The sequence below is a fragment of the Balaenoptera acutorostrata genome, chromosome 1 (assembly GCF_949987535.1).
Source record: "Balaenoptera acutorostrata chromosome 1, mBalAcu1.1, whole genome shotgun sequence".
NCBI classification, from domain to species: domain Eukaryota; kingdom Metazoa; phylum Chordata; class Mammalia; order Artiodactyla; family Balaenopteridae; genus Balaenoptera; species Balaenoptera acutorostrata.
Window position 1 is genome coordinate 22,308,169 of NC_080064.1, and position 124,305 is coordinate 22,432,473.

The 124,305-nt window shown below is 44.9% G+C and overlaps 4 protein-coding genes and 1 long non-coding RNA gene across 7 annotated transcripts; 3 read left to right on the forward strand and 2 right to left on the reverse strand.

Moving 5' to 3' along the window:
• Nucleotides 1-6,282: 6,282 nt before the first annotated feature.
• Nucleotides 6,283-44,643, reverse strand: PTAFR (platelet activating factor receptor). Of its 3 annotated transcripts, none has more exons than XM_007170515.2 (2): nucleotides 44,550-44,643; nucleotides 6,283-9,509 (listed from the first exon to the last, which is right to left on the reverse strand). In XM_007170515.2, exon 2 carries the CDS (start codon nucleotides 9,491-9,493, stop codon nucleotides 8,435-8,437), a length of 1,059 nt encoding a protein of 352 aa, XP_007170577.1. In that variant the 5' UTR covers nucleotides 9,494-9,509; nucleotides 44,550-44,643; the 3' UTR covers nucleotides 6,283-8,434. The 3 variants fall into 3 exon arrangements, with proteins under 3 accessions (XP_007170577.1, XP_057390439.1, XP_007170576.1); XM_057534456.1 differs by lacking the exon at nucleotides 44,550-44,643 and adding an exon at nucleotides 43,488-43,539; XM_007170514.2 differs by lacking the exon at nucleotides 44,550-44,643 and adding an exon at nucleotides 31,013-31,102.
• Nucleotides 44,644-49,881: 5,238 nt separating this feature from the next.
• Nucleotides 49,882-72,626, reverse strand: DNAJC8 (DnaJ heat shock protein family (Hsp40) member C8). Its single transcript, XM_007170516.3, has 9 exons — nucleotides 72,493-72,626; nucleotides 69,717-69,818; nucleotides 60,282-60,338; nucleotides 57,699-57,765; nucleotides 57,087-57,181; nucleotides 55,476-55,547; nucleotides 52,717-52,808; nucleotides 51,760-51,835; nucleotides 49,882-50,702 (listed from the first exon to the last, which is right to left on the reverse strand). The coding sequence occupies exons 1-9, from the start codon at nucleotides 72,568-72,570 to the stop codon at nucleotides 50,580-50,582; spliced, it is 762 nt and encodes a 253-aa protein (XP_007170578.1). The 5' UTR covers nucleotides 72,571-72,626; the 3' UTR covers nucleotides 49,882-50,579.
• A 2,060-nt stretch (nucleotides 72,627-74,686) lies between these two features.
• On the forward strand, nucleotides 74,687-76,770 carry ATP5IF1 (ATP synthase inhibitory factor subunit 1). The gene is made up of 3 exons (XM_007170517.3): nucleotides 74,687-74,845; nucleotides 74,940-75,031; nucleotides 76,499-76,770. Exons 1-3 carry the CDS (start codon nucleotides 74,759-74,761, stop codon nucleotides 76,641-76,643), a joined length of 324 nt encoding a protein of 107 aa, XP_007170579.1. The 5' UTR covers nucleotides 74,687-74,758; the 3' UTR covers nucleotides 76,644-76,770.
• A 2,166-nt stretch (nucleotides 76,771-78,936) lies between these two features.
• Nucleotides 78,937-81,501, forward strand: LOC102999500 (uncharacterized). The gene is made up of 3 exons (XR_450019.2): nucleotides 78,937-79,449; nucleotides 79,592-79,775; nucleotides 81,429-81,501. It is a non-coding gene; the product is annotated as an uncharacterized LOC102999500 (long non-coding RNA).
• A 7,982-nt stretch (nucleotides 81,502-89,483) lies between these two features.
• SESN2 (sestrin 2) lies at nucleotides 89,484-107,472 on the forward strand. The gene is made up of 10 exons (XM_007170518.2): nucleotides 89,484-89,918; nucleotides 97,013-97,078; nucleotides 98,943-99,140; nucleotides 99,527-99,709; nucleotides 99,821-100,033; nucleotides 100,618-100,768; nucleotides 101,067-101,185; nucleotides 101,542-101,732; nucleotides 104,671-104,815; nucleotides 105,595-107,472. The coding sequence occupies exons 1-10, from the start codon at nucleotides 89,856-89,858 to the stop codon at nucleotides 105,679-105,681; spliced, it is 1,416 nt and encodes a 471-aa protein (XP_007170580.2). The 5' UTR covers nucleotides 89,484-89,855; the 3' UTR covers nucleotides 105,682-107,472.
• The last annotated feature ends 16,833 nt before the right edge of the window (nucleotides 107,473-124,305 follow it).

Here is a 124,305-nt window from a genome sequence, read left to right on the forward strand (position 1 = left end):
CTCAGCTGTAGTGGTTCACGGACTCCAGAGCGCAGGCTCAGAAGCTGTGGCGCATGGGTCCAGCTGCTCTCTGGCATGTGGGATCCTCCCGGACCAAGGCTTGAACCCATGTCACCTGCATTGGCAGGCAGACTCCCAACCACTGTGCCACGGGGGAAGCCCAAGAATTTCCTTCCTTTTTATGGCTGAATAATATTCCATGGTATGTATACACTGCATTTTGTTTATCCTTTCATCCCTCAGTGGACACTTGGGTTGCTTCCATCTTTGGCTATTTTAAGTATTGCTGCTATGAACCTTGGTGTTAAAGTCCCTACTTTCAGTTCTTTTGGATATATAACCAGAAGTGGAATTACAGGGTCATATGGTAATTCTGTGTTTAAGTTTTTGAGGAACTACATGCTGTTTTCCACAGCAGCTGCACTGTTTTACATTCCAACCAGCAATACGCAGGATTCCATTTCTCCACAGCGTTGCCAACTCTTGTTATCTTCTGTTTTCATCTCATCATGGTTTTGATTTGCATTTCCCTAACGATTAGTGATAATGAGCATTTTTTCATGTGCTTTTTAGCCATCTGTATATCTTCTATGGAGAAATGCCTATTCAAGTCCTTTAACCCATTTCTTAAATGACTTGTCCGTTTTTTATTGTTGAGTTGTAGGAGCCCTTTATATATTCTGCATATAAATCTCTTATCAGATATATGATTTGCAAATAATTTCTCGCATTCAATGGGTTGCCTTTTAACTCTGTTGATAGTGTCCTTTAATACCCCATCCTTTCTTTTAAGGAACTGATTCATCATTTCCTTCCCAAGGCCCAAATCCCCTGACTCACGCATGTGTCAGGTCTTCTTAAAACACTCTCTGAATGTATTTAATTTAATTTTGGTTTTTTTATTTATTTATGTTTGGCTGCATTGGGTCTTCGTTGCTGCGTGCGGGCTTTCTCTAGTTGTGGTGAGCAGGGGCTACTCTTCGTTGCAGTGCACGGGCTTGTCACTGCGGTGGCTTCTCTTGTTGTGGAGCACAGGCTCTAGGCACATGGGCTTCGGTAGTTGTGGCTCACGGGCTCTAGAGCACAGGCTCAGTAGTTGTGGTGCACGGACTTAGTTGCCCCGCAGCATGTGGGATCTTCCCGGACCAGAGCTCAAACCCACGTCCCCTGCACTGGCAGGTGGATTCATAACCACTGCACCACCAGGGAAGCTCTCTGAATGTATTTTAGAATGACCTGGGAAGTTAAATAAAAAGAAAGCCAGGCTAATCACACTCTGTTCCTCTTGTTAAAAAACGAAATTTAACTGAGTAGATTATAAAGATCTTATTGGCTTTATTCAATGATTCATGAATCAGGCAGCACCCCATCTAACAGACAGAAAGGAGCTGCACAAAAAGAAAGATTTTTATACGCAGAAAGGAGCAGGGACAAGGAAGTTTTACTAGAAAAAGCAGATTGTTTGTGGCAAGGTCACCTTCCTTTAGGGGCCAGGGAAGGCAAGCGTGTATCAGGCAGATGACCTCACTAGTGCTGATTAGGTAATTTCAGATTGACTGGTTTAAGATTCCATTCCTGGGAGAGGCTGAAACTAATCAAGTTAGGTATTAAGTCTTGGTTTGGTGACTTGGGGTTTAACATAAGTGACTCCATTTTGGGTCTGTTGTCTTGTTTTTAATACTCTTTTTAACAGTTTCACAATTCTAAGGAAAATTCATATGAATACGCAATATGAACTTCATGAAAAGGTGTCAGGGAGGTGGGAGGAGATGGGGAGAGTGGAAAAGGAGGCTGCATGGAGAACAACACAATCTATCAGGACAGGATGTAGCGTTTACTAAGTACTTATTCTGTGCCAGGAACTGTTCTAAGCAATTTTAAATCCTCAAAACCACCCTATTGGGCTTCCCTGGTGGCGCAGTGGTTGAGAGTCTGCCTGCCGATGCGGGGGACACGGGTTCGAGCCCTGGTCTGGGAGGATCCCACGTGCCGCGGAGCGACTGGGCCCGTGAGCCACAACTGCTGGGCCTGCGCGTCTGGAGCCTGTGCTCTGCAGCGGGAAGGGCCGCCATGGTGAGGTGCCCGCGCACCGCGATGAAGAGTGGCCCCCGCTTGCCGCAACTGGAGGGAGCCCTCGCACAGAGGCGAAGACCCAGCACAGCCAAAAATAAATAAATAAATAAATGAAATTAAAAAAAAAAAAAAACCACCCTATTTTGTTGACAGTAAAATTATTCCCATTTTACAGGTGAAGAAACAGAGGCCCAAAGAGGTTAAATCACAGACTAGGTGGAGCCAGAACTTGACCCCTGGCCATGCAGACCCAGCGGCTACTTTACTGATCACAGTGTGACACTTTGTAGGCTTCGGAGTCGGAATTAATCTGCAATTCAAACTCAAATGACTAACAAGAACATGATTACAAACCCGTTAGTAATCTGAGAGAAATTCAAACTGAAAATAAGTTTTTACTTTACACTTACCAGCAGTTTGAAAGTTGGACATCAAGTGTGGGTGAAGATTTGGGGAAATAGAAACTCTCATGTAATTATGGGTGGGAGTATAGCCCGGTGCAGCCATTCCAGAAGAGATTTGGCAGCTCTTCACCCAGTTAAGTATGAGTGTAGCCTGGGACCTAGCACTGTCACCCCTGGGTATACATTTGGGGAAATTCTTACACTGGTCCATAGGGGAATATCTGGAAGGCTTTCCTCACAGCATCATTTGTAGAAAAGGGAGTTGAAGGCAATCTAAGTGTCCATTGCCAGGGGAATAGGTAAGTAAAATGTAGATGCACATGATGGAGGACAAGACAGATGTTTACATCAATGAACCAGATGTATACACTTCAACATGGTTACATCGTAAAAGCAATGCTGAGTGGGAAAAAAAATGAGACACAGAATGAGGTCCATAGCCCAATTTACATAAATCATGCCTTTTATGTAAATTTTAAATGAATATGCATGAAAAATAACACTACATTTTCCAAGGATACATAAAAGTCAAAGATATGTATTGAACGTGCTAGAGCTACCATGGAGGATGGGACTGGAGAATGGTGATGAAGGAAAATAACATGCATTCAGATGGAAAAATGGATGAGAGAAGCGTCTTGCAAAATGGAGGTAAAAAAAGGATCTATGAATCTCAGTTCTACCAAGTTATTGCTATGTGACCTTGGCTAAGTCATTTCCCTCCTTGATACTTGTTTTTCTTATCTGGAAAATAGGAAGATATGAGCCTTCACATCCTATGTCATGAAGGATGTCTGCAGAGGAAGTCAATGTGATAGAATGGAAAGTGCATAGCCCTTGGACATGACCCACCTGATTGCTGTGTGGCCTTGGGGAAGCACTTCACTCTCTCAGCTTCTGTTTTAAATGAGGTGGTCTCAGGCCTCACTGAGAAGGGGACATTTGAGAAAGGTCTTGGAGGCGAGGGAGTGAGTTGTAGGGATATCTGGGGGGGAAAGTAATTCAGGCAGAGGAAAGAGTCAGTTCCAACCATAGGTAAGGACACGACGTTCCTTTCACAGTGCCTGCCACACGGTCTGTGCTCAGCAGCTGTTGACTATTCACTCACCCTTTCCCCTCCTCTTGCAGAAATGTCAGGATCCAGGTGACCTTCTAGCTTCAGTGACAATGACACTCTGGCTTCGGAAGTTCTTTGTAACACTGCGTTCACATATACCATCTACTGCAGGAGTGCCCTCTCTAACTGACCACAGGAGCCTCAGCCCGGAAAAAAGTCATTGCTGCTGGGGCTTCGGCCTGCATGGGGAGCACAGGAGCCCTCAGACAGCAAGGCGGAGCCTTCACCAACTGCTCTTCCCCTCAAGAGACCCCCACCCCAGCACGCATCAAAGCTAAGACAGTACCTAGAGGGGCTTGAGTGAGGGTACAGTCAAACAGGGAGAGGAAAGAAGGGAAGGGACCCGTATTTACTGAGGCAGATCTGGGTTTGAATATTATTCTGCTGCTTACTGGCTCATGTACGCTTACAAATCACTGAAGCCCTCTAAGCCTCAATTCCCCCATCTGTAAAATGAGCATGAAAAATATCATTTCTGTACGGTAGTTGTGAGGACTCAGTGAGATAAGATTTGTGAAAGTGGCAAGCAAATATCTGGGGCTCACCAAAAAGTAGGCCCTTTCCTTCTGTACCAAGTACCTGGGAGGCATCCACTGCCTTATTCAGTCAGCTCAGGTCCTTATTTATTTTATTCATTTCTGTGGGGATTGAATCACCTAACTTTCAAGGAGGGTGTGAGGTTACAGTGAGGCAGTAGATAAAAACTGTGGTTAGCATAGTTACTGGACCAAAACAGGTACTCCATAAGTATTTGTTGGATACCTAGATGGACAGGTGGATGGATGGATGGATGGATAGATGACTGGGTAGATGGGAGGATGGCTTGCTGATAGGATATCCGGGAAAACATGATTTGTATTACAGAAATACCAAGTCTGCACAAAAACCAAGTGTTTTAACAAGAGGGTTTTATTATATCTGTTTGTGGCCTCAGGTCTTAAGCACAGATGTAGCATAGATGAGTAAAAATAGGCATAAATGTGACCAGTTCTAGTCAGCTGTGACCTACACTTACCACTCTTGTGTCTACGATTCATCTGGATGAGGTAAGGGGCCAGGTCTTGCCTGAGCCAATGTTCTCTAAGTGAGATCACTGGTCGTTCCCTGGGGTCAAGGCTGAGATCAGGGGAAAACGCAGGGTGAGGACTTCGTGATGTCCAACATGGTTTCGAAATCCTGATTGGTGATGTTTCATTAAAAGAATTATAACTCAGCTTTTCCGGTAATCCTGTCACCGTTGCAAGAAGGGAGAGACACAAGTGCATTCCACGCTATGTAACTTCTGCAATCACATGGCCCCTCTGAGCCCCATGTTCCTCTTAGTAAGATGAAGGAATTGGACCCTACCAGCTTCAAAATGTTCCGATCCTCTGAAAATCCCTGACATCTTTTTTAAAATATGGATGTAGAACTCCGGAAAAATATATATTAAATTTCTTCCTTGTCTGTCTGTAGAGAGTCTTCTTAAACCCTTTCACAATAAGTGCATGTATGTGTCAATGTGTGCTTATGCTACACCCTGGGGAAGCAGGAAGCTTTGGAGATAGACAGCTCATTTCTAGGCGTCATGTGAGAAATGTGGATACACTGATGATTATGATTCAGTTCCTGCAACTATACTTTGATTAAAACAATAAAAGATTCAGTTCCTGCCCCCAGGGTAGGAAAGAATACATTGAAATGGATAAACTTCAGTAGTTATTAAGGTATAAAAAACTTGCACCCTCCCAGACCTAAAATGCTGCTAGGTCAATTAACCTGTCTGGAGGAATTCAGGAAGGTTGCCTGGAAGAGGTGTTCTGGGCTAGGTCAAAAAGAAGAGAAAGCATCTGAGAAGGTCACAACCAGGCAGAGGTCACAGGGGGAGTAAAGGTGGTTGTATTCAGAGTGGTGAGGCAATCATCAGAGCCGTAGCATGAGCTACAACCTAAAATACTCCGCCACCTCCCCTGGGCCTGGATGGGACTGAGACCCTGGCTTGTGTGTTGGGGCAACATTCTGAGAGAAGCAAAGGGGCAATCACAAGATACCAACTCGGAACTGCCTGTCTCTTTATTGAGCACTTACTGAATGCAGACCCCGTGCACTTTATATACATAACAGCCATGTTTCCTAAAGTGTGCTGTGCAACTTGTGGGGCATATGAGGTGACTGTAGACAGGACACCAAGAACATTTTGATTTTCTTTTTTTTCTTTTTTTTTAAAATAAATTTATTTATTTTATTTTATTTATTTATTTTTGGCTGCGTTGGGTCTTCATTGCTGCGCGTGGGCTTTCTCTAGTTGTGGCCAGCGGGGGCTACTCTTTGTTGCAGCGTGCGGGCTTTTCATTGCAGTGGCTTCTCTTGTTGCGGAGCACAGGCTCTAGGTGTGCAGGCTTCAGTAGTTGTGGCTCACGGGTTCAGTAGTTGTGGCATGCGGGCTCTAGAGCGCAGGCTCAGTAGTTGTGACGCATGGGCTTAGTTGCTCTGCGGCACGTGGAATCTTCCCGGACCAGGGCGCGAACCCGTGTCCCCTGCATTGGCAAGCGGATTCTTAACCACTGTGCCACCAGGGAAGTCCCTTGATTTTAATATTTATGTTTTGTGTTTATGTTTACCTTCTATGTGTGGCAGGTGGCATTTGTTTTCACTTACAATTTAGTTCTAAAGCATCCTTTTAAACAGGTGAAAGTTTTAAAAAGTGACTCAATTTAGAGGAATATATTTCTTGAGTAAACATACAGATGGTACATGGATATTGCAAAATTTACGAGGCGAGTACACAAACGGCTGAAATTCAAGAAACACTGTGCTTTAGCATACAAGCATTTATCTCATTCAGAACTCTTTTGGTTGCAAGTAATAGATAATCACTCAAATCAGCTTAAGCAAAATAAGAAAATGTATCCTAACAGGGAATCTCACAAGGACCCAAAGGAAGCAGCGCAGATGTTGAGCTTCGAGAAGGGCTGGGCCTGGAGGAAGGGAGCCTGCAGGCCCCTGGAAGCACTGCCCCTCCTCTCTCCAGGCCCCTGCGGTCCCCCCTGGTCTCTGCTTTGCTCTGCACATCTCTGTCTTCTCTCTGAGCAGAGCTGTTTTCTCTACTACATTCATGCAGGTGCCTCCCTCAACCCTGGCCCACTGGCCACACACACACACACACCTCACACACACACACCTCACACGCAGACACACGCACACACAGCTCCAGAGTTTAAATGTGTTCCGGTAAGTGGCCTGCAGAGCCTGAAAGAGCATCCCTGAATCTTGCTACTTATTCCCAAGCGAGAACCTGACTGGCCCCACCAGAGCCAGACGCTCACCTCTCATCCCTTCAGCTCCTATCGGAGGGTTAGGGGGGAACAAATTCTCAGAAGACGGGAGAATCTGGGATGAGCAGTCAGCCTGACCAAGAGGTTTCTGCTCCTCATAACTCTATGAGGCCGGAAATTCAGTTCATAGGCCCTGGGCAGGAAGTGACAAAGCCACAGCTTGAACCTGGGTCTGTGTGACACCGAAGTTCAAGTCCGCTGCACTATCCACCTAGTCACCACCTGCTAAGTCCAGCCCACAGCTGCCATCCCAGACCCAAGCAGGTCTCTGGCCCATTGGGAGGCATTTATCAAAATCAGCCCAGTATGCGGGAAACGAGGATCCCAGCTTTGTGGGGTCACTGGCTGGAAGGGAAGATGATTTCTGGAAACCAGGGAAGGCTCCTCCAAGCCCCTGGGTCTGAGGCTGTCAGGTTCACACTGCAGGTGCTCAGGGTGCGAGAGGAGGCTCAGGCATCTAGAACTCCTCGAGAGAAGTTTTCACCTCTCTTCTGCACCCAGAGCTCAAAGTGCCTGCCTGCCCTTGGGATTCTAGTTGCTCTTCTCAGCTCGTGGCAGCTACGTCAGAGGGGCCCCCCAGAAGGTGGGGTGGGGAGCGGAGCTGACGGGATCCTTCCGCTCTGGAGGCCTTCCTGCAGGCACTTCTCAGCCTAACCGTCCTTTCCCACGGAAGCCTCTGGGCATCGCAGTGGCCTGGAGGGCCCCAATTCGGCTTTGAGGGGACTTTGCCCACCCACAGTGGGTGGCTGTCCTGCAGGAGTTTCTTCATCGGGGTCCCTTGTTGAGACAGAAAGTGGATGTGGGTGTTGTGTGTCTCCCACTGCCCCAGAGCTGCCCCAGGCCTGAGGTGAGGCCTGTGTGGAAACACACATCTGTCCCAGGAGACAGGCTCCCCGTCCTAGCTTTCGGTCTCTGCATGTTTTATCTTCTCTGCTCACCACTCAGTACAGGTTGTTGCATGACTCGGGAGAAGGTTCCACCAAGCCACTTCCCCTAAGAAGTGTCACAAAGACCTTGTGCCTTCAGGTAGAGACTGGGTGGCACCATTCTAGCTCAGAAGTCTGTCCCAAAGACAGTGCCACACGGCCAGGGAAGCATCCCTTTTCCAAAACCCCTTCTCTGACTTTTTAGTGATAAAGGGAGGGGTTGCCCAAAACTTTAGGACTTACGCATTTGGGACTGCTGTCCTGCTAGGGTGAATGGGGTGGCTCAGTGTGAACCCCCAAGGACCGCCCCGGCCCTGACACTCCTTCCAGAACTATCAGACTCAGGCGCTCAGGATGAGGTTACCAACCAAGGTTATTATGGCATGTGCCCAAAGGTGGCTGAAAGGGCTCATTCAAGTTCTGGATTTCCCAGCAGTCTGGCTCTGCCAGCATCGACACCTTGGTGAGGTAGCCTCCATACCTAATGGGCCACCACTGCCCAGGGAGGAGGTGCCAGGGCCACATCAGACACCCCTTCCTCCCCCAGGTCACTCCATGATGTCCATGGAGGATAGGCCTCTGGGTTCCAACAATCCGGGACTAATCTTTGAGGGAATTGACAGGGACCTGTTTGAGCGGCATGACCACTTCGGTGCCTGTCTCCATGGTGGTCCGGGAGCATTTCCGGCTGCTGCGCATACTGTAGAACTTCTCCGTGAGGTGCTTACGGAACTTCTTGGTGAGGAAGCAGTAGATGATGGGGTCTAAGACACAGTTGGTACTAAGGAGGCAGAGAGTGACCTGATGTGCATCATTAATAGCCTGGTGGAAGTTGCTGTTCTGGAAGCCCAGCTCAGCCAGGGTCCAGGGCAGCTGTACAATGTGGTGGGGCACAAAGCAAATGATGAACACAGCCAGGACCGTGCAGACCATCCAGAGTGCCCGGCACTTGACCTCCGCACTGCGCTGCATCTGCACCGGCTGTGTGAGCAGCGTGACGATGATGACCAGGTTGCAAACGAGGATGATGAGGAAGACGAGGAAGAAGCTGAACACGAGGAAGACGTGAATGATGAGGACCGGGATGCTGCCCTTCTTGTAGTGCTCAAAGCAGCGTGTGGTGTTGCCCGAGCCAGTCTTGTTGGGCACTGTGTTGGTGGAGTCCAGGACGAAGAAGTAGGATGCGGCGGCCACAATGGCCACCCAGATGATCAGGGACAAAAGGATGCCACGCTTGCGGGTGGTGACCTGAACGGTCTTGATGGGCTGTGTTACAGCCTGGAAGCGGTTATAAGTGATGACGGCCAAAAAGGCCACTGAGCAGTAAGTGTTAATGAAGAAGAAGCAGCCAGCCAGGTTGCACAGGAATTCAGGAAGAATCCAGTTGCCCTTGTTGTAGTAGTAGATGATCCACAGGGGCAGGGTGACCAGGAAGAGCAGGTCAGCCATGGTGAGGTTCACCATGAAGATCTTTATCTCATTGAATTTCTTGGAAGGGTACAAGCGGGCAAAGACCCACAGCACATAGCTGTTGGCGAGGACCCCCAACACAAAGATGATGCTGTAAAAAATTGGGAAGAGGGTGTATCGGAACTCAGAATCCACACGAGAGGAATCATTTGCCTCCATCACTGTGGGCTCGAATGGGCAGCTGGTCATAAGATCCTACCTGTGCCTGGAAGACCACACAGAAATTCTGGTTAATGAAGGGCTAACAAGGAACTATCTTATTTACTCAGTTCCAAGACTCCCATTTTGCACATTTTAAACACTCTAAAGTTGATGGCATTTTCCAATTAATTGGCAATTTTTTTCTTCCTACATAAAATAATGGTGTGTTTTTTAAATGAATGGCCTCTGACAGTCAATAAAATCAGTGGCAATTCAGTTTCTTTTCTCTTGTTCCATTTAAAAATATACTTTTTTATTCTCTAGCTTGTTTTGACTTAGAGTTTTAGACAATCTATTCCTGGTGATGAAACAGATGGAAATTTAAATTTTTTTAAAAATTTAAATTCTACGGTTTTTAATTTCTGACAAAACTTGAGTATTTTTCTATTGATGAAATTTGAGATAAAAATTTTGATGGTAAAATGTCTTATGTTAAAAAATAATTCACGTGCTCATACGAAATCTAGAAAATACACAGATGTATATTAGAGTCACCCAGAGAATGAAATAGTAGCTATATATTAGAAAGGATGAGTTAGATCTGATTGTACTGCCATGTAAAGTTGTCCCTGGATAATATTGTTAAGTAAAACAAAACAAAACAAAAAAGTTGGTATGACCCCGTTATATACTTGTATATGATATAGAAAATGATCTAGAAGGATACCCCTCAAAGCGATGACAGTGGTGAAACCTCTGGGAAGGTGAGGTGGGCTTGGTTGGAAGTATAATTACTTTACATTTTTTTTTGTTTGTTTAAACTTTTTAGGAGTGTGCATTGCTTTAGTAATTTAAAATTTTTAAGTATAATTTTAAAAGAAAAATATATAGTGGAGAAGCCCAATAGACAATACTTTAACCAAGTGAACAAGAGTAGCATCATCATTAGTAAGACATGTCAACATCATGTACCCCTGGTACGATGTACTGACAAGGACACAACACTACTTCTGTGGTATTCTTGCCAAAAATGCATAATCTCAATTTAGCCATGAGAAAACATCAAAGCCAAATTGTGCAACATTCTACAAAATGACTGCTCAATAGTGTCAAGGTCATGAAAGACAAGGAAAGACTGAGGAACTATCATAGATCAGAGGATATAAAGGAGACATAGGACAACTAAGTGCAAAGTAGGATCCTGGATTGTACCCGGGAACAGAAATATTGTTAGGGGAAAACGGGTGAAGTTCAAATAAGGTCTATAATTTAGATAATACTGTATCCATGTTCATTTCCTGGTTTTGATCATTGTACTATGGTTTTATAAATTGAGAATGTTGGGTGAAGGGCATATAATGAACTCTTTGTACTATCTTGCAACTTTTTTGAAGGCCTAAAATTATTTCAAAACAAAAAGGTGTTTGTTTGTTTGTTTTAAGTATGGTTGACCCTTGAACAACACAGGTTTGAACTGTGTGGGTCCACTTATACATGGATTTTTTTTGATTAATACAATACAATACAATTAATATAATACAGTACAAAAATACAATACTACACGACCCGTGGTTGGATGAATCCACAGGTACGGAACCCCACAGAAGGAGAGCCAACTGTAAAGTTATAAGCAGATTTTCAGCTGCAGGGAGGGTGGCGCCCCTAATTCCTGTGTTGTTCAAGATTCAACTGTACATGAAAGAAGATTAAAAGTAGCCATAATCGCACTACCCAAAGTCTGGTTCATTTTCAACAGTTCTTTGTCCCCATCCACTGTCCAGAAAAACCAGTTCCTCCCTCCTCTCTTGTCCCTCCCACTATGTTGCCATCACGTGAGCCTGGAAGCCCCTCTTATGTTTGTGTTGCAGCTGAGGGGGATGGGATGGCAAGAGACTTGGGATTAAGCAAGGCCCAAGGCTCATCATATATCATAGTAGAGTGAAAAGAGCAGGGAATAGGCAGTGAGAAGCAAGGAAGACAATTAACACTTAAGAGCACCTCTTTTGGAGCCAGGCACCCTGCTCAGTGCTTCCACACGCATTACCTCCTTTGAGTCTCGCACAAGCCCTTTGAGATAGGAAGTAAGATCCCCATTTTACAGAATAGGAAACAGAGTATAGGGTGGTTATGTGACTTGTCCAAGGTCACACAGCATTAAGGGATGGAGCCAGGATCTCAAATCTAGCTCTGTCTTCATTTGTTCATTCATACATTCAACCAAAAATATTTCTGAACACCAGCTGTGTGTCAGGCTCACTGCCAAACACAGGAGAGGCAGAGTGAACATGACCGACAGGACCTTGCCCTCAGGGAACTTAGAGTCTCGTGGGGGCGATAGACAAAAGCAGTGTAAACAAACATAGCTGCTATACGAAGAAAATAGGGTGCTGACATGGAGAAGAAAACAGAGATCTACTTTTTTTAATATAAATTTATTTATTTATTATTTATTTTTGGCTGCATTGGGTCTTTGTTGCTGCGCACGGGCTTTCTCTAGTTGTGGCGAGTGGGGGCTACTCTTCGTTGCAGTGAGCGGGCTTCTCATTGCGGTGGCTTCTCTTGCTGTGGAGTATGGGCTCTAGGCACGTGGACTTCAGTAGTTGCAGCACATTGGCTCGGTGATTGTGGCTCACGGGCTCTCGAGCGCAGGCTCAGTAGTTGTGGTGCATGGGCTTAGTTGCTTTGTGGCATGTGGGATCTTCCCCCACCAGGGATCAAACCCGTGTACCCTGCATTGGCAGGCGGATTCTTAACCACTGTGCCACCAGGGAAGTCCCAAGATATCTACTTTGAAAGGAGGTGACATTTCCATTGAGGCCTGAAAGAAGAGCCTAGGAAGAGAGTTCCAGGCAGAGGGATCTGCATGAGTCTAGCACTGGGGCAGGAAAGAGATTGGTAGGTTCCAGGAACTGGATAAAAGGCCACCTGATGGCCCTTGCCCTGACCTCTGGCTGCCACTCCACCCTCATCTCATGCCACCTTCTCACCAGGCTCCAGCCAAAATGGACTTCCCAGGTGGGTCTTCAAACCCACCCAGAACTCTCCTGCTTCAGCCTGCACACATAGCCATGCCACTGCCTTGAACATGCTTCCCTATCCACACCCCACTGACACCTGGCCAACTCCAACTCATGTTTCAGACCTTAGCTGAATTTCACTTCTTCAGGGAGGTCTTCAATGACCTCCAGGTCAGGTCAGGTCCCATCTCAAAGCTCCCCGTACTTCTTCTTAAATCTTAGCACAATTGTAATCGTATTCATGTTTGTATGACTGTTTCACACTCTCCCACGTGACTGTGAGCACCGGCAGATCAAGGACCTTGTCTGCCTAATCAACACTATTCCCAGCACCATGAATCGATAAATAAAAGGAATGGGTAATAAGCCTTGTTAATTACACCCACCCCTTAGGGAGCCCCAGAGCAGTGGAAACACTTGAAGAAGTCTATAGATACTTACAGGTGAGTTTAAAGAAACCACTGGCTGTAATTAGAATTTTTCTCTTGATTGAGAAAAATTTTGTTCTTTGTTCTATTTAGTATATGGTGGTGGTTTGTCTATGTTAATTAAATAAATGTAGGTTCCATTATTCCAAGAAATCATTGCGATTCCTTTAAAAACAAAAAACTCACCCTCAAGTCGCACTGTGAATTACATAGTTGATTTGAATTACATACTTTTATTCTGCTTCCTCAGCAGCAAATTGCTAGCTTCTACTCAGCTGGGATCTTTTCTACTCCTAAAGGTGACCCTGCCATCTGATCCCAAAGGTGTAAGATAATAACTCTCAAAGGGTGGTCCATGTAAACGAGGGATGAGAGAGGAGGTCTATCTCTGAAAATTTTCAGGGAATCCATGAGGTCAAAATGATCATCATAATAATACCAAGACATTATTTGTCTTTTTCACTGAGTTGACTGACATTTGCGCTGACAGTACAAAAGGGTGCGCAAAACTGCTGGCTCCTTAGCACCAATCAAGGCAGGGACACCAAACTATCATAGGAGTCATATCCTTCACAGCTATGCATTCAGTGTAAAAAAATTAAAAAAGAAAAAGCCAATTTCACTTTATTTTTTTATTTTTTTTACAAATTTTTAAATTCTTATTTATTTTTGGCTGCATTAGGTCTTTGTTGCTGGACACAGGCTTTCTCTAGTTGTGGCAAGCGGGGGCTACTCTTCGTTGCAGTGAGCGGGCTTCTCATTGCGGTGGCTTCTCTTGTTGTGGAGCACGGGCTCTAGGCACGTGGGCTTCAGTAGTTGTAGCACATGGGCTCAGTAGTTGTGGCTCGAGGGCTCTTCCCGGACCAGGGCTCGAACCCGTGTTCCCTGCATTGGCAGGCGGATTCTTAACCACTGCGCCACCAGGGAAGCCCAGTACACATCTTTTTAATAATCTGTGTATCGGAATGGGAAATACACATGAAACATCTCTGCTGCAAACTGGAGTAGAGTGGTTGTCTTCAGAAAAAGAACCAATGACATTGTTTGAGTTGTGAGCTGAGCTGTATTTTGGATCATCATTATCACTTGAAAAAATGACTGGCAAACTATGGCTTTTCAGAGACTTGGGTATCTGGCAGACTTTTTCTCAAAAAGTCACTATATAAAGTGATCCTGTCACTTCAAGGAAAACCAATGATGGGATTTTGCTGCCATGATTAAAATTTGAACTTTCAAGAAAAGATCAAAATTTTTGGAAAATCTGTATCTACCAGCATGAGCTTGACAGCTTTCCAATATCAAAGAATTTTCTGATGAGATTGGTAGTGATATTAATTAATACAATTTTTTGATATCTTATAATGAAAGGTCAATATCTGGAAGACCTGTATATCGCAGTGAACCAATATTTTTCAAATGAGGAAAGTATGATGTTTCAAAATTACATAGAGGTAAAAGATTCAAAGGGCAAGATAGACCAATACATTGCCTTGTTCACGGATGACAAAAAGTTTGTTGATATGATTCAGTATACATTGCAACTAACTTTTTTTTTTTTTTTTTTTTTTAAACTGCCAGAATATAGCTCTTATTCCATTGTGAGGGTTCAGTCTTTTTTTTTTTTTTTTTTTTTTTTTTAATATTTTTGCCTTGTTTTGTGTCCTCAATTGGTTTTTCACTTCAGTTACTTTTTTTTTTAAATTAATTAATTAATTAATTTATTTATTTTTGGCTGTGTTGGGTCTTCGTTTCTGTGCGAGGGCTTTCTCTAGTTGTGGCAAGTGGGGGCCACTCTTCATCGCGCTGCGCAGGCCTCTCACCATCGCGGCCTCTCCCGCTGCGGAGCACAGGCTCCAGACGCGCAGGCTCAGCAACTGTGGCTCACGGGCCCAGCCACTCCGCGGCACGTGGGATCTTCCCAGGCCAGGGCCCGAACCTGCGTCTCCTGCATTAGCAGGCAGGTTCTCAACCACTGCGCCACCAGGGAAGCCCGCAACTAACTTTTAAGAAACTACCATTTGTGGAGTTCTGATGTAGAATCAAAGAAGAGTATCACCAATTATTTGAAAAAGCCATTAAAATATTCCTCCCTTTACAAAGACACATACATCTGTGTGAGGGCAGATTTTCTTCATATACTTTAACCAAAACAACATATCACAATAGACTGAGTGTGGAAGTGAATATGAGAATCCAGCTGTCTTCTATTAAACCCAACATTAAAGAGATTGGCAAAAAAAAAATGTAAATCAATGTTACTCTTCTCCCTAAATTGCTTATGTTTTGAAAACTTTAGTTATTTTCCACTAAAAACATTATTTATGTTAACATGAAACGAGTTTATTATTGGTTTTTACATTTAAAAACAAAAATTTTTAGAATGTCTTAGTTTTAATTTTGAAGAGGGTAAATATTGGTAGATATACCCATGTAAACAAAAGTTCTCTGGGGCCCTCAATAATTTTTAAGAATATAAAGAGATCCTGAGACCAGAAAATTTGAAAATCAATGCTCCACAATTTCAGTTCACCACCCCGCCCCGTCCCCCCATTTCCTTTGAGCCTAAGACTCCCATTCATCTGGGACTGGCCTTGTTTCTTTTTCCTGCTGGACCCTCGTGCCTTGCCTTACGGGACCCTGTTCCTGGGGCCTGAGAGGCGGGGGTGGGGAGCAGCCCACAGCTGGGAGGTGTGTGGTGCTCATCTGGGTCTTTGAGGAAGTCACATCCCTATCCACCCCCAACACCCTATCCCCACCCCTAAGTAAGTCCTGTCCTCTTCTTGGGTTTAGGCTCCAGCACAGTGGAGTAGGGACAACTGTCCTCCAGAAACTATCCTTCTCCAGGCAAAGGACTCCACTCAGGACATCCTCCTGGGCCCTGCCCCTTATACCACCCCTGCCCAAGCCTGTTGAGAAAGTCTTCCCATGAGGATCAGGATTTGAATAAGGCTCGTGAGGTGCTCACCTGGGTGCAAAATTTAAGGGAGCGCCAAAAGCCTCAGTAATCAAGATAAATAATATTTGGATCATTTGAAGATCATTTGCAATCATTTGAAGAATCAAAATCAGTATTACTGATGCTTCCTTTTGCCCCAGGCTCTAATACGGCCCTGCCTGGCACTATTATGATCCTGTCTTCATTTAAACTTTTGGTATTTTGTTCATCATGGATTTTGGGGGGTTTGGGGGTTTTTTTGGTATTAATTGGTTTTTTTTTTTTTAAATAGTCTCACCATGTGAATGGGGCACACACAGAATAGCCCAGCTCACCCATTCAGTCACTTATTCATGCCTTCACTGGACAAGCTCACTGCTGCCAGCCTGGGCAGAGTCCTGAGGCCTCTGAGAACAGACCTCGTCTTTGTCCTTCTGTGGCTCACAGGCCATTTCTCAAGAGAGAGATTCAGAAAAATAGGTGCTAAGTGTTAGGATGGTGGAGGTTCTAGATGTCAGGGTCATTCTGAGTGGTGCCCGTGACCCAGACTTGACGGTGAGGAATGACTCCTGCTTATGCTGAAGGAAGACAAGGAGTTAGCCAGATGCAGCTGGGAGAGAGGAAGACGTCTGGAAGAACAGGAGAGGATGTGCCTTGTTCTCAGGGAACTTGAGAAGTTTGGTTTGGCTAAAACTTAAAAGGTGGGTGGGGTGGTGGTGAGGAGAGACAGGACCTACAAAGCAAGCATCAGTCAACTGAAGTAGAGTCTTGCATACTAGGCTAAAGGAGTTTGTATTTGATTCTGCTGGAAATGGGGAGTCATTGGAGGATGTGGAGTTTCAGGTTTATGGAATATGACTTTGACGTTGTGTACAGAATGAATTGGAGGGGCCTCAGGTCAGAGGCAGGGAGATAACAAAGAGATAACTGCAACTGTCCAGAGCACCAAAGGGAAGCTTGGAACATGGCAGAGTGGATGGAAATGGATGGCTGTGAGAATGATTTGGGAGATGGAATGGACAGAACTTACAGATGCACGGGATAGTGGTTGAGAGAAAGGGAGGAGACACGGATGGCCAGGTTTTCTGGCCCAGATGACTGGAGCTGGGTGGTGTCTGTCTTCACAGAGATGAAACAGAGGAGGAAGAGTGTGGGGCGTAGAGGATGAACTTCGTGGGGGCCATATCACAGGTGGAGTGCCTGAGAAACACCCAGGAGGATCCAGGGTTACACCCTGAAGAGCCCAACATTAAAAGAGAATGGACTTCCCTGGCAATCCAATTGTTAAGACTCTGCGCTTCCCTTTCGACAAAATTCAACACCCATTTATGATAAAAACCCTCCAGAAAGTAAGCATAGAGGGAACCTACCTCAACATAATAAAGGCCAAATATGACAAACCCACAGCCAACATCATTCTCAATGGTGAAAAACTGAAACCATTTCCTCTAAGATCAGGAAGAAGACAAGGATGTCCACTCTCACCACTATTATTCAACATAGTTTTGGAAGTCCTAGCCATGGCAATCAGAGAAGAAAAAGAAATAAAAGGAATCCAAATCAGAAAAGAAGAAGTAAAACTGTCACTGTTTGCAGATGACATGATACTATACATAGAGACTCCTAAAGATGCCACCAGAAAATTACTAGAGCTAATCAATGAATCTGGTAAAGTAGCAGGATACAAAATTAATGCACAGAAGTCTCTTGCATTCCTATACACTAATGATGAAAAATCTGAAAGAGAAATTAAGGAAACACTTCCATTTACCACTGCAACAAAAAGAATAAAATACCTAGGAATAAACTTACCTAAGGAGACAAAAGACCTGTATGCAGAAAACTATAAGACACTGATGAAAGAAATTAAAGATGATACCAACAGATGGAGAGATATACCACGTTCTTGGATTGGAAGAATCAACATTGTGAAAATGACTATACTCCCCAAAGCAATCTACAGATTCAATGCAATCCCTATCAAACTACCAATGGCATTTTTCACAGAACTAGAACAAAATATTTCACAATTTGTATGGAAACACAAAAGACCCCGAATAGCCAAAACAATCTTGAGAAAGAAAAACGGAGCTGGAGGAATCAGGCTCCCTGACTTCAGACTATACTACAAAGCTACAGTAATCAAGACAATATGGTACTGGCACAAAAACAGAAATATAGATCAATGGAACAGGATAGAAAGCCCAGAGATAAGCCCACGCACATATGGTCACCTTATCTTTGACAAAAGAGGCAAGAATATACAATGGAGAAAAGACAGCCTCTTCAATAAGTAGTGCTGGGAAAACTGGACAGCTGCATGTAAAAGAGTGAAATTAGAACACTCCCTAACACCATACACAAAAATAAACTCAAAATGGATTAAAGACCTAAATGTAAGGCCAGACACTATAAAACTCTTAGAGGAAAACATAGGCAGAACACTCTATGACATAAATCACAGCAAGATCCTTCTTGACCCACCTCCTAGAGAAATGGAAATAAAAACAAAAATAAACAAATGGGACCTAATGAAACTTAAAAGCTTTTGCACAGCAAAGGAAACCATAAGCAAGATGAAAAGACAACCCTCAGAATGGGAGAAAATATTTGCAAATGAAGCAACTGACAACGGATTAATCTCCAAAATTTACAGGCAGCTCATGCAGCTCAATATCAAAAAAACAAACAACCCAATCCAAAAATGGGCAGAAGACCTAAATAGACATTTCTCCAAAGAAGATATACAGATTGCCAACAAACACATGAAAGGATGCTCAACATCACTAATCATTAGAGAAATGCAAACCAAAACACAATGAGGTATCACCTCACACCGGTCAGAATGGCCATCATCAAAAAATCTACAAACAATAAATGTTGGAGAGGGTGTGGAGAAAAGGGAATCCTCTTGCACTGTTGGTGGGAATGTAAATTGATACAGCCACTATGGAGAACAGTATGGAGGTTCCTTAAAAATCTAAAAATAGAACTACCATACAACCCAGCAATCCCACTACTGGGCATATACCCTGAGAAAACCATAATTCAAAAAGAGTCATGTCCCACAATGTTCACTGCAGGTAGGAACAGGATGGTCAAGATGTAGGAGGAGGACCAGGGGACCACCACGCAAGACCCGACAGAGGAAAGTTTCAAGAGTGTGGCAGCAAGTGGCCAACGGTGTGAAAAGCCTCAGCGAGATCCAGCACAATGAAGACAGGAAAGCAAACATTGCACAGGGTCACTCAGAAATCTATCTCCCTGATCAGATGGACATAGTTTCCTAAGCATGCGTTCAGGAGTGAATGAGAGGCAAGGAAGTGGAAATGTCAAATTCTCGTTCGAGAAGCTGAGTTAAGCAAATAAAGGCTGTGTGTGGACCTTTGTGTGTATCTTGATTTAAACAAACTAACTGTAAAAAATATATATATACATTTGTTAGACAACTGGGAGAACTCAAACACAAAGTATTAGATGCAATTAAGAAATCGATGCTGGGAATTCCCTGGCAGTCCAGTGGTTAGGACTCGGCACTGGTCAGGGAACAAAGATCCCGCAAGCTGCAAGGCACAGCCAGAAAAAAAAGAAAAGAAATTGATGCTAATTTTGTGAGGCTGTGATCGTGATATACTGCTTATACACTTTTAGATTTTTAATTTCTTATCTATTATACACACATACTGAAGAATTTATAGGTAGGATTACACAATATCTCAGTTTTGCTTTAAAATATTCCAGGAAAAACATGCTGGTGTGCTAATCTCAAGTGAGAAGCAGCTTCCCAGGAACCCAACCTGCGACAATGTGTACTCAGGTCCGTCCTAACCCAGAGCCTCCCCAGTCCACACAGCCCTCACAGGAGGCCCAGCAGAGGTAGGCCTCTTCCTTTCAGATACAGGACCAGAATCAGTGTGGACGTCTTGGGCGGAACCCCTGCCTTTGCCAGTAGCCTCGTCCTTGGAGCCTCCAATACCCACCACCCAGGCCCTTCCTACTTCTGCTGCCTTCTCTCCAGTCACAGGTCCCCAGGTGACTCCCACTCCCTTGGCCCTCATCCCAAACATAATGCCCAGATGTCCCTTTGCATCAATAGAACCCTTGAAATCACCCAAAATGTAACCAGCCTAGTCTCCTCTGGGTCTGGGGGCTCATACATCCACGCCTTCATTCATGCTCCCCTCCCTCTCTCTGCCCAGCTGACTACTGATCATCCTTTAAGGCTGCTCAGGCCTCCTTTCCTCCAGGTAGTTTTTCTTAAGCCTCTCCGACTCTTTCACATCCTGCCTCTCCCCCAAGACCTGGTTAAGTGCCCATCCCCTGGGCTCCCAAAGCTCACTGAAATTGCCTGTGTGTGTCCTCCTGCCACTAGGCCTTAGCTTCTTGAGGAATGAGACCATGTCCATTCATTCACCTGACACCCTGCTGAGTGCCCGGCACTGTGTTAGGGACACTGCAGGAATAAAACAGGCAAGATTCTGGCCCTTGAGGAGCTTATACTCTAGTCATGGAAAACAGACAAAAATAAGTACAGAGATAAATGAACAAGGTAATTTCAAATTGTGATGAATTCAATAAAAGAAATAAAAATCGTGACATGATGAAGATTGGATAGAGGGCTACTTAAAATAGAGTGACCAGGGAAGGCTTCTCAGAGGAGGTGACATATAAATGAAACTAGAGGCAGATCTACCATGAAGCCAAGGAATTAAGCTTTAAGACCCCTTCCTAGGCCTTGTTTCTAACTATATATTTATAATTTGGTATCTCTTAAAGAAGGGCCCACATATTGTATAAGCTTCAGAGTCCTACAAAACCTGTGTCTTCCCCTGGCTAAAATCTAAAGAGTGAGAAGGAATAAGTCAAGCGAAAATCTAGAAGAAGCATATTCCAGGCAAAGGGTATCACGTGCAAAGGGCCTGCAGTGGGAATAAGTTCATCATATTCTGAGCTAAAAATAAATGTGTCACGTTCGGGGAACTGAAGGGTCAGTGTCCCCAGAGAAATGGGAAGAGTAAGATGAGATCTGAGGGCAACAGACCCCAAATCACTCCTACGCCATGGTAAGGAGTTTGGGTTTTATTCTATAGACATCAGAGAGCCGCTGGACTATGTCAAGCACATGAGCAGCAGGATCTGACTCTCTCCAGCTGCTGGGCAGAGAATAGGTGGTAGAGGACAAGAGTGGAAGCAGAGAGACTATGTCAGAGGCAAGAGATGGTGGCGACATGGACCAGAAAGTAGCATTTCCAATTCCTCTCTCCATCCCCAGCACCCAACACAAGCTTGGCCAGAGTAGGAGCTTAACAAACATTTGTCTAGTGAACAAATATCTAGCAACTAACAAGATTGACTCTTTTGTGAGGGCTGCAAGAGGGCTGACCCAAGAAGATGGTAGAGGCCTGATCTCTCCAGTGACAAAAGAGCACCAGTGGCTGCCTGCCCCCCAGAGCAGCCTCCAGACAAGGCAGAGTGAGCCCTCTACAACCTCATTACTCAAAGTGCGGTCCTTGCGCCAGCAGCATCAACATCACCTGTGAGCTTGTTAGAGATGTAGAACCTGACTCTACCCCAGACCCGCTGTTTCAGCATCTGTATTTTAACAAGATTCTCCGGTGATTCGCGCGCACACTGAATTTTGAGCAGAGCTGTGCCTCCACGCGCTGTCAGCCACGTACTTGCCTGTTCTAACACCTTCCATGGCTCCCCATTGCCCAGGACCAAGTGCAAGCTCTTTCCCCAGCTCATCTCCCACCAGCCTCTGCTACCACTCGCCCTCTCCTCCAGCCACAATGAACTTCTTGCTGCTTCTCTAAAAACGATTTCTCCGCAAACCTCTGTGCCTTTGCACATGCTGTGGCCCCTACTGAGAATGCCTTTTGCCTATTGCTTTACCTAGCAAAATCTTACTCATCTTTGAAGACCTAATCTAAAGAGTGCTTCCTCTGGGATGCCTTCTCTGTTTGCCCCAGGCAGAATGAGTTGCCTCCTTCTCTGGGTTGCCATGGTACTGGGCACATTCCTCAGCATAGCATCTGACACTGTATGTTGTAAATATTGATTTCTGTGGATGTTTCCTCGCCAGGCTGAGAGCTTCTTGAGGGCAGAGACTAGATCTTTTTTATCTCTTTATCTTCAGTGTCAGACATTAAAGACTGAATGAACGAATGACCAAGCCCTGACAATTATTCAGAGGAAACTAGTATGAAGGAAAGGTGTCCAGTCTCTCTGGGGGGAAAAGGCAGGGTAGGGAAAAGGCCTCTGGAGTCAGAAAGACCTGGGTTCTTAACTGGCTCTGCCATTTACTTGCTGTGTGACCTTGGGCAAGTGATTTCACCTCTCTGAGCCTCAGCTTCTTCATCTGCAAAATCTTATAAGGCAAACAATGTTTCCAAAGATAAGCATGCAAAGTAGCCACAAATGGCCAGGCTTTCCTCTCACTATTGGCCCAGTCACTTGGAGCCAGGGGAGGGGACTGTGGATCACCAGTGACCCCAGGGACTCTAAACCACATACTGGCTTTCCTGCCAGCTCCAGACAGGGTGTTGGGCTAATGCCAACAAAGCTTTCAACGCCTCAGGAAGGGAAGGAGCATTCGGAGGGAGAAGGAAGAGGCGACTCAGACCACTCAGCTTAACACGTGGGCAGGGCTCCCGGATGGATCAAGGCCGGGCAGCAGGCCCAGGCCCAGCATTTAGCTGGGGGGTGGGCTAGGGGGGCATAAATATTTATGGAGACAAGAAGAATTCTACCATCTGTATCTCCCACCCTCTGCCCTGCAGAGTATTCAGTCCCAACCCCCACTGACTGCCATTCCCATACTGTCTGCAAACAATCCCAGCCCCTAGGGGACCTAGAGAAAGGGCTCCCATCCTCAGCTGGACAGTCAGAGGGACCACTGAGATCTGGGCAGAAGGAATTATGTGCTGATTACTTCCCCAGTGTGGACTGTGGGTTGGGACGTTGGGTTTACCAGTCAGACTGGCCCCTAACATTTGTGGGGCCATTTGGGGTCAAGAGTACAAATGTCTAAATATTTATAAGCTATAAATCAGTCATATCTAAATTCATGCACATTCCATGAAACAGCAGCTCCTCGCAGCCTGGCAAGCCTGGGAGCATGGGAGGGGCACTGGCTCCAAGTGGGTACTCCCTCCTGGATCCAAGGACTCCGTGCTCTGTGGGGGAGAGCATGACTGGAGGGGAGCCAGAGCCAGCTCACCTAAGCTCAGGGCACTGGACATCATTCACTGATTAAACAAACAGACACCTCTTACCCATGATCATATTTCCTCCTCAAATCAGCCTTGCAAGGTGAGTTTTACATAATGCCCATTTTTCCAGCAAAAAAAGTGAGGTCAGGGAAGGAAACAGACTTGTCCACAGTCACATAGCTGGGAAGTGGCCAGTGAGATTTTGAACTCCAAGGCCCATCCTGTCTCTCCCAGGCCAAGCTGTGGCCCCTGGTGGAAGCAAACCACTCCTTGGCCAACTCATCCACTCACAGACCTGTCCTATTGTCTGAGAACAGGTGCTTCAGAGGCTGCAAGGCCCCGGGGAGAGTTGCCTTCGACCTGGGGCCCTGCTTTTACCTTTGCTCCCCAAAGTGGGGAATTGAACAGGGCAAAGGCAGGGGAGGGACTGCTCTGCATTCATCTAACTCCTGCCAGGCAGCATTGAAGCTGGAATCAAATCCTGGTTCAAACACTAAACTCACCCCATGACTCTGTGTCTCTGTCTCTTCACTGGTAAAATGAAGATTTAAAAATGGGCCTAAGAGAAAAGGAAATTCAGAAAGTAATCCCATTTACGATACCATCAAAAAGAATAAAATACTTAGGAATAAACTTAACCAAGGAGGCAAAAAACTTGTACACTGAAAACTACAAAATATTGCTAAAAGGAATTAAAGAAGACACAGATAATTGGAAAGACATCCTGCGGTCATGGATTGGAAGACTTAATATTGCTAAAATGTCCATACTACCCAAAGTGATCTACAGATTCAATGCCCTATTAAAATCCCAATGGCATTTTTTGTAGAAATAGAAAAAATAATCCTAAAATTCATAAGGAATCTCAAAGTACCCCCAGTAGTCAAAACAATCTTGAGAAAGAAGAACAAAGCTGGAGGCCTCACACTTAATGATTTCAAAACATATTACAAAGTACAATAATCAAAAGAGTGTGGTATTGACATAAAGACAGACATGAAGACCAACGGAACAGAATAGAGAGCCCAGAAATGAATCCCTACGTATACGGTCAAATGATCTTTGACAAAGGTGTCAAGACTACACAATGAGGAAAGGATAGTCTCTTCAACAAATGGTATTTGGAAAACTGGATATCCACATGCAAAAGCATGAAGATAGACCCTTATCTTAAACCACATACAAAAATTAACTCAAAATGGATTAAAGACCTAAACATAAGACTGGAAACTATAAGATTCCTAGAGGAAAACCTAGAGGGAAATCATCATGACATTGGAATGGGCAATGATTACTTGGGTATGATACCAAAAGCACAGGTAACAAAAGGAAAAATAGACATTTGGAACTATATCAAACTTAAAAACTTCTGTGTAGCAAAGGAAACAATCAACAGAGTAAAAGCCAACCTACCAAACTGTAGAAGATATTTGCAAATAACATAAGGAATTAATATTCAGAATATATAAAGAACTCTTACAACTCAATAACAACAAAAAAAAATTAAAAATGGGCAAAGGACTTGAAGAAACATTTCTCCAAAGATATACAAACGGCCAACAAGCATATGAAAAGATGGGGAGGGATGGATTGTGAGTTTGGGATTAGCAGATGCAAACTATTATATATAGAATGGATAAACAACAAGGTCCTACTATATAGCACAGGGAACTATATTCAATATCCTGTGATAAATTATAATGGAAAGTAATATGGAAAAGAATGTATGTATATATATATATATATATATATATATATATAAAACTAAATCACTGTACTGTAGAGCAGAAATCAACACAACATTATAAATCAACTATACTTCAATAAACTAAATTTTTTAAAAAATTGCCAAGAGGCAGGGGGGGAAAAAAGCATATGAAAAGATGCTCAACATCACTAATCATCAGGGAAATGCAAATCAAAATCACAATGAGATATCACCCATTAGGATGGCCTCAATCATAAAAGTAGAAAATAACAAGTGTTAGTGAGGATGTGGAGAAATTGGAACATTTATGCACTCACTGTCAGTGGGAATATAAAATGACACAGCCACTATGGAAAACAGTATGGAGTTTCCACAAAAAATTAAAAATAGAACTCCCAAATGATCTAGAAATCTCTCTGGGTATATTTCCAAAAAAAAATTGAAAACAGGATCTTGAAGAAGTATTTGTATACCCAGGTTCACAGCAGCACTAGTTACAATAGCCAGGAGGTAGAAGCAAACTAAATGTCCATCAACAGATGAATGGATAAACAAAATGTGGTATATATGTATAATGAAATACTATGCAGCCTTAAAAAGGAAGGAAATCCTGTCCTATGCTACAACATGGATGAAACTTGAGGATATTAATAAGTGAAATAAACCAATCACAAAAAGACAAATACTGAATGATTCTACTTATATGAGGTTTCTAAAGTAATCAAACTCACAGAAACAGAAAATAGAATGGTGGTTGCCAGGGGCTGGAGGGAGGGAGAAACAGGGAGTTGATGTTCAACGTGTACAGAGATTCAGTCATGCAAGATGAAAAAGTTCCAGACATCTGTGGTATAACAAGTGCATATAGTTAACAATACTTAAAAATCGTTAAGAGGGTAAATCCCTCTTACATGTTTTTTACCACAATAAAAACAATTTTTAATGGGTCTCAGAGATGGCAGATTTGAAAATACATTGTATAATTTTAACTTGGACTCATATGGCTCAGCTTTTTTATTCAATGGTTGTGTGACATTTGGTAAAACTGCTTCCCCTCTTTGGGCCTCATCTATAAAATGAGGACAAGAACACATCTACCCTATAGAGCTTTTTGTGAGCACCCAGCGAGATAAAGGATATAAAGTATTTGGGAAAGGACAGTGGTTAACACCAGACTGGCGTCAGACAAACCTCCATTCAAATCCTGTCTCTGTCCTGGCTTCACGACCATGGTCAAGCTTATCATTCTCTGAGCCTCAGGTCCTTCCCCTGTAAATGGAGCTGATAATATTTCAAGCACATAGCTCCCAGCATGGTGCGAAGATTCAGTGAATAATGTAGCACAATTTCAGATATTCATGATCAACAGCTCTAAAAAGCTGTATCTACAGGAAATCCAGACAGTCAGCTGATTAGATCAGATCAAATGTTTCTCAAAATAGCACCACTGTCATTGCAACCGTTCACATCTAGCTCATCCCAAGTTTACCCCAGCTTGAAGCCACCTATATCAGACTTCCAGATATATCATTAACCCTGAAAACTTCTGGGAACCAGTCACATCTTTTAATGGCAGCTAGAGACAGTTGGCAAAATGCTATCAGCCAATTCTTGCCCAAGACAATTTCACCTCCATAAGCCTCTGTTCACTCATCTGTTTAAAAAAAAAAAGAAAAAAACGAATCCTAGCACTACATCATAGCATTTTTGTAAGGATTAAATGGAAAATGCCTGATCCATAATAAGAGCTCAGTGAATGCTGGCCACTCTTAGTCTTACTTCTCTACCCCAGAAAGGGTTAGAGGTGCCACCTCTGGTTCCCGTAACACATCACATTTCATTATAATGGCTATTGATTTCTCTTTCCCTTCTGGGCTGGGAACTCCCTGGGTACAGGTCCTCAGGCATTACACACACACACACACACACACACACACACACACACACACACACACAGAGTCACATTGTCCCTCATCCTTCACTTCCAAACCCTCTCACACCAGCCTCAGCCACTCCCAGCCCTTAGATTCCCTGGGACCAATAACACACCATAGTTCAGGGACTTCCCTGACAGTCCAGTGGCTGGGACTCCGTGCTTCCACTGCAGGGGGCACAGGTTCAATGCTTGGGGAACTAGGATCCCGCATGCCTTGCGGTGCGGCCAAAAAATATAAATAAATAAATAAATAAAATAAAGGTTTAAAACACCATAGTTTAATCATTTCCCTTCTGTGAGTCCTAGTTTTCACATCAATAAAATGGAAATGATATGAACATTGACCTCACAGTATAGCTTTGAGGTTGAAAGCAGTTAAACTTCTAACATGCTCAATAAATGAGTTACCTCCTATTCTGGCCTCCCCTGATGCTTGACATTTGTGCCCTGGCTTGGCCATGCCTCTGTGCTTCTGGTCATATCCTCTAAAAATTCCCCTCATGGAGTGGTTTCATTACCATTTGTCCAGGAAGCAGAAGGATTTGAGGGGCAAATAAAGGGAGCAAGTTTCCTGACCTCTGGGGAATTCTGCACTAGGCTCCGCATGGTTTCCAGTACAAGGAGGCTAGCACCACGCTAGGTACATTTATTGGTGGATGAATGGAGCTCATTGTCTGGGGAGAGGTCAGGGACAGGGTCTAGGGCCCCAGAGATGGGGGGGGTGGCCTGGGCATCAGAGTTTCCCAACTTTCTTTCTCACTTGGGGCCCACCTGATCCCAGGTTTATATATTATATTGATGAGACTCAGTCTCTGCTCATCTGGCCTAGGACATCCCTGTGGAGTTGGGGGACCCTGAGGCTGGCCTGAGTCTCTCCTTCTGGCTCCAAGATACCCAGATAGTATCTGTCTGTGAGTCACCCTCCCCCACTTCTTGCTTCCTGGAAGTCAGCCAGGGCAGGGAAGAGGGGGCACCCAGGGAGGTGCTTCTTCCTCTGGGCTTCCCCAGCAAGGGCACACCTCTGTTATACCAGGAATCATTCTGACATCTTCAGGGGCTGGCCCAAGGGAAAATGTAGCTTACAGGACACAGGCCCTGTGGTCACACAGAATCAGATCTGCACCTGGCTCTGCTCTTTCCTAGCTGATCTTCAGCCCTTGAAGCCTCTCTTTCTTCATTTGCAAAATGGTGATAATAGAACTTTCCTCACAGGGTGAGTTATAAGCGCAAAATGAAGCAATTGATGCACGTGGTTATTGATCAGTAACTGTGAGCTCCTCCCTCCCCCTCAGAAAATGTTTGTTGAGTGAATGAATGAATGAATGAGCAAACAAATCAGCAATGTACTAAAGCAGCCACATATCTCCTCCTTTGGAAGCAGCAACCAAGGATGGCTGAAGAAAAATACGAATTACGATCAGGAATTACCATCAGAGGATCTGGGCTCTGATCTCAGCCAAGCCACCCACCACCTAGAGTGAGTCTCTCCCCAGTTCTAAGCCTTGGGATCTTCATCTGCACACACCCCTCCCCCACCAGACCTCAAACACTATTGTGAAAAGGAAGATGGTTGGGCGTGATAAAGGGTTTGGTAAACAGTAAGGCATTTGGGGAATTGAAACAGACTTTATAAACTGTGAAGAGATCTGCAGAAATTTTTGACATGCTTCTCCCATCAGCCAGCTGAGCTCAGCTCCAAACTTAGACCCTGAAGGTCCCCTCCTGTAGAATTAAGAAGGGGGGAGGGGCTGCCGAGTGATGGTCTTCCCCCCACATAGTCTCCCCCACCACCATCTCATTCACACACACACACACACACACACACACACACACACAAACTGGCTCTGGATTCTCTTTGGCTGAAGACACAGGGAAGAAAGGAGTACCAACCTCTCAGCTGGTTTTGCTGACGATCCTGCTTCTGGGAACTGCTGGGCTGTCCTGGGCCCACCTGCAGTTGGTCATGCTCCAGGCACATGTATAGCCATAGCAGAGCTGGGACCTATACGTGTAGCACGCATATAGCACACGTATAGCATATAGCCAGAGCAACTCCCCAGTCCGCCCCACACAACCACAGGCACACATGCACGCACAAAGATACACCAGAGGCTTCTCTCTCCTCCCACCATCCTGCCAAGTAACCCAACAGCTGCTAGTCAGAGACGTGACTGCCCCGGGGGCCCAGCATTTGCCCTTCTGGGAACGGGCTCCACTCCGAAGCCAGACACACTCTCCCAGGACCCATCAGGGAGTGCTCCCAGGCCATAGCTCAGCTGTTGCCCACTCCTGGGTCTATCCATGGGGAGTAGGAGACCAGTATGGGAAAGGAGGGGCTGCCACTGGAAAAGAGAAGCATCCCCTTCTCCTCAACAAGGGCGTGTTCACAGGCTTCAGGTAGGGAAGAGGAGGTTTCTCCATAAAACTCTCCCTATAAAAGGCCAAAAATATCCCAGCCTCTCGTCACACACATCCCCCACCAGTCAAGAGAGGAAACTTAGTCCTGGAGGCATATTTTGTTATTAGCACCATAGACTGTGACTTTCTTACCCAAACCTTCATTGGACAGATGGAGAAATTGAGGCCCAGAGAAGAGAAAGGATTTGCCCAAGGTGACAACACTATCGGGGGCAGAGGTGGGACCAAATGCTGGGCCTCTGGCTCACAGTCTATCCTCTTCCAAGTACAACATATTACTTTATCATTCACTATTCAATTCATGTTCCAAGATTATACAACATGCCAAACTCTGTGCGAAGGGTAAGGATAAAACAAGGAACAAACAAATCCCTCTTCCTTGAGGCATTTACAGTAAGAATTACGGTGTCAGTATCAGCAGTAACACATTGGCTCACGTTCATGCAACATCCTACGATTGACGAAGCACTTTCCCACCCAGTCTCTTACTTCATCCTCCCCACAAACTCACAGGTCAGTACTTAAACCCCAATCTGCAAAGAAGGGAAGTGAAGGTCCTGAGCTGTCCAAGGTCCCAGCTTGTAAACAAGAGCTGATGCCAAAGCCCCAGTGCCCGCCACAGGCCCAGGGCCATCTCTGCAACTTTGGAGTGGGCTTCTTTCTTTGGCTGGGTTGTCAGTACCTAAAGGCAAGGACATCTCTTTCTTTTGCTTCCCTGGCACCTACACGCACGCACACACACACACACACACACACACACACACACACACACACACTCTAAGCACCTGGAACACTGCTGTGTATTCAGTCAAGAGCTAAATCAGAGCTTCCTGAATGCTTGGGGAGAGACTCTGCTGGTCCCCTCATTCTCTACAGGTGAGCAAGTGTCTGGGCAGCAGCCTCCATTCACCACACCCACATCTGGACCTGCCAGTGAAGGACAGGGGCTACCAGCCTGTGTTCTGTCCCTACCACCTGGGACCTGACGGGGGAAGCAGGTTGTGAGCCAAGCACTTTGTACCAGCAACCTGGTTATCCTCTTCATCATCCCCCTGGGAAAACCCAGCATCTAGTGAATTCCTAAGTACGCAGCGCTGTACCAGACCCTTTTCCTCTCCTGATCTTCATGATGGGGAGACGGCATTATCCTCATTTGACAATTTGGGAAACGGAGGCACAGAGTGGGGATATGACATGGTCAAGGCCACACAGCTAGTAAAGCAGATGGCTTCCAGCCCCTGAGATCTAGGTAGCCCCCTCTCATCACCATCACCACCTCCCAGTGAGGTCTCTGAGGTCACTTCAGCACTGCCTCGGCCTTAGAGAACCAAAGAGGGGAGCAGATTCCCTGGGAAAGTTTGGTCACGAGGAATTCCTTTTAAGCAAGAGCCTCTGGGCCTGAAGAAGATGCCAAAACATTCCCTTAAAAGCAGAAACACTGGGACTTCCTTGGTGGTGCAGTGGCTAAGAATCTGCCTGCCAGTGCAGGGGACAAGAGTTCAAGCCCTGGTCCGGGAAGATCCCACTTGCCGCGGAGCAAGTAAGCCCGAGCGCCACAACTACTGAGCCTGTGCTCTAGAGCCTGCGAGCCACAGCTACTGAGCCCGCGTGCCACAACTACTGAAACCCACGCGCCTAGAGCCCAAGCTCCGCAACAAGAAGCCACCACAGTGAGAAGCCTGTGGGCTGCAACAAAGAGTAGCCCCCGCTCGCCGCAACTAGAGAAAGCCTGTGCGCAGTAAGGAAGACCCAACGCAGCCAAAAATAAATTAATTAATTATTTTTAAAAATTAAAAACAAACACAGAAGCACTTGTTTGCTTAGGCGCAATCTAGGGGTCATGACCTTGGTCTCCCGAGGACATTGTCACACACCTCCTCCTGGCCCGGCCAGGGCTGGGACGCCTCTTACCTGTCCCGGGGCAGCGGCTGCCTCTGTCAGGTCTGGGTGTCTGTCTGCAGCCCCTGCCTCTGTGCTGTCTGGAATTGCAGAAGTGAGGAAACAGAGCACATCACTGCCAAGTCACCCCCAGGAGGAAACGTCATGACCCCAGGGCCCCTCCAGCGGTTGCCACAGAAACCTCAGAGTTGGGTCACCCAGGCCCTGGGCGCTGCTCGGAGGTTTCTTGCAGAGAAAGGGTTAGGGTGGGGTGTGGGCAGCGGCCACTGAGCCGGGAGCTGGGGAGGAGGAAGAGAAGAAGCAGACAGGGCAAGAGCAAGAGGGGCGAGAGCGTGCATTCGAGACAGCACAAGTGTGAGGGAGAGGGGAGAGGAGATGAGAGTGAGTAAACAGAATAAGAGAGAGAGTCAGGGCAAATGAGAGATGGAGGAAGACAGGCACACAGAGAGAGACAGACGTAAACACAGAGAGAGAGAGCATGAGAGGAATGAAGAGATTTGAGGACAAAAACCAAGGGAGTTACAGAGAAAAAGATGAGACAGTGAGAGCGCCTGTGTGTGTGCGTGTGTGTGTGTGTGTGTGTGTGTGGGTGCACGCACGCGCATGAGCATGAGAGAAAAGACAAAAGAAAGAGAGAGAAGGAGGAAAGGGAGAGGCAGCTGGAATATAAAGAGGATGAGAAGGGAGGAACTCGGAAGAGCTGCTGTGGTCAGTGCCATGGCCCGGCTGGGCTCTTCTGGTGACCAAGGAGCACCAAGACTAAGGAACCGATGGGGACAGCGCCCTGCGGGACTGGGATTGAGGGGGAGGAAGACTCGTAAGCTCCGGGGCAGGAATTGGGCAGCGAGTGAGTTAGAGGGAATAGGTGAGGGTGAGTAGGTGTGGGCAACTGAGGAGGTGAACGCAGGTGAGTCTGTCAGTGAGCGTGCGTGTGTGTGAGTGTGCGTGTGTGTGTGTGAAAGTCCAGTGGTGGAGGCTTTTTGTGTGAACAAAGGTGAGAGATGGGCCCGAGCTCCCTGCCTCAGTTTCCAGTCTATTTATCCACTCATTCATTTAACCAATAAACGTTTATTGAGCCCTGCAGACACCGGGCACTGCAGAGGACACTGTCTAAGGAAGCAAGCCCCTCAGCTGAGAGCCAACCCAAAAGCCTCCTACACAGGGTGGGAAACAGGTCTAGACAGCACCGGGGTCCCACAGCCGGGCAGGTGCAAAGCAGAGGTGGTAGTACGGGCTCCTGACGCCCCATGCGGGGTCTGGCCTCAGCTCTGCCTTGGGTGTCTGGACTGGCCCCCTCCTGCTCTTTGGGACCCCACTGCTGTTCCTTATCAAAGCCAAAAATGGACCTCAAAGGACAAACCACCTTTAACATGTGGCTCAGCCCTGAAGAACTAGAGCCAAAAATCTGCCCCCTCCCCCAGCTGTACCCCATCACACACAAGTGGACACACTCAAACCACCTAAGCACACAACCCTTGCACGCTCATGTACACTCAGTACACACCATCATGCAGAGATACTCGGTCATAATTACATCCCCCCACTCACCTGCACACTCACAAGCTCAGGTGTAACATCTGTCACCCCCTCACTCACAACTGCCCAGCGTCACCTCCTTCCTCGTGCTCATTCACACACTCTCCTCAGATCCTAAGGTGTGGCCCAGGCCTCCTGGGAGGGACTTTGAAAAGGCCCAGTTTGGTCATCCCTTCTCGTCTCCCTTGGAGGCATTTTGAGCCTTGAGCACCTGAGACAGGAGAGAACGTGGTGGTCTGTTCATCACGTTTAACCTTCACACAAGCTATCCACCAGAGCTGAGGCCCTAGCTCTGCTCCCCAACCCAGATCCTCTTCCCCCAAACTGGCTTCACCTTCTCAGCCATCCCCCCCACCACCACGTTCCAGAGGCACAGAGGGACCTCCAGGATCAACCTTGACCACAGACTGAAGGACACCTGGCTCAACTCCAGGCTCACGCCTGGTTTTCAATAGGCCCTCATGTATGTGCACAGAGCAATCGCAGTTCAGCACTCTTTGAGATTATCAATAATCAGGGCAGGTAGGCAGAGGTTATTATCCACATTTTACAGATGAGGAGACTGAGGTTGACTCCTCTCTCTCACACCTACCTCATTCTGTTACCAATTCTGTCAGTTCTACTTTAAAATACATCCAAATCGGAATCTAATAAAGCCTTTAGATCCAATCTTCAGTTTGTAGGAAATACAGGCAACAGAGGAACAAATTAAAGGGCATTTCAGAGAAGCAATCAGCCAAATCCAGAATGTGAGACCAGGACAATCTACAGGAGAACTGATCCAGTTCCTTTGACAGATCAACCACGGCAGGGGGAGGAATGGGGAGGGGACTTTTAATCTAGGAATCTTTAAGAGATATAAAAATCAAATACAGGGACTTCCCTGGCGGTCCAGTGGTTAAAACTCCATGCTTCCACTGCAGGGGACACGGGTTCCATCCCTGGTCAGGGAACTAAGGTCCTGCATGCCGCGCAGCGCGGACAAAAAAAAAAAAAAAAAAAATCAAATGCAACCTGTGGGTCTTGTTTGGAACCTGGATCAGTCAAATCAACTGTAAAAAGATACATGTATCAGTTAGGGTCCTGGAAAGAGATGGCACACTCAATGTGGGCAATCTGAAGAGGAAGGCATTAATTAAAGAGACACGGGCAGGTCTAGAGAACCAAAAGGAATAGTGTAGTCGTCCAAGGCTGCCAAGAGTGGGGTGCCCTTTTCATCTGAAGGGCTGAGGAGAGGGGGTAGTTACTGGAACACAAAGAGGGTAGCTATTTGGAAAAGGCTGCCTGACAAGAACTCTGACCTTGCGTAGGCAGTTGTAGCTGGTCGTCAATGACCAGGCAGAGAGGGAACCAGGACATAAATACCCGAATCTCTCTCTTCTTCCACCCTCTGGTTTCTTACCAGTGCCTCCCATTGGCTGAGCCCAACCAGAAGCAAGGGAGATGGATAATGTTGTCCATACAGATCAGCCTCTGGGGGCACAGAGTTGGGTGGAGAAGGGTGGAGAGTGGATCTGGAGGGGAAAACAGAAGATATCCAGGACAGACACATTTGAGAAAATCAGGGAGAATTTAATATGGGCAGGATTTTAGATGGTTCTAAGGGATTTAAAAAATTTTATTAGAGGATAATGGTGGTGTGGTTATATAAGAAAATGTTCATATATATGGAAATATTTAGGGATGAAATTACAGGGAAATGGTTTAAAATATTACAGTAAAATAAGGGGAGAGAGAGAGAGGAGGGGAGAGGAGGGAAGGGAAGGATGAAAGGAACGAAGGAAAGAAAAAGAGAGAGAGAGAGGCAAAATATTGAATCTAGAGAATGAGTATTTTGTAGGCTGAATAATGGTCCTCAGAAATATCAGGTCCTAATCTCTGGAACCTGTACATGTTACCTTATGTGGCAAAGATTTTGCATGTACAATTAAATTACTGCTCTTGAAATGAGGAGATTATCCCGGAGTATCCAACTGAGCCTTAATGCAATCACCAGCACCTGAGTAAGAGAGGAAAACTTGATACAGACAGAAGAGAAGGCAATGTGGCCACAGAGGCAGAGTGACATGGCCACAAGCCAGGGATACCAGCAGCCACCAGAAGCTGGAAGAGACAAGGAATGGCCTCCACCCTAGAGCCTCTGGAGAGAACGCCAAAAAGAAAAAAAAAGAAACTGATTTTGGAATTCTGGCCTCCAGAATTGTGAGAGAATAAATGTGTGTTGTTTTAAGCTGCCAAGCTTGTGGTCATTTGTTACAGCAGCTGTAGGAAACTAATACAGGTGCACAGGGATTTATTATACTCTTCCCTCTCTTCTTGTGTGTTTGGAAACTTTCCTAATAAAGTTGTGTTTGTGCGTGCTCAATTCACAACACTATCTATGAAATAGTCTTGCCAAGGAAAAAGAAACAGAATCAGCAAGTTCAACTACCAGTTTACAGGAAATAGAGAAGAGGAACAGATCATAGGGTACCCTCAGCAAACTCAGACAGCAGTGAAAGCACAGAACAAGCAACCTGGTTTCTTCAACAAATAAATTATAAGGGAGAAAAATGATGATGGAAGAACCTATAGATTATGAGAACTAAGAGGCATAGCAACCAAATTGCTATGTGTGAGCCTTTTTTGGATTCTGATTCAAACAAAGTAGACAGAGAGTGAGAGAGAGAGAGAGAGAAGCAAAGAAAGAGAAACTTATGAGACAATCAGAAATTTGAACACATCAGATATTCAATTACATTAAGGAATTAATGTTGATGGTTAGGTTAATGACTTCACTGTTATGTTAAAAAGAATTCTTATCCTTTAGAGAAACATTTACAGATAAAATTATGTATTTGGGATTTGCTTCAAAATAAAATGGGACATACCTCAACTGAAAAAAATGGGTTGATAATTGTTGAAGTTGGCTGATGGTACATGGGAATCCATTATACCATGAAGTGCACTTTTGTATGTATTTGTAATTTTTTATAAGAAAAGGGGTTTTTGTTGTTTATTCTTTAAAATAATTCAACACTTGTTTAGATTTTAGAGGTGAGAACAACAGTGAAAAAGAAAATTGTCTCAATGCTATATAATGAGTAATTGTGTCTTGAGATGGACTTTTATGATAGCGTCTTATTAGGATGTTAGGTGCTGTATCTCATAAAATGTAAATGGAAGTAAAAACATTGTAACCTGGAAAATTCTGTTAAATGAAGGAAAAGAATAACAATAAAGATGCTGACGTCAATGATGTACAAACTAAGTGTGAATAAATTAGTCTCATGAAACTTGAGAGTGTAAAGAAGCGCTCTCAAATTTATAAAATAGTAAATTATTGTCCAAAATGATTATGTCAGTAACTAAAAGAATAAATTAAACTGAGTCACTTTGCTGTACACCTGAAACTAACACAACATTGTAAATCAACTATACTTCAATTTAAAAAATAAAATAAAATAATTTTTTAAAAGAATGAAAAAAAAAAAGAATGAATTAAATATTATAAGCAGGCATTTGACTCTAGCAGTCATTCTCACCAGGGGCTACTTTGCCCTCCAAGGACATTTGTCAATGTCTGGACGCATTTTTGGTTGTCACAAGTGGCAGGGGAGGAGGGGACTGAGGTGCTGCTGTCATCTAGTGGGTAGAGACCAGCAAGGCTGCCAACCAACCTACAATGTACAGAACAGTCCCTACAACAAAAATTTATTTGGCTCAACATGTTAATACGGCTGAGGTTGAGAAACTCGGGATTATATCATCTACATTCTAAAGAGTTTATATATTCAAGTAGGCCTAAAAAAAACCTTTTGAAGGAATTCCCTGCAGGCCAGTGGTTAGGACTCCAAGTTCTCACTGCCGAGGACCCGGGTTCAGTCCCCGGTCGGGGAACTAAAATCCCACAAGACATGCAGCCAAAAAATATATTTTGGGAATCTTATCATCAGGAAAATAAGGGATTGCTTATTTAAAGAGTGACCTTGGGACTTCCCTGGTGGTCCAGTGGTAAAGAATCCACCTTCCAATGCAGGGGACACTGGTTCGATCCCTGGTCGGGGAACTAAGATCCCACATGCTGCAGGGCAACTAAGCCTGCGCGCCACAACTACTGAGCTCTCACGCCTCAACTAGAGAGCCCATGTGCAGCAAACTACAGAGCCCACGTGCCCTGGAGCCCACGTGCCACAACTAGAGAGAAGCCCAAGCGCCACAACGAAGAGCCCAAGCGCCCCAACGAAAAGATCCCTCGTGCCACAATGAGCCGCATGCCGCAACTAAGACCTGACACAGCCAAAAGAATTAATTGATTTTTAAAAAAGTTATGAAGATTGGAAAGGAAAAGCAAAACTGTCATTTTCACATGCAATATGATTTACAGAAAAATTAAAGCAATTCCATGGACAAATTATTAGAATCAACAAAAGACTTCAGCAAGATTTCTGGATATAAAATCAATAATAAAAATCAGGGCTTCCCTGGTGGCGCAGTGGTTGAGAATCTGCCTGCCAATGCAGGGGACACGGGTTCAAGCCCTGGTCTGGGAAGATCCCACATGCCACGGAGCGGCTGGGCCTGTAAGCCACAACTACTGAGCCTGCGCATCTGGAGCCTGTGCTCCGCAACAAGAGGGGCCGCGATAGTGAGAGGCCCGCGCACCGCGATGAAGAGTGACCCCCCCACTTGCTGCAACTAGAGAAAGCCCTCGCACAGAAACGAAGACCCAACACAGCCAAAAATAAAAATTAAAATTAACAAATAAAAATTAAAATGGAGATTTCTTTAAAAAAAAAAAAAAAAATCAGTCATGTTCCAGGAATTCCCTAGCGGTCCAGTGGTTAGGACTCGGTGTTTTCACTGCCATAGGCCAGGTTCAATTCCACAAGCTGCACGGCACAGCCAAACAAACAAACAAACAAAATCAATCATGTTCCTATAAACAAGCAATAAACAGAAAATGTCATTTTCAAGACACAATTTATGATACCAAGAAAACTATCTTGGCCAAAGATACGTGTAAGGTCTTGATGGAGGAAATTATAAAATTATTGAAAAACAACTAAGAACTAGATGAATGGATAGATGTAAAATATTCATGCATGGGACTATCAGTATCATAAAGATGGAAGTTCTTCCCAATTTAATCAATAAATTCAGTGCCAGTTCAATCAAAATCCCAATAGATGTTAATTAACTAGATGGTGGGAATCCTTTTACAATGTTAGGGTTAGGGTTAGGGTTTACTATGATGTACACCTTAAATATCTTACAATAGCATTTGTCTATTATGCCTCAATAAAGCTGGGGGGAAAATAGCATATGTAAAGCACTCAAAAAAAAAAAATCCCAATAGAGTTCTGCAAGGAACTTTACAAGCTGATCCTAAAATTCCAAATAAAAAAGCAAAGAGCCAAGACCAGCCAAGAAATTTCTGAAGTACTATGAGAACATACAAACAATAAGGACACATGATAGAATTTCCCCTATCACGTATCGAGTCTTATTATAAAGTTATAGTAGTAAGACAGGGTAGTATTGAGTATTAACAAAGGGACAAGCAGATAGACCAAAGGAATAGAATAGAGATCCCAGAAAGAGAGATCACAAATAGAGATCACACATATGGAAACCTGATACATATGACAGAGTTGCCATTACAGATCAATAAAAGAAGACTAGATATTGGTGCAAATCGTTGGCTATCCATTAGGGGAAAAAAATAATAAAATTAGATTCCTACCTCACACCATATCCAGAATTAAATTCCAACTGGCATAAAGACCTAACTATGAAAAGCAAAATATAAAAAGTTTTGGGAGAAAATAGGGGACAATATCTTTATGAGCTAAGGGTCTGGGAAATTTTCTTAAATTAAGACATAGAAATTTTAAATAACAAAGAAAACTTTGATAAATACGACCATATAAAGTTTAAAACTGTGTATATCAAAAGATACTATAAAAATAGTAAAGGGACAAGTCACAGACCAGGAGAAGATATTTGTATCATATATATCAAAGAATTTTCAGGCATAATATAATGTAAATTTCTAAAAATCAAAAATAAGACAAGCCCAATAGAAAAATGGGTAAAAGAAGAAGTAGGCAATTTACAAGAAAAAGCCTGAAGGCTAAGAAACCATAAAAATATGGTCAACATTTCAGAAAATCAGGAGTTCAAATTAAAACAACCAACCACCAGATTGGAAAAAATGAAAGTCTGCCAATTCCAAGTATTGGGAAGGATGTAAAAAAAATAGAAACCCTCATTACACTGATAAAAAGAAACTACAAATGGCACCACCATTTTGGAAATTAATTTCATAATAAAGTTGAAAATGTACATTCTTCCTCGTTACATACTGGAAATATTAATATTTGTATGTTTCTCAATGTAATCCTATACATATGTAAAAATGAACAGAGCTACATGTAATAACCTGGAAAATAAACATAATGCTAAACTAAAAAAGCAAGTTGCAGAAGGATGCATATAGCATGATACTATTTCCTAAGACTTTAAACATTATTATTATTAGTGGACACAATACATATGCATCAACATATAAAGACAAATTCAGGTTATGACTACCTCTGGGGAGAGAGGGAGGGAGCAGGTTTAGTGAGGATACACAGGAGATTTCTATTATATCTGTAATATTCTAGTTAACTCAGCAGTAGGTGCATAGGAATTTGTAATAACATATTTTTATATATAACCTAAGTCTGAGATTTGCCTAGATAATTTGGAGAATAAGTCAAGAAAATGCCACATTGTATATCAAGATTTACTATAAAGTTACAGTAATTAAGATAGGATGGGGAATTCCCTGGCGATCCGGGGGTTAGGAGTCTGCACTTTCACTGCGGAGGGCCCAGGTTCAATCCCTGCTCAGGGAACTAAGATTCTGCGAGTCAGCCATGCACGCACGGACAGAAAAAAAGCACAAGGATAGACGAATAGTGCAAACAAACAGAATAGAGAAAGAATCACTGGAGGAGGGGGATTACTACAAAACCAGAGGCCTCAGAACCCATAAGTCACTTGGGCAGCAGGTTCACTATGAGAGCCCTCTTGGGGATGGCCAGCCCTGATGCTTGGCAGCCCTGAATCCTCTTACTCCTCCTCATCATAACCTCAGTTTCTCTCTCTGACTCTCTCTCTCTCTCTCTCTCTCTTTCTCATTTACTCATCCTCCCTCAAACTCTGCCTCTTAACAGCTGGGCCCCCTGAGCCTCAGATTCTTCATTTGTAAAGCAGGAATGACACCGCCAACCTCATCATGGCATTACGTCTGTAAAGGACAGTGCAGGGCAGCTAGTCCTCATTCTCCTCCCTCCTCTCCCTCTTCTTCTCCCTCATCCTCTCCCTCCTCTGGTCAGGGCTGAGTCCCACCTGCTCCCCCTCTTCAGCCTGGGCACACCTTCGACAGCAGTGAGAACAGCTCCCCTCTACCAGCTTGTAAGAGGGGTCACCTCATCCTGCACTGGATCCTGAAAGGAAGACTCAGGGGTGTGGTGGGGCCCCCAGGGGTGAGATAAGGGGGAGAAGATCCAGGTCCAGTGGAATCAAGGGCAAGGGTCTCCCTGAGGATTTAGGGCAGGAGTGGACTTAGGTCTTAGGTTGGAAGGAGCCTTAGACCTTCCGGCCCCACTCCTCACCTGGGCAGATAGAGGAGGGGGAGGACATGGGAAGCCCCCAGAGTCTGGGCACTGCACTTGGAACTCTTACTGCTAGATTGCCCTGTTACTGTTGTTAAAAGAGAGGTCAGGAATTCCCTGACAGTCCAGTGGTTAGGACTCCACACTTTCATGGTCGGGGCCCCAGGAACGCGCGTACAATCCCTGGTCAGGGAAAAAACATCTCGCAAGCCACAAGGGCAGCCAAAAAAAAGAGAGGTCTCCAAGGGGTAACTCGGGGGGTTTCCTCCAGACAGCAAAATTGGGTGTTTTGAGAACAAGGATCAGAGGGAGTCTTTTCACTGTGTGTCCTTTTATATCTACTGAACTTTTAACTTCCTCATTTGTTACCTCTTTAAAAAAAATTTTTTTTTATTTTTAATAAATAAAAAAGAAGTGGAGGGACTTTCCTGGTGGTGCAGCAGTTAAGAATCCGCCTGCCTCAGAGGGCAGACAGCAGAAGCAAGAAGAACTACAATCCTGCAGCCTGTGGAACAAAAACCACATTCACAGAAAGATAGACAAGATGAAAAGGCAGAGGGCTATGTACTGGATGAAGGAACAAGATAAAACCCCAGAAAAACAACTAAATGAAGTGGAGATAGGCAACCTTCCAGGGAAAAAATTCAGAATAATGATAGTGAAGATGATACAGGACCTCGGAAAAAGAATGGAGGCAAAGATCGAGAAGATGCAAGAAACGTTTAACAAAGACCTAGAAGAATTAAAGAACAAACACCTAGAAGAATTAAAGAACAAACAAACAGAGATGAACAATACAATAACTGAAATGAAAACTACATTAGAAGGAATCAATAGCAGAATAACTGAGGCAGAAGAACGGATAAGTGACCTGGAAGACAGAATGGTGGAATTCACTGCAGCAGAACAAAATAAAGAAAAAAGAATGAAAAGAAATGAAGACAGCCTAAGAGACCTTTGGCACAACATTAAACACAACAATATTCGCATTATAGGGGTCCCAGAAGGAGAAGAGAGAGAGAAAGGACCCGAAAAAATATTTGAAGAGATTATAGTTGAAAACTTCCCTAACTTGGGAAAGGAAATAGCCACCCAAGTCCAGGAAGCACCGAGAGTCCCAGGCAGGATAAACCCAAAGAGAAACACGCCGAGACACATAGTAATCAAATTGACAAAAATTAAAGACAAAGAAAAATTATTGAATACAGCAAGGGAAAAACGACAACTAACATACAAGGGAACTCCCATAAGGTTAACAGCTGATTTCTCAGCAGAAACTCTACAAGCCAAAAGGGAGTGGCATGATATATTTAAAGTGATGAAAGGGAAGAACCTACAACCAAGATTACTCTACCTGGCAAGGATCTCATTCAGATTCAATGGAGAAATCAAAAGCTTTACAGATAAGCAAAAGCTAAGAGAATTAAGCACCACCAAACCAGCTCTACAACAAATGCTAAAGGAACTTCTCTAAGTGGGAAACACAAGAGAAGAAAAGGACCTACAAAAACAAACCCAAAACAGTTAAGAAAATGATAATAGGAACATACATATCAATAATTACCTTAAATGTGAATGGATTAAATTCTTCAACCAAAAGACATGGGCTCGCTGAATGGATACACAAACAGGACCCATATATATGTATGTGTATGTCTACAAGAGACCCACTACAGACCTAAGGACACTTACAGACTGAAAGTGAGGGGATGGAACAAGATATTACATGCAAATGGAAATCAAAAGAAAGCTGGAGTAGCAATACTCATATCAGATAAAATAGACTTTGAAATAAAGAATGTTACAAGAGACAAGGAAGGAAAACCAGACAAAGATACTACAAAAGAAGAAAATTACAGACCCATATCGCTGATGAATATAGATGCAAAAATCCTCAACAAAATACTAGCAAATAGAATCCAACAACACATTAAAAGGATCATACACCATGATCAAGTGGGATTTATCCCAGAGATGCAAGGATTCTTCAATATATGCAAATCAATCAATGTGATACACCATATTAACAAATTGAAGAATAAAAACCATATGATCATCTCAATAGATGCAGAAAAAGCTTTTGACAAAATTCAACACTGATTTATGATAAAAACTCTCCAGAAAGTGGGCATAGGGGGAACCTACTTCAACATAATAAAGGCCATATACAACAAACCCACAGCAAAAAAAAAAAAAAAAAAGAATAAAATACCTAGGAATAAACCTACCTAGGGAGACAAAAGACCTGTATGCAGAAAACTATAAGACACTGATGAAAGAAATTAAAGATGATACAAACAGATGGAGAGACATACCATGTTCTTGGATTGGAAGAATCAACATTGTGAAAATGACTATACTACCCAAAGCAATCTACAGATTCAGTGCAATCCCTATCAAATTACCAATGGCATTTTTTACAGAACTAGAACAAAAAAAATCTTAAAATTTGTATGGAGACACAAAAGACCCCGAATAGCCAAAGCGATCTTGAGGGGAAAAAACGGAGCTGGAGGAATCAGACTCCCTGACTTCAGACTATACTACAAAGCTACAGTAATCAAGACAATATGGTACTGGCACAAAAACAGAAATATAGATCAAGGGAACAGGATAGAAAGCCCAGAGATAAACCCACGCACCTATGGTCAACTAATCTATGATGAAGGAGGCAAGGATATACAGTGGAGAAAAGACAGTCTCTTCAATAAGTGGTGCTGGGAAAACTGGACAGCTACATGTAAAAGAATGAAATTAGAACACCCCCTAACACCATACACAAAAATAAACTCAAAATGGATTCGAGACCTAAATGTAAGACAAGACACTATAAAACTCTTAGAGGAAAACATAGAAGAACACTCTTTGACATAAATCACAGCAAGATTTTTTTGATCCACCTCCTAGCGTAAAGGAAATAAAAACAAAAATAAACAAATTCGAAAAAAAAAAAAAAAAGAATCTGCCTGCCAGTGCAGGGTACATGGGTTCGAGCCCTGGTCCGGGAAGATCCCACATGCCACGGAGCAACTAAGCCCGTGCACCACAACTACTGAGCCTGTGCTCTAGAGCCTGTAAGCCACAACTACTGAGCCCGTGTGCCACAACTACTGAAGTCCGTGAGCCTAGAGCCCGTGTGCTGCAACAAGAGAAGCCCCGCAATGAGAAGCCCACACACCCCAACAAAGAGTAGCCCCCGCTGGCCGTAACTAGAGAAAGTCCACACGCAGCAACAACGACCCAATGCAGCAATAATTAATTAATTTAAAAAGAAAAAAAGAAGTGGAGTCCGAGGTCAGACTTACTTATGTCTAAATCCCGCTGCTGCCTCCTAGCTGTGGCATATCGGGGAAGTTTCTTAACCTCTCTGAGCCTATATCGAAACATAGCTGCAAAATGAGGATAATGGTATCTATCTACTTCATAAAGGTATCACATAATTAAATAATACTTGCAAAATCAGTGAGCAGTATGTCTGACTCACAGTAGGCATGTGATAAATGCTAGCCAGTTATTTTTATCATCAGCTTGTGTGGAGTCCCAGGGCCACCAGGAAGCACTCAGACACCTGGGAAAGGCGGCCCCTTGCATCGTGCTCCATGATGTGACCCAGACCCCCAGCTCTGCTCCTGGCTGCCCCCCAGTACACAAACAGGGTCCAACGGGGGGGAGGTGAGAAGTGGGGATAATGTTGCAGACTGGGCCCCAGCCCCTGCCCCAGCTGAGCAGTACCACCCAAGGATCTTGGGGACCTGTTTCGGGATGTGAGGAGTTTCTATGATATGTATGTGTGACCGCATCGATGTGTGTGTGTGGAGAGAGGTTTGTTTGCCGTGAGTGAGTGGAGGGTCTTTCAAGTCTGGGCTTCTTGTGTCCTGCAGTGGTTCATGTGTTCTGTGCGTCAGTGCTATCGTACATGTTGTATGTCTGTAAGGATGTGCATTTCATCCTGTGAGTTACGATATACATCCTACAAGGGACTATTGTGTCAACTGTGACAGTGTGTGTATTGTGTGTAGTGGGTGGGGTCAGCGGATGTCAAGGGTCTGTTGTATGACGTGTATTTGTGAGGGGCCGTGAACGGTGTCTGCGGGTGATGAGGGTGTGTTTTCTGTGAAGTGTGTGAGGGAGCCACGTCTCTTGGTGATTGTGTGTGTTAAATGTCTGTGAGGGGTGAAAGGATGTGTGCTGTGTCTGTGACTGATAAAGGGGGTTGGGTGTCCATGAGGGGGTGCTGATGGGGGGGAAATCTGACATAACCCAGCTCTGCGGACCCCTCCGGAGCCTGACCCGCCTCAAGGATTCTGCAGAGCAGCTAGACAAAGCAGCCAAACCTGACCCTCTCACCCAGGCCACCAGCCTCTTACCTGAGAAACTGCAGGGACAGTGGTCAAGGAGGCGACAAGAGGCCGAGGGGGAGGTTGGGCCTGCCGAGAGCATGCTTCCTGCCGTCTTCTCAGAGAGCTCAGGAAGCGAGCAAGGAACAGGAAGGAGGCAGAAGGCGGGCCCAGACCCAGGTGCGTGACTCACTTTACAGCTGCAATCCCCGGTTAGCAGTGGCAGATGAAGGATTAGGGAAGCCCTGCCTGTAGGCTCTGCTGGGTGAGCGCAAGGCCAGGAAGCCAGCTCCTTGGGTGGGGCCCCAGCTCCAAGGTCACCAAGAATACTCACACCCAGCCGGGACGTGCGCTCTTTCTCTCTCTCTCTCTCTCTCTCTCTCTGTCTCTCTCTCTCTCTGTCTCTCTCTCTCTCTCTCTCTCTCTGTCTCTCTCTCTCTCTGTCTCTCTCTCTCTCTCTCTGTCTCTCTCTCTCTCTCTCTGTCTCTCTCTCTCTCTGTCTGTCTCTCTCTGTCTCTCTCTCTCTGTCTGTCTCTCTCTCTGTCTGTCTCTCTCTCTCTCTCTGTCTGTCTCTCTCTCTCTCTGTCTGTCTCTCTCTCTCTCTGTCTGTCTCTCTCTCTCTGTGTCTGTCTCTCTCTCTGTCTCTCTCTGTCTCTCTCTCTCTGTCTCTCTCTCTCTCTCTCTCTCCACACCAGCTCAGCCAGCAGCACCGGGCTGGTCCATCTAATGCAGAGCCCCTCTGGGAGGAAAGGCCGGGCCTGGGCTGGTAGAGAAGGGAGGAACTGGGTTCCTGGTCTGAGGGGAAGATGGGCCCTGACCTAGGGAGGGCTCAGCCCTGCTTCAGGAGCCCGAGCTTCAGTGGGTGCCGCCCCAATCCAGCGAGCCCCACGATGCTAGAAAATGCCCAAAGCTGCTTTCAGAAGATACCCCTGTCTGAGAGGACGCACAGCCAGTCTTGCCCACAGGAAGCCATGGTCCAGTGGGTGTGACAACCTGCCCACAAGTGCCCCCAGCCAAGGAGGAGACAGCTTGCCCTCAGGGATGCCCAGTCTGTTAGGAAAGAGAAAATTCTGCCTCCTGAAGCCAGCCCCGTGTGAGGGGAGATGCAGCATGCCAGCTCTCCTGACCCCCAGTCTGAGAGGGAAGATAGGTCCTTGCTCTGAGGAGTACCTAGTCTGACCATGGCAAAGCACCAGAGTTCTGTCAAAGCCTAGGACTGCGCCTGGGCTCTGACTGCACATTCTGCACTGAGAGTTACTCTTTATCTCCACCTCCACCTCCCACCCCACCTCCCCGAAATATCAGATTGGGCTTAGCAGGAAGCAGAGGTGTCAGGCCACAGAGAGAAGCAAACTGGGCCCTGGCATAGGTGGACATTCTCAAATACCAACTCGAAGAATCTACGAGACCGGGCTTTGACTGCCGCCTCTGGTCTTCAGCTGGAGTCCGCTCGGAGCCTCAGCGTCCTGGGTCAGTGACAGCCCCACATACTCCCTCTGTTAGACCTGGCATGACGCCTGGGCACATAATAGGAACTCGGTAAGTGAAAAATCACTATATTTACCCAAGTTTCTGCCTGGTGTCCCAGAACTGGAAGTCAAATCCTTTCTCCACATCAGACTCCGTCGGAGAACTTGTTAAAAATGAAGGTTTAAAACAAAAGCAGGTTCTCAGATTCTACTTCAAGAGAGATTCTGAATCAGCAGCAGTGCTAGTCATGGGACGGAGGAAATGAATTTTGAACAAGCACCCAGGTGATTCCAAGGTAGGAATTCCACGTTGCAGGGCAGGCTTGGAGCGAGCCAGGGACTGGGCAAGGAGAGCCCCATTACCTAAGAGCTCCTTCTAGCCATGCTTACCTGCTCTGAGCCACAGGTGTAGGGCGAGGGTTTTGGCATCTGTAGCAGACCCCAAGCTCTCCCCACCCCCTACCTCCCGGCAGGCTGGTTGTCCCTGCCTGACGTTCCAGTGCTGGTGGGGTTAACCCGGGAGCTCGTTAAAGATCCAGCTGTCTGTCTCCTCCAGCCTGAATCCTGAATCAGAATCTTCAGGGAGACCAGAGAATGTTTTTTTGTGGGTTTTTAAAAAATATTTATTTATTATTTATTTTATTTATTTTGGCTGTGCCGGGTCTTAGTTGCGGCGGCATGGCGGGATCTTCATCGTGGCACGTGGGCTTCTTAGTTGCAGCATGCATGTGGGATCTAGTTCTCCGACCAGGGATCAAACCCAGGCCCCCTGTGTTGGGATCGCGGAGTCTTCCCCACTGGACCACCAGGGAAGTCCCGAGAATGTTTTTTAACAAGTTTCCCAGGCGTCCTCCATTTTCTGCTCTTCCACCCAATCTTGGAGCAGGGACCACCCTGCGGGAGGAGGGGACGGAGAGGAGTACCCACTGTGCACCCCGTTGTGCTGGGCAGAGGGTTCTCTGATCTCCTTAACCCTCAGGGCAACAGATTTAAGAGCTGATGGAAGCTGAGGCTCAGAGAAGTTTCAAGACTCCAGTCTGCCTGACACCAAACACAGGCCTGTCGCCTCCACTTGCAAGGTTTGTTCTTTCTACAATAAACAGAATCTTACTTGAGTTCACGGAACAGGGACAGAGGAGCTATTTTTACCCTCATTTTACTAAAGAAGAGGAAGCTAAAGCCCAGAGAGGCAAAATGACTGGCCAGGATTACAAAGCCAGCCAGGGGCAGAGCAGACGCTTGGCAAGGTGACTCCGAGGCCCTTCTGAGCTCTTTCCTCAGGGCCGCCGGACGTCCCCACTATTCCCAAATCAAATAATGAGGAGCGTGGATGACTTCCAGCAAGGGGACAGATGAAACAGATGTGCTAGGTTGAAGGCGGGGCTGCAGAAAGGGAGAAGGAAATGGAGAGGGCGAACCCTGCTTCCCTGAGGTTCCGGCCAGTACAGGCCCAGACTCAACCACGCCCCTGCCACCACACACACACACACACACACACACACACACACACACACACACACTCTCACACTCGAACCTCCACTGGGGCCTGTGGCAGGGGCTGGAAGGGGGGGCCCGGCTGTGGTGGCCCCAGACTGACACTGAGAGGCCAGCCATGGGGGTGGGATGTTGAGGGGTTTGGGGTGGGATGTCTGGACTGATGCCTTCGGTGGTTACACCTCGTTTTAAAGGGACAATTCCCACTTGACACGTGAGGAAGTTGAGGCCTAAATGCCCGGCTGCTACCCCTACCCATCTGGCTCAGCCCACGGTAGCCCGCAGGCAGCAGTGAGCTGCCCGCTGGGAGGTGTGAGAGTGCTGGGATCGGCCCCATTATTCACAGCAAACCACAGGAAGAGGAGTAAAGTGGCTCATCCAGCCTTCCGCTCCTTCTGGGCCCTGCCGTTCCTCCAGCCAGCCTTCCCCGCCCAAGGAGCCCCTTAACATTGAAAGGGATGAACCAGCTGCCACGGAGACACCCTGGAGGCGTCTTGAGTTTACGCAGCTGGTTCAATGCCCAATGTACATCGCCCAACGCACACCTCTCTCGCGGGTCAGGTCATTGCTGAAAAGATGGCTCTGAGCAGGGTTATGGGAATGGGCTGGGACCACTGCTGACTTTCCAAGTGGGTCTGTGGCAATCGTGTGCTAGAAAGGAAACGGGAAGGCGTCAGGCCGTCTGGGAAAAGGGGATGTCATGGCTGAAACCCGAATTCCTTATGACTTTCTCATCTCCCTGGTCTCACCTCACCCCACTTCTCTGCTCCAGGCGTGACAAAGGGTGTTCAGTTCCAAGAATGCGCTATGCTCTTATTTCCAGGTCTTTGCACACACTGTTCCCTCTGATGGAAACATCTTCCTCTCTAGTCCTACCTCACCTATGCAGGGCGATCTCCCTTTCTTCCTTCCTTGCCAACAAGACTTTACTGGAAACAGTTGGTGTCCAGTCCCAAGGGGCAAGTCCTGGTCTAGGGCCTGCCCATTCTCCTTTGCTGTTTTCTCAAATTTACAGTTAGAGGTGGCCACGTCGCGTATTTTGGGGCCAATGACACCTTTGGGGGAAAGTTTTGCTTCATGGATGACTTCTTTCTGCTTGGCAATTGATACGGGGTGTTTTGCAGTCACCACCTTCTGAGACTCTACACCTGGAAGATGACAAGCCCTCCTGAGAGGAGGGAGGAGAAGCCGAGTAAGAGCCTGGTTCCTCAGTGGCACTGCTGAGGTCATGAACAACACCTGAAACTGCCTGCCGCCAGACTTACGCGAGAAAATAGGCCCATTTGTTTACGCTAAGTTATTCCCTGCAGCTGAAAGCATCCGACTTTGAAAAGGTCACTTCCTCCAGGAAACACTCCCTGGTTGCTAAGAACAGGATCAAAGGCCCCCTCCTCGGAGCGGACACATCGTGCCTTTCATGATCTTTGCACCGGTTCACCATCCACACGCCCCAGTAGGATGCGGTCGGCAGCAGGGACCCGTGGTGTTCACCACTTTATCCCAAAGCCAGCGTATCTGTTCAGTGCCTAAGCACACCAGTAGCTGATCACTGGTACAACCTCCTGGAGGACAAAGACAGGGCCTGGCCCTCACGAGCTTGCAGAGCTCTAAGGAAGGGGTGGGTGTGTACACACACACCCTGGAGTGAGGTGGGCGGCACCTCCCTGCCCAGGATGATCAGCATTCCCTCACGACATCCGTGGGTGACTAAACAGTTCCCTCTCTCTGCCTCGGACAAGTTTTAGCTAGAACCCCTCCCACCCACCCGCTGTGGTCTAATCATCTGCAGTTCTGACTCGCTTAGCTGCACTGGGAAGGACAGTAAGACACCCAAGCTTCTGTCCCCTCCCATAGAGAAGCAAGTCAAAGTTGCAGGATCTCTTGATACAAGACATTGTACCTCTGTGATTACTGGACATCTTTACTCATCTACAAAACAATGCAAAAGTCTGGCTTCAAGTCACCCAGGTTCTCCTGTCTTCACATTTTAGGTGTCACCTTTCTATTTTTCACCTTATGTCCCTCCCAAGGGCTGGTCCTGTCTCTCACAGCCAGCACGACACTGGAGTATATACCGACACTGGAGTATATACCGTAAGCAGGATGCTTCCATACATTATTTCATTTAATCCTCAAAATAATCAGTATTTTCATTTTGCACAGAAATAATCCTGGCAACACCCACTGAGCACTATGGTAGCTACCTTACATATGCCGTACCTAATCCTCCCTGAAAGCTGCCAGTGATCTATATTCCCATTTGCAGATGAAGAAATTAAGGTTCAGCAAGTAAGGGGTCAGAAGCCAGGTCCATCCAACTCCAAAGCATTCTGCAGATGGGCCAAGCCCGACAAGAGGCTCACCCATGGAAAACTACCTGAGCAACAGTACACCAGTGGTTCGGGTATAAAAATTTATTACACATACAGAATATTACCACTAACAAACGCAGACAGGCTAGGACACAATGGTACTGGAGGGAGGATGGCTAGCTCTTTGGAAAGTGAACAGGTTTGGGTGACTTGGAGCCTCATGCCACACGGATTGGCCAGTCAGACGGGAAAGCACATGCCAAACACCACGGGACGTCAGGGCATCGAGTGACTGCTCTGTGTGTCCAATGCCTTCCCATCTGATCTGGGGCTTCGAAGGATGCCACACCCAGAAGCAAGCAACTGAAGGAAAGGGGCTTCCTAAGGTGGCCCAGGCTTGTCTCTGAAGTCATGGCAACACCATTTTAAGCAATATGTTTAATTGGATGATTTCCACAAACTATACACGAGGTTTCTAACCATCACAATTCAGTGAAGTACAAAACATGAAGTTACAGGCTGTGGGAAGAGAAGGCAGCACCAATGGCGGCACCTTCCAGATCCCGGTTGGTCTAGGGGTAGGGGTAGGTTTCTTTTTAAACCGAGCCCCTCATTTCAATGTACAAAAGAATTACTCTGATCGATATTAAATTGTATTGAAAACAAAATGGACTAAAAAGCAAATACTACTCTACATTGGGGTGAAAATGGGAGGAAAGAATGAGTCCTTCAAAGCAGGAGGGGAGACAGGTGAGGGAAGGTTCTGTGGCTGTGACCCCAGGAGGTCACTCACGCTGCTCCATTTTTACTTTTGGTGGCCTCAGGAAGGTCCTGTTCTTCTTCTCTTTCTTTCCTTTTGTATTTGCTTGGAAGTTTCGCCAGCTGTCCACACGACCATCTCGACTTTCCTAAGCACAGAAGAGGTTTGAGGTGAGGAAGCCAGTTAGGGAAAGGAAGGGCCTGAGCCTGCTGTGTCATCCCCCTCGCAGCCCAGCTCGGCCTGGCCCAGTCCTCTGGAAGAATCCAAGAGGAGAACAGAGCAAGAGCTTTTCTGCCCCTTCCATGGGCCCAGGAAAGGGTCATACCACCCCTAGAAGGCAGGATAAGCCACAGGCTGGAAAGGAGGATGAGACGAATAACAGTCATCACAACAAAGCCACTGTTTGCTGGGTACCTCTGGGCTAGACACTCACTGCACGCTATTCCTAACCCTCACAAAAAGCTGCCGTGTCTCGTGCCACTGGTATTTCACAAACGAAGACACCAGGGCTCAGAGGCTGCGTCCTTTTCTCAAAGCCATCTGGCTTGCCAGCAGTACAGCCGCTCTTTCCCCCGGCACCTTCCTTCTGCTCCTTAAAACCTGGATGGAGGCGCAAAGCCAGCACAATGCCTGGCCAGCTGTGCTGGGAGGACCACTGGGATCCCTCCCCCTTACCGAGGGGCCTACTCATTTTCTCTCTCTGCATTCACTCAGTGGAACAGAAACAAAGCCATCATCGCTGGTTAGCCAATCCCTACCCTGAGTCCTAAATCTTACAGAAGATAAGACCAAATGTTGCTCAATTCAGGAAACTGGCTGAGCCCCTGAAGGATATAACCGGGATGTCAAAGAGGAATCAAGCCTTAAGTCTCTCTGCAGGCAGGACATCGGGGTTACAAGAACCTCAGTTTCTACTAACAGACCTCTAAATAGGGCGCTACTCCACATTTACCCCCTAAATTAGAGGTGTAAACCATTGTTCCTGAGCCCACTTGGCAGCTGTGCCTATCATGCCCTTGCCAAGCTACGGAGCGCAGAGGTGGCTGAGCCAGGACTCAGTCCCCAAAGCCCCCGCTTTTCCCCACATAAGCCACTTCCCCGACTGTCCACCCCAGTCAGTCCTGGGAATGCCCAGGAATCAAGCTTCTATGCTGGGAAGTTTTCTTACTCTGGAATAAGAGTCCCTGGCCACCTTGGAAACTTACCTCAAAATTTTTCTGCCACTCCCTTTCTCGTTTGGCTTTTTCTTGAGCTTCAATCTCTTCTTCCCTTTGTCGCTTCCTAGGAGGAAAACCAGGCCATAGGATTTATATGATACTTGGAGACTGTGTTAACCATACAAGTTAGGCATTTCCCCACAGAAGCAAGCATATAAAGTAAACCAATTCCCTAGAGTTCTCCAAAGACGGCTGTCTGGAAAGGGCTCAAAGCACTGCACAAATGTCATTCTAAAACATGCAGATGAGACTGTGGGGCAAGATACAGATACCCCTGTCACAGAGATAGACAGACAAGGTCGTCAAAGCCCAGCCAACACTAATCGGAGGTTCCAGGGCCAGTCCCTGACAAAGCCATCTCAAGAACCCAGGCCACCTTACTTCAGTAGAGTGACCATTTACAATAGCAGAGGTTCTTGTTCAAGAGGATCTCTGGACAAAACCCTATCCTAAAACAAGGCCCTTTCACATAACCCCAACTAGCAAAACCTAGTTATTGCTAAACACCAATCAACAATACAAAATACATAAACTAAATTAACCTCAAGATTTCTGATGAGCAAAAGAAATCATACTTTCCGGCAATAAATCTGTTGTAAGTGATTACACTGTACAACACTACATACTCACCAAAGCTGCAGCCACTAGTCACACAAAAGGCTCTGGCCTGAATAACTGCCTACTTCACTCCAGGAAATCAGGAAGAAAACACACAGCACTCTTGATTATAAACTCCCTAAGGACAGGCCTATTCAATATTTCCCAAAAGTCAGAGAGAATTCCTTACCCTAGTGATTCAAAAGTTTGACTGTTTCAGATAACTATTTTAGACAGTCTCTTAAACGATGTACTGTAACATAATTCCTTCATCAGGAAAATCTCCGAAGACCATCTTGGTTAATCTAGGTATTCAGACATGGCTTAAACGAATATACTAATATATACCTTTCATGCATCTCTTTGGCTTCTCTCTCTTTCCTTTTAATTTCCAGCTCAGCAAAGAGTTTCATGGTCTGTTTGTATACTGCTTGTTTGAACTACAAAAAAATTAAGAAGAAAAGCAAAGTAAATATTTTACCAGCAATTTGAATCAAATATTTTTAGATGGAGCCCAGGACAAAAGCAGATTAGACCAGCAAGGAAAAAAGACTCTCCAGAGAGAACCACTTCAGGATGCTGGCTCTCTCCTGGGAGATAAATAACATATCCTCCTATGAGCTCTTTCCACTTTCACCATTCAGATGATACAGAGGAGCCTTGCTCTGGTAAAAAGCACCAATAAGAGAAAAAAAAATTTTTACCCACTTATCACAACCATTGAAATTTTGGAGGGCCCTTTCCTCCAAAGAACTTCCAAAAATAACTTTCATTCTTTCTTTTCACGCATATGTTATAATTAACTCTGAGCTAGGCACCAAGAGAGGTCCTGGAGATATGCAGGTGCTATCAGACTAGTCTCAGGAGTCTCCCGACTGTGGCAGAGCTACTAGTTGTCCCCTATCCTCGCCCCATGATGTGTTCTACCTTCTTGTACACTCCCTTATCTTAAAGCACATGGCCACCCAGCACAAAAGCTTGTATTTCCCAGGCTTCTCTGTAGCTAGGCGTGGCCATGTAACTTGTTTTCACCAATGAGCTATAAGGAAAAGTGATGTAGCAACTTTCTGGAGTGTTCTTAGAGGGAGCACACTTATCCCTCCTGCCCTATTCCTCTATCCTGCTGTTTGTACATGGGTGAGGTGATGACACATCCTGGACTGTGAGATCGGAGGCAACACACTTGTTGGCAGAGCCACAGAAAGAAGGACACTGAGTCCTTGAGGGACACGCAGTCCAGCAGCCGTCTTCCCAAAGACTACTACACAGGAGAGAAAAAAGCCACCGACTTGTTCAAACCACTGTCATTTGGGGTCTCAGTTGTATGCAGCTGAGCTTATATTCTGACTCTTACGTTGGCAGAAACAGGTAACACAGCGTTAGATAGAAAACAAAACTCTTATCTTTAAAACTTTTTCCCCCAAATATAAAGTATTTTAAATATACAAAGAAATATAAAAAATAACCCATCATCCAGATTTCATACGATTTATATCCTAAAATCAGAGACACTGGAGCAAGAGTGACATATGGAAAAAAGGGGAAGTAAAGGAATCCCCAAATTACTGTCACTTCTCTTTAATACTGATACCTGCCAGGCACTGCTCAATGAAAGCAATGCTGACAAACTCCAGCCCCTAATAATGACAAACATCAAAGAGGTGAAGGAATCTGTAAAGAATATTTCAATATTTTTAAAAGCTCCTGGATGAACAGTTTCTGGTGATTTTAATTTTTTATATTTTTCTGCTTTTTCCAAATTTTCTATCATTAGCATGTGTTCCTTTATAAGCAGGAAAAAAAGACAACTAAAAAAAGTTAAGGTTCTTAACAACTTAGGAGGAGCAAGGAATATTTATAAGAGGGTCTTCAGAAAAGACTAAAAAGGATAATTAAAGGGAAGGGAAAGTAGGGCTGAGGAGAAAAAAACTAAAATACTGGAATGGAGTAAACCCAAAACAAGTGGCTAGTGGAAAAGACGGCCTAACAGTTCTCAAGCAGTGTTACCAAACAGAAGAGGGGACCAGTTGCTGTAACTAAAATCACTGATGGAAGAAGTTGATAGGAAGTTTCCCTAGTAAGACAGCCGCTCCTCTATAAATCTTTTAAAATAAGCATGTGGATTAAGTTATTTATTGACCTAACTTGAGGCAAGATTAAGATGACTTAAAATTTTTCAGGCTAGTGAGGCAATCAGACACAAATATATAAGCAGAATCTCTCTCTTAACCAATCTCCACTGAAGAACCCACGGGATTAACAGATGCTCGGGGACTTCCCGGGTGGTGCAGTGGTTAAAATCCGCACTCTCAATGCAGGGGGCCCAGGTTCAATCCCTGGTCAGGGAACTAGATCCCACATGCATGCCACAACTAAGAGTTTGCATGCCACAACTAAGGAGGCCGCAAGCTGCAACTAAGACCTGGCGCAAATAAAAGTTAAAAAACAAAAACAAAAAACAGATGCTTGCCATTTCCCTGGAAGCACATTACTACCTGCAGCACAATGGGTACCCGTGGCTGTAGACAGCTGTTTGCCAAGAGTCATTTGTGGTTGCTCCCAAAGCTGTCTATCCCAGTTGCAATTACTACTGTACTTATGTGATTTAAACATCACAGAAATTGATGAGTGTGGTTATAAAAATAAATGCTTGTTGGTTCTTTTAAAACTAAGTGGAATGCTTTAGAAAGAGTCAAACACAAGTCCCTAAAAATAACCGCTGTTGAATTAGGTACAGGTGAGACATCTGGAAAAGACTGAAAAAACAATCTAGGATTCTGCTCTTGCTTTGCTTCACAGGTACCTAAGTTTTCAATGTTCTTCAAAAGAAATTAAAAGCAGAAACTATGGATAATGCTCTGTGTATTTTATAAAATAAAGTCAACTGCGAACTCTAATGAGCAGACAAACCCTCAAAGGAAAGGCCATAGCCCTATGTCCAAAAAAACGTGGATTTTTCAAAAAGGAGAATGAATACACATTTTAATATTTTAAGTGAAAATGTTTCTAGCATGTATGCAGCATTCCTTAAGCTTCCCTCTCTTTAACCCACCAATCAGTGAACCCATTCATACAAGATGAGGTGGTTTTTCCCATATTTAACTCACCAGCTCAGGATCATCCTCCTCCACATTTGTAGGCTTTCCTTCCTTCTTTAATTGCTTTTTTCGCTCTTTCACCTAAAAAGAATTTTTTTCCGTCAAAAAATGAGCACTCATACTTTGAGAATATCCATTAAGCTGCACACATAGAATATGTGCACTTTTCTACAGGTATTAACAAAAACTTTGCATTGAAAAAAGATGAGCCACTCCCCTCCCCTCCAAAACAGCAACGCAATCAAAGAAAACTAGGAACCAGGGGCCCTTTCTCTAACCTCATCTAAAATCCAACACAAGGGGACCAGCTGGGGAGTTGTCCCCAACTTATCAGATCCTAGGCCAGATCCAAAGAGCCTTTGATACACTGAACAGCTTATGCATTTATCTTTCATGGCTTGTGGTTATGTGTTTATAGCAAAAAAAAAAAAGTACATTTGTCAAGTTTTAAAGAAGCTACAGAATTTGCAGCATCAAATAGGATTGTTTTCTGGCATTTCTGCAACGGCATTCTGGATAATTTTCACTGTGAAACCTCCTTAAACCAACGATCTTCACAACACATTAACTGATGTTTTCACCACTTTGGCCACCATTGAGATTCCCCCCCAAAATAAATATATCCATTCACAAAAGAATGACATTACTCCATTAAATTACCATTCAGTCCGGCAAAAAGCCAAGTGCCTTCCAAGCTCAGAAAGGCCCTACTGCCACCCTGTGGTCAGAAAGCCTGAGGGTGGCTCCTTTACACGCAAAATACAGAGGAAGGGTAACTATCACAATAATTCAGGGACAAACTGTCGGGTTCTTTTCTGGTTTCTACCAGAATTTGGCCCTCAAATTCCAACACATGACCAGCAAGACACAGTTATGGCAGTACGTCTCTTCTTTTTACTCATGTCCCTCATCTAAATTGGCCTCATTACTATTATTGGTTATACAGTTGTTACAGATTCCAACGCTCTTCAAAGAAAAGGTCGCATCCATATTCACTCCCAATTGAAACTGCTCTTATAAAACAGCCTCAAGATTCTTGCCCTAGCAAGTAAAAAATTAAAACAAAGACCTTTCTTACCTCAAGGAAGCTATCTTAACATTTCCCACCACTCGGGAGATTTAGGTAATGGAAAAAAATAAAGACAGCTAAAACTGAATTTATTTCAATTGAGTCCTTCCCAACCCTATTATTAATACAGACATGTATCTCGTCCTGTTTTTTTTTTAAATAGTTACTCATATCCCCTGGCCAGCCTTCTCAAGCCCTTGTTTCAACCCTTTCACAGAGACAAGAATAAAAGTCCAGGGTTAAGCACACCATGCCTGCTCCACTGTTCCACTTTCAGAATGGGGCACTGCGGTGAGACAGCAAGAAAAACCCTCTTTCCACAACACGGGAAAGAGGTAGGAGCAGCGTCCTGAGCTCTAGGAGTGAATGCCAGATTCAGGCACGCACTGTTCGTGACCACCACAGCGAAGTGGTGGAGACCACAGGAGCAGTCAGCCAGTCAGGCCAGTCAGGCATTGCTATGTTAATGTTAACATTTACCCTCCTACAAGGCAAGGCGCCCAAGGCTTACTAATACTTCCTGTAAACACAGCAGCACTATAAATACTTACGGTGTGTTCCACGTATTCTTTTCCTGCCTGAATTACATCCAGGGCCCTCTTCTTTTGTTCCTGATCCAGTAGCAACTTGTAAGCTTTGTCCACAGCTAATGCAAAACATTGAAATTAACTGTTTCTGCAAACACCCTCTCAAAGTCTGAACTATACTCAGGCAGTGTAAATGGACTTGTGCCGTCTAAAAGCATTCCCTACTTTGTTAAATTATTTACTGTTTTTAAACTGATTTAAAAACATACAACTACAGCAATGATTTTCCTTGAGAGCCTTGGAAAAAAATTAAATATATGCTCAAGGTTAAATACACCACATCTAGATTTAACTCAGTGATCAAATTCTTCCAATTATTTTTTATGTTCAAAGGAAAAAAATGATCCTATGCAGTAACAATCTTTGTTGGCACATAAAAGTTTTAACAAACCAAAGTTAAGGTCTATTTCTAAACAGCAACATTCTGCTTTGAATGACAACCGTTCTACTGAAAACCACAGCTTCTTCATGACCAGAAGACAAAACTGTAACATTCTTTTCTTGATCCGGGACTAGGAACAGTTAGTCCCGAGCACTGACAATATGTTTCTCAGAAGCAGGTAAATATACAAATACCTTCAAAAGCCTTTTGTGCTCTGTCAGCATCATCTTGATTTTTGTCAGGATGCACCAATATGGATAACTGTAATAAGAGAAAAGATAGCTTTGTCAATAAGAGGAACATTTAGTAACTCTTCGCCTGCACTGTGCCTCTTTACAACCAAAAGCTCTTATTAGGGCAAAAACTGCCAGCCAGAAGCATTTTTTAAAAATTAATAAATATCATAAAATGCCCAGAAGTGTTAGTCCTTAATAAAATTCAAGTACCAACAGGTAACTGCACAGATGGAAAACATTTATTTGAGAACAAATGTAAGCCAAGCATTATGAAGATGTTGTCATAATTTGGGAGGGGGAAGGAAAGAACAAAAAGTACCAAGTTCCTTTTATGTTTCTTATACGGAGCACTAGAGAGGATTAAACAGGTCTGAGATATCATCTCTTTCTTAAAAGAACTTCTAATATAGAGCAGTGGCTCTCAGTTCTGGCTGCGTTCCAACCCTGTGAAGATTTTTAGGAATACAGAGGTCTACTTTCCAGCCTGAGACCTTCTGAATCAGTCTCCGGCGTCTGTACTTTTTAAACCTCTACTATACTGGGTATCAGATGATAGTAAGGAATTAGTGTTAATTTGTTAGGTGTGACAAGTAGTTATGCAAGAAAATGTCCTTTTTTTACTTTGGTGGGATAACTGCTTAAGTACTTAGGGGTGAAGTATCATAGTGTCTGTAATTTACAGTTCTGCCAAAAATACATATATAGTTAATGAAGGGAACTGTTGCATATAGATGGTGAATATACGGGCTTTCATTGCTTTATTCTTTCTTTTTAAAATATAACGAAAATTTCTTATAACAAAAAGTTAAAAAGCAAAAACCTCCATAGGTGATCCTTTCAGACAGCCAGGGTTAAGAACCACTGACCTACTATCACCGACAGACAGAAACAGTTTGAACAGAGGGACTGTGCTCGGGGATGACATCAAGTAGGGATCTACTGCTAAATCCAGCATTACTGGAGCCAAAATCCTGCGTTCCAATTTCAACTTAGATCACCTGCTAGCTGTGAGACCTTGAGCAATTCACTTGATCTATCTCCGCCTCAGTTTCCTCCTCTCTAAGTGGGACAATACTGTATACCTCTATCTCACTGGGTTGTTGTAAGGATGAAATGAGATAATGAGTAAAAAACTTAGCATACTAACACACACTGGCAACAGCTAGCACATGAAGAGGACATACCATAGGCCAAGACCTACTCTAAGTGCGTTAGGTGTGTTGCCTCATTCAAATCCTTATAAAAACCCCAGGGGCAGCCACCATCATTACATGCATTTTACAAACGAGGTAACAGGGCACAGGAAGGTTGAAAGTAACTTGCCAGCGCTCACACTGCTTGTAAGAGGTACAGCCAAGACAGAAACTCAAGTCATACAGCTCCAGCATGCACACTCTTAGGCTCTATTAATGACTAAATAAGAACTCTTATTGAGTTCTTCGTATAGCTACATAAATAGTCTAAAAGTTTTGACTATGAATTTGAATGATTGCTTATTGAATTGGGAAAGATTTCTAATGCATTACATTAGAAAACGTGATATTTTAGAAGAAGGGGAAAAAGCTGAATATAAGTGCAGAGAAGAAGTCAGGAAGCAAAAAAAGCTATAAAGTTATATAATGGGAAATGACTGAGTAGGCAAAGATAAAAACACCTTGGCTTAATAGTAGATCAGAAGATGATCATGAGTCAGCAATGTGGAGGCAATGACTGTATTGAAAAAGCAAGCCTAACACTGGATATTAACAAGTCTGTCATGCAGGAGCTGAGAAATATATTCAGCACTGGTCAGGCCCTATTAAAATATGAAGTATAGAAAAGATATAAGTTGAGGAAAGTTAAAAAAAAAAGACATGAAATATACAGAAAATCCAACTTGCAAAGACATTACAGGGAGTATGATTATTCAACTCATAGAAGAAAAGGCTGGGGGGGTTAGCTTTCAAAACTGGAAGGGTGTTTTAAAAGGCTACTATAAAACTCTACAGCTTGAGTTATTAAATATTAGAATGGGCAAGAATCAGAGGTTGTGGATCTCCTTTCCTAGAGAACTTTCTGAAAGCACTCTATATTAAACCAGGTATCTTTTGAGTATTCATATAAGTTTGCAAAAGATAAAATTATTGAGGAATAGAACTTTAAAAATAAAATCACTTAACACTGTTAAATGAACTTAAAAATAAAACACTGTTATGAATCTCCTAGAAGCCAGGGGATTTGGTAAGTATGACACCATGTAAGCTCTACTACTCTACCTTGTACTTCTCTCTCTTAATTAAGGAACTGGAGAGATTCTATTTGGATGTAAAATTCATCCTATTCACAGGTAAGCTATGGTCATTAAATTATTTAAGATTTGTATGTCACTGTAAGTTTTTTTTCAGAGTTACATAGCCTTAAAAAAAAAAAAAAGATTAAATTTTGGCCCAAAAGTCATAACAGAATGTCCTCATAATAACCCTCAAGTCCTAAGAGAATCATGTGCTCAATACATTTTTAAAAGGTTCAAACTCCACCTATTACAGGAATATAGTATCATACCTGCCGAAACCTCTTTTTTATTTCTTCATCTGTCACTTCAGGATCTATCTGAAGAACCTGGAAGAATCAAAATCAAAACTGTAAAAGAGATTAAAAGAATTTATAGATTTAAGAGATGCCCAATAATTATCCATTTTATAATCAGCATCTAGAACAGTACTCAGCATTCTAGAACAGTACCTAGCATACAGTTCTAAAAAATGTTCAAGAAATATAAATGAGTAAACCAGTAACAGAATAATAGCTATAGTGTTTCAGGGTTCTCAAATTAATTCAGTGGTTTCTTTCACTCCATCAGAAAAGTAATAAATTACCCTACACCCAGGGACGTGTTTACAGACCATGAGAAAAATGTTGCCTTTCTCCTTCATTATTAAGAAAAGTACCCACCCTCTACTTACCTTTGCAAATGTGGAGAAAGTATAGCAACTCAACGTGAAAATAATTAGGCTGGCTACCTGATTTTTTTTTTTTTTTTTTAATGAGGGAGAACTGTAGATCTTCAAATAAAGCCCCCCCCCACAGCTGATTTTCATCTCAATCAAGAAATGTCCACTTGGCTCCACGTTATAATTTACATGGCTCAACAGTTCTCAACCCAGAGTGGAAATCTGAGAGCAATGCCAGGGGTTCACTCTAGGAAAGTCTGATTCCAGCTCAGTAGAACTTAGTAGAATTGGGTACGGCCAAATGACAGCAAAATCTGTATTTTTTGAGCAACACTGTTTTAAAGATAAGTTTTATCATTCTTCTCCAACCCTGGGTATCCTGGTGTTGACATTCGTCATCAAGGATTCTGATTCCCTCACCACAAAAACACACATTCATTCAAACATTTACATAGCAGCTACTACCTGCTGAACATGCTGCTATACACTAGAAATGCAAAGATAAATAAGCAGGAGAAACATTTTTTTAAATTACCATATAATAAAAGTTTTCAAAGAAGGCTTTATCATAAGACATACAATTAAACCAGAGGATTTCAGAGTGTAGTCCATGGATTCAACATAGCACCTAACATTTATGTACTTAGTATTCAAGGTGTGAAGAAGGTGCTGAAGGGCAGAGGGTAAGAAGGTCTGTTAGAAATTCAGAAAAGCAGGCCCCACTTCAGTGTGACTGAATCAGAATCAACATTTCAACAAGATCCCCAGGTGATCTGAATCATATTACAGTTTGAGATGCACTGGTAAGGAATGATGACAGAGGTCAAAAATAAGTGCACTTGAAGTTAATAGAACTGACGATCAGTTATTAAAGGGGGCAAAGAGGAAAAAAAAAAAGTAAGAAATCTTGAAAAATACACACCAGGGGCTTCCCTGGTGGTGCAGTGGTTGGAAATCAGCCTGCCCGTGCAGGGGACACGGGTTCGAACCCTGGTCCGGGAAGATCCCACATGCCGCAGAGCAACTAAGCCCGTGCGCCACAACTACTGAGCCTGCGCTCTAGAGCCCGCGAGCCAGAACTACTGAGCCGCATGCCACAACTACTGAAGCCCATGCCCCTAGAGCCTGTGCTCCGCAACAAGAGAAGCCACCGCAATGAGAAGCCCGCACACTGCAACGAAGAGTAGCCCCCGCTCGCCACAACTAGAGAAAGCCTGTGTGCAGCAACAAAGACCCAACGTAGCCAAAAATAAAATAAATTTATAAAAAAAAAAAATACCACAGAAATTAAAACTGAAAAGTAATCTGCCAAGCTTAGTCAGATGTTTACAGAGTCTTAGAAAAACTTGACAACAAGTAATGTCAAGATTTATAGCAAGCTTTCAACACATTCAAACAGCCCACCTACAGCAGCAGTTATTGGTAGGCAATGAAGCTGAATCACCCCTGCATTCAATAGACTTTTGAAGGTTACTACAAGAGCATACCCATTCTCAAATGTCAGGCATACAATTGGGGGTGAGGGAAAAGGAAGAAGAACTTTAAAACAAAGACTTTTCAAGAGTGAGTGCGGGGGCTTCCCTGGTGGCGCAGTGGTTGAGAATCTGCCTGCTAATGCAGGGGACACGGGTTCGAGCCCTGGTCTGGGAAGATCCCACATGCCGCGGAGCGGCTGGGCCCGTGAGCCACAATTACTGAGCCTGCGCGTCTGGAGCCTGTGCTCCGCAACAAGAGAGGCCGTGACAGTGAGAGGCCCGCGCACCGTGATGAAGAGTGGCCCCCGCTTGCCACAACTAGAGAAAGCCCTAGCACAGAAACGAAGACCCAACATAGCAATCAATCAATCAATCAATTAATCAATAAAAATAAATAAATCTTTAAAAAAAAAAAAAAAAAAAAAAAGAGTGAGTGCGCCCCATCATACCTTCCCAAGGGAGAAAGGAACCGGGGAAAAGTCACTCAAAAGGAAAAATGCAGCCGCATAAGATTTACAGACAAAGGGAGGTAACTGTACATACACAAATATTCAGAGGAGAACCCTACCTTTCCTTGGTTCTGGGGAAAAGGAATGTACTAGAGCAAACCAAAGTCCAGCAAACCCAACAAGGTATTCAAAATGAATGTGAAAGGATGGAAATCATCCCACCTTCACACACAAAAAAAAGCCTCAATAAAGCTATAGCCTAGAACTAATCATGCCAAATGTAATTCATAAACCTTGACTGGTTCCCAGGTTAAAAAATAAAATAGCTAAAATTGAGATTTTTTTTTAGGACAATTGGAGTCATTGGAGTGTAGACTTCATGCCAGATGATGTTGCTGAACTGCAGTAATGTGGTTTTTCCTAGGTGTGGTAATGGTGTTGTGGTTATGTCGAAATGTGTTCTTGTTTTGAGGAGATGCATGTTAAAGTACTTAGGCATGAAGCATCACTGTCTGCAGCTTACTTTCAGATGATTTGGCAAAAATGAAGAGGGTACGTATAAATATACACAAACACACACACATCAAAAGTTATTTTTCCAAGGGTCATATCATATGTGTACTGATCACTAGCAACATATATTCACTGAGTGCCTTCAAGGCTAGCTAATCCGACTCCTTTTCTATCATTAAGAGTTGGAGTTGCCATATGTGGCCGTGAAACACAGTGAAGACAATGGGCCTATACCTGCAGTCCAAACCCCTTTGAAGCCAGTTTTATACATTCAGTACAAACTTATGGAGCACCTGGGATTGCTAGATCCTGTGCTCACTACTGTTCTCATAGAATTTAAGGTCCACAAGGGAAGGAACAGACAAGTCACAATTCTTACCAAAATGATAAATACCATATAACCAATATGGCTCTAAGGAAGCACACAGGTCTGTTCAGATTCTTGGAAGATTTTGCTGAACTCCCACTGTGTCTCAGGCTTTGGGGATACTGCAAAGAAAAATCCACAGTCTTGGACCTCAGAGAGTTAATAAATCATCACACAGAAACAAAAATGCTTGACTGTGGCATTTATATAAGTTCCTGAACTCAAATAAACCGCCATAGTGTCCTTTAGGATCTTCTGCTTGAAAGAGGAATCCAGTCTTAGGTCACAACTGAACTCTCTGACCTGTTAATAATGTGCAAGTTCCAGAATCCTGTGAGATAAATACCTTTCTTCCCAACGTGCTAAACAAGATAAACAGAAAACGAAGTCTGTGGTGCTGCCCTCTGGGGCTTTAAAGTTAAACAGAAGGACTTCCCTGGGGGTCCAGTGGTAAAGAATCCACCTTACAATGCAGGGGACACAGGTTCGATCCCTGGTCAGGGAACTAAGATCCCACATGCTGCAGGGCAACTAAGCCCGTGCGCCACAACTACTGAGCTCGCACACCTCAACTAGAGCCCGCATGCCGCAAACTACAGAGCCCACGTGCCCTGGAGCCTGCGTGCCACAACTAGAGAGAGAAAACCTGTACGCCACAACTAGAGAGAAGCCCTCGCGCCGCATCCCGCCTGCTGCAAAAATAAATAAAATAAATAAATAATAAATAAAATCTTTATAAAAAATAAAGTTAAACAGAAAAAAGGAACATGAAAAAGGCAGGACTGAGCAGGCGCACAGGTTCATCTAAGCTTATGGAAGGAAGTAGGGGAGGGCCCTTAACCTAAGAACAATTGTAGAATGCATAAGAAAGATGTTTAGAAAATGGCTGAAGGTTAGAAATGCATCCAAATAGTGCAGTGATGGCAGGAAGGGGGGGAAAATGCCCCCCTGGATTAGGATTCCTGTAATAAGACCCATCAGAGTCCCTTTTCTACCTGCTGCTCAGGAAGATGGTATATAGGACAACTACTCACGTTTCAATTTATAGCCAAGAGGACAGCTATTACTGCATCACTTCTCCTTACTAGGAAAAAACCAGTCTGCTTACCTCTGGAGAAAAGTCTGATTCATTTAGATGTCCCAGTAGTTGTTGCATGAAAAAACACAAGTTACTGATTTCCTAAATTGCTAGGAACACCTAGCTTGGTGGGGAGGATGCTGGACCCTGACTTAGGGTCAAAAACCAACTTTGTAAGAAGACAACTGGCGGGGGCTTGGGGCTAAATTAGGAGTTTGGGATTAACAGATACACACTACCATATATAAAACAGATAAACAACAAGCACCTACTACATGGCACAGGGAACTATATTCAATACCTTGTAATAACCTATAATGGAAAAGAATCTGAAAAAGAACACACACACACACACACATATATATAGTATAACTAAATCACTTTGCTGTACACCTGAAACTAGCACAACATTGTATACCAACTATACTTCAATTAAAAAAAAAAAAAAGACAATGACACCCATCCTATAAAGTGGCCAGCATATCTGTATGAAAGAGAAAAGACAAAAGTTCTAATGGACAGTCATGGAGTCCTGCTCACTCAAACACAATCTGGCACCTCCCCAGGTTTGTCAACCTTACCATATTCTTTACACATTCAAACACACTTCCGGGGAATTCCCTGGTGGTCCAGTGGTTAGGACTCCGAGCTCTCACTGCGAACTGCCCAGGTTCAATGCCTGGTCAGGGAACTAAGACCCCACATGCCATGCGGCGAAAAAAATAAATAAAATTAAAAAACAAACACACTTCCTATAATCAGGACAGGAGCTATGGGGCAGTGAGTTCCACTTCCAGACCACATTAACTGGTAGGCAGTAAAATCCTAGCATTCATACTGGTCCCAACAATCTGTTACTCCTCATCAACAGATCTCCACAGGAAACACTAATTATCTTAAATAAACAGGTAAGTTATATGATCATGTGTCCCCTTTTCACAGTACATACTATCTCAATTTAAAAATACGACTAGGGACTTCCTTGGTGGTACAGTGGATAAGACTCCATGCTCCCAATGCAGGGGGCCGGGGTTCGATCCCTGGTCTGGGAACTAGATCCCATGTGCATGCTGCAACTAGGATTTTGCATGCCACAACTAAGGAGCCCGCTTGCCTCAACTACAGACCCAGTGCAACCAAATAAATAAATATTAAAAATATATATATATGACTAAACAGAAAGGCCATACCACCAAATTCTTTATCACCTTTCAAATATATTATCTCCCCCTACGCCCTCCCCAAAATCATATCTAAATACTCTTTAAGCTTTTCATCTTCCTCTTCCCTTTCAAATATGTTAAGTGGGGCCAGGCGAAGTAGACATCTGCTTTGGGTGAGGAGTCAAGATAGCCCAGAGCGGAGTGTCAGAGCCCATCTGGGACAAAGAAGACAGTAACCACACGAGGAGTGTCGGCTAGTCATGTGGTGCTGGAGCCCAAACAGGGTGAGAAGAGCATCCACAGAGGGGTAACTTGACATAAAGTGCCAAAGTGGGTTGAGGAGGGCATCTCCATGGACAGGTGGCCTGCCATGGGGTGTTAGAACCTAAGCAGGGTGAGACTGTCAATATGGGAGGGCACAGGGTGCAGGAGCCCAAGCAAGGACATATCCACAAAGCCCAAGCCTAGCATGGGGTGTGGAAGCCTGTGCCTGGTGAGGTGGGTGCCCATGTAGGAGAGCATCCAACGTAACAGGGCAGCCCAACTTGAGGTGTAGGAGCCCAAGTACAACTGGCACAGAGAGTTGGAACGTGAGCAGAGTGAAGAGGACCTCCATGCAGGGGGCGCCTGGAGTGTGGAGTCAGAACGCAATAAAGATGAGGAGAGTGTTCCCAGAGGAAGGCAGCCTGACACAGGGTGTCAAGACCAGAGCAGGTAGGAAGGAAGCATGCCTGCTTGGTGGGGAGGCTGCTGGAGCCCAAGAGGGACGAAGAGAGCTCTTGGGGGTGGAGGGCAGGCACAGGGAGGCAGAGCCAGGTGAGAAACATACCCACACCAAAGGGTGACCCAGCACTGGAGTTTAGAGTTCAGATGTGGGGAGAAGGGTTTTTGCACAGTGAGGCAACCCGGTGTTGGTGTCAGAGTGAAGCAGGGTGAGGAGGTCATTCACATGAGGGAAGGAATGGCAATGGGAGATCGAGATCAGATTCATACAGGAGGATCAATTAAGTAAATATATATATTAAAGACAGTGGGAGCCAGATTTCTCAGAGAAGGGAACTATGAACATGGAAAGAAAAAAAACCCTAGAATAAATGCTGTGATGTTGGATTGAACTTTTATGTAATACATGTATGTGTATGTACACACACACACACACACACACACACACACACACACACTCCTTAGCTCTGTCTACCAATAGGGTCTGGGAGTAGTGACATCCCAATGGCAATGGGTATACCTAGCATCCAAATCTTGATTTCTAAATATCATTCTTCATTAAAAGGAATCAGAACTCCTCAAAGAAATGGTTAATTCCAGGCTGGGTCAGGAAAAGTACAAGAGTGCCTAGTAATCAAAGAATGATGAAGACATATCAAAAAGACAGGAGAGGCTTAAAAGTAACCTACTGGTCAAATTTGGGACATTTGAGCATCGAAATAAGTAATATCAAATTATAACCCACTGAATAAAATAGGAAACCCCAAGTCTATACTGACAAATGAATAAACTGAAACTTTGATAAGGACAGTATATTCACACATTCTCAAAGTACCTCCTCATAAAACACTTATCAATTACAAAGGAGAAAAAAGTTAACTTCATGAAGAAACCTAGTAGGCACCTCTTTAAGTGATCAAGTAATATCATTAATAACAGGATAAATCAAAATCATGTACCACTTTACAGGTTACAAAGAGAAAAATGCAGTACCACTTCTATGCTATTCCTGTCAACACTGCGTAAACTGAATCTAATGCGAAGAAACATCAAACAAACTCAAGTTGAGAAAGATGCTACAAAATAACTGGCCTGTAATCTTCAGAAATGCCAAGGTCACGAAAGTCAAGAAAGACTGAGGAACTAGTCCAGATTGAGGGAGACTAATGAGACATGACAACTAAATGTAACAGAGATTCCAGACTGGATCCTTTTGCTATAAAGGACATCATTGAAACAATTAGCTAGTTTGAATGGGGTCTGAGGATCACATAGTAAAATAAATGCATCAACATGTATTTCCTGGTTTTGATTGTTATATTGTGGTTCAGTAGGAGAATGCTGTTCGTTGGAAAATACACTAAAGTATTTCAGGGAGATGGGGTGTCATACTGACAACTTACTTGCAACCTTTCTGCAAATCTGAGATTGTTTTAAAATGAAAAATATTCTTGAAAAATTCTTCAAAAAAACAGAAACAATTGGTGAATCTTGAAAATACTATATACTAAGCTAAGTAAGCCAGACGTAAACAGACAAACATTGTTTGAGGCACCTGGAATAGGCATTCATAGACAAAAAGCAGAATAGAGCTTACCAGGGGTTGGGGGTAGGAGGACTGGAGAGTTATTGTTTTACGGGTTTGAAGTTTCAGTTTGGAATGATGAAAAACTTCTAGAAATGGAGAGGGATGATGATTGCACAACACTGTGAATGTACTTAATGCCACTTAACTGTATGCCTAAAAATGGTTAAAATGGTTAATTTTACGTTATGTATACTTTACCACAATAAAATGAAGTGGAGAAAAGGTTTTTTTTTATAAGTGCTCAATAAGTGTTTTTTATAAGATGTAACAACATTCATTTCAAAGTTATTTATAATTGTGACAATTAGAAACTAGTTTAATTATCGTACAATAAAGGAATTGTTGAAATAATAATTGAGACTTTAAAAAGTGTATATGGGCTTCCCTGGTGGCGCAGTGGTTGAGAATCCGCCTGCCAATGCAGGGGTCATGGGTTCGAGCCCTGGTCTGGGAGGATCCCACATGCCGCAGAGCAGCTGGGCCCGTGAGCCACAATTACTGAGCCTGCGCGTCTGGAGCCTGTGCTCCGCAACAAGAGAGGCTGCGATAGTGAGAGGCCAGCGCACCGCGATGAAGAGTGGCCCCCGCTTGCCACAGCTAGAGAAAGCCCTCACACAGAAACGAAGACCCAACACAGCCATAAATAAATAAATAAATAAATAAATAATTAAAAATATTTTTAAAAGTGTATAAAAATAGTTTATGTAACAATATAGCATTTAAAATAGCATGGGAATAGATAACTAATAAGAACCTGCTGTATAAAAAATAAATAAATAAAATAAAATTCAAAAAATAAATAAATAAAATAAAATAGCATGGGGCTTCCCAGGTGGCGCAGTGGTTTAGAATCCGCCTGCCAATGCAGGGAACACAGGTTTGAGCGCTGGTCTGGGAAGATCCCACATGCCTCGGAGCAACTAAGCCCGTGTGCCACAACTACTGAGCCTGCACTCTAGAGCCGGTGAGCCACAACTACTGAAGCTTGCACGTCTAGAGCCCGCGCACCACAACAAGAGAAGCCACCGCAATGAGAAGCCCGCGCACCCAACGAAGAGTAGCCCCAACTCGCTGCAACTAGAGAAAGCCCATGCGCAGCAACGAAGACCCAACACAGTCAAAAATTTAAATAAATAATTTATATATTAAAAAAAAACTTTAAAAAAATAAAATAAAATCAAACAGCATGAACTGCATGACCCTCTTTGTTTCTAAATAAAACTAAAAACAGTTGGAGCATAAACAGGTGTTTTCTTAGGTACGATTATACATGATTTTTATTCTTGCTTTTTCTATATTTCTAATTTTTATTAGAAATATGATTTACTTTTATAATCAGGAAACATTTAAAGTTATAAAACTAAGGAAGCTAAAAAGTGTATTTGCTTGTCTATAATCCTGTGAACATTTTTGGGTTGTTAGGTTTTTTTTATTGTGGTAAAACAGAAAAGTTTTAACAAATTAAATCAAAGACCCTAAATTTACCAAGGCTAGCTATTCCTTCACATTTGAAAATAAATCCATATATATTTGGGTTACTAAAAGATGAGAGCAAGCTCTGCTCACAATAAACCACCAAAGTTCAACTCCAACTATGCATAGTACAAATTAGGTGTGTGTTCCAAGGTAAGCCTGCCTGCAGCTACGTAAAGCTCCCTATCAAGGGCCACAGCAACATCAGATACCTCACCTCAAATGGGTTCAAATTGAAGTAGGAGGAACCAGGACGAGTCAATCTTTCAATCTGATTTTTGGACGTTAGAACTGAATCTCTCTTCTCTATTTGTTTCACCTAAAATAAAGGGGATAAAAACCTCATTAGTAAAGCTCAGTAATGAACTCTGAATTGTCATCTTAACAAGTTATTCACAGACATGTTCAGTAAACATTTATTTGCGTGTCTACACGTTCAAGGTATTTTGCTAAACACTTTGAGAAATAATTACAACAGCTACCATTTACTGAATTTTAATATAATGTAAAAACTTTACAGGTGTTTATTCCCCTCAACAATCCTATATGGTAGGTACCACTATTATCCCCATTTCACAGATAAGAAAACTGAGAGTTAGGTCAACTGACTTGTAACCAGCCAACCTGTAAACCAGATTTTTTCCCAATCACCCAATTTATAAACCAGAATTTTAAGCCCAACAGTTTGACGCCAGAGCAAGGCAGCAAGAAGATTCAAAAATAAATAAATCACAGCCACTGCCTTCAAAGAGCTTTCCCTCTAATGATGAACGATATTCTTGTGAATGTTCACATTAATTTACAACTTTTTAAGAAAGGAAAAATACAAGTACACTGAAATGTACACTAAAAACAGCATTAAAAAAGTGTGTGTGGCGGGGGCTTCCCTGGTGCCGCAGTAGTGGAGAATCTGCCTGCCAATGCAGGGGACACGGGTTTGAGCCCTGGTCTGGGAAGCTCCCACATGCCGCAGAGCAGCTGGGCCCGTGAGCCCCAGTTACTGAGCCTGCGCGTCCGGAGCCTGTGCTCCGCAACAAGAGAGGCCGCGATAGTGAGAGGCCCGCGCACCGCGATGAAGAGTGGCCCCCACTTGCCACAACTAGAGAAAGCCCTCGCACAGAAACGAAGACCCAACACAGCCATAAATAAATAAAATAAATAAAATTAAATTAAATTAAATTAAACGTTTAAAAAAAAAAAAAGTGTGTGGGAGGGAGCAAATAACTCCGCCTTTCTAACTCTAATAGTTAGAAAAATCCCTGACCTGAACACAATGCTAAGGAGAACAAGCACCAGGTAGTCCCAAGAAAACATCCTCGGTGCCACTGTCAGAAGTGAAATTTTAGGTGGAACGAATCTCTGGCATGTTATATATACCATCTTTATTTCTATGGCCAAAATGCATTTGGAAAGGATCTCAGTAACATAAAAAGCTAATCCATTTCAGCATCTTCCCTCTTCACTCTTTTGTAAAATAGCACGCCCCTCCCCCCACTCTCTTTTTCCCAGACTCATTTTTCCTCATAGCACTTATCACTACCTGACAGTATATTGTACATCTATTCATTGTTTATCCTTCTCAATAGAATGAAAGCTCTATGAAGACAGGATTTTTCTCTCTGTTGTTCACTACCATTTCTCCAGGACCTAAACAGTACACTAGACCATATCAGGTGCTCAATAAATATTAGTTAATGATGATTAAAGGGTCCTCCTTTAGACACTTTCTCTCATTAAATTAAACAAACCAGGATTGCTTTTTTTTTTTTAACTAAGAAAGAGTAATTAAAACAAGTTCCACTATAACTGCTGAGTACTCATGAGAAGCCAGTAAACTGGTAGCAGTGCATTAACACTTTCAAGTCAATTAGACATTTTGAAAGCACAGACTATAAATGGACATACTAATTTGTTTTTAAACTTAATATTTTGGAGAAACTACTATGTAACAAGCACTGTTACAACTACCAGAGATAAAAGATGAATGTGACATGGTGCTTAACTCTCAGTAACTCACAGTCAGGTGGGGAGCAAACTCCATTCCTCAAATCCATGCCAACCTAAAGAGGTCCACTTTCAGCCTTGTTTTAACTCTTACAAAGATACTTCTGCTTTATATCTCATGAAACTTTCTTATACATTAAACCCTTTAGCCCTCATTAAAACTCTTGTTTTAATATTACCTTTCGTTCTACAAAAGGGGAAATTGAGGACTGCCAAATCAATGGCTTGAAAGAATTCTGTCACAGTCATGTTAACTGCCTTGCACGAATCCAATCCGAGGTCCTCTGACTCCAAAAGCCATTCTTTTCTTTCATTTATTTATTCACCCATTTATTCATTCATTCGTTTACTCAATATTTATTAAGCAACTACTACGTACTACGCTCTGGAGATGCGATAGTAAACGAGGCTCACACCAAACTTACTCCCTCCCAACATGATACCGAGCTGTCATCTGCTCTAAGACCCAGCACAAATTATCTCACCTCCCTAAACCTCAGGTTTGTCATCTGTAAAAGGGAGATAATGCCTACACGGCAAAATGCACAGTGCCTAGCGTTCGCTAATGGCAGAAATAACTACCAGGAAAACTCACTACAGATAACTAAGAGTAGAGAGTGCTTCCGTTGATAATAAAAACGGGGGCCAAGCCGGTTAAGTCGCCCCCAGGAAGGCCCAGCCTCCCGGCCGCTGCCAGCCCCCGACTACGCGGACCTGGGGAACTCTGCGCGCGCCCAAGCACTTCGTTGGCCACGATCGCCGCCTCCACGCAGACGCCGGACCCCCCGCCCCTTTCTGTCGTCCAGGGGATCTCCGCGCCGCAATATCAGGAAGAAACGCACACACACTCCCGAAGCCCCCACCGCCCCAAAGGCCAGACAGGAGGGGCTGCCCAACGGTCCAGGCCAGAAGGACCACTGCCTTCGCCCGCTGGGAGCGTAGCCCCATTGGGGTCGCCCCGTTGCCGCCATCCCTCACTCTGTGTTCACCTCACTGTAGAAGGTCATAAATGCCTCCTCCGTGCTGCCGCCGCCACCCGAAGCCCCGCTCTCTCCTGGAGCCGCCATTTCCCCGGCCCAGCCACCATGTGACTCTTCTGCGCAAGCGCTACCTCACGTCTTCTTACAGGTCCGCCTCTCCCCCTTGTGACTCTTAAAGGGCTCGCAGCCCAGCCAGACACCTCCAATCTAAGTAAACTCTTCTTTAAACTGAGGTTAAATACACGTGACATACAATTAACCATTTTAAAGTGAACAATTCTGTGGCCTTTAGTACATTCACAGTGTTGTGCAACCATCACCTCTATCTAGTTACAGAACAGTTGCATGGCCCCAAAAGGATAGCCGGCACCTAATCAACATTTCGTACCCATATTTCCCAACCCCTGGCAACAACCAATCTGTGTATTGTCCCTATGGACTTACTTATTCTGGACACTTCATATAAATGCAGTCATACAACATGTGACCTTTTGTGTCTGGCTTCATTCACTTAACATAATGTTTTCCAGGTTCATTCAAGGTATAGCATACATCATTACTTCATTATTATTATTATTATTTTTTAATTTCTGAGATACTCTGGTTTCTCTTCAGATCATATAAATCTTTCGCCTTTTACTTCATTATTTTTTATGGCTGAATAGTATTCCATCACATGTGTATACCACAATTTGTTTATTCATTCATCAGCTGATGGACATTTGGGTTGTTTCCATCTTTTGGCTACTGTGAAATGGTGCTGCTATGAACATGTGTTGAGTACCAGTTTTCTATTTGAGGGGTACAATTTCCTAGAAAGGAATTTGGTAATTCTATATTTAACATTTTGAGCAACTGCCAAGCTGTTTTCCACACCGGCTGAACCATTTTATATTCCTACCAGTGATATAGGAGGTTTACAATTTTTCCACATCCTCACCAATGCTTGTTATTTTCCATTTTTTTTAATTACAGCCATCCTAGTACCTAGATGGATCTTTTGCACAAACTCAGCAAGACCCTCCACTGGATGCCCAGCCAGGAGATAATCAAGAAACAATAGTATCTGAGAACTAGAAACAGTTTCTGAAATGGGAATGGCACTTAAATATCTAGAAACACACAAAATTATTACTAGATAGTGGGCTTATGAGTGATTATTATTTCTAGCCTTCTGCTTTCGTGTTTTTCCAAGTTTTCTAAAATGAACATCTGAAAATATGCCCTGCAGCTATTTCCTCCCATTTAACTCATACAAACCAGGGCTGGTATTTTTCCAACCAAAAGATGATCAATAAAAACAGTTCAACAATTTCATGGAAAGCAAAGAAGGTATTTTTATAATCATAAGATCTGGCCCAACCCTCTCAACTAAAGGAGAAAAAAGTGGGCCCAGAGGGAGAAAATGACCTAGGCAAAGGCTATAAACTATTATCTTGTTCGCGTTTGTTACATGGCTTAAGGAAGGTCAAGGCAAAGCCGTCCCTAGACTCCTACCTATGCTCTTTTCCACTTCATTGCACCACATTGCCAAAAGTCCTGTTATCAAGCCCATTTGATAACATATCAATACATTTTGCAAATATTAATTCAGTGCCTACTTGATTGATCAAGGTCCTAATAACTTCATAAGCTCAAAGGTGCAAGAACAAAACAGGGGGCTATGATAGAATGACGAAGGAGCTCAGAGAGGTTTTCTCTGAGCTGACGTTTAAGCTGAGACTTGAGAGTGAAATGTCAGTGCAACAAAAGAACATTGACCATATACACATACATTTAAAAAAAATTTTTTTCCCAACCCTAAATGACCAAGTCAGGGCATCCTGGACATAGCCGCCCACCCCCACCCCATATTACCCATCTTATTGATGCTAGTAGTCCAGGAAAGGGAAAGCTTCCTTTGGATGCTTAATAATAACAACTTTAGGATTGGAATCGTGAGGTGGGGATGGACGTCACGCCTAATTCTCATAAATCCGAGAGCCGAAATCTAAGCTTCTGCCCCTCTGTTCTAGCTTTTCTCCTATCTCCTCCATTATTTTTCTCCAGTCCTTTGACCCTGGAGCCCTTGCTAGGGGTTGGCTACGAATAGGCCCGCCTGTCGGTCAGGATTCGCTGAAAACTACAGGAACCCCGCCTCTCCCTCTCGTGATTCGCTACTCCCAGGTTCATCCTGCCTCTCCAGCGAAACGATTGGCGGCCCGACCTGCAGCGCCGTTAGCTCCTGCGAAGAAGCTGCACCTCCGGTCACTGGAGGGGTGCTTCACTGACAGCAATGGCAGCCACGGCATTGGCGGCGCGGACGCGGTTCGGCGTGTGGAGCGTCTGGGCCATGCAGGGCCGGGGCTTCGGCTCGGAATCGGTACGTCGGCGGCGGTGCCTGTTGCCCCAGCCCTGAGCGTAGATCCCGTCTCTGCCGCCCTCACCTTTACCAATACCCCCGTCGCTCTCCGCAGGCAGACAATCTCGGCTCCAGTGCGGGCGCGGTCCGGGACGCCGGTGGAGCCTTCGGGAAAAAAGAGCAGGCCGAAGAGGAGCGATACTTCCGGTGAGGCCCACGGGACCCCGAATCCAGCCCTAGATCTCTCACGGCCTTCCAGTTCTTCAACTGTCAGTCGCCCCACCCATCCCTCCCTGGCGTCCTGGGGCGCCCCATCCCCCAGTAGAACTCCCGGCCCCTGAACCCATTACACCCAACACTTGAGGACCCGACTGTCGCCACCTGTAGGGCGCTTCCCGTGCGCTGCCGAATCCCAAGGCCTCCACACCCAAGCCGTTTCCACCTGCGGGTCTTCAGAACTCGCCAACCACCGCTCATCTGTTCCTGAGTCATTTACCATCCCCACCCGTGGAGTTTACCCCGCATCATGCCAAACGCCCCCCAGATTCCTCCCAGAGTGTCTAGATCCGACGGTTCCAATACATGCAGACCCCCTGAGCCTGACTCCCTTGGCCCTCACCCACCCATCACCCCAGGCCTTAGCTTTGCTAGCCCCACGTGGATGGATTCCCTGACTCCTCAGACCCTCTCAGCCATTTCTAGACCCACCACCACCACCTCTCCAACTGGCCTGAGCGAGTGGGTCGTACGAGCATTTAGCAGCTGCTCATGGCTGGAACCCCGTCCCCCACTCCTCGGAGACTTGGCCTGCTCCACCCAGCCCAGCTTTTAGGAGTATGGCATGGGCTGGGCCTACCTATCCTGTTTACCAACCTCGAGTTATCTTACAGTGACTTCTATCCACAGCGAGGAGCAGCGTGGAACTAATCTAGCTTCTGCTTCTCCTTGACCTATCTTTTCTCCTCCACCCTCTCTTGCTCACTCTTAAGAATTACCACCATGGCACCTGCCGTACCAGAGAGACAAGGTGCAGCCCTTAGAGACCATCTAATTGGCCTCCTGCATTGTACAGTTATGGAAAACAGAGGCCCATACGTGGCCGAACCAACATTTGAATCATCCCTTCTTGAGACCTAAACTTGGACTGCCAAGTACTGCGAGAGACCGCTTCTTTTTTTTTTTCCCTTCATTTTGGCCTTTACAGTGGGTCTTGCAGTTCTCAGGTAAAGAAAGCCCTAGATTAACTGGGATAGGACACATATATTTGTCCTTTAACTATGCCCCTTCGTATATCCCACCCCCACCTTTTGCTCTTTTTCCCCCCCAAAAGTGATTCTGTTCTCTGGGTTGTTCCTCTAATAAGTCCCCCAGTTAGGGACTTAAGTCGTACCTCTCTGGAGTTTTCTACTGAACCTGAAAGGAATCCATCATTAGTGGTGGAATTTCAGGCACTAGCACCAGGAAAATGGAATCCTTTTGGTCATCTCCTAAAAATGATACACCTTAAGATGGAGTATTCTTAAGATGGGACTTGAGAGGGTAGAAGAGGATGACCAGCCAGACTCCCATGGGATTGGGACTCCTGTTCTTTGCCTTAGGTATTTCAGATTATGCTTAGAGATCTCTTTGGGGTGAAGGATTGGGATTAAACCAAGAGCCCCTGTGTCCTTGTAGAGCTCGTGCTAAAGAACAGCTGGCAGCCTTGAAGAAACACCATGAAAATGAGATCTCTCATCACGTGAAGGAGATTGAGCACCTGCAGAAAGAAATTGAGCGGCACAAGCAGTCGATCAAGAAACTAAAACGTGATGATGATTAAGTGCACACAGTTCCCTATAGCATGGCTACCTGTTATTGCCCACTTCTATTAAATCAGACATAGTTCTGGTTTAATTAATATCTATCGGTATGCTTCCAACAAATTATAATAAATTGTCATCAGTGAACTGTGTCTAATGCCTTCTGTCTGAAGAGGGGTAGGGGGATACACTACTGAACCACTAAAATGAATCAGACAGGGTACCAGCAGTAGGGAACTTGGAGACAAAGCACAGTGTGATAAGTGCTGTGCAACATGGGGGGACCAATGTGACACGGAGAATGGAAAGGCCCCTTTCGCTGTCGGACACTAGTCAAGAGGTGTTCAGAGAAAGCTTCTTAAGGAATAAACCTCAATCCAAAACGTAAGGTCAAGAGCAGCCTGGAAAACAGGAGTGATTGCTTAAAAAGGTGTAATTCAAGGCACCATCAATAATCACACCATTTTGCATTTATAAAATGGAGTAAACAGCTCTTCATATGAACTAGTTATCCTTGTTCTAATTATCCTTGTGCAGGTTGAGAAGGCTGGAATTAGAAATCATGTGTTGCCTTGGCATCCAGGTGTTTTGACTCCTAATCAAATCTGTTAACAGCCCAGAATCAGAATTATTTCTTAGGTTATATTTTGCTTTGCCGAGTATGCTCTTGACTCAAATTAGACTTTAAGGCCTTGTTTAGCTAAATTATTATACAAACTACTTGTGTAATTCGTCCAGACAAAAAACAAAACAAAACATCAAGTGACCTATGGGCCATTGGCAAGACATTTTCAATTCTCCAGCTCAGTAGATCATTTGCCCCAGAACTGTGATGAGTCTTTTGTTGTAAGACCCTATTACACAAAAGCCTTTAGGGCCATTGAGTGATAACAGCTTGGATAAGTCATTGACCCCGCCCTTGCAGACCAGACACAATGGCTGTTTCCAAAACTTGTCCATGATGCTGCTGATGAAAAGTTTATTTATGGTACTCTTGAGGTATGAGTGCTGAGATTCTAGTGGCCAGCAACAAAATGACCTCAAAGATGAAGTGCAAGAAATGGTTATATTAAGTCATATACATTTTTTAAAATTTTAGAACACTACAAAATTTGAAAAGTTTAAAAATTGGTTGAGGAACAAGTAATATCTTGCATTTTGCATTTTTGTGACCAAAGAAAGGCATACAAAATCTCTTAAGTTTGGGGATTCCCTGGCAGTCTAGTGGTTAGGACTCCCTGCTTTCACTGCCATGGGCCCAGGTTCAATCCCTGATGGGAGAACTAAGATCCCGCAAGCGACGTGGCCAAAAACAAAACAAAACAAAACAAAACAACCTCAAGTTTGAAGATGACAGTGTTTTTTTTCATGACTTACAATCAATAATTTCCTTATTGGGAATGATGTTCCTGAGTTGATTACTCAATAGCAGTGTACCATCTGCTCTTGTCCTATATTTTAAATAAAAATCAGTCTAATGATGATTGAATCAAACAAGAAAAAAGTTGGAACTTTAAAGTGAAAATGAGGAATCGTGAGTTTGAATTCTTAAAAAGGTTAAATGAATTTTTGGAGCAGCCTAATTTAAGACTACCTGAGCTTTATGAGACTTCCCTGGTGGTCCAGTTGGTAAGACTGCACTCCCAGTGCAGGGACCTGGGTTCGATCCTTGATCGGGGAACACATCCCATATGCATGCCGCAACTAAGAGTCCTCATGCCACAACGAACATCCCGCATGCTGCAACTAAGACCCGGCGAAACCTAAATAAAAAATTTTTTTTAAACTGGGACTTCCTGGTGGCACAGTGGTTAAGAATCTGCCTGTCAATGCAGGGGACACGGGTTCAATCCCTGGTCCGGGAAGAGCCCACATGCCGCGGACCAACTAAGCCCATGCACCACAACTACTGAGCCTGCGCTCTAGGGCCCGCATGCCACAACTACTGAGCCAGCGAGCCACAACTACGCACTTTATAATTGTTTGCTCATTAAATCTCATGATATTTCTGGTAAATAGGTTCATACCATTAGCTTAATTTTATAACCAAAGTAACAGAAGCAGGGAATAGTGAATAACTTTCTCAAGGTCACACAACCAGGTTTGTGCTGAGCAAGGATTTTACTTCAGAACTCCTGCTCCCACAGTCTTGAGTTGCAGTTCCAGTGTAGCGGTTCAGCTGCCTGTTAGCTACCTCCTCACTGTGGGACAGGCTGGGGGTGGTGGGGCATGCCTGGACAATTGGGGACGACCCTGGGTTATTCCACTATTCTTGAATATGCATTGCTGCATATCCTATGTATTCCATTTTCAGATTTCTAAAACGTATTCATTAAAAATTATATTTAGGGGACTTCCCTGGTGGCTCAGCGGTTAAGAATCCGCCTGCCAATGAAGGGGACACGGGTTCGATCCCTGGTCCGGGAAGATCCCACATGCCACACAGCAACTAAGCCCGTGCGCCACAACTACTGAGCCTGCGCTCTGGAGCCCATGAGCCACAACTACTGAGCCTGCGTGCCACAGTTACTGAAGCCCGCGTGCCTAGAGCCTGTACTCTGCAACAAGAGAAGCCACCTCAATGAGAAGCCCATGCACTACAACGAAGAGTAGCCCCCACTCGCTGCAACTAGAGAAAGCCCGAGCGCAGCAACGGAGACCCAAAGCAGCCAAAAGTAAATAAATTAAAAAAAAAAAAAAGACTGAGGGACAGCATCCGAAAAAGCCTGGCATTGAGAGAGACCCTTGGTTCCTGGGGAATTGACAATACTTCAGCCTTTCTATCTGCAGCCTGGAGGGAGCAATGGGGGAGGAGGAGGTAGTGTGGTAAGTTCTATGAATCTTCCCAGGGCTGATTTGGCCGTTTGTAAGCTGAATCAGTCACCGTTTCCTACTTCTTAGTCCTTCCTTCCTCCTTCCTTCTTTCCATCCTCTCTCCCTCCTTTGCTCCTGTCCCTCTTCTTTTTAGGTGCAGTCCTTTATTAGAGCAGAAAACTCCTAAGCCACTTGTACCCTACTTACGGAAACTGGAAACATTGGAAAGGAACAAAAAGCTTCTGAGCAGGCAAAGGAACAAAGAAGTACAAGATGTACGCCAACACTTCACACGTTGGTGCCACCCGACACAACCTCTCAATTAGCAGATGCCACAGGTACCTCCTTGCTCATCATTCTTTTTATTAGCTTGAGGTAAAATTCACATAACATAAAATGAATCATTAACCATTTAAAGTGTAAAATTCAGTGGCATTTAGTATCTTCACAATGTTGTGCAAACATTGCCTCTATTTAGTTTGAGACATTTTCATCACCCCAAAAGGAAATTCCATACCCATTAGGCTGTCACTCTCCATTTACCCCTCCACCCAGCCCCTGGCAACCACTAGTCTGATTTCTGTCTCCATAGACTTGACTTGCCTGTTCTGAATGTCACATGCAAATGGAATCATACAATATGTGACATTTTGTGTCTAGCTTCTTTCACTTAGAATAAGGTTTTCAAGGTTCATCCACGTAGCATGTTTTAGTACTTCACTCCATTTTTTAAATGGCAGAATAATATTCCATTGTATGGATATACCACACTTTTGACTATCCATTCATCAATTGATAGACATTTGGCTTGTTTCCACCTTTTGGCTGTTGTGAATAGTGCTGCTAAAAACATTCCTGTATGAGTATTTGTTTGGACACCTGTTTTCAATTCTTTTGGATACATACCTTGGAGTGAAATTGCTGGGTCATAGGGTAATTCTATGTTTAACTTAGTGAGGAACTGCCAAATTGTTTTTCCACAGTGGCATTTTGCATCCCCACCAGCAATGTACAGAGTTCCAGTTTCTCCACATCCTCACTAACACTTGTTATATCTGACTTTTTGACTCTAGCTATCCTAGTGTGTGTAAAGTGGTAGCTCATTGTGGTTTTGATTTGCATTTTCCTGATGACTAATGATATTGGCCAATAGGCCGTTTGTATATCTTCTTTAAATAAACACCCATTCAAGTCCTTTGCCTATTTTGAATTGGATTGTCTTCTTGTTGTTGAGTTTCCAGAATTCTTTATTTTATTTATTTTTTATATAGATTTTATTTATTTATTTATTTATTTATTTATTGGCTGCATTGGGTCTTCCGTTGCTGTGCACAGGCTGTCTCTAGTTGCGGCGGGCGGGGACTACTCTTCGTTGCGGTGCAAGGGCTTCTCATTGCAGTGACTTCTCTTGTTGCAGAGCACAGGCTCTAGGCACGCAGCCTTCAGTAGTTGTGGCACATGGGCTTCAGTAGTTGTGACTCACGGGCTCTAGAGCGCAGGCTCAGTAGTTGTGGCACACAGGCTTAGTTGATCCGTGGCATGTGGGATCTTCCCGGACCAAGGCTCAAACCCGTGTCCCCTGCATTGGCAAGCGGATTTTTAACCACTGCGCCACCAGGGAAGCCCCCAAAATTCCTTATTTATTTTATTTATTTTTGACTGTGTTGGGTCTTCGTTTCTGTGCGAGGGCTTTCTCTAGTTGTGGCAAGCGGGGGCCACTCTTCATCACGGCGCGCGGGCCTCTCACTATCGCGGCCTCTCTTGTTGCGGAGTACAGGCTCCAGATGCGCAGGCTCAGTAATTGTGGCTCACGGGCCCAGTTGCTCCGCGGCATGTGGGATCTTCCCAGACCAGGGCTCGAACCCGTGTCCCCTGCATTAGCAGGCAGATTCTCAACCACTGTGCCACCAGGGAAGCCCCCAAAATTCCTTATATACTCTGGATACTAGATATATAATTCACAAAAATTTTCTCCCATTCTGTGATTTTAGATGAGGTCCTGAGAGTGGGACCCTCATGACGGGATTAGTGCCCTTATAAGAAGAGACACCAGAGAGCTTGCTTGCTCACTCTCTGCCATCTGTGGACACAGGGAGAAGACAGCCATTTGCAAGCCAGGAAGAGAGCTCTCCCCGGTACATGAACATACTGGCACCTTATCTTGGACTTCCAGGCTCCAGAACTGTGACAAAATTAATTTCGTTTTTTTAAGCTACCCAGTCTATGATATTTTGTTATGGCAGCCCGGCCTAAGGAAGGCATCAATAACATTCACAGAAATAAACTTCTAAAAGTTTTTACAATTAGCATCAAGAGAAATGTATTTGTTCATAGCCTTTGACTCATGAATTTGCTTCTAGAAATTTAACCTGGGGAACTAATCAGGAATATAATGCAATATTTTGTATGTAAGAGTTTTATCTCATTTTGATATAAAGTAGTGAAAAATGTCCAGCAATAGGTATTAATGAACAAATTATATGACACATGAACATTCTGCAACCATTAAAAATTATGTTTAAGGGGAATTCCTTGGCGGTCCAGTGGTTAGGGCTTCACACTTTCACTGCCATGGCCCGGGTTCAACTCCTGGTCAGGAAACAGATCCCGCAAGCCCCGCAACATGGTCAAAAAAAAAAGAAAGAAAGAAAGAAATGTTTAAGGACACTAATTTGAAAAGATATATGCACCTCTATGTTCATTGCAGCATTGTTTACAATAGCCAAGATATGGAAACAACCTCAGTGCCCGTCAATGGATGAACGAATAAAGATGTTGTATAAATATACAATGGAATACCATAAAAAAAGAAGAAATCTTGTTATTTGCAACAACATGGGTGGACATTGAGGGTATTATGCTAAGTGAAATAAGTCAGACGGAGAAAGACAAATACCATATTATTTCACTTATATGTGGAATATTAAAAAACAAAAATAAATGAACAAGCAAAACAAAAACAAACACATAGAGAACAGATTGGTTGTTACCAGAGGGGAAACAGGGTGGAGGAAGGGCCAAATGGGTAAAGGGGGTCAACTGTATGGTGACAGATGGAAACTACACTTTTGGTGGTGAGCATGCTATGGTATATGCAGAAGTCAAATTATAATGTTGTATGCATGAAACATAATGTTATAAACCAATTTTACCTCAATTAAAAAAAAAAAAAGAGGGACTTCCCTGGTGGTGCAGTGGTTGAGAATCCACCTGCTAATGCACGGGACACAGGTTCGAGACCTGGTCCAGGAGGATCCCACATGCCACGAGCAACAAAGCCTGTGTGCCACAACTACTGAGCCCGCGTGCCACAACTACTGAAGCCTGCGTGCCTAGAGCCTGTGCTCCGCAACAAGAGAAGCCACCACAATGAGAAGCCCTCGCACCACAACGAAGAGTAGCCCCCGCTCGCCACAACTAAAGAAAGCGCACACGCAGCAACGAAGCCCCAACACACCCAAAAATAAGTAAGTAAATAAATAAATTTATTTTTAAAAATTACTAAAAACAACATGACCTATCAGTAAAATCACGTTATTATGAATTTTTTAAAAATTAAGGAATATTTAATATTTTGAAAATTATCACGAAATGTAGTAAGTGGAAAAAGCAGGCTACACAACCATACATAATTTATATACTGTAAATATAAGCATAGGTTAAAGAATAAATATATAATAGTAATATATTATATTATATATAATAAATAAATAATAAATAAATATACACAAAAAAATAAAAGCCAACATGTTAACATTGATTCTCTCTTGGTAGTAGGATTAGAATTTTGAAGGGATTTCCCCCACCACCCCCGCTCTTCAAAAGGATCTTTTTTTTTTTTAAGTTACAAACGTAATACATCTTGGCTTTTAAACAATTATTAAATAAGTGTAGTGTATTAAGTCTTATAATTTCTCTATTATCCCTTTATCTCAGAGGTAACTGGACCCTAACAGTTTGTTGCAAACTGCACATCCTTCCAGACTTTTGTTGCCTCTGTGTAATCACGAACATATCTATGACATCATTCTAAATGTATCACTGTGCAACTTGGTTTTTTGTTTCTTTGTTTTAACCTAACATTAAATCCAGCACACCTGGGCTTCCCTACTGGCGCACTGGTTGAGAATCCGCCTGCCCGTGCAAGGGACACGGTTCGTGCCCTGGTCCGGGAAGATTCCACGTGCTGCGGGGCAACTAAGCCCATGCGCCACAACTACTGAGCCTGCGCTCTAGAGCCCACAAGCCACAACTACTGAGCCTGCGTGCTGCAACTACTGAAGCCTGCGCCCCTAGAGCCCGTGCTCCGCAACAAGAGAAGCCATTGCAATGAGAAGCTCGCGCACTGCAATGAAAAGTAGTCCCCGCTTGCCCGGCGCAACTAGAGAAAGCCTGCGTGCAGCAACGAAGACCCAACACAGCCCCAAAAAATAAATAATTAATTAATTAAAGAAATAGAAAAAAAATTTTTTAAAGCATATTTATAAAAAAAAAAAATCCAGCACACCTTTTCATTTCACGTAGAGCACCTACAACAGAGCACGTAGAGCTGTCTCCTTCTGCTTCTTTGTTGCGTTATGTTCCCTTGTGTGGAAGAATCTGTTTATTACTTTAACCAGTCCTTTCTGATGAGCATTTTGGTCGCTTCCAGTTTTACACTTTTACAATAGAACAAAGAACAGGAGTAATACCAGGTTAGGGTAGAAAGCCTGAAAAACATTTTTTAAAAAAGGAGGGGTGGAGGAATATCATTTCGGGTTATTTCTTTTGTATCTTTATACTTTTCTGTATTTTCCAATCTTCTGCAATAATGTGTGTCACATAATTTGGAAGGGAAAAACATGAACTAAAACCAAAAGTTCATTAGAAGAAGAAAAGGAAAGAGGAAAAAAAGAAATGGAAAGCGAATGGGGTAGTCCACGCCCCCTCCCACAGGGGCGGTATCGGGCGGAGGGAGGGGCGGGCCGCCGCAGTCCTCACCAATCAGAGCCCGGTTGATAAGCAGAGCAAGGAGAATTTGGAGACACCCCTCCGCTCAGCAATCAGCCTGGGGGTTTAGCTTCCCTAACCAGCCTGGAAACCAGCCTGGGCCTATCCTGAGTGCCGCTGCGGGCTGCTATTGGCTGCCAGATAAACCCCGCCCACCTCCCTGCTCATTGGCCGCCGTGGTTTTCATAAGAGAAGCCTGTTGCTGAGCGAAAAGAAGTAAGAGCCGCTGCGTTTGCGAAGGAGAGACCTTTAGGCTGCAAATGTACTGGGTGCCCTTGGGTCAAAAAAGCAACATTACTAACCAACGTTTATTCAGTACCCGCTAAATGCCAGGCTTCGTGATCCAAATTTTTTAATTTAATGGTGATAACCACCTTTCTTGAACACCCAACAACCTACCAGTCACTGAGCTAGGTACTTTAAAATAAGAACAACAGTAACAATTTAAATGATAATTACAGTTTACTGAACACTTAATCTGCATCAAGCCTTGTTAAGGGATTTGTATGTATCAGCTCTCATCCTCACAATAGTCCCTGTGAAGGTAAACGTTATTGCCCCATTTTACATAACGGGAAGCAAGTTCAGAGAGGTGAAGTGACTTGCCCAGGTTCACACAGCTATAAACTATAAGAATTGGACCCTTCAACTCTGATATCCTGCTCCCAAGTACAACTTTTGGGGGGGGGGGGGTAACGAAAGGCTTTTGAGGGTAGGAAGAGGTGGAACAGGTTGGTGGCAAGGCCCTGGGGCATTGCTCCAGTGACAGGCCTCAGGGTGATTGTCTGAGAATGGGATATCTGGAGCCTCTAGGCCTGGAGGAGAGGGGGAAAGAGGGTGAGCAAAACACCAGAGCAAAAACACTTCTTTCTGGAAATGTGAGGCTCCTGGCGCAGTCTGTTGTGGTGCAGGTGGCCCTGGACTGGGGGCCCGGACCCCAAGGTTCTAAATACTGCTCTGTGGCCAACTTCCTGGGGAACCTTGGGCAAATGCCTTCTCTCTAGACCCCAGGATTCCTGCCTGTAAGATGAGAGTAAGCCAAAACAAGGGGAAGTGTATTCGGGCTGGGGGTCTTTGGGGAGTCTGGTTCCTGGTGGCAGCAGGGGAATCCTCAGCAACCACACAATCTTTACTTAGCTGTTGCCTGACCTCTTTTCAGGACCTGACCATTTCTGTGAACTGAAAAACCACCTTTTTCCCCAGCCCGTTCTGAGCTATAGCGGAGTCCTGCCTGCAGGGTGCGCTGAGGGCTCACAGCCGACAAAACCAAACTGGGGCTCGTCGGGTTTTTTGTTTTATTTATTAAGAGGGGTGAACTTTTTGAAACCTTTTTGAAGATTTCTGTCCTCAGGATACAATCGATGAACCCGAATTATATGTATTGCCCAACATCAGTTCTTTCCACAGTGGCTCTGGAGGGTTAGAGCTAATTTCAATTCCTTTGTTTTCCAGATGAGGAAACAGATTCCAAGAGATGAAAAAAAATTCACTTTTGGGTCACATAGCTAAAACCTAGCACCCTAGTTGCCTGACTCCTGGGCAGTGCTCTTAGAAGGAGAGAGTTGGCTCTGTTTTCAAGAGTCTGTGGCTGTTGTGCCCCCTAATGCACAACTCCTGGGTACAGTTTCAATTTTGGTTGTATAGCTTGACAGCTCAGGACCTGTCAGCCAGAAGGACCTCCCTCAGCACCTAGCCAAATGCCTGCTTAATGAGTAATTAAATGAATGAATGTATGAATAAGCCACAGAGGTTGAGTCTGCTTTGGTTTTATCAAATAAACCAGCTGGAGTTGGGTTTCTTTCCTGAAATTCCCCCAAGGCAGAAATTATATTCTGAGATGGGAGGGGAGCGCGTGGCAAAACAATAAGAGCTCAGAAAATTACATCTGGACTGGTAAATCATAGCCCCAGATCTGGTCAGGGTACAAGAATATTCTACTATAGTAAAGTGATCCCAGAATTGGGGATTAGAAAATTAATTTAGGAAGAATAAATACAGAACAGATGAGAATCCCATTAGGGTTAAAATCTGCGAGAGGGTCTGAAGCTAAAGAAACCTCGGAAACATTTCAAATCCAACCTAGATGTATCTTCAGGACTGGAATGTGATTGAGGAATAAAAAAAGCTTTGGCCAATCAGTGGCCTCAACACAGCTGATGCAAGAGTGGAGAGTATGGCAACAGGAGGTGGATCTTTCCGAGCCAAAAATACAAGGCATGGGGGAGGGGAGGAACAAACCCAGGCAATGTCACCTGGCCATGTCCTCCTGGGCTGAAAGCTTCACCGCTGGACTTCCAGAGCCCAGCACAGTGCCTGGTACACACTAGATGGTCAATAAATGTTTAGTGAATGAAAGAGAGAGGGAAGAAGCCGGAGCCCTAACCAGCAGTTTTGCTCTGAGTGGAGTTAGTTCAGGGATTCATCTTTTCACTGGCTCCTTTTGCTCAGATTCTAAATGCCCTAGCCACCTTCAGATGATAATTTGGCTTTTCATGGAGGCTGTCCTATAAAGAGGGATGTACTGCCCCATCAATTATAGGCCACTTGACAATTATGTTTCTCACTCCCAATTAATATATTGGAATTCTGCTTTATGCATCAGTTCCTTGTGCTAGCCTGCTTCTTACATATTCAGGTCTTTCTCTCATCAGTGGTGCAGTGAGTTTCTGCTTTGGAGTCATCCCTGACTAGGTTTGAATCCTTACTCAACATATTACTAAGTCGTCTGAACTTTGTCAACACACCTCTTTAGCTTCAGTATCCTCATCTGTCAAATGGGGCCATAATGCCTACTTCATGAGATTGTGGTGAGAGTTACATGAGATAACAGATGTATTCTGGACTGTTGTTGGAGCTCAGTAAATGGTAGTATCTGCGTCCCTTCTGAGCTTTCCTTCCAAGGAGTTTGGGTCACAAAAATCTCATCCAATTGAGAATATCAGTATCTCTTGCTTTTCACAAATTCACTAGCTTTGTAAGTGAAGCCTTGGGAATGATTTAGTCGCTTCCTTGAAGGTTCTGAAGGGTCATTCTACAAAGGAGAGCAACTCATATTCATTAATTCAAAAGTATTTCCTGAGGACTCACTACATGCTAGTGGGGGATAGAGAGACACAGTTCCTGCCTTAAAGGAGTTCTGACACAGTCTGGTGCAGTCAAAAGAAGACATTGTATGACCTTGACACAAAGTTTTACTTTTCTGAACTCGAGTTTCCTCACTTTGCAAAAGTGGTCAATAATATATTCCATTGTTAGTTGGAGAGAAAGGGTAAGACATTCAGACACCATAACAAGGCTGTATCAAATTTGAAGGCCAGTGGTACAAAAAGGTAGAAACAATGTGCTGAGGAGTTGAACAGTGGGAGAGATTATTTTCAGCTGAGCTAAAGAAGCAATACTTTCTATAGGAAGTAGGATTTTGAAGCCTTCATTCAGGCCACAGTTACCAATAAAGGCATTGATTGCTGGGTTGGAGTTCAGTGGCCAGAGCTTTGCAGAGAAAGGCGTGAAGATCAAACAAGGAACATGAAGGTGGCCAGTGATAGGGCTAGAAAGGTAAATTGAGGCAGATCTTGGCAGATATTGAATGTCAATCTAGAGGTTTGACCTTTATTCTGTAGCCGATGAAATACCAGTAAAGCTGATCTAAACATTGACATTACAGAGTAGATTTTGAAAATAAAAGCTGAATCTGACATATTGGGGTGGGGGGTGATTCCGAGGGGAGTTCAATTCAAAGGAAGATTTAGTCAACAAGAACATGTTATTGGCAGGACATTGTGCTAGGTGGCATAGGGCAGAAGACAAAGATGTTAAGATGTGGACCCTGTCCTCAAGAAACTTATAATCAAAAGGGTCCGATAAGACATGTACACAGAAAAATACAACCCAAGGTAGACTGTGATAAGTGTTATAATAGAACCCCAGCCCAAGTGTCTGAGCTCATAAGAGGGTGAGATTAATTTACTTCTCCCAAGAGACTGGAGTTAGATGACCAAGTCAGAGGGTCGTCTTTGGAATACTAAGCCTAGACCCAGCAAGTCTCAGAGGGGATGTCGGAGGTCATCCAGTCCACTTTCGCTCCTGTCGGGATTCTCTGTCCCAAGTAAACAGTAACTTTAAAACTGAAACAAAAAGTGGAGCTCTGAAGAAAAACTGTGAAGAGGCTGTGGGAAGGGAAAAGAAGAAGACGAATTCAGCTTTGAGGTGCTGAGGTGCTGGTAGAAGCGACTTACTTCCAAATGGAGAGTTGAAGGCCAGGAAATGGATGAGATCAGGGAGGGAGAGTGTGCCTGGAGAGAGGAAAGATGAAAACAGTAACTAGGGGAACACCCACGTTCCAGGAGGTGGGAGGAGAAAGAGGAGTCAGAGAAGGAGTGGCCAGAGAGAGGTGAGAAAAAAAAAAACAGTACAATACCTTGTCACAAAGTTTTTAGAAGAGGGGGATGGAAGACAGGGTGGGAGGCCCCAAGGGAGCAGAAGAGGGGAAACTGCAGCAACAGGGACTGAGGTTAGACCTGAGGTTGCCATGGACATTTCAATGAATGAAGGCTTTTCCAGAGACTCCACAAATAAGCTGGATTCCCTGGGTCTGGTACATTTTAAGATGGAGCCTTCCCGGAGGCCAGAGGAACCGGGCTGTGTGCTCTGATCTCCAAAGATCTGGCGGTCAGCTCTGTAATTAGCACTACCTCTCCTAACCCGAACCAGTCCCTCCAGGAACTGAAAAGCTGAAGAACATACTTGGGAGGGATTTCACACCCGGCTCTCTGGCCCAGCCCGGTGAAGTCCCGTTTCATCATGCAGCTTTAATGACTCTCCGGAATGTCACTCTCGTCTGGTATTGCCAACAATCTGACTAAAACCCTCTTGCAAAAGTTTGCAGCATTCGTCCGGGGCGGACTACAGCTCCCAGAGTTCCCGGGCGCTTCCCGGTGCCGATTGGCTGAGCCGTAGGCTCCTGAGGGAGGTGTCGCCCCGCCTCCCCAGGAAACAGGCACCTGATTGGCTGCGGCGCGGGGCTTTTGTGTCCCCGCCCTTCCCCAGGGACCGCGGCGGGCAGAGCGGAGCTGCTGGTGTCAGAGCCCGGAGAGCGCTGGCAGTTCCGCGGTGGGGATGCTGAGGAGCGCTGGGTTTGCGAGCAGCCCTGGCCACTGCGGACTTCCGAGGCGCTCCGGGCCGTGAAAACCCCTGCGCCGCGAGGCTCCCGAGGCCATTCACCATCCAGAAGCCAGACGAGCGGAGAGTCCAGCGCAGCGGCGGCCGTTCCCGGATCCTGGGCTTTCGGAGTGTTCTGGAACCCCGAGAGACACCCCGGGGCTCTAGAACCTCCCAGCGGCCCGCAGTCCCGGCTTCCTGCGCGCGTCGGTCCGAAAGCCCCTCGGGTGCACGGGCGGTCGGCGAGCCGCGGCTGGGTCCTGGCGCACACCATGATCGTTGCGGACCCCGAGTGCCGCGCCGAGCTGAAGGGCTACCTGCCCGGGGCCGGAGAGGTAAGCAACGGCCGAGCGACGCCACTCTTCCCTTGAACCCAGAGCCGCGTCCGAGCTTCGGGCTGTCGCGAGCTGAGTCTGTGAGCCAACCCCCACCCGGCTCGGGGAGGGGGAGTGGAGCGCGCAAGCCGGAGTGGGGTTGCATCAACTGGCAGCCTCGGCTCCCTCCGCCTCCTCCCCCTACCCCCGGGGCCGTAGAGCCCTCCAAGGCTCCTTTGGACTCCTGGCCAACGAGAGGGGAGCCTTCTCGACGTTATCTTGGGTTTGGGCCCTAGTCGAGGGAGTCTTCAAGTCCAGGCAAATCCCGGCGCAGCGGCCCGACCACTCCTCCTCCCCGCCCCCTTCCGCAGATCCCTTCCTCTAGGCTGGGGCTAGAGGAACTGTTTCTAGGTAGGATATGTACCCGCTGCAGTGCCCCCGCTCGGGGATTGGAGCACTTGGGGCTGGCCAACGGAGGTCGACCTCGTCTCCCACCCCCACCTGCACCCCCGATTTGGATTGGGGGCGTGGGCGCTTCGGGGCCTTGGCGGGCTGCCGGGTACGCCGCGGCCAGTGCTCGGGGGAGAGGGGGAAAACCCTGGCCGCGACACCAGAAGCCAAGCGCCGATTTGGCTGTGCCCTACTAAGTGGTCTGACGTCCCAGAAGTTTGTTTTGGAGGGACTCTCTTTGCAGTGAGGCTGGGAATACGGCTGGACCCAATCTGACACCCCCTCCCCCATTACCACCGCCACGGACAATGGCCATCTTATTTATCACGCACCTACTGGATGCCAGGCTCCGGCTTTGCCTTTTCGCTGAGTCCTCAGGATTAAACTAGCAAAATATGAGCTATACCATTAATAGTAGCCCCAATTTACGGGATGAGAAAATTGAGGCCCAGGAGGGGCTATAGAGAGGCTTCCTTCACTAACCCAGCAGAATAGCTCATTCTTTGGCTCGGGTGTCTCTAGGATTTCTAAGTGTGCTTGACACAACGGAGAGTTTTGCTTGTTTCTTGAGTTTACAGGCATGGAGCCTGGCGCAAGTGTTTTTACTGGGGTTGGGAGTCAGACAAGTGCTAGTCCTGAACTGTGACCCTGGGAAAAACAGCTGCACTTCTCTGAGCAGCATGGTTTCCGGGGGTCCCCGGTTTTCTGTTAGCTTGTCACCTTTCCCTATCATGGTTTAGGAGCCCCAAGTGGAGGGACGAAAACTGCTCCTGCCACTTCTCAGTTGCGTGACTTTGACCAAGCTACATTATTCTGTTTCCTTCTTTATGAAAAAATGGAAATAATTTTATTTATTGGAGCACCTGGGCACTAGAGCAGGCGTGCTCCGGGTTCATGTTGCAGCCTTCCCACTTACTTTCTGTGTGACCTTGGCCAAGTGATCACTTCTATGATCAGCAACTTCCTCCTGTGGAGATTTGGTCATATTTCCAAAGGACTGTTGGGAGAATTAACTGAGAATACATGCAAAGGCCAACGCACAGTGCCTAGAGCATAGCAACTATGTCCTGTATCAAACACGCTAGCTATTTTTAGATTGTGGCCACAACACATATTTCCCTTTCCCCAGGGTGTCTCACAAGGGGGTGTCCGAGCCCACCCCTCCTGCCTGAGGTGAGAATTGGTCCATCCCTCTTTGGGACAGTGTCTGGGAAGTTATCTGGGGAGAAGAGTGTGCCCCAGGTGGACTGGGAAGGCTCTGAGGGTGTGGCCTTTAGATGGAAGCCAGCTGTCAACAGCAGGCGGGGGTGGGGGGAAGCTGGAGATGTCTGACCCCTTTCTACATATTCTCTCTCAAGAAAAGAGGACCTTGGGAGAATGTCTGTTTTAAGCAGAATCTTTAGAAGACAGTAGGGTGCTGAACTTACAGAGCCGGGTGCCCAAGGCCCAAGGGAAGTTGGACAAGTATGAACAAGGAATGTACAGTCCCCTCAACTCCCATCACTTCGCCACACACGCTTTCACCGGGTCAAGGCCTTCACACGCTTCGCTCTAGTACTGGTGGTATGTTCTCAGAGCCCTCTTGGGCTCTAGAATCGCTTCCTGAAACATCACTGCCTCAGGGAAGTCTTTCCTTCCCCACCAGATAATTCCCCTCTGCATACCTGCTTCCTGTTGCCCTTCTCCATTGCAGGAGCTGTTATCCCAATTACAGTATAACAGTTGTGTAATCAGGAATTTCTTGTCTGTCTCCTTTGCTAGACTAGAAACACTTTGTAGGTCCCATCCCCAGCACTGTTCTTAGTACCTAATAGGTGCTCGTAACTATTTGCCCCTTGTTGGCTTAGCTGACCCTTGTGAACTGTGCAAGCTTTGAAGTCAGATCTGAGCTCCAAAAGAAGCTCAGTGAGCTGTCTCTGAAGAAGGGATAAGAAGGCGTATTTCCCTCCAGATGGTTGTGAGAAATCGGCCAGATCATGGTGGGTATATGAGTTTATATGCACCACTCACACACCCCTCCCTGCAAGGCTGGAGATCGGAGGCTGCTTGGGCTCTGTCTCCCTCTCAGGTGTAAACCCAGGCAAGTATCTTGAGTTCAGCAGCCCACGGGGAGGGGAGTCTCTGCCCCTTCCCAGCTGGCAGAGTGACTTCAAAAGTCTCCATTAGCTGAGTCCTGGAGGTTGCAGGCTCTGGATAGGATACCAAGAATAAAGGCTGGGGCTACTCCAAGAGGCTGATCTGGGTGGTGGACAGAACCCTTGCAAGCCAGACTGAGCTGAATTCAAATCTCAGGTTGGCCTCTTGTCAGCTGGTGCTTAACCTTTGGAACCTTAATCTTTCCTTGTGTGCAGAAGAGACCCCCACCCCACCCCCAAACTGATGAAGATTAGATGCAACCAGTGTGCTAGTGAAAGGTAATATGAAAGCTGATATGAAACGTAACTTTTAGTGAGCCAGACACTGAGCTCTGAGGTATTATCCTCTCTTTACAACTTGCCTGAAGCCCTCTTAGTTGAGTGGCCACCCAGACGGCTGTCTGACCTCAGTGTTCCTGCTGCCCTGTGTGGTCCCCTCAGTTGGAACTCATTGGTTTTCCCTCTGCCCCATCCTAGCTGTGTTGCCTTGGGTAGATCACCCACCCCCTCTGGTTTTCCTTTCTTTATCCACATAGTCAGGGCGGGGATCTTGCCTTTATCAGATGTGCTGAACCTGCACTGTCCAATATGGTAACCCTTAGCCACATGTGGCTATTGAAATTTAGGTAAATTAGATTTTTTAAAATTAAAAATTCAGTTTTTTGTTGAACTAGTCACACTTCAAATGCTCAGCCACTGTGGCTAGGGGCTACCATATTTATTGGACAGCGCAGATAAAGAATATTTCATAATAGCAGAAAGTTTTATTGGACTCACTGTGCTAAACTCTGGGGTAACAACAGAGAACTAGATCCAGTGTGTGCTTTCAAGGTAAGAAACAAGGCAGGATGACAAGGGCTGTGATTGGGGCAGTGGATCCCCTGGGAATGTAGACAGGGAGAAGGAGCTTCTCATTCCTGGTGAACCCCAGAGGCAAAGCCTTGGGGCTTCTGAAACCTTGAGAAGTTTAGAGAACAGGAAGTTTCTGCAGTTGAGGAAACCTGATTTGTATCCTAACTCTGCTACCTCCTTCCTGGTTGAGTGACCGGAAGTGACTTGACCTCTCTGAACCTTATTCCCCATCTGTAAAATGGGAGCTCTGGTAGTAGAACTCCCTTAAAGTGCACATGAAATAAATGCTTCGCCAATGGTAATCAGCGTTGTTACCCATCATTATTATTATTGACTTCCTACCCCGGGAAGTAGGGGAGGGCTGATTTGGAGGTGTCATCTCTTGGTGGTGGGCCCCTGCCCTGTCTGCTTCCTCTCAAGTTTTGGGTGTCTAGGTTGGGGAAGCATTCAGGGTACTGGAGCTCTGGATTAGAATCTACTTGGTCTTGCCTTCAGGGCTTTGCACTTTCTGTTACCTCTGACTGGAATGCTGGTTCCCTAGATCTTTATAGGCCCTTTACAGGCCCATCAACTCATTTAGATATTTGATATTTAGATATCAACTTAAAGGTTGTCTCCTCAGTGGGTTTCCCTGTCTACTAGGACTGAAATATTGCACACACTCCCCCACCCCATCTATATAATCTATGATTTGAAATCCTATTCATCATTTGTTTGATTGTCTTTCTCCCTTAGATCGTAAATTCTGGGAAAGCTAAGATTTTGTCCTTTCACTCCTGTACTCTTGCTGCCTGCAATGTAGTCATCAAAAATATTTGTTGAGTGAACAGATTAATTCTGGTTCCACCTGGAAAGCACTTAACAGAGTGCCTTATAATTGAGAAAGTGATCAATAAAGGGTGTGAAACAATGGCCCTCCCTCCCTGGCAAATTATGCTGGGCCCCACCCAATTAAATTAGAATTGCTGGGCCTTGGCATTGGTATTTTTTTAAAAGCTTCTCAAAGGGATTCTAAATGTGCAGCTTGGGTTGAGAGGCCCTTGTTTGAAATAACAATGAGGTTAATGATCTCTGGCTTGTTAAGTGCTTGCTGTGACAGAGGTACTGAGCTAAGGCCTATACAGGCAGTACCTTATTACATCCTCATGACTACCCAGTGACAGTAGGTACTATTACCCTGTAATTTGGTGAGGAAACTGAGGCTCACATAGCTAGCAGATAATAGGTGGTGAAGTTGTCATTTGAGCCCAGGCAGTTTGTGTCAAGAGCCCCTATCTTTTTTTTTTTTTTTTTTAATATTTTATTTATTTATTTATTTATGGCTGTGTTGGGTCTTCGTTTCTGTGCTAGGGCTTTCTCCAGTTGCGGCAAGTGGGGGCCATTCTTCATCGCGGTGCGCGGGCCTCTCACTATCGCGGCCTCTCTTGTTGCTGAGCACAGGCTCCGGACGCGCAGGCTCAGTAATTGTGGCTCACGGGCCCGGTTGCTCCGCGGCACGTGGGATCTTACCAGACCAGGGCGCGAACCCGCGTCTCCTGCATTGGCAGGCAGACTCTCAACCACTGCGCCACCAGGGAAGCCCAAGAGCCCCTATCTTTTGACAGTATTCTATCGTCACAATCATCATCATCATCTTCATCAGGGCTGATAATGTTGGTAGATCCAGACCTATCATTTAAAGACCCACAGGCATCAGTTTCTTCCCTTGACAGCTCCTGGGGCAGATTTTAGAGTGGGAAGGGATTCCCAAAGCTTTTCGCTGTCCCTCGCTAGTACCCTGGTGGGCCCTCCCTGTCCCACCCCCCCCAACTCCCCCAGTTCCTTCCTGCCCTTCCCCACCACACCTGGCTGTGGTTTTCTATCTGTCCTTAGGTCCCCTGAGGGGGAGGCCCAGTTTGTGGAGTCAGCAATCCTTATCTCCCAGACAGAGCTGTTAGGTTTTTTTTCTCTTTGGTGAGGGAGGAGGGAAGGTGAAACAGGAGTGCTTGGGGACTGTGGTGGTTTCTATGCTGGACTTGGACCAGGCTGGCCTGGTAGATCCCAGAACTATGGGCTGAAAGGGGCCTAAGCAGTCAGCCCAGCTACCTTCTTTGTCCAAGATTAAGGCCCAGAGAGTCTAGGTTACTTTCTCAGAGTCACACAGCAAGTTAGTGGCAGCAGAATTGGTACACATGCCTGGGACTTTTGTACCCTTGTTCTTTCCTTTGTGGTCTTTCAGAGCCCCAGAGCTCTGCCTCCCTCAGGGGTTTTTTGGCTATGTGAAAAGGAAGGTTCAATTATAATCTTTAGTCCCTGGACACTTGAGGATTAGCAGTAAGTCTACATTTGAATGAGGAGGGGAGAGTTAGAAGGACACCATCTCTGTCCAGTGAGGGTATGACTCTGGTTTGGATAAACTGTTTCTAAGGCCAGTGCTGAGAGCCCCCTCCCAGGTATCAAAACAAATGGATAAATAAAACTGGTGGTTTCCATAGAGGCTCCAATATACCCACGTCAGAATAGCCGCTACCATCAGCGTTTTACCGCCCTGCCCTCCATGCCTCTCTGCTTTCTCTGTTTTCTTCATTCACAGACTAGTGTGAATTACCTGGCTCTGTTCTCCGCAGAATGTGATCTGGTAGTAGGGAGACCTATATCAGACAATTAGAAGGCAACGTTTTCAGAAGCAAAATCATTGGGAATTGGGGGGTCACAGATGAGGATCAGAAGAAAGGTTCTTAGACCCTGGAAGACAGTTAGCTCTGCAAAAGGTGTGACCAGTGGGAGCACGGTGGGCCTGAGCCACTAATGGTCTGGAAGGCTACAGGAGGCGGAGGCAGGGTTTTAAGCCAGTGATGAGATTTGCACTTGAGAAAGTGCACTCTGGCTACAGAAAGTTTGCCCTCTTTAGAAACCACCAGGGTCATGTACTCACTAGATCTGCTCCTGGTCCCAGAGGTGGAGTTGGGGGAGGATGTTTTATTTATTCCTTCGTTCTGTTAACTTGGTAGAGGATGGATAGGAGAGGACAGGGCTGTGGAGGCAGGGAGACCATTGGTGAGGCTATGGGTGGTAGTCCACACAAGAGATGGTGGTAGTCTGTCTATAAGGTGGTGATGGCGGGAGGGATGAAGAAATGACCATTTGAGAGAGGCTGAAGCTGCATCGTAGGAATCTACGGGACTTGGTAACCTGGCTTCAGGATACGAACAAGAGGGGTTCTTCTATAGGTTCTCCAGGGCTGCCAAGAAGGTGGCCTCCTGGAAATGTGCAACACAGTGGCTGTATATTTCCCTTGGGGCTATATAGTGGGCTCCTGTGTCCCTTCCCAGTTCCTGAAGAACTCAGCCTGTGGGGTAAGCTCTCTTGGTCGCTTTACCCTTTCTTCACCCACCAAACTGGTATATATCTCCACCTGACTGCTTCATGCAAGGTGGGCCAGAAAGGTGATTTTAAAAGCTCAGTGTGGGGGACTTCCCTGGTGGTCCAGTGGTGAAGACTCTGTGCCCCCAATGCAGGGGGCCGGGGTTCGATCCCTGGTCGAGGAGCTAAGATCCTGCATTTCGCATGGTGCAGCCTAAAAAAAAAAAAAAAAAAACTTAGTGTGACCCCCTCGGATAGGAGGAGAAAACTGGAGAGAGAACTGTCTTCTTAGTCCTCGCTTTTACCTCCATCTAACCATGATGTGTTTCCTTCTAGGAGCAGAGGGAGAGCCGGGCTCGGCGAGGCCCTCGAGGGCCCAGCGCCTTCATTCCAGTGGAGGAGGTAAGCTTGGAAGGGGTTAGGAATTGTTGTTGGTCCCTGGGAAGAAAGGACATGGGGCACTGAGTGTGTGGGGGGCTTTGCTGGTCTCTTGAAATTGCAGGTTTGAAACTACCCCTTCAGGTTCTTGACCCATTTAATCCACAAAACAGCTCTGTGAGGCAGGCATATCAACCCCATCTTGCTGGGAAGAAACAGGCTCAAAGAGATAAAGTGATAATAACACAGCTAGGTAATGACCAAACTTGTGATTCCCAGAACAAGACTTGTATTTCCTTAAGAAGATAGAACTATGCATGTTTATCTTTTCATCCTTGACTGTGCGTGTATTAAAGTTTTTTTCGACTTCAAAAGTAATATGTGTTCATTATTTTTAAATTTCCAATGTTTCAGAAAGCTTTAGTCTCTTACAGTCCCACTCCCACAGAGATAATCACTGTTAACCATTTGCCACTGTTTTCCAGACTTTTTTTCATACAGAGCCAAGGTCATAGTTTATAACACGGTTTTGTTGTTGTTATTTATTTGGGTTTTTGGTGGGGTTTTTTTTGGTTGTTATGTTTTATTTTTTCACTTAATGCAACAGAGACACCTTTCATCCACTGAGTCAGGTCATCCATTCACTTATTTAACAGATATCTATTGAATGATTAATGTGTGTCAGGCACTGTTCTAGGTGCTGGGGTACAGCAGAGAGCAAGACAGACAAAAATCCTTGCCATCATGGAACTGACACTCCAGTGTGTGCCTGGTGGTGGGGGAAACTTCAAAACACATGAACAGACAAATTAAAAAATAATAGTTTCCTTCTTTTTCTTTGGCCTTCAGTGAACAAAGACAAATGTTTCCTTGTCCTCCTTGCTCTCCTAAATGTGTAGGCCAAGCAGTTAATGAACTGTTAACAAACGTCTAAACCCTTCAGTTCCTTCCACCCTTTGTAAGTGGAAAGCACACAACCACCCGCTGATTATTTATGTCGGTAGCCCAGAATTTTAAGCTCAAATATTGTTCTTATCTTTTATTTTTTCGTTTATAAATAACCACTCCTCTTCTGTAATAAAGGAAAGAAATAGGCTTTGGGGTTGATCGGGAATTGAATCCTGGTTTTATCATTTACCAGATCTGTAACTTTGAGCACAGAATGAAATCTCTCTGGGTCTTGATTCCCTCATGTGTCAGTGGGGGAAAATAATAGTATTCACCTCACAGGGTAACTGGGAAGAATCAGTGAGATAATGCAGGCAGGGAACGCTCCAAACTCAGACCTGGCGTGGAGAAATCACTCAGGAAATGTGAACTATCTTGCATCCACCTCCAGTGACTGCATGGATTTGCACTATTAGAATAGAAGCTCTGTGGGGAATTCCCTGGCAGTCCAGCGGTTAGGATCCTGCACTTTCATTGCCGAGGGCCTGGGTTCAATCCCTGGTTGGGGAACTGAGAGCCCGCAAGGCACCCAGCATAGCCAAAAAAAGAAAAAGAAAAAAGAATAGAAGCTCTACGAAAGCAGGAGAAGCTGTACTTTAATCTCTGTGCCTGAGGCTTCCTATCTAAAATTGGAGAAAGCAGGTCTCTAATTTCGTAGTTGTGAGGATTAAATGAGTTAATATATGTAAAGTGTTTGAACAGTGCTTGGCACTTAGCGAGCATTATATAAGTATTGACCATTATTATATAAAGTGTCTAATAAGTATTTGTTTAATCATTTAATGAAATATCTTTTCCTCCCCTGTTCTCCTTTTTTTGGACATGGTGGTTGTCTTCAGTTCCTTGCTATTAAAATCCCAATGAATGCAATGAATATGTTGGTCTCTTTGGTGGGGAGGGCAGGAGGGGAAGCCATCCTTTCCTCACCTTTGCTTGGCAGGTCCTTCGGGAGGGAGCCGAGAGCCTTGAGCAACACCTGGGGCTGGAGGCGCTGATGTCCTCCGGGCGGGTGGACAACCTGGCAGTGGTGATGGGCCTGCACCCCGACTACTTTACCAGCTTTTGGCGCCTCCACTACCTGCTGCTGCACACGGACGGGCCCTTGGCCAATTCCTGGCGCCACTACATCGCCATCATGGTGAGCCTGTCTGAGCCTGACTTTTGTAGGGGTGGACACATTGGGGGATTCGGTCCTCAGATCTCTTTGCTGGGGGCTTGATTCCACAAACAAGGAGGAGAGGCAGCATAGAGCAAAGCCCTGGCTTTATCTGACCATTTATCGAATTTTAGATTTTGAAGAGAGGCATATTTAATGCCTGCTTTGCCGATTGGGAAACTGAGGCACAAAGGAGTCAGGTGACCTGCCCAAAGGAGGTCAACAAACCAGTGGCAAAGCTGGGGTTAGAACCTAAGTTTCCTGCCTCTCAGGCAACAGTGAGGCTTGTGATGTTCCCTCCATGGGGTACCCACCCGAGCAGGGCACAGAAAGAAGAGGGTGATCTGGGCTCTGTCCACCACCTCCAGGCCGCCGCCCGCCACCAGTGTTCCTACCTGGTGGGCTCCCACATGGCTGAGTTTCTGCAGACTGGCGGTGACCCTGAGTGGCTGCTTGGCCTCCACCGTGCCCCTGAGAAGCTGCGCAAGCTCAGCGAGATCAACAAGCTGCTGGCACATCGGCCGTGGCTCATCACCAAGGAGCACATCCAGGTGCAGTGGGCAGAGAGGCGGGTCCCCGAGGGAGCACGGGGGCCGGGCGGGGGCATGGCAGGCAGCCCAGGGCAGGCACTGAGCAGGTCTGGCCTCTCCTTTTCTCTCCAGGCCTTGCTGAAGACAGGCGAGCACAGCTGGTCCCTGGCCGAGCTCATCCAGGCCCTGGTCCTGCTCACCCACTGCCACTCGCTAGCCTCCTTCGTGTTCGGCTGCGGCATCCTCCCTGAGGGGGACCCCGAGGGCAGCCCCGCCCCCCAGGCCCCTTCGCCCCCCAGTGAGCAGAGCACACCCCCCAGCAGGGACCCACTGAACCACTCTGGGGTAAGTCACGGGCCTCAGTCTTGGTGGGAGAGGAAGCTGGCATGGCCCCTGGTCCTTGGGTAGAAGACAGCGCCTCCCTATCTGAAGCTGCTTCCCTATTGCACACTGAGAGGCTTTAGAAAAGTTATTTGATTTTGAAACCCAGTTTCCTCGTCTGGGAAACGAGGATAAAGACTCGCACTTCATAAAGGGTTGTGAGGATGAGATGAAATAACCACGTGACTGGCCTCAGCATGGAGCCCCGTGGGCTTAAAGTCACTGACTTTTAGAACTTTAAAAATACAACGTTTGCCTCTCATTCTATAACGTGGCCTTATTTGTTTGTATTTTAAAAATACAGATACCTTAAAAAGCCCTTTCCTGTGAGGGAAGTTGATGCTCAGAGAAGCCGTGTCTATTCTCTAGCTCTTAAACATCACTTTGGGAAGCACAGGCCATGTGAGCTGTCCAGTGCAGTGGCTGGCACAGAGGGGGCGCGGGGCTTTTACGATCGTTCAGGAAGGCCCGGCATGTGGGAAAGACGTGTGGGGTTTCTGGGGCCCAGGGAGGAAGAGTAGATGGTCACCACCAGGTCTCTCCCGCAGGGCTTTGAGGCCGCCCGCGACGTGGAAGCTTTGATGGAGCGCATGAGGCAGCTGCAGGAGAGCCTGCTGCGGGATGAGGGGGCCTCCCAGGAGGAGATGGAGAGCCGCTTCGAGCTGGAGAAGTCAGAGAGCCTGCTGGTGACCCCCTCAGGTACAGGGTCACAGGCATCCAGGTTCAGGGGCCGCCCCCTCCTTACATCATCTCTGCTGGGAAGCCGGTACCTCCATGCCCTGCACCTCTGCATCCGCCTCCCAGCCACCACAGGCCTGACTTACCTCCTCCCCCAGGCCTGGCTCCTGCCGAAGTCTTGGTCCCACTCGATGTGGTGAGGGGCTTTCTCTGGCCCCCTACTCTGCGTTCCCCAGCCCTCTAATGGTGATTAATCAGGAGTGGAGGCCACTGTGCCCCATGCCTCGGCCTCACCATGACCTCTTTCTGACGTCCTCAGCGGACATCCTGGAGCCCTCTCCAAACTCAGACATGCTGTGCTTTGTGGAAGACCCCACTTTCGGATACGAGGACTTCACCCGGCGGGGGACTCAGGCGCCCCCCACCTTCCGCGCCCAGGTAGGCTCTCCCCACTGGTCTTAGTATTGCTTTACAAGCAAGCAGGGGTGGGTGGTTTGTGTAGTCAGAGATTTGGGCACCTTCTCTCCCTCAGGATTCCACGAGGGAGGTGGGAGACCCTGGATGTGCAGGGACCCACCTGTGCCCTAAGCTCAGGGAATCCTGATCACAAGGAGGAAGTCATCACCAAGCGGCATCCTCCTCCGCTTCTCAGGTCCAGACCAAGCGGCGGGTTAGATCTGTGGGGTGGAGAGACACATTATGGAGAGCCGAGGTGTGCTCCAGAGGATGGCATCTCTCCGGCTAGCCTTGGGCCCCGGACATCCTCCTCACTGACCCCTTCCCGCGTTCCTCAGGATTATACCTGGGAGGACCATGGCTATTCACTGATCCAGCGGCTCTACCCCGAGGGTGGGCAGCTGCTGGATGAGAAGTTCCAGGCAGCCTATAGCCTCACCTACAACACCATCGCCATGCACAGTGGAGTAGATACCTCCATGCTCCGCAGGGCCATCTGGAATTACATCCACTGCGTCTTTGGCATCCGGTGAGTGCAAGACCAGGGCATGAGTGTATTGCAAGCCCTCAATCTGAGCTCACAATTGTTTCCTTTTTCTGTGTGTTTTTCTTTCCCTTTCTTCCTGCCTATATTGTTTTTCAAAGCAAATGTATTTCTTTGCTGATTATAAAAGATAATAGCCATGCTCATCTTTTGAAACTCTTTAATCCGACCCCCAGAGATAACTAGGGAGATTTTATATATATGTATGTGTGTGTGTATGTGTGTGTGTGTGTATATATATATTGAGAGAGAGAGTTATATTTGTATTTTCATTCCAAGTAGCATTTCTTCTCATAACATAAAACAACAGAAATGCCAACAGGAGGGGATTTTAAATAATGACATATCCATTCAGTGAAATATTATGCAGCTATTAAAAATTATAATAATGGTTTATTTATATTGCCATGGGAAGATGGTCAAACTGTATTGAAAGAAAAGAAAACTGGCTACCAACCAGAATCTTCTTTTTGCTCCTTTTTTTTTTTTTCAACTAAAAGTGTGTACATGCATGGAAAATGTGTGGAAGGCTGTACCCTAAAATGCTACTTGATAATGGTTGTCTCTGTATAGTATATGATGAATTACATTTTCATTCTGTTACCTAGGTATTTTCTGATTTTTTTGAGTAGGTTTTTTTTTTTAATTGATGGGATCATACTTGATATATTCTACAACTTGCTTTTTTTACCTAATAATCTATTGTGAACCACCTTCCTTGTTGGTGTGAATAGATCTTTCATGCTTTTTAGCCACTGCATAGTGTTGTTATGGATGAAGTGTAATTATCCAACCATTTCCCTGTTGTTGGATATTTAGGTGGTTTGCAGTTTTTCACTATTACAAATACCATGTGCAACGACTAGTTTTATACCTAAGTCCTTTTTTTTTTTTAAATTAATTTATTTAATTTATTTTGGCTGCGTTGGGTCTTTGTTGCTGCACGTGGGCTTTCTCTAGTTGCGGCGAGTGGTGGCTATTCTTCATTGCGATGTGCTGGCTTCTCATTGTGGTGGCTTCTCTTGTTGCGGAGCACGGGCTCAGTAGTTGCGGCATGTGGGCTAAGTAGTTGGGGCTCGCGGGCTCTAGAGCTCAGGCTCAGTAGTTGTGGCGCACGGGCTTAGTTGCTCCGCGGCATGTGGGATTTTCCCGGACCAGGGCTCGAAACCGTGTCCCCTGCATTGGCAGGCGGATTCTTAACCACTGCGCCACCAGGGAAGCCCTATACCTAAGTCCTTGTAGGCAAACCCTAGATGTGAAATTACTTGTCAAAAATATACACAGAATAATTTTTTTATTTTTAAAAACCTCACTCTGATAATGTTGTGGGAAATTTAAAGAATTAAAGAAAGAAACAATTTCCCAAAATTCTACTACTCCACAGCCACATCTACATTCTGAGATGTTTTCCTCCATTGCTTTTTTTCTTTCTTATGTAGTTGCTTCTGTATAGTTGAAATTATAATTGTTGTTTCGTTTTTTAAAATATATGCTTGATGTTTGTAAAGAGCCAGATTTTTAGTAAATTTAGGAAACAGATAACAAAAAGAAGAAAATAAAAATCATCCATAATCCCACCTGCTCTTATTATTGTCAAATATTTCTTTCCTGTCTTTTTTCCATGCACAAATGACCAAAACATATATAATTTTACAAAAATAAGACTTTCTTGTCTACTGTATTTATTTTGCTCAGTTTAATCAAATGAGAGCATATTTTAGAGAACACATGATTTTTTTTTCTTGCTTTTCTAGTTTAGCTATTTATTCCAAGCATCAAAAAAAAAAAAAAAAATCCCCAAAGTTTTAAAAAGGTACATGCTCCTTGTAGAAAAATGTGCATTTCTGTGCGTTACTAGCTGTAAATCATATTTCACTGAGTGGGTTGAGCTGTGCTTAACTGGCCAGCCTCCTTCTGGCCAACCTCCTTGGCAGGTTTCTAAGCCAGGGAAGGCCAAGGATGGACGGGCATCTTAGGGTGTGTGTGGCACAGGCTAGTTCCTGCCCAGCTGCCAGGTCCAGGCTCCTCCGCTCTCCAACATGGCCCTCACTCCTAAACCTTTGTCTACCAAATCTGTCCTCTAGTCTAAAACTGGTCTTCTGGGACTTCCCTGGTGGTCCAGTAGTTAAAACTGTGCTTCCACTGCAGGGGGCACGGGTTTGATCCCTGGTCGGGGAACTAAGGGCCCACGTGCCGCGAGGCGTGGCCAAAAAAAAAAAAATTTTTTTTTTAATTTAAAAGAAAAACCAGTCTTCCTCATCCACACTGATCTGTGATGACTCACTGGCTCACTGGACTAGGGAGTGACAAAGTGGCTTCTAGACTTGTCACCAACTTGCTCTTTGACTTTGAACAAGCTAATTGCCTTCCCCAGGCCTTAGTTTGCCCATCTGTAAAATGACTACCGGCTCCTTTTTTCTTTCCCTCTTCCTTCTCCAGGGTAAATATTTGCATTGATCTCCTGCCCCATCTCCCATGCATGGCCTCAGCTGTAAAGTAGTGACTATGACCTTGGAGTCAGGCAGAGCTGAATTTGAATCCCATTCCCAGATGTATGCCCTAGGGCAGGTGACGTCCCTTCTCTGAACCTCAGTTTCATCTATAAAGTTGAGGCTGATGAAATACAATAAACTGTATACAATAGTTTTGTATACAGTAGTGTACAGTAGTTTTGAGGATGCCGTGAATACATGATCACATGGTCAGTACAGCATGCTCACCCTCTGTGCATTCCCCTACGAGTCCAGTGGCCTGTGATATATGACATCAGCTGTTTTTCTAAGAGGAACAAAGTTTCTGGTTGCTTCCTCCCTTCTGCCTTTTCTTGCCACTCTCTGTTCCTCCTTCTGCAGGGTGGGGCTGGGGAGAGGAGGTACTTGTGGGAGCAGAGGGTAAGTGATGCTCCTGGGGCCTTTCCATCCAGATACGATGACTATGACTACGGGGAGGTGAACCAGCTCCTGGAGCGGAACCTCAAGGTCTATATCAAGACAGTGGCCTGCTATCCAGAGAAGACCACCCGAAGAATGTACAACCACTTCTGGAGGCACTTCCGCCACTCAGAGAAGGTACGGCTCTTGGGGGAGGAGCAGGACGGAAGCAGACAGCCTGGCCCATGGAGGAGGCAAGGGGTCGGGACCCAGTGAGGTGCCCCAGACTAAGTCTGTTCTGCCAGATGGGGCACCTGGGTGTATTGTCCTGGGTTCATGTCCTACTCCACTGTGTGGTTTCAGACTCCATTTACTCACCTGTAAAATAGGAGTGTGCTTCACAGGGTCCTCAGTGGCAGCCAGAAGGACCTGGGTTCAAATCATAACCCTATTACTTGGTAGTCATGTGACCTTGGGCAGGTCATTTTGCCCCTCTGAGCTTGTTTTCTTTACAATAGGAATAAAAACTGCCTGCCTTTCAAGGTTGCTGGGAGGATAAAATAAGAAAATGAATGTAAACCTCTGATCCCAAATAGATGTCAGGGGTAGCTATTGTTTTTAGTTTCGGAGGATGAAGAGATGAGCCGTGATAGGGATAAATGTGCTTGAAATCCTAACACAGTCCTTGCACCAAGTTGCTTAGAGCCTTAGGAAAGGTCAAGGCATCTCTGTAGGAAAGGGAAGGATGAGGGACTTCCCTGACAGTCAGGTGGTTAAGACTCTGCGCTCCCAATGCAGGGGGCACAGGTTCAATCCCTGGTCAGGGAACTAAGATCCTGCATGCCACACAGCATGGTCAAAAAAAAAAAAAAAAAGAGTGGGGAAGGATGAGTGGTCAGGGATAGTGGCAGTCTGGGAGGGAAGGGGATGGCGAGGAGTGACATCAGTTGCCAACAAGCCCTTGTTCTGTGCCCCAGGTCCACGTGAACTTGCTGCTTCTGGAGGCCCGCATGCAAGCCGCCCTGCTCTATGCCCTCCGCGCCATCACCCGCTACATGACCTGACTCATGTGCAGGACCTGGGCCTGGAGCAGCTGACCCTGGGGGCATCCTTCTCCCTGCAAGGACTTCTCTGTCTGGAGGCAGACCCTAAGCCTGCCTGTCCCACGCCCACCCACCCTATTCTGGTGGTGGGCCTGTGTGTGATGTGCAGCCCCCGAGCCACACCCTCCTTCTCACTGGAATGGACAGGATCATTGCACTGACTCTGGGATCTCAGCTCTGCCCCTGGGAGCTGGAAGAGGACTAGCAAATCTCCAGGTGCCAAGGCCCTTCTTCCTGCCCCTACCCTCAGAGGCCAAGGGCACAGGAAGGAAAATGAGCTGAGCTCAGACTTGTGTGCCAGCAGGCGGGGGCCCGGGCAGCACAAGTACTTTGGCCTTCCTGGCCTGGGAAGTCCCTGGCTGGCCCCCAAGGGAGAGGGGCAAACACCTCCAGGGACTGACACTCCAAGCGGCTTTGCCTTTCTTCCTGCTTCCTCATTCTCAGACTTCATTACCTCCCACCTGCCATTCATCCATCAATGTGAAAGTCAAGGTCACAGCTGGTTTGTGCATCCGGCTCCCCAAAAGCCTGTTCCGTTAGGCAGCCTGCAGGCCTTTTGTTCCCTGGTTGCCCCAGTCCTAGTTCAGTTCCTTTGACCCCCTTTGTTTGCCGTTTTACCCTTTTCTCCCACACCTAGTGGTATGAGGCCCCAGGAGAGAGACCAAGCACATCAAACAAGCAGATTATCTCTAGAGAGTTTGGACTCTCTGTTGGTCACTTTGCCTTTAGAAGAGGAGGGAGTATTATATTATACATTCTCTGTATTTTGGGGGTTTTTTTGCTTTTTTTTTTTTTGTTTTTTGTATTTTGGTTTTTTATGGGTGAGGTTCTTCAGGGCCTCAACCCTAGAGCCATAGTCAGTGTCTGAGAGAAGGACAGGGAAAAGTCTGTCCTCCCCAGAGCTGCACCTGCCCTGCAGAAGCTGGCACCCCACTTTGCTATCTCCCATGGCTCTGCCACAAACATTTGCCAAAAAAGCAAGCCTTTCTAGGTGGTTTAAGTGGCACATGGCTCAAGGGGAGAGGCAGGAGACCCCAGGGTTCTTGTGTGGGCCCTGGCACTGGCCAGGTGACCTCCATTTCCACAGTTGCAGACTGAGGGGTAGTTTCTGAGATATTTGAGCCTTCACTCAGATTCTGAGGCCAGCAGCCAACTGCAATCCTTGCAGGATCTCGAGGGCTTCTGGGGAGCCCCCCCCCCCTCTTGTAGTCAGTCTCTCCGGGCTACCTGCCAAGGACCTCCCCACCCCCATCCCAATTTCTGTCCCTTCTCCTCAATTTTAGGTGGGTTGCTTGGAGGCAGAAGCAGCCGAGGACTGATCCCAGGCACTTTCTGTAGCAAACAAGCTGTGAATTATGACTTCCCTTGCCCTTCTTCCGGCAGTAAGTGCCTCCCCTCTGACCAGTTGGGAGGTGACTGAAGAAAGGCAAGGGCCAAGCTGCTGCTGCTTCTGACCCTCCTCTCTGGGGTGGGGCAGGAGAGGAGCCTGGTCATTGTGCCACATTTCATACCCGTGCAGGCATGGGCAAGCGACTGGCACCCCCTTCAGGCCTCCAAGCCCTCCCTGCAATGAAGCTGGGCAGGAGAGAAGAGGCCCCGGCATTGGGGTTTGGATTCCAGAGGGGACAAGATGACTGTACACGTCCCCGGGTGGGTGGGGAGGAGTATTCAGTGTTCAAGTGCAGAAATCTTTGCCTTTGCTACCAGTTCTGTATGATGAGAAATAAAAGTTCACTGAGGTTTTGTTTTGTACTTCTTGTTAATGGGCTGTTTTTCCATTTCCTAAGGGTCATGGTTCACCTCTTGGCATAAGCAGGGAGCTGTGATTGCATCATGGACCTGACCTGCCAGCCCTTACCCTGCTAAGCACTTGTGCCCACGACCGCAGGGTTGGGAGTGGTTGGCACTAAAAGTCTACTTTTGTCCCTTGGGTGTCCAGCCCTGCCACTCATCTGTGGCTGGCCTGGCATTGTGGAATAATAATGGCTATCTTATTTTTCTCACTGTGCCTGGCCCCGGGCTGGGTACTTGGAGTCATTTCTCTGAATCCGCAGCAAAATCCTGTAAGGGAATTGAGACTCAGAGGTCAAGTAACATTGCTGAGGCCGCGTCAGTGGTCAGTGGTGGAACCAGGATTGCAACTGGTGTCAACTTGACCCTGAGACCTTGGCCTGCGGCAGAGGGAGGATGTTTGAGAATTTCTGGGGGACCCTTTGTTTCTCCTGCCTCATCACATTGCTCTTACTTGCTTCTCATCCTTCCCTCCCCGGCACCAAGGAGACAGATCCAGGCATAAGGAGTTAGATGTGACTCCAAGTTGTGCCAATGCCATTTAGTAGCTGTGTGACCTTGGTCAAGCTTCTTAGCTTCTCTGGGCACTAAGAACTCTAGCAAGCTTATCAGAAAAACCACATCATGACTAAGAGCTAAGACCGCTCCTGCTGGCTTCCCACTTCCTCTAAGTACTGCCATCATAAAATGAAAACTGGGTCTCCTCCAGGAAGCCTCCCCTGATTGACTCTCCTATACCCTTTCCCTTCTTCATTTTTGCAGTGTTCCTATACACTCATTCTTCCTTCTGGAGTCATTTGATCAGGTATGAGAGAAAGTAAGTCAGACTTGGAGTACAAAACTTAGATTCTGGTCCTGACTTAGTCATTTATTATCCCTGGGAGGGGGAGGGTTGATTAATTTCACTGTGCCTCAAGTTTGCCAAAAAAAAAAAAACGAGGGCAAAACATTTTCTTTTCCAGGTAGCATCATTGAGTGACTGTTGCCAGATGTTTTCAAAAGTAATCTCTCCATCTTCACAGCAACCCTGTGAGGAAAGAGTGGTGGTCCCATTTTACAGATGTGGAAAAGGAACCTCAAGTGAGAGTCTAGGGAACACTAACATAACAGACAGACCCAGGTTCAAATTCCAACTTTGACATTTAATGTTTGACCGTAAGCAAGTTACCTCAATTCTCCCTCCTCAATTTCCTTATCTATGCAACAGAATTAATACTTAGGGTCACAGGAGAGTTGTGTGGATTAAATAATGCATGAAAAGCACCTAGCACAGTTCAGGTACCTTGAACTAGTGAGCCATTCAGTATTCAGACATGTGCCCAACATCATGAAACTGAGATAGAATTTGAATCCTTGTCAGTCTGACTCCAGAACATCACTCTGTTTTTTTTTTTGGCCATGCCGCACAGGATGCGGGATCTTAGTTCTCCAACCAGGGATTGAACCCATGCCCCCTGCAGTAGAAGCACAGAGTCTTAACTGCTAGATTGCCAGGGAAGAACCATCCAGAGCATTACTTTTGTCCCCAAACTCCCTATGCCCTCAGTCTGTATTTCTAAAAATCATGTTCAAGCTGATTTGCATGTGGAATTGAAAACTCTTGGCTCCAGTTTGGATCCAGTGAATCTGTTTTAGACTTCTGCAACCTGCAATCCAGGACCTAGGCATGTCTACCCAGGTTGGAGTTAGTAGAAGTTTCTGGTGACTTGATTCTTGGTTGGTTTGACTTTTTTTTTTTTTTAGAAATTCACGTTCTTTTATTTATTTATTTATTTATTTATGACTGTGTTGAGTCTTCGTTTCTGTGCGAGGGCTTTCTCTAGTTGCGGCAAGTGGGGACCACTCTTCATCGCGGTGCGCAGGCCTCTCACCATCGCGGCCTCTCTTGTTGCGGAGCACAGGCTCCAGACGCGCAGGCTCAGCAATTGTGGCTCACGGGCCCAGTTGCTCCGCGGCACGTGGGATCTTCCCAGACCAGGGCTCGAACCCGTGTCCCCTGCATTGGCAGGCAGATTCTCAACCACTGCGCCACCAGGGAAGCCCTGGTTTGACTTTTGAAGCCATGCTTGGATTGAGGGCTGCTGAGAGTGGGTAGAAACAGGAGCTGGGTGAGTCTCCTCCATCAGGTTTCGAACATTCACCAGAGCCCTAGGACAAGTGGAATGGAGAAATGGCTCACAAACTTTCTCTTCCTGAGGTTGGAGGCGATAGCTGCAATGCTGAAAAGGCCAGAAAAGGTCCTCACTCCCATCCCCACTCCCATGGCTGGAGACCTTGGGCAAGTCACTTGCCATCTCTGGGGAGAAGGTTAAGTACACTCACTGCCTGAATGCTTTACCTTCTCTTAAGTCAGCCCGTGTCATGCCCCTGGCTCTGAGAAAAACCATATCTCAGCTGGTTATAGCAGAAGAATTTCTTTCCCCTCCTGTCTGAATCACCTCTGACCTCAATGTTGGTTCCTGTTCAGGGAAGCCTTGAGCTTCTGCCCCAATTCTGAGTTTCTAAACTCACATTCCAGGGAGGAACCCCTTTTTTTGGCTCATGCCAACATTATCAAGTGTTTACTTTGTCGCAGACACTGCCAGATGCTGGCAGTTCAGCAGTGAATGAGACAGATACAGTCCTGGCCCTCATGGACTTTAAAATCCAGTGTTAAAGACAAACATCATACAAATACTTGTGATGAGTCCTGGATGGGGAAAAAATAGCACAGGGAGCCATGAGAGCGTGCAGCAGGGGAACCGTTCCCAGAGAAATACCTCGGACATGAAGGATGAGAGAGGACCAGGCAAGGATGGGAGCGGAGAAAGGGGTGCAGAGCAAAAAAGATTTCTGGCAGAGGAAACAGCATGGGAGAAAATTCGAAGCAGGAAGGCAGCCTGGCAGGGCAGAGGGAGCAGAGAGAATATGAGGAAGGGTGAGGTAAGAAGAAAGCCTAGGGCAGATCTGGCATATTAAGAATTCTGGACTTTATCCTATTGGCAATGGGAAGTCTTCAAAGGAGATTTTATTTATTACAAAACAGATGTTGTGGACTGAATGTTCATGTCCTTCTCAAATTCATATGTTGAAATCCTAATCCTCAGTGTGATGTTATTTGCAGATGGGGCCTTTGGGAGGTAATTAGGTAATGAGTGTGTACCCCTCATGATGGGATTAGTGCCCTTTTAAGAAGAGGCAGGAGAGAGCTTGTTTTCTCTCTCACTTTCGCTCCACTATGTGAGGACATAACGAGGATGAGGGCTCTCATCAGGAACACAACTGGCTGGTGCCTTGATGTTGGACTTCCCAGCCTCCAGAACTGTGAGAAATAAATGTTGTTTATGCCACTCAGTCTAAGATATTTTTGTTATAGCAGCCCAAACTAAGGCAATAGATAGCATTTATTAGAAGAAGGAGTGAAGAAAGTAGTAAGACTAATTTAGGACTGCCTACATACCAGGTCCTCCACTAAGTAATTCACAAGCATGACGTCATTTCATCCTCACAACAGCCCTATAGAGCCTAGTATTGTCTCCCTTTTCCAGATGGACGTGATGGAATGGAGACTCAAAAATCCCCTCAACCGGACTTCCCTGGTGGCGCAGTGGTTGGGAATCCGCCTGCCAATGCAGGCAACACAGTTGGAGCCCTGGGCAGGGAGGATCCCACGTGCCGCAGAGCGGCTGGGCCCATGTGCCATGGCTACTGAGCCTGAGCTCTAGAGCCCGCGAGCCACAACTACTGAGCCCGTGAACCATAACTACTGAGCCCGCGTGCCACAACTGCTGAGGTCCCCACCCCACACTGGGAGGCCACCACGGTGCGAGGCCCTCGCACCGCAGCAGGGAGTGGCTCCCGCTCTCCGCTACTAGAGAAAGCCTGCACACAAAAATGAAGACCCAATGCAGCCAAAAAGAAAGAAAGAAATAAATTTATTAAAAAAGAAAAAAAATCCTCTTAACCAAAAATGTTTCTCTGGTTCCCCACCTCCACCCTGAGTATACATCTTCCTCCTTTGGCCTAAGCTTACCTAGCGCCTCTGTTTTAGGAAGGCGATTTTTTTTTTTTTTAATATTTATTTATTTATTTGGTTGCACCGGGTCTTATTTATTTATTTATTTATTTATTTATTTATGGCTGTGTTGGGTCTTCGTTTCTGTGCGAGGGCTTTCTCCAGTTGCGGCGAGCGGGGGCCACTCTTCATTGCGGTGCGCGGGCCTCTTCACTATCGCGGCCTCTCTTGTTGTGGAGCACAGGCTCCAGACGCGCAGGCTCAGTAGCTGTGGCTCACGGGCTTAGTTGCTCCGCGGCATGTGGGATCTTCCCAGACCAGGGCTCGAACCCGTGTTCCCTGCATTAGCAGGCAGATTCTCAACCACTGCGCCACCAGGGAAGCCCAGGAAGGCGTTTTTTATGTCTAATATTATAACCATTGTGGGGCTCACTCATCTCCCCACTCGACTGCAAACCCCATGAAGGCAGAGGATTTTTGTCTAGCGTGTTCACTGCTTTATCTCCAGAGCCCAGAGCAGGACCTGGCATGTGGTAGGGGCTGAATAAATAAAATAGGTGTGAAATACAGGTTCGTATCCACCAGGAGGCCTGGTCTAGTGCTGGATATGGGCAACAGTGTTCCAGAAATAACAGCCTCCCCATGTTTTGGACTCAGCCTCTGCTCTGGCTAGTTGTCTGTTCCGTAGCCAGCTCTCAGACTCGCAGCGTCAATCTGGTGTCGGGGAGAGAGCTTGGACTTTGGAACGAGTCAGACAAGGCTCAAATCTGAGTGCAAGTCCATCTGGAATGAGGCAGAGTGTAAGTAAACAGAACCAAGTACCTATATGACCTTTGATAACTTTCTTTAATTTCCTCATCTATAAAATGGGAACATTACCATCAAAAATTATTAGTGTCAAAATCAAATGAGGAAACGTTCATAGAGTACCTGTTTAGTTAATCTACTTCCTCCCTTCAACAGAAGACAGGGATTGGGTCAATGTTATTCTTTCAGATGAATAGCCTCAATTTCCTCATCTGTGAAATGGGAGTTGTGAAATGCAAGATAATATAGAATACCCACTACCTAGACTGCTCCTCTCCCAGACCTGTGTGGGGGCTAGCTCTTTCTAAACCTTCAATCCTCACCTTTCATATCATCTTGTCAGAGTTCTGACCTGATCCCTGTTTCTCAACCTAATTCCACCCCTTTTCTCTTCAGCACCTTTCATAATCTTTATTGCTTCTTGCCTGTCTCCTTGTTCGCTGTTGTACCTCCACTGTCTGCCATAGTGTTAGAGTTAAGTGCTCAATTTATGTGTGTTGATTGCATTAAATACTTATTGATCACTTATTCACCAACCAGGGACTGTTTTCCGCAATCCTAACCACAACCCTGGGACATAGACAGGCAGGGATTTCACCCATTTTACAGCCGTGGAGGCTGAGGGCTAGCAATATTAATATTGCCCAGGAATCTGCCAAGCAAATTAGCAGGAGTTCTAGACTCTTCGACGTGTGCTCTTTCTACCCACCCCTCCAATGAGGAAGGAGCATTGGAGGCCTAGGAATTGGAGGCTGTAATATTTAGGTGAGTTACTTCCCTTCCTAAGCCTTAGTCTTCCCAACTCTAAAATGAGTAGAATAATCCTTGCCCTGACTGGTGGTTAAGGTGAGAATCAGCTGAAATAGTGGGCTGAAAGCATTTAAACTGAAAGCACTGTATTCATTTACGGAGGATTTTTGTTTTAATATGCAGAATCAATATTAACTTCAAAGATAAATCACTGTGGGCTGGGGAAGCCAGGGAACTTTCCTAGAAGTGGCAGCATTTCAGCTAGGTCTTAAAGATAGGGAAGATTTGGGGAAGATTTGGGGGAAACAAAGCTCAGAGCCAAAGTCATAGACCAACAAAAGCAGGACCCTCCAGGCTCTCTAGGTTTTACTTTCTTCCCTTCGAGGTTGGTATTCTCCTCTAATGTGCATTTCTTTACCCTGTTTTATTTTTCCTTTCAAATAAAACTCATTAAAGTATAAGTTGCATGCAATAAAATGCATACTTTCTTTTTTTTTAATTAATTAATTAATTTATTTTTGGCTATGTTGGGTTTTCGTTTCTGTGCAAAGGTTTTCTCTAGTTGTGGCAAGCAGGGTCCACTCTTCATCGCAGTGCGCGGGCCTCTCACTATCGCGGTCTCTCTTGTTGTGGAGCACAGGCTCCAGACACGCAGGCTCAGTAGTTGTGGCTCACGGGCCGAGTTGCTCCGCGGCATGTGGGATCTTCCCAGACCAGGGCTCGAACCCGTGTCCCCTGCATTAGCAGGCAGATTCTCAACCACTGCGCCACCAGGGAAGCCCAAAATGCATACTTTCTAAATGCACACAGTTCCTTGAGTTTTGACAAAATTACACACCTACGTAATCACCACCTAAATCAAATTCCCTTGTGGTGCTTTGCAGTGAGTCCCCCAATCCCCTATCTTGTGTCGCCCAGACACCTACTCTCTGCTTTCTGTCACTACAGGTTAGTTTGTCATTGTTGTTCTTAATCACCCATTTCTTTATTAGTAAATCACAAAGTTTTGCATTCAAAAATTAGAACAAAAACATAAATGCAACAAAATGTATTACTTCACTAGGCTTAGGACAATATTTCATTCTAGGCATTTGCTAATGAATATAGTAGTCATTAGATAATTTGACAATAACTAACTGGAGAAAAGAATTAGTAATAATGGTAATTTGTCCATTTAGTGAAGACAGTTTGAACATTGATTAAAAACTATACCTACAAAGTTACAAGAGGTACGTGGATAACTTGATTGCTTCTTGAGAGATGATGGCTTACATGTAAGGCAATATTTTAAATTTAGTTTAAGTATTTCTAAAGAAAAGACATTTTTAAAAAAAGAATTGGACTTCCCTGGTTGTGCAGTGGTTAAGAATCTGCCTGCCAATTCAGGGGACACGGGTTCAAGCCCTGGTCCAGGAAGATCCACATGTCGCAGAGCAACTAAGCCCGTGAGCCACAACTACTGAGCCCGGGTGCCACAACTACTGAAGCTCACGTGCCTGGAGCTCGTGCTCTGCAACAAGAGAAACCACGGGCTTCCCTGGTGGTGCGGTGGTTGAGAATCTGCCTGCCAATGCAGGGGACGCGGGTTCGAGCCCTGGTCCGGGAAGATCCCACATGCCGCAGAGCAACTCGGCCCGTGAGCCACAATTACTGAGCCTGCGCGTCTGGAGCCTGTGCTCGGCAACGAGAGGCCGCAATAGTGAGAGGCCCGCGCACCGCGATGAAGAGTGGCCCCCGCTTGCCACAACTAGAGAAAGCCCTCGCACAGAAACGAAGACCCAACACAGCCATACATACATACATACATAAAAAGAATGTAAGCAGACAAGAATAGTATTAAAAAAAATAAAAAATAAAAAATAAATTTAAAAAAAGAAGCCACCACGACGAGAAGCCCACGCACCACAGCAAAGAGTAGCCCCCACTCGCTGCAACTAGAGAAAGCCCACGTGGAGCAACAAAGACCCAACGCAGCCAAAAATAAAAATAAATAAATAAATAAATTTATTTTTTAAAAAAGGAAGAAATGAGGGAAATGATAAAGTTTTGTTTCAGGGTCTCTTATTGTTGAATAAGAAGACAATCATTATATCAAACAAAGAAAGAGTAAATCATCAGGAGAAGTGTCTGCTCTAAATTTAAGACAGTTAATGATGAAACAATACCTGGCCCATGTTATTGGAGTAAATTACAGCAACTCTTTTTTTAAAAAAATAAGATTTAAGGGACTTCCCTGGTGGTCCAGTGGCTAAGACCCCGTGCTCCCAATGCAGGGGGTCCAGGTTCTATCCCTGGTCGGGGAACTAGATCCCACATGCCGCAACTAAATGATCCTGCATGCCGCAACTAAAGATTCCACGTGCCGCAACTGACACCCAGCACAGCCAAATAAATAAATAGGTAAATAAATAAATAAAATAAAATAAGATTTAGTACAGGTAAGTAGATACATAGTTATATCCTAAAAGAGAATAAAGGTGAAAAGAGAAAGATGCTGAGGTAACCCAGAGACTAAAAACTGTAGAAAGAAGTTACAACCTCTCAATTAGGAGAACAAAAGGCAAAAGGTGGTGTTCCCAGAACATTGGGGCTCAGAGGAGGGATGACCACATAACTGGCAGCAACTCTTTTTTTTTTTTTTTTAAACTTTGTTTTTTTATAAATTTATTTATTTATTTATTTATTTTTGGCTGTCTTGGGTCTTTGTTTCTGTGCGAGGGCTTTCTCCAGTTACGGCGAGCAGGGGCCACTCTTCATCGCGGTGCGCGGGCCTCTCACTGTCGCGGCCTCTCCCGTTGCGGAGCACAGGCTCCAGACGCGCAGGCTCAGTAGTTGTGGCTCACGGGCCTAGTTGCTCCGCGGCATGTGGGATCTTCCCGGACCGGGGCACGAACCCATGTCCCCTGCATTGGCAGGCGGATTCTCAACCACTGCGCCACCAGGGAAGCCCAGCAACTCTTTTTTAATTTTTTACTTTTGTATATTTATTTTATTGAAGTATAGTTGATGTACAACATTGTGTTAATTTCTGCTGTACAGCAAAGTGATTCAGTTATACATACATACCTATATGTATGTACACATTCTTTTTCATATTCTTTTCCTTTACGGTTTATCACAGGATATTGAATATAGTTCCCTGTGCTATACAGTAGGACCTTGTTTTTTTTTTCCGTAAATTTATTTATTTATTTATTTATTTATTTATGGCTGCGTTGGGTCTTCATTGCTACTCGCGGGCTTTCTCTAGTTGCAGCGAGTGGGGGCTACTCTTCCTCGTAGAGGGGGCTACTCTTCCTTGCGGTACGTGGGTTTCTCATTGTGGTGGCTTCTCTTGTTGCAGAGCACGGGCTCTAGGTGTGCGGGCTTCAGTAATCGTGACACGCTGGCTCAGTAGTTGTGGCTCGCGGGCTATGGAGCGCAGGCTCAGTAGCTGTGACGCACGGGCTTAGTTGCCCCGCGGCATGTGGGATCTTCTCGGACCAGGGCTCCAACCCTTGTGCCTTGCATTGGCAGGGGGATTCTTAACCACTGCGCCACCAAGGAAGTCCCAGGACCTTGTTGTTCATCCATTCTATATATAATAGTTTGCATCTGTTAATCCCAAATTCCCAGTCCATCCCTCTTGCAACCCCCTCCCCCTTGGCAACCACAAGTCTGTTCTTTATGTCTGAGGGTCTGTTTCTGTTTCGTAGATAAGTTTATTTGCGTCATATTTTAGGTTCTGCATATAAGTGATATCATATGGTATTTGTCTTTCTCTGACTGTGTTCACTTAGTATGATAGTCTCTAGGTCCATCCATGTTGCTGAATAATGGCATTATTTCATTGTTGTTTATGGCTGAGTAGTACAGCAACTTTTTTTTTTTTTTAGTTTTTGAATTTTATTTTATTTATCTTTTTATACAGCAGGTTCAATTTTATCCACATCAGTGTATACATGTCAATCCCAATCGCCCAATTCATCACACCACCTTTGTTTTTAGTTTTTAAAATGTGAAAAATCAGCAAATTATACAAGAAAGAAAACCAAATTGTCTTCTCATTGTTCTAATCACATCAAACAGGTGTTAAGTCATCTCCTCAAACATAGCCTTGTATATGTAATTCTCCTGCTTGAATATCTTTGATGGATCTATTTTGCCATTCCTTTTAAAAAGTTTTGCATTCAAGTACAGATTAGTTGCACCTGTTCTATAATTTCATGTAAGTGGAATTATACAGTATATATTTTTTGTGTATGGTTTCTTTTGTTCAGCCTAATGTTTTTTTTGTTTTTTTTTTGTTTTTTTTTTCAGCCTAATGTTTTTAAAGTTTATTCATGAGTTTTCTATATTGGTAGGTCATTCCTTTTTATAGCTGAGTGCTATTTCATTGTATGAATATACCCCGGGCCTTTCCTCTGTTTATCAGTTGAACATTTGGCTTATTTTCAGTTTGGAGCTACTTATGTTAATCTGCTATGAATATTCAGTTATAAGTCCTTTTGTGGACATATATTTGCATTCCTCTTGGGTAAATACCTAGAAGTGGAATTGCTGGGTTGTATGACAAATGTATGTTTAACTTCACAAAAAACTACCCAACTGTTTCCTAAAGAGTTTGTACTGTTTCACACTCTCACCAACAGTGTTCAAGGGCACAAGTTGCTCCACATCTTCTTTAACACTTGGTATAATCAGTCTTTTTCATTTTAGTCATTCTAATAGGTCTGTCATGGCATCAAAACTTTTACAGTGAGCTATACTGAGGTAGAATTTGCATACAATAAAATTTACCCATTTTAAATGTACAGCTCATTGAGTTTTGACCAAGGTATACAGTCACCTAACCATCACCAAAATCATGATATGGAATATTTTAATCCCCCCTCAAAAGTTCCTTGAGTTCTTTTAATATCAGTCCCTTCCCCCAATCCCATCCCCTAAGAACCAATGGTTTTGCTTTGCCACTATAGTTTTGATTTTTCTAGAATTTCATATAAAAGGAAGTATTCATGATGTAAGCTTTTGTGGCTGGCTTCTTTCAGTTAGCATAATGCTTTTGAGATTCATCATGCTGTTGTGTGTATCAGTAGTTTATTCCTTTTTATTGCCAAATAGAATATTATTGCATGAATATATCACAATTTGTTTACCTATTCACCAGTTAATGGATATTTGAGTTGTTTGTAGTTTTGGCTATTATGAATAAAGCTACTATTTGTGTGAGCAGAGATTTTTATTTCTCTTAGGTAAAACCATAGGCATGAAATTGTTGGGACATGTGGTAAATGTATATTTATTTATTCATTTATTTATTTATTTTCAATGGTAACAGCCACTATAGAGAACAGTATGGAAGTGCCTTTTTTAAAAATATATTTATTTATTTGGTTGCGCCATGTCTTAGCTGCGGCAGGCAGGCTCCTTAGTTGTGGCATGCGAAATTCTTAGTTGCTGCATGCACATGGGATCTAGTTCCCTGACCAGGGATTGAACCCGGGCCCCCTGTACTGGGAGCATGGAGTCCTACCCACTGCGCCACCAGGGAAGTCCCTGTATATTTAATTTTATAAGAAATTTCTGGGGCTTCCCTGGTGGCACAGTGGTTAAGAATCCGCCTGCCAATGCAGGGCACACAGGTTTGATCCCTGGTCGGGGAAGATCCCACATGCCGCGGAGCAACTAAGCCCGTGCACCACAACTACTGAGCCTGCGCTCTAGAGCCCACGAGACACAACTACTGAGCCCACGTGCCACAACTACTGAAGCCCGCGCACCTAGAGCCCGTGCTCTGCAACAAGAGAAGCCACTGCAATGAGAAGCCCGCGCACCACAGTGAAGAGTAGCCCCCGCTCGCCACAACTAGAGAAAGCCCGCGCCCAGCAACGCAGACCCAACTCCGCCAAAAATAATAAATAAATAAATAAACTTATAAAAAAAAAACCCACCCCTAGAGAGTACTACTGTTATTCTTTTGTAGAATTTATCTTCTAGATCTTCCTTCTATGTCCAAATATGCTAACAAAATGGCAACATAGTAAACAGTCTGTTTTACAATCTGTTTTCCCCCTCCGCAGTGTATTGTAGAGTCTGTTCCTTTAAATCAGTGGTTCTCACCCTGGAATGATTTTGCCGCTCCCCCCGCCACCCCCCGGACACCTGGCAAAGTCTAGAGACATGTTTCAGTTGTCACAAGTGGGCAGGTGCTACTAGCATCTGGTGGATAGAGGCCAGGGATGCTGCCCTACAATGCACAGGACAGTCCTTTACAACAAAGAATTATCCAGTCCAAAAAATGAAGAGTCCCAAGATTGAGAAATCCTGAATTAAATAATGTACATAACGTGTTCAATTCAACACTTGGCACATATCAACTGCTCAGTAAATGAAAAACAAATAACTTTGGGGAAAATATGTTTCCAGGAACAGGAATATGAATTTGGCAGAGCCAGATTCCCCATGGTCCTTTTCCCAAATATCTAGCCACAAAGTTGCTACCAAGTGAGGAGACTCACAATGAAGTGGTTTTATCTCCACAAATTCCCCAGAAACCAAAAGGTGAGGAATACGTCCAAGACAGGACACCGGAGGCCTTGGACATTGGACTCCTCTGTTGGGGGGAAGGATGAGATGGCTCACACATTTCCCCTCCCCCACCAGGCAGAGTCTCTCTCGGCTGGAGTTCCAGCTGCTGTCTGGGTTGGTGCAAAGACCTCTGGGATGTCCCAGATCCAGAATTTACAGCCCATAGGCTCCTCCCAGTTTGCAGGAGTGCTGGGAAGACACATTCCAGGTCAGCAGGAATTAAGTGGGGCACCCCCCACCAGGGAGGTGTCACGTGGTCTGATTACACAGATAGGATAAACTGAAGAGGGGCAAACCACAGTCCAGGGGAAAGCGGGGCCAAAGCAGAATTTGATTCAATTCAACAGAGCCAAGCATTTAGCAACGTTCACTGTACTCTTACTGTGTGCCAGGCACTGTCTTTCTCCAGTATGGGACGCTGTTTGGAATAGTGGTTAGGAGCATAGCCGATTTAGAAAAGCACATTTGAGTCCCAGATCGGCTAGCACTAGGTATTTGCACTTTATAAGGCACATGATGACACACATAGTATATGTTCAGTAAATTATGTATGAGTGTTTCAGGTCTCACAAAAAGCTGTGAGGCAAGGACCACCATCATCCCTATTTTATGAAAGAATAAATCAAAGCTCAAAGAGGGGAAGGGCTTTTCCTAATGTCACAGAACTGATTAAGTGGCAGAGGATTGCTGTGACAGACTTTTAGGAAATAGAAAGATGAATAAGATGTAGTCCTTTTCTTCAAGAAGCTTAGAGTCTCATAGGGAGCTAAAGACAGGTAAAAGTCTAATTCCAAGCAAAGAGACGATAAGAGAAGTGCTAATAAAGAGCATTCAGGTGGGGTAGGGCAGGGCGGAGGTCAATTCCAGGTGGAGGCAATCAGGGAGGCTTCATGGAGGAAACGGTAATTGAGTTGGTGTTCTTTGAAGATAAGTAGGCTTAAAAGTAGACAGCCAGACTCTTCCTTCAGAGTGAGGTCCTGAGATGTATAACTACTGGGTTGGGCCACAGGATGCATGCCTTTGGGAGCAGGAACAGATGGTCTGGCTGAGAACATTAATAAATTGGGACAAGACTACTTGTTTGATGGAAATGGACAGAGGTATGTTCAAAATAGTTAAAAACTGGAAGCGCATGGCATCAACTGATCAGAATGGATACTGAGTTGTAAACAACCCCCATGGCCACACTGTTAGGGACAAACTGAATACCATGCTAAATATCCTGGAAAGGATGTCCGCATTTACCTACCCAGCCTCCTTTATACTTTTTGGAAACTGCACACTCCTATTATGCTTTAGAGATTCACTTATCCTACTCTGATATCTATATAGTTCTGGTAGGCCCAACCCCACCTTTATATCTCCAGACGTGGGCACACAATGAAGTCTGGTCTAGCCAATTACAGCACAACGGTGACTAGTACAAAGATAGACATATAACCCAAGCTGGGTCAATGAGAATCCTCCCCAGCACATTTGTTGGAACTCTTAGGGAAAAAGGAGCTGTGTTTCACTAGGGAAGCTAGGAGAAAGGAAAGGAAAGAGGGAGCCAGACAGACACGGAGGTAGAGTTAGAGAGAAAGAGAGAGAAATTCTTTATGAATGTTTTTGAGTCTCTAGATCCAGAGATGCCTGAAGTCTTCACCTAATCCTCTTCAGTTACATGAGGCTGGTTTTTTGGCCCTTGCAACTAGAACTCTGACTGATACAATTATAAGAGGTCTCAAATGTCATTCTCAGGAGTTCTATATAGACTCTAGAGAGACATGAAAGGGAGGGGAAAACAGCCAGCAAGAAAGTAAAAGAAGGCGATGTAACAATTACTGAAGGAAGCTCCCTAGAGGGTAAAGAGACTCCAAGTGTGGGAAAGGAGAGGGAGTGCCTACCAATCCCTCTTCTCAGGGAAAGAGGACACCTGAGTTCTTGCCTTGAGTTAGACAGAGAATCCAAGAAATTAGTTTGCCATCATCCATTGCTTTCTTTCTGAGCCAGAACTTAAATACTGCTATGAATCCGATTTTAAGCGTGCCAAGACAAACCAGAAAGGCTTCGGTATGTTGCAGAACTTAAAATGTCATTCAGCCATTAAAATCATGTTATGAACGAATGTGTATGATCATGGAAGATATATTCAGTGTTTCATTAAGTGATAAATCATACAAAACAGTATGTATAATACAATATGATCTCATTTTTTTTGTTTTGTTTAAAATATTTTCATAAGTTTGTAAGAAATAGATCTGAAAGACATTGTAACAGAATATTGTTACCTACCCCAAATATCTTTCTTCTTTCTTCTTTGTTCATTGAACTCCAAGTTTGTCCAGGTATTCACCTCTTAGGGAATGTGTCCCCATCCAGAACTGAGCTGAAGACTTAACTCTAAGCCAGTCAAGATAATGCTAGTGATAGTTTTAGGGGCAGCCATGTATCTGATCTTGTTCTGGCCAATAGGACAGGAAGGAGAGTCTGCTGGAGGGCTTCTGGGAAAGGTTTCAGAAAGAAAGAAACAAAGAAAGAAAGAAAGGAAGAAAAGAAGGAAGGAAGGAAGGAAGGAAGAAGAAAGGGAGAAAGGGAGAAAGAAAGAAAGAAAGAAAGAGAAGAGAACATGGAAAAATTGGAACCCCCATATACAGCTGCTAGGAATGTAAAATGATTCAGCCACGTTGGAAAAGAGTCAGGCAATTCCTCAAAAGGTAAAACACAGAGTTGCCATATGACCCAGCAATTCTACTTTTTGGTATATACCCAAGAAAGATGAAAAATCTGTCTACACAAAAAGTTATACACAAATGTTCACAGCAGCATTATGTATAATAGCCAAAACAACCCAAATGTCCATCAACTGATGAAAGGATAAAGAAAATCCATATAATGGAAGATTATTCAGCAATATAAAGGAATAAAGTACTGATAAATTTTACATGAATGAACCTTGAAAACATTACACTAAGTGAAAGAAGTCAGTTACAAAAGACCACATTTTTTATGATTCCATTTACATGAAACATCCAGAATAGGCAAATCTATAGGGACAGAAAGTAGATTTGTTGTTGCCTAGGGTGGGGACTGGAGAGTATATTGAGTGGGAAATAGTGAATGATGGCTAATAGGTGCTAAATTTCCTTTTGGGGTGATAAAATATTCTAAAATTGACTGTGGTGATGGTTGCAAAAATCTATGAATATACTAAAAACCATTGACTTGTTTATTTTAAATGGGTGAATTTAAAATAAAGCTCTCAATAAAGCTGCTATTTAAAAAAGAGAGAAAGAGATACTTAAAGGATTTCTCTCTTTGTTCCACTACAATCTTTTGGAGCTAGACATTATGTCTGGATGCAGTGCTTGGAACTGTGGAGCTAAAAACGAAATCAATACAAATGTTGAGAGTGGTGGAATTATTTATTAAGTTCTTACAATGTACCAGGTACTGTACTTAACATTTTATATGCATAATATCATTTGTTTCTCACAAAAATATCTGTAAGATGAGTAAAAACTGAGGGCAGAGAGGAAGAGTAACCTACTCTAAGACAGAGCTGATAAAAGGTGGAGGCATGATTTGAATATAGGGTCCAGGATTTTTTTTTTTTTTTTAGTATTTATTTATTTATTTAGGCTGCGCCGGGTCTTAGTTGCAGCATGTGGGATCTTTAGTTGTGACATGGGGGCTCATAGTTGCAGGCATGTGGACTTCTTAGTTGTGGCATGCATGCGGGACCTAGTTCCCTGACCAGGGATTGAACCCAGGCCCCCTGCATTGGGAGCTCGGAGTCTTACCCAACGGACCACCAGGGAATTCCCTCACTTGCAGTTTTAAGGTACAGCACAAAGAGGTCTTATGTACCCTTTACCTGGTTTCTCCCAATAATAACATTTTGCAAAACTATAGGAACACTATCACAACATTGATACAGTCAAGACATAGAATATTCCATCACCACAAGGATTCCTCACGTTGCCTTTTTATAGCCACACACAGTTCACTCCTGCCTCTGTCCCCTCCTTAACCCCTGGCATTAATAATCTGATCTCCATTTCTATAATTTTGTCATTTCAAGAGTGTTATACAAATGAATTGTACCAAGTGTAACCTTTTTTTTGGCCACGTGGCATGCGGGATCTTAGTTCCCTGATCAGGGATTGAACCCATGCCGCCTGCACTGGGAGCATGGAGTCTTAACCACTGGACTGCCAGGGAAGTCCCAAATGTAACTTTTTGAGTTTGGCTTTTTCTGCTTAGCATAATTCTCTGGAAGTCCATCCAGGTCATTGTGTGTATCAATATTTTATTTCCTTTCATTGTTGAGTAGTACTCCAAGCTGAGTGGTATTCCATAGGTACACCATGGTTTAACTATTCACCTACTTAAGGACATCTGAGTTGTTTCCAGTTTTTAACTACTACCAATAGAGCTGCTCTAAACATTCATGTACAGGTTTTTGTCTTAACAGAAGTTTTCATTTCTCTGGGATAAATGTACAGGTTTGCAATTGCTGGGTTGTATAGTGATTGTGTACTTAGTTTTTAAGAAACTGCCAAACTGTTTTCCAGAGTTCAGAGGCCAGGATGTTAGTTACAGTATTCTATTGCCTGTAAATGAACTTCAGTAATAGTACCTTTTTTTAAAACCCCACAAGTTATTTTTAATTAAAAAATATTCACTGGGCC

Coding starts and splice junctions, on each gene's coding strand:
- ATP5IF1 (XM_007170517.3), top strand. CDS start 74,759: ATGGCAGCCACGGCATTGGCGGCGCGGACGCGGTTCGGCGTGTGGAGC. Junction 74,846..74,939: donor GGGGCTTCGGCTCGGAATCG/GTACGTCGGCGG, acceptor CGCTCTCCGCAG/GCAGACAATCTCGGCTCCAG. Junction 75,032..76,498: donor GAAGAGGAGCGATACTTCCG/GTGAGGCCCACG, acceptor GTGTCCTTGTAG/AGCTCGTGCTAAAGAACAGC.
- SESN2 (XM_007170518.2), top strand. CDS start 89,856: ATGATCGTTGCGGACCCCGAGTGCCGCGCCGAGCTGAAGGGCTACCTG. Junction 99,141..99,526: donor GCCACTACATCGCCATCATG/GTGAGCCTGTCT, acceptor CACCACCTCCAG/GCCGCCGCCCGCCACCAGTG. Junction 104,816..105,594: donor ACTTCCGCCACTCAGAGAAG/GTACGGCTCTTG, acceptor TCTGTGCCCCAG/GTCCACGTGAACTTGCTGCT.
- PTAFR (XM_007170515.2), bottom strand. CDS start 9,493: ATGACCAGCTGCCCATTCGAGCCCACAGTGATGGAGGCAAATGATTCC.
- DNAJC8 (XM_007170516.3), bottom strand. CDS start 72,570: ATGGCGGCTCCAGGAGAGAGCGGGGCTTCGGGTGGCGGCGGCAGCACG. Junction 52,809..55,475: donor AGGAGGATGATCCTGAGCTG/GTGAGTTAAATA, acceptor ATTTTTTTGTAG/TTCAAACAAGCAGTATACAA. Junction 51,836..52,716: donor GCCAAAGAGATGCATGAAAG/GTATATATTAGT, acceptor TTTTCCTCCTAG/GAAGCGACAAAGGGAAGAAG.